The 107,684-nt window shown below is 46.0% G+C and overlaps 2 protein-coding genes across 6 annotated transcripts; both read left to right on the top strand.

The window, feature by feature from the left end:
* The first annotated feature begins 1,348 nt into the window (after positions 1-1,348).
* RP2 (RP2 activator of ARL3 GTPase) lies at positions 1,349-44,910 on the top strand. The gene is made up of 7 exons (XM_068116273.2): positions 1,349-1,477; positions 13,785-14,009; positions 14,212-14,364; positions 28,591-28,896; positions 33,130-33,241; positions 43,431-43,516; positions 43,724-44,910. The coding sequence occupies exons 1-7, from the start codon at positions 1,379-1,381 to the stop codon at positions 43,805-43,807; spliced, it is 1,065 nt and encodes a 354-aa protein (XP_067972374.2). The 5' UTR covers positions 1,349-1,378; the 3' UTR covers positions 43,808-44,910.
* A 2,914-nt stretch (positions 44,911-47,824) lies between these two features.
* On the top strand, positions 47,825-100,090 carry LOC137427075 (protein Jade-1). 5 transcript variants are annotated; one of them, XM_068116218.2, is made up of 15 exons: positions 47,825-48,307; positions 49,091-49,259; positions 58,134-58,256; positions 60,019-60,071; positions 60,374-60,468; positions 67,876-68,033; positions 68,247-68,437; positions 70,774-70,985; positions 80,121-80,288; positions 81,770-81,886; positions 87,457-87,735; positions 90,002-90,244; positions 96,097-96,217; positions 96,630-96,779; positions 98,915-100,090. In XM_068116218.2, the coding sequence occupies exons 3-15, from the start codon at positions 58,174-58,176 to the stop codon at positions 99,661-99,663; spliced, it is 2,619 nt and encodes an 872-aa protein (XP_067972319.1). In that variant the 5' UTR covers positions 47,825-48,307; positions 49,091-49,259; positions 58,134-58,173; the 3' UTR covers positions 99,664-100,090. The 5 variants fall into 5 exon arrangements, with proteins under 5 accessions (XP_067972319.1, XP_067972360.1, XP_067972337.1 ...); XM_068116259.2 differs by lacking the exons at positions 49,091-49,259; positions 58,134-58,256; XM_068116236.2 differs by lacking the exons at positions 47,825-48,307; positions 58,134-58,256 and having other exon boundaries at positions 48,784-49,259.
* Positions 100,091-107,684: the final 7,594 nt, after the last annotated feature.

Here is a 107,684-nt window from a genome sequence, read left to right as displayed (position 1 = left end):
TTTGATATTGGTCGCGAATGAGTTGAGGCTTCCCAGGGGAGGGATTGCCTGTGACATCGTCCTATATTGCAATTTTAATTAAACCTGCGTCAGGTTTTATCACCAAGTGTGAGTTATTGTTGGAGAGAAATCAAGCGCCTCCTTTTCAGGGCGATACGCCATTTTGTCCTTGAAGAGGCTGTCCGCTTGGTGCATCTTGTATTGTTGTTGGGATTCCCATATCGACATCATTGTGTTGATTGCCGTTGGTTTCCATATCGGCTGAATTCCCATATCGACCTCTCACCTCATAACTCCTCGTTCGCCGCCGTGCCGATACCTGCCTGTTCTCGTCGTTCTGCATGGCTTCAACCAGCGTGGGGATTAGTGCATGGACTTTGGGGAATGTCACATTCCACTCACGTTTGGGATGGCGTGAGTGTATTGCTTTGACAGCATTGGGGATGATGGTACCTTCATAAGTATTGTTCATTTGATGCAAGTGACATTTTCGTTGTACATTCTTTCATAGTGTTATTATTGTGTATGTGAGAGTTATTAATACAATTACTTGTTTTGTTCTACAATTGCATTGGTGTGGTTTTACCATGGTTTGTTAGAAAACGCAAAATAACAAATCTTTCTGCCGTGTTCCCGCTCCAGACTCTGAGGTGCACCATAACCAGGGTTTGGGGAGGTAACACGTAACGCAGGTTATACTGAAAACGCACACAGCGCATGCGCGAAAGACCTTGTTAGCATTCAAACGTCATTTCGAACGTCGCTTTACGTTTTAATTCAAACATACGTTTTATACACACACACACACACACACACACACACACATATACGATGCGACACATAGCTTGTCTCGATTCGGAGCATCCTCGTGGATGTACCGCCATCTCCTGGGCACTTGATGACAACGGCAGTTACGTTTCTAGGGGCCCATTCGCGGATTGAACAAGATTGATGACGAGCACACCCAGAACTGACCTCTCCCCAGCGTGCAGGTATTTTTACACTCTGCACAAAGACCAATCACAAAATGGAATCGGTACTATAATAACCATGGTGTTTGCCGAAATCCCGGGTAAATGCAGCCTCATACTGCACCAAAGTGGATCTTCAACATGGTAATTGGATTAATTTTCAGTTTTTTAAAACTAATTATTTCGTTTTCCATAACTTGGAATCACAAATCCAAGCGATTCGCGTAGAAAACAGTTGTTATGGTAACGAGAAGTACGTTACAACCGCCATGAAGTACATCGTAGTTTTCGCTACACAAAATGCCCTCGAGGCGGAAAATGGCTGCCGTATCGCAACAATTGCAATCTTTTGACGCCCTTGAGGAGAAATTACATCCCATGCGGTTGCTCCAGAACAGCCGAGTGCAATGGGCTGCGTGTTTTCAAGAAGGAAAAGGAATAAAAACGAGACATCAGCAGCAGGTTCCGATCAGCCTACTCAGTACAGTTGGGATCAACGACCAAAGGTTCGAGATGAAAATGATCACCCATTCTGCACAGTGTTCACGGCGTCGCGTCTTCTAATTTAATACATTGACTTCTGTCTTTAATATGTAACGGAAAATTAACTTTGTGTCTTCCACAGGTTGGAATGTCTGGGCGCAGTTGCCACGAGGACAAATGCATAAATTATTGATACATCATTGACATTGTTACCTCCGCCATCAGAGGTGGATGGAGGTTATGTTTTCACCCCCTGTCTGTTTGTCCGTTTGTCTGTGAACAAAATATCTCAGAACGTTGTGGACGGATTCGGACGAAATTTGGCAGAGATGTAGCGTATGTCACAAGGACAAAATGATTAGATTTTGGTGAATATCCGGATCCGGCTACTAGAGTTTTTAAAAAGTGATTCTTTCCCCATTGGGAGATCGGGCCAAAAACGATACATACATAGCAGGATATCTCAAAAAGTTGTGGACAGATTTGGACGAAACTTGGTGGACCAGTTGGGTGTCTGACAAGGAAGAATCGATTCAATTTTGGTGAAGATCCGGATCCGGCTAATAAAATAATTGTTTAAGTGATTCTTCACCATTGAGTGATATGGCCAACCAGGCGGTGGTATGTTCTCGACTGAATGCTGTTCTAGTTTAATATATAATATACATGATACATTGCCGTGCGTTAACGCTGTGATGGTTTCAGCCGATGTCTTTCGGAACATCATCTATTTATTATGTACGCACGTGGAAGAGTGGGAATGACTCAATTGAAAAATATGAAAGTGGAAACAAAATGTGAAGATGAGAGCGAAATAGTAAGTCAGATTATGGAGAGAGAGGCCAGGTTGGGAAGGATGTAGGATTCAGGCGAGGGAGGGTCTGTTTGTGATGGGAAGAGGACTGGGTTAAATATTTCGCCAATTATGCGTACGTAATAAATATACAACACTACCTCACTCCCATTCCTTCACTTTGTTGGTCGATCAATGATCAAGAACCAATCCTGTGAGGAGTTCCCCATTAACCACTGGTCACAATGACCTCTGATCATTTCAATGCAGGCTCTTTAATCCATAAACAGAGCAATATTGTTTGAAATAGTTCATGCCTTGAGGTATAACAATCCATTTTGGAAAAAAAATATTGGGAACCATTTATCTATTACTAGCAGAAGTACCCGGCATTGCCGGGCGGGGGAGGGGAGGGGAGGAGAGGGGGGAGGGGAGAAGAGGGGAGGACAGGGGGGGAGGGGAGAAGAGGGGGGGAGGGGAGAAGACGGGGGGAGGGGAGAAGAGGGGGGGAGGGGAGGAGAAGAGGGGGGGAGGGGAGAAGAGGGGGGAGGGGAGAAGAGGGGGGAGGGGAGAAGAGGGGGGGAGGGGAGAAGAGGGGGGAGGGGAGAAGAGGGGGAGAGGGGGAGGGGGAGGGCAGGGGAGGGATGGGTGGGAGGGCAGGGGAGGGATGGGTGGGAGGGGAGGGGGGTGGGAGGGGGGAGGGGAGGGGGGTGGGAGGGGGGGAGGGGGGTAGGCGGAGGGGGAGAGGGAGGGGGAGGGTATATAGATGTATGCAAAAATAAGAGCGCAAATGCACTCCCCCAATCCCCCTCCTTTTTCCTAACAGAGTACTCACCAGTCCAAAACCCCACCATACCCAATACTTTAAAAATGACTAAATCTGCCCCATAATGCTTTGTGTGCATGTTCAGGAACCTCTTGCAACAGTGGCAATCGGGGCACACTTGCACATGTGGGGATAAGGATTGTTAGATAAAATAGCTCACAAAGCTTCAAAAAGAAGTCGAAAATGCTTGGCAAAGTATCTGAGTCAAAGGGATGTGCCTCTGCACAACAAAAGGGTTGGAAAACTTTCTCAGCTCACCAACAGGCCTGAGATCTTGCAGCTGTCTGTGCTGCAGAATCCTGTCAATATGGGCTGGTGCAAGGCCCAAAGAACTGTGGATGGGCATGTTCTTCCCAAACCACTGACTATCTCTGCCAGTGAGTGGTCTTTGAACCTTGTGGGAGTGCCTCCTGTGAACATGGCAGTCTTGGTGATTTATTTAATGGACGTCTGCAATTGGAAAGATGATGCTGTTCATCATTATCAATAAAGTAATGGTACCAACTCTTTGACAAAGGACATTTACGACGACATGAAAATACACAAAGCCTGTATCAGCAAAATTTACGTGAGATCCAGATGTATCAGGAAGACTTCCCTGACAAGGAATTACAGGAACTCGACTCCTCTCATCCACGGATAGTTCCCGTATTTCCTCTATTTTTGCGATTGCGATTTGCATCCAGGTTACAGAACAATATTATGGTTAACCATTTTGAAATTGCGACTCTTTCATTTAAATTCTGAAAATTATCTTTAAAGACAATTTGACTTTGAGATCTGGCCTTCACGACGGCAGGTTAAAAGTGTCCTGATTAGTGGAAGTGAGTCACTGAAAACACATACACAAAAGGCCTCATTTGCATTCATACGTCATTTCAAAAGTCCCATATTTTTACTGAAATGACCCCCATATCTGGATATATCTGGATACATGGTTATAACTTTAAGCCATTTTCACACCAAAAATGCCAGCAAAATCTAGCATTGAAACACCGGCATTGGTTTTAGATTCCATTCACGTCAAAGCGATGCCCGCAAATTGGTGAGGAAATGTCAGCAATTTGCTGAATCCGCAAATTGGTGGGGAAATGTCAGCAATTTGCTGAAACCGCAAATTGGTGGGAAAATGGCAGCAATTTGCTGAAACCGCAAATTGGTGGGAAAATGGCAGCAATTTGCTGAAACCGCAAATTGGTGGGAAAATGGCAGCAATTTGCTGAAACCGCAAATTGGTGGGAAAATGGCAGCAATTTGCTGAAACCGCAAATTGGTGGGAAAATGGCAGCAATTTGCTGAAACCGCAAATTGGTGGGAAAATGTCAGCAATTTGCTGAAACCGCAAATTGGTGGGAAAATGGCAGCAATTTGCTGAAACCGCAAATTGGTGGGAAAATGGCAGCAATTTGCTGAAACTGCAAATTGGTGAGGAAATGTCAGCAATTTGCTGAAACCGCAAATTGGTGGGGAAATGTCAGCAATTTGCTGAAACCGCAAATTGGTGGGAAAATGTCAGCAATTTGCTGAAACCGCAAATTGGTGGGAAAATGTCAGCAATTTGCTGAAACCGCAAATTGGTGGGAAAATGTCAGCAATTTGCTGAAACCGCAAATTGGTGGGAAAATGGCAGCAATTTGCTGAAAGCGCAAATTGGTGGGAAAATGTCAGCAATTTGCTGAAACCGCAAATTGGTGGGAAAATGTCAGCAATTTGCTGAAACCGCAAATTGGTGGGAAAATGTCAGCAATTTGCTGAAACCGCAAATTGGTGGGAAAATGTCAGCAATTTGCTGCAACCGCAAATTGGTGGGAAAATGTCAGCAATTTGCTGAAACCGCAAATTGGTGGGAAAATGTCAGCAATTTGCTGAAACCGCAAATTGGTGGGAAAATGTCAGCAATTTGCTGAAACCGCAAATTGGTGGGAAAATGGCAGCAATTTGTGCAAATTGGTGGGAAAATGGCAGCAATTTGCTGAAACCACAAATTGGTGGGAAAATGGCAGCAATTTGCTGAAACCGCAAATTGGTGGGAAAATGGCAGCAATTTGCTGAAACCGCAAATTGGTGGGAAAATGGCAGCAATTTGCTGAAACCGCAAATTGGTGGGAAAATGGCAGCAATTTGCTGAAACCGCAAATTGGTGGGAAAATGGCAGCAATTTGCTGAACCCACAAATTGATGGGAAAATGGCAGCAATTTTCTGAAACCACAAATTGATGGGGAAATGGCAGCAATTTGTTGAAACCGCAAATTGGTGGGAAAATGGCAGCAATTTGCTGAAACCGCAAATTGGTGGGAAAATGTCAGCAATTTGCTGAAACCGCAAATTGGTGGGAAAATGTCAGCAATTTGCTGAAACCGCAAATTGGTGGGAAAATGTCAGCAATTTGCTGAAACCGCAAATTTGTGGGAAAATGTCAGCAATTTGCTGAAAGTTGGTGCGATGTGAATGGGGCCTCATTAATGGTTATTTTGGTGGTTTTTTCTATGCTTATATTTGTCTTGAATATTGTTGCGAATATGGAATTTGGCCTCCATATCCGCTTGTAAATATTCCCCTATTTTCTCCAATACTCCCCAACTTTCCCCAATCCCCCATTCCCTAGTCCCATTGCATGTAAATAACAATCAGTAGAGCCGACCTTCCCCTTATTCCCCCATTAAATGTCGTGCCCAGGTCCACCGCACCACACGTAGACAACTTTCGGACATCTTCCTAGTTATTCTTAATCTATGTCAGTTAAGGCCTCGTTTCCATTAATTATGACTCTTCGTTGCACCAGAATGTGATTATATGGCATCAGTAGTGAGTTTAGGACCTTTCCCATACCTCCTCCCATCTTCTTCCCCAAACAACAACAATAACAACAACTACAACAACAATTACAACTACAACTACGACTACAACAACAGAGGGGCGGGGAGTGTGCGTCCTCACACCGGCTCGGTTACCCGCCATGACCATGCGCTCCACGGCGTTACCCCGAAGGGGCTGGCTGTCAGCTCCTCGTCAGGGGCGGAGCCAGTAACCCCCCCACGCACCCAATGAGAAGCAACGTGCCAATTCCATCTGGGGCGGAGCTAACGAGCCGAGGGCGTGTCACTCCCCGCCGGATATACGCGGCCCCGCGCCGGATGTGACGTGAGATGCGCCTCAGCTTGGAGAGAGAAGCCACCGCCACCCCCAGCGCGACGATACCTCCCCGCATCTTTGGACCGGACCGGACCGTACTGTACCCTGCCCCGAGCCCAGGAGGACCTGGAGCCATCGATACCCGCTTTCCTGTCATCAACCCCCGTGTGAGTCAGCCGTTGTCCCGTTTGTCTGTCGTCTGTCCGGGGTTAATATAAGAGTGTGTCTAAGTGCCTGTCTTTCTGTGATTATACCTCTAGCCCCTGTAATCTGACCTTTCCGTACGAATATAATCTCCTCCGGAGGTCTTGAGAATTGAAACATTGGTGTCGTATTGTGTTATTGTAATCCAGCCGGGTGTCTTCTTTTTCTTATTGAGCCAGCATCGCGCGACTAGTCAACGTTCGGGCACAATCGGGTAACTTGTGCAGACGTGGTCATACCATAAAACCGCTCGGTAAATAACATCCAAGCCACGTCTGTAACAATTGGTGTCAGGAGTGGGATTCGAGGCCCGACCAAATTTTGAAAAAAAAAAAAAACGAATAGAGGAAAAAAAAAAAAAATTTGGTCAAAATTTGGAGCGGCCGAAATTTGTTTTGTTTTACAAAACCCGAATTTTGAAAGTCGCGCTATGGCGGATCAAGACGGCTGGGGTCCGGTAGGGGAGAGTGAAGCAGGGTCGGTCCAGGACCAAATTGAGACACGTGAGGAGAGCGAAACAGCGGGGGTAGCAAACGCACAAAATGGCGCCTCGCTGGTCACCGCGCCCGCGACCGTAGCAGCGCCGCCGATGGATTGGGGCCTATTTATGGAACAAATAAAGGCGCTCATGGTCCAGACAAGTGAAGACCTGAGGAATGACTTGGGAAACCAAATGGGGGTAATGGGAAACCAAATGGGGGTAATGGGGAACCGGATGGATGCTCAGAGTGAGCAAATGAGGGTTGATAGTGGGCGATTAGAGGGCCAAATGAGGGGTACCGGTGAGAAGTTAGACAATAATTTTGAGGAGTTAGACAAGAAAATTGGGAAGTTAGACAATAATTTTGAGGGGTTAGACAACGGGATAAAAGAGGTGAAACATGGGTTAATGGGGGTAGAAAATAGAATGGCTGCCCAGGAGAATCAGATAGAGGGAGTGAAAAATGGGTTAGAGGGGTTAGAAAACAGTATGGAAGGCAAATTGAGGGACATGAGGGACCAAGCGGAAAGGGAAGTTAAACAAATGGAGCAGCAGATAGAGGGGGTCAGAATGGGGGTAGAAACCAAACTGGATGCTCACAGGGAGGAAATGGAGCAGATGAGGGTGGCATCTGGGCAGGAGATGCAAGTGATGGGAGAGGAGATCAGAAGAGGAGTGAGTGAGGAGGTCGGAGGAGTGCGCGAGGAGGTGAGGCACTGTAAGGAGCACATGGAGAAGGAGGTGAGAAAGGGGACTGTAAAGTTACAAGGGGGCATAGAGGACCTGACGCAGGAGGTGGAGCAGCTGACGGTGGGACAAACGGAGTTAGTGGAGCAGGTTCAAAGGAACACTGCGGTATTAGGAGGTTTAAAAGCGACACAAAACGACATAAAAAACGACTTGATAGCGACAAAGAGGGAATGTCAGATGGTACGTGAGGGACTGACAACGAGGTTGGACGAGGTGATAGAGGTAATGGAGACGAAGGACCGGCAGGTGAGGACGCACCTGGAAACGGTCAAGGTAGCCTTAGAGGATGAGCTTGAGGAGACGTACCGGGGAATGAAAGAGGTGAAGCAGAAACTAGAAGAAGTGGAAGAAGGGGTGAGCGAAATTAAGAAGCGACGGAGAGAGGATAAGAAAGAGATAAAGGAGGAAGTAAAAGAATTGGTCCAAAGTCTGTGTTTGGATCGTGATGATGTGCTCATTAACCGGATGAGGGATTCGCAGGTGATGGAGGAGAAGCGAAGAGGAAGAGGACCCGGTGTAAGTGGTGACCAATATGGTCGTGCGTATGATGCGCCAGGTGATTTAAGAAGCTTGGGGGTCGAGATGGACCCGGGTGTTCGTGAGAGGCCGTTGGTGAAGTGTGCGACAGGTCTGGTGTGCGAAAAAGGAGGTGTGCAAGAAAGTCCGACTCTGGGGTGTGTGAGGAAAAAGTGCGTGCCAAGGAGTGAGTGTGCTGGCGAGAGTGAGTCGGTCGTAGCGCGTGTGCGAGGGAGCACATGGAAGCGTGCTGTGGTGAGTGTTACAGAGGGTGTGACGGGAGAGTGTGCGCAGGAGTGTGCGCGAGAAAGGTGTGTGACGGACAGGTGCATGAGGAAAGAGTGCGCTGTCAGAAGTAAGGAAGAGTGTCCACCTGTGGTGAGTGTTACAGAGGGTGTAACGGGAGAGTGTGCGCGAGAAAGGTGTGTGACGGACAGGTGCATGAGGAAAGAGTGCGCTGTCAAGAGTAAGGGTGAGTGCGCTGTCAAGAGTGGAGGTGAGAGTAGTTTGAGTGGCACGGAGCGTGAGTTGGTTGTGACAGGTGAGCGAGGATGTACACCTGGGATGGAAGGATGCACACCTGGAATGGTAGAGCGTGAGTGGGAATGCACGCTGGAGTTGGTGGTGAGGCACATGGTTGGGTGTGCGAATGAGGGCACACCTGTGATTGTCACAGAGGAGGTGACCGAGGAGAGGGCGCGAAGCGGTGTATTGGTGAGGTGTGCGACCAACGAATGTGTGCCAAAGTGTTCGGTGGTCAGGTGTGTGACCAAGGCTGTGAGTGGAATGGGTGTACCTGGGTGTGTAAGGAAAGGTACGAGGAGCATGGGCACAGCTGGATGTGTGAGCAAGGAACGGGCTGCGGGGTGTGAGCGTCCAGGTGAAGCATCGACGTTAGACGGGATAGAGTTTAGAACGACTTATAGCCGAATCGGGCCCTCGGTGCGTGCTGGGCCTCGCTTTGAACGGCCGCGTCTGTGCTCCACTAGGCGGAGCGGGCGGCCCGATAGAAAGAGTCGTCATGGCGACCACTTTTTGGTGAGGCATTCCGGCAGGCCGAGATCGAGCCATGGGATGGCTCCGTGCCGAGATGGTGCGTGGGATCTCGGCCCGGGTAAACCTCCTTCCCTGCACCGAGTGCCGGACGCATCCAGCCGCTGGCACAAAACAACCAGCATCCATTGCTTGGCTTTACGAAGCCGGGCTTTGGACAGGGATTGGCGCACCGAGAGGTATTAGTGAGTAGACTGGGTGATGAGGTTAGTGTTTTGGACCCAAAATTAGAGAAAAGCAAAATTTGATGATTGGCAAGGGATTGGCAGTAGTGATTGGCAGATGATGGGCAGTGATTGGCAAATTTTTGATTTATTGAAATTTGATGTGCAAAATTGGTAGTGAGAGACCCCCGATGTGGTGGGATGGCAAATCCACCATCCTTCCCATGGGTGGGGCAAAGGAGCAATAGCTTATGGGGTGTATGGCAGTGAAAACTAGCCCGGGTGGGTTAGGATATTGTGTGTAGGGATCTAGAAGATGACATTAGGTAACGTTAAGTTTAGTTAGTGACTGATACCTGTAGTAGGGACGCAGGTAGATTAGTGTGGATGATAATGACGTGGGAGCGCAATAGTTTAAAGGGACGACTGGGAAGCGCAAGTTTCAGAAGGGAGTAGTTAGCTGAGATGATGCTGTGTGTGTGAGAATTGAACAGGTGTGATTGCACAGGTGTGCAACTGGACAGGTGTGTGGAGCAGTGTATGAGTAGTGAGTGTTGTGGATCAGCGCGAATGCGCTTGGGGAGAGAAGGGTGCAGGTGGCACCAGGTGTGAGAGCACAGGTGTGCAAATACAGGTGTGTGGAGAGAGTTGGAGTAAGTGGTACGGAGTGGTGTGCATGGTGCGAAGGTGTGGATGGGGGAAGAGTGGACCCCTTTCACGAGTACCCGGGGCGGGTAGTGTAAGTGTTAGGTAGAGGGTGCAGGTAAATTGTGGTTGGATATTGGCATTTGTGGTGCGGTTGCAGAATGGTGTTGTGAATGGGTGCATTAGTGTTGTGGAAATGGCTGGGCGTGTAGCCTGTTAGTGTGTGTAGTTGGTTGGGCACTCCACCACTGTGAGGATGTCGGCCAGGTGAGGCCGCAGGTGGGCTCTGGGAGCCGGTAGTTGTGAGTGGGTGCCTGAGGATCCCGGGTGTGGATCGGGCAGCCCAGTGCCAGAGAGGGCACGGAGTGGGGAGAGAGCCAGAGGGCCTTCCCCTGGTAGTTAGGTTAGGGTAAGGAGCAGGTAAGCTCGGAGGCAACTGCAGTGGTGGAGGTGTGCAGGTGGGTAGACCCACTGGGAGAGGTACACATCGCAGCCCAGAAATTGTACGAGGGCACCGGGAGATGAATCGGGGGAGTGAGACCCCAAATTGAAGAGCACCACAGTTTGGCCAATGGGAATTGGTTTTTAGAACCCATAGTGTAAGAGGGCCAATGGTTTGGCCGGAGAAAGACCCCGGGTAGTGTAAAGTTGTTAAAGTCATTTAGGCGATAGTTAGGATTGATGAACCTGTCGCACCATACGCAGCCACTTACCTGTGGTGATGATGATGACTCCACACCTGTGTTTTCTTTGTTTTGTGCAGGAAATGAGATTGCTGTGAGGATTTGTGAGACGCATCACGACGTGGATGAGACATTGGGGTGATTCCATCTCTCCCTCCCTAGGAGGGACTGATGATGAATTGGTAATGGCAAATTTTGATGTTGAGTTGAAGATGGCAAATTTTGATGAGAGTTGAAAATGGCAAATTTGATTGGTTAGGAGGGAGAGAAGACGAATTTGGTTTATGGGAGGAACGGGGAAGACAGTAGGGATGTTTGTTGATTTGTAAAGTAGATGTTTATGGGTAGTGTTGTGTTTTGTGGATACAGTAAGGGGTAAGGGAGGGGCCATGTAGGTTACCTGGTGGGGGGGGGGGGGGCGTACGATAGGAACGTACCTGTCTCACCTGGTTCCCATGTGCCCCCAGTGTGCATCACCTTACATTGCGTGCACTTTTGCGCCCTTACCACCTTACTCACTTGTTTCTTCTTTTGTCTCCCACCTCCGAGGATCTGGCTTTGGGGTAGAGAGAGAGGAGAGAGGGGTGCTGGCTGCGCAGTTGTGGGCCTGCACTTTCGCTGTTTGCTGCCGGGATCGATACACCATATGGACCGCAATGTTTGTGGCCACCCACAATGGACCGCAGTTCGTTTGCGGCCAAGCACCACCCGGGGATGGACCTATGGGTCAACGTGGCACCTATGCCATAAAGGTGAACCACTGTTAATTAACACCACCAAGTGCACCACAAGAAGAGCAAGAGACACCTGCAGGGTTAGGGGTTGTCGAATTTATTTTTATTCCAATGAACAATGGTGACTGCACCGATTGGTGGTGGGGTGGTGCTTTTGATGCTCGGGAAGGGTGCTCTGCACGTTATTAAAGGCCGTCGGCCACAGAGCACTCGTGGGTTGGTGTATCGATGCTGGCAAGTGCGCTCTCTCTATGCATAACATCTGCATGTGTTCCTCCAAAAACAGGTCCTGGATCGTAGTGTAGATATCAGCGTAATCTTGTAAATAATGCTCCCTACCGGCTGTATGTTTAGTTTGAGAATTCTTTCCGGATTCGGTTATCCTGTGGGTGTGTTTCTGTGAGGAGAAGGGTGCAACGTCGCAGGGGGACATATTTACTCATTCGTGAATATCTGTAAAACTGTCGCACTCAGGGTAGAGTTAATAGTAGAGGGAACTACATTGCGTGCCACACTAAAGTAGGTAAAAATTTATCGGGTCGGGACGCCCCGAGGGTAGAGAAGGGTGCAATGTTGCGAATATGGAATTTGGCCTCCATATCCGCTTGTAAATATTCCCCTATTTTCTCCAATACTCCCCAACTTTCCCCAATCCCCCATTCCCTAGTCCCATTGCATGTAAATAACAATCAGTAGAGCCGACCTTCCCCTTATTCCCCCATTAAATGTCGTGCCCAGGTCCACCGCACCACACGTAGACAACTTTCGGACATCTTCCTAGTTATTCTTAATCTATGTCAGTTAAGGCCTCGTTTCCATTAATTATGACTCTTCGTTGCACCAGAATGTGATTATATGGCATCAGTAGTGAGTTTAGGACCTTTCCCATACCTCCTCCCATCTTCTTCCCCAAACAACAACAATAACAACAACTACAACAACAATTACAACTACAACTACGACTACAACAACAGAGGGGCGGGGAGTGTGCGTCCTCACACCGGCTCGGTTACCCGCCATGACCATGCGCTCCACGGCGTTACCCCGAAGGGGCTGGCTGTCAGCTCCTCGTCAGGGGCGGAGCCAGTAACCCCCCCACGCACCCAATGAGAAGCAACGTGCCGATTCCATCTGGGGCGGAGCTAACGAGCCGAGGGCGTGTCACTCCCCGCCGGATATACGCGGCCCCGCGCCGGATGTGACGTGAGATGCGCCTCAGCTTGGAGAGAGAAGCCACCGCCACCCCCAGCGCGACGATACCTCCCCGCATCTTTGGACCGGACCGGACCGTACTGTACCTTGCCCCGAGCCCAGGAGGACCTGGAGCCATCGATACCCGCTTTCCTGTCATCAACCCCCGTGTGAGTCAGCCGTTGTCCCGTTTGTCTGTCGTCTGTCCGGGGTTAATATAAGAGTGTGTCTAAGTGCCTGTCTTTCTGTGATTATACCTCTAGCCCCTGTAATCTGACCTTTACGTACGAATATAATCTCCTCCGGAGGTCTTGAGAATTGAAACATTGGTGTCGTATTGTGTTATTGTAATCCAGCCGGGTGTCTTCTTTTTCTTATTGAGCCAGCATCGCGCGACTAGTCAACGTTCGGGCACAATCGGGTAACTTGTGCAGACGTGGTCATACCATAAAACCGCTCGGTAAATAACATCCAAGCCACGTCTGTAACAATATTTTGCGAGTTTAGAATTTGCATACTCAAAACTCTCTTGTTTAATGTTTCTCGTTCTGTTTAATTCATTGGTACTTTATTGTAACATTGAATGAAACAAGAGCCTCAGTGATGCAATGGTTAGACCGTTTAGAGTTTTTACCAAAATTTAAAAAAGGGTCCATGCTGCTTCCTTGCCTAACATTCAATATTTAAAAGGATAGAGCACAGACAAACAACTTTAACTTGGTAATAATAGCACAGGCTTTGATAGGCCTAATGGCATTCTCCTGCGTCAAAATTCCTCCCAAGGGAAATCGTATTATTGTGAGAAAAAAAATTCTCACTGTATCAAACTGTATCATACACTGTATCATACAGTGAAATTCTCACTGTATTCAAATTGCTGCCTCGATTTCTTTCCAACCTTTGAATTTAAATTTCACTTATTTGTCAAGAATACTCTGCAGCCTGGAAAATGACTGTTTGATTTCATTTCCATGTGCCGTAACATTGCATTGAAGAAAACTATTCAAATAACTTGTATAGATGATCTTGCAAAATGCCCTCGTAATGCTAACTTCATACATGGTTTTCACACAACGAATGCCAATCTTCATTTTTGTTTATTTATTATTCGCTTCACTCTCATGCTCATGTTCTCTCATGCATTTCCCTTTTTCCAGGAGGACATCTCAGATCTCATCGTGCAGGGACTGACCGGGCAAAGCAAAACACACAGGCCTGGCGTCCTGCATGGCCGTCCCTTTTGCGTGCAGGCATGCTGTGATTCGGACATCGTTGTGCTCGACCATTCTGCGGCCGTTTCCGTGGACGATTGCACAAAATGCCGCATAACGCTAGGTCCAGTGAGCGGCAGCGTGTTTCTACGTAACTGCAAAGACTGCACAGTATGCATATCTAATTCGCACCTCAAACATCTTTGAATCACTTTTCTGTTCTATCACATTTCCCTCAAGAGCTTTGCCCTCCCACTGCCCCGTCCTTCTTTATCCCTTCATCACACCGAGTTCAGTCGAACTTCTGCAACATTTTCATAGGTGTATTAACTCCAATACGAAAAAGGTCACCGCTCTCTATTGCTCGATGCAGGTGCTCGTGGCCTGCCAGCAGTTCCGTGCCCGTGACTGCAGTAAACTGCTTGTGCTCCTTTACTGCGCGTCGCAACCCATCATCGAGGCCTGCGCGGGCATAAAGTTTGCGTGCTATCAGTGCTACTACCCAGAGCTTGCATCTCAGTTTCAGGTAAGGATTTGTACTGAGGGATTGGGCTGGATGATGGTGACACATCCAGAATTGGAAAAGGTTGTAAAGCAGAAACACATATCCAAGACGAGTTCTTTACCTAAGCTTCTGCAATCGCATGTTGTCATTGCACATTATTCTTTAGACTGTGGTTTCTGATATCGTCTTTGCTTTCTTTTAGTCTTCTCACAAAGCTCTTGGTATTCTCATAAATAGTATTTCATCATTAAAACCAAGCATCATTTGAGTTGATGGCATTCAGTGGGTATGTGGATTCATCTTTCAATGGCTGTCATTGGTGGCATCTATTAAATCCTCAACAATGTTTGTCACTCACTGTGATGATTGTACATCTTGTATTTAGTAATATTTTAAATATGTGCACTATTGCCAAAAAATTGAGACAGTAAGCAAATATGTAGGGTTATTAATTCACAACCACTTATTAATCCTCCCCTCCCACCCCCCGACCCTCCACCACAACCCCAACCCCCGAGTGTCGGCCTGGCTGGGGGTTTATATTTTGGGAGCTGTCAGTCCATCTGTGTTTCCGCCAAGAACCTCTACTTGAAAATGAAGCATTTTTTTTTCATAGTTAGCACATGAATGCAATAATAACTGGGCATGAGGCATGTCTTATGCTTTTGGGATCAGAGCCAAAAGTAATGGGACACGTGATTTTATTTCAGAATTTTCGCAATAAATAAAAGGTTTCACAGGAGAGAATAGCAGAGGATTGTATACGCTTTTCGGAAACATTATTTATTTATATACGCTTTACAATCTCATGACAAACATGCTATTTTAAATTATTTATTGATATACACAACCATTTCCATTACTGGCATATCCCCTTGAATAATTCATTTTATTTATATGCACCTCACCATCACCACCAACACACCACCCTTTTTTCTATCCAAGGTCAAGGCTCGTGGAAGAGCTCGAACATAAAACAGATCGCATTGTTATATGTTCTGGCCAGAGACGGCCCTGATCTCATGTCTGATATTGAGGGCCTCCATCCATTATTGGGCGAGTAGAAAGAGCATGTCCAAGGTGGAGTTACCTGGTCTGAAACCAAATTGGTGATCTGAGATGAGGCTGTTGGAGAAAAGGAATAGGCTCCGGGCCAGGTATGGTCCATCTGCACCCCCCCCACAACTCTCCGACCCTGGGTTTTTCTGAACCATTGGGGTGTCCTGGGGTGGAAATCAACTGGTAACAGTAAATAAACTTGGACTCACTACCCATTTGGTACCTATATTGGATGGTACCCTCAAAACAGCATATTTTTAAATCCGCGTTGCGCCATATTCGACACACGTGTTCTTTTGGTATTTGTGCCTGCTAATATTAACTCAGAATAAAAAGTTATATACCAAAAGAAAGCTGTTCATCTACTGATCATCATAGAATATTGACACATTACTTATAATGGTACCTTAATGGTCATAACTAGTGCTGAATAGCAGTACCCCACTTTAACGTAACATAATTCGGTATCGACCGTACTATTTCATCTTACACACATAATATGAACACATTACACCTGATATGCTTACATATATATTTTATTGGCTTTCTCCTGTATATCAGCTTTAATTTGATACCAGATACATCCCCATAGCTTCAATTCTCTTTTTTATACAGCGTGTCAAAGATACTACCTGTTTCGCGGGAACCATGAATCATATAATCTCGGTAACAGTCTTTGTCTATATTCAAAAGAACTGCCTATTACACTTATAAATGTCATTCATAATCGAATATCATAATCATACTGCCATCTTATTAACATATTAAACAAGAAAAACTTGTTTATTAATCACAGTAGTTTTTAATATCATCATATTAATATTCATACACTGGGTCAAACACCTTCCACAGAACAGTAACAATGTAATGCTCGAATATTTACTGTAAAAGTAAAAATATTTCTTATTTGAAACTAAATTTTAACATCCCATTGAAAAAATTTTTAGTATCGAATATTTTGATGATAAACCAAACATTATTGCTCAACAACAGATATCATAATAATATTAACAGTCAGTTTTATCCCTACAATTACATATGTATGTCGTACACTCAGTTAACCACATTATATCATATAATACAAGTATCCACTCTCAAAAGAACACAAACAAACAATTGCATTTTGTTAATTATCAACAAAAGTCAAACACTGCATGAGTGCAGTCAAGTTGGCTTGCTTGCACGAATGGCATATGTCCATCATGATCAGTCATCGTCACTGTCACTTTCATCGGTATCACTGTACAAAACACGATCCATATCATCAGGTGTTTCATCACCTGATTCATCATCACTCTCATCGTCGTCTGACATGACCTGAGCTATATCAGCCAGCTCACGCGGAAGCATGTCTCCATCATACCAGAGAGGATCCAGGCAGCCTTTCTCCTCTTCCCAGCCATGGCCTGGACTTGCTTTGGGAATCCTTGGTCGAGGAACGTGAGCTCTCTTCCAAATTCCCACTTGGTGGTTGACCCTTCGGATGTGCTGTGTGAGGCTCCTCATACATGGTGGAATATTGGCCATGTCTACATTGCCTGAGGGTAGGTGACGATTCTCCTTGGCACATAGCTCATTTATTCTCAGGAGTCGCAGATCATCAACGTGTGATACCTTTCCTCTTCCATACATGGCACATGTGAAGCTGTCTAGTTGATTGTTCAGCTCTTCTGGCACATCCCACGTATCTCCAAGCTTGTTGAGAATAGGGATGTATTGCGGCAGACGAAGCAGCGTTTTAACAGGTTTGATTTTTCCAATCCCTCGGAAAGCGCTAGTGCTGTCACAACCGCTGTAGGCGTGAAGTGCCATAAGAGCAGTACTCTTCTCTTGGCCGAAGTCTGCTGCGAGTTTACTGACGTTTATTAGCCTCTGCTTGTTTCCTGTGCCTGTGTCAAACAGTATCTTTATGTCGTTTATCGATGCGGCGTAGTGCAGTAAGATGAAGAATACATCCGAGTCTGGGCTCTTCACTCGAACAAACTCATATTTATGAATTATGTAGGACTTTCCCAGATCACAGAATGATAGTCTCTCCCTGAAAGGCTCGTGGTTTTCAAGCTTCAGTTTTAGTTTGCTGGCTCGGTAGTCAGGATTCGCATATTTGCTGGTTTGCAGGTTAATGACATACATTTGCCTCAGGTCGGATAGTTTCATTATCTTCTTGGCCATTAACACATCCCTTTCAATGGCATCACATACCACATCGAATGCCTGTCTGTGGGCTTCTTCTAATTCTCCTTGATGGTGCTGTGCCTCTTCGTCAGTACTGCGCCATTTCTCTGGCTTTTGCATATATTTCATACGGCAAGTTTTGTGGAACTTTTCCTCAGAGGCAAAAAGATCATGGCCTCGGATCCTCATTAAGAGCGTTTCATCTTGCTTCATTTCAGCCATCTCCAGTACCGGCTTCCAGCCTTCATACTCGAACTGGCTCATCCCCTGGGTAGTCCAACTGCCATGCACTTTCACTTTTTTACGACTTTCCGAAGAACAGAAGATACAGTCTGGCTTAAATATGATCTTGTCACCAGAACTAGTACGGGCCATCCGCTGAGTTGTGGCACCAGTTGTTTCAGATGTACCTGCAGTAGGAGGGTTCAGTCTGTCTAAGTTCATCGTGAAACGCTTGTAACACTCCCAGTGGAAACCATGGTGTTCGGCCAGAGATTCAGGGACCAAATCACATGTGTCCTTCATCATATGCGGAGACTGTGGGGGTTGTGCAAGGCGTCTTTCTTTGACCTCCTGCAGCTTGGCCAATTTCTTCTCAGAATTTTTGAGTCCAGATAACAAGTGCAACTCTCCATAGCTCAGTCCCTTTACATGAGTTATGCACACAATGGGTGGTTGTTCACTCTCACGTGTACGTTTCGCTCGCGCCGGATGTTCCATATTAGCGTTGTTACTTCACCTGCAAAACACATCAAAATATTGGTAAGTACCAAGCTGAATAATTATTATAAATTGCATCTTAGTTATAAAAAATATCTTATATTGCATACTTAACTATGTAAAAAAAGGTGTTTAACTTAACTAATTGACTCGTTCTGTCGCTGTAAGAGACACTTAAATAACATAATTGTACAATCTGATGATCTCAATTTACGCAGGATACAAACATGGAAGGATCTGCATGCCATTTTCGTCAAAATTCCTGCAATAAACTACAGTGATACATCAATACAACAATATATTAAGTAACACATATTAACAATACATAGATTTTGTCATGTGTCCAACATATATGTACATGATATACGTGGCAGCATTTGTAAATTGACAAATGCAGCATCGCCTACAATATCACCCCATACCGGTAGTATCTTTGACACGCTGTATAAAAAAGAGAATTGAAGCTATGGGGATGTATCTGGTATCAAATTAAAGCTGATATACAGGAGAAAGCCAATAAAATATATATGTAAGCATATCAGGTGTAATGTGTTCATATTATGTGTGTAAGATGAAATAGTACGGTCGATACCGAATTATGTTACGTTAAAGTGGGGTACTGCTATTCAGCACTAGTTATGACCATTAAGGTACCATTATAAGTAATGTGTCAATATTCTATGATGATCAGTAGATGAACAGCTTTCTTTTGGTATATAACTTTTTATTCTGAGTTAATATTAGCAGGCACAAATACCAAAAGAACACGTGTGTCGAATATGGCGCAACGCGGATTTAAAAATATGCTGTTTTGAGGGTACCATCCAATATAGGTACCAAATGGGTAGTGAGTCCAAGTTTATTTACTGTTACCAGTTGATTTCCACCCCAGGACACCCCAATGGTTCAGAAAAACCCAGGGTCGGAGAGTTGTGGGGGGGGGTGCAGATGGACCATACCTGGCCCGGAGCCTAGAAGGATTTCTTCAGGATGCAACAGAACGACATGAGAGAGAGAGAGAGAGAGAGAGAGAGAGAGAGAGAGAGAGAGAGAGAGAGAGAAAGAGAAAGAGAAAGAGAAAGAGAAAGAGAAAGAGACAGACAGAAAGAAAGAAGGGAAGAAGGGACTGGGAAGGGTTGAAGAATATTGTTACGGAAACGGAGTACGGCGCTCCCCTTAGCGGGGGTGGGGGGAGGTTAATCCCCCTTCTATTTGCACTGGCTGTCTCCGATCCTGAAGCTACCCCGCTCCACAAGGCAAGGGGGGTAACTCCGCTCGAACCCCGGACAAGATGTTATTTGCCGAGCGGTTTTTAGCAGCCCGCGGTTCGAGCCATTTAACAAGGACTAAACCCGATTCATATGCGTCAGCCAAATCGTGCCACAGGTACTCAATGGGGGAAATCACAAAGACGAACGGATGTGAAGGAAAGAAGACAAAGGTAGGAAGAACAGGAATTTATTACGAATTATGTACACAATCAAAGAAACCAAGGGAGAAGGAAAGATACGAAAATAACTTGAAGAAGAAGAAGACAGTGCAATTCTAGCTTATCTATACAGGCTTAACTTAAGCCCCAGACAACACAGACAAACAGACGACAGTCAGACTTACACGAATTGGAATGAAGGCAGGAACGAATGGCTGGAAGGGGAGGAAGGTTCAGCTGGACGCTGGCTGGAGCTTGATCCCGCACGGGACGTCGGGCTGGAAATCGATGGCCACCGACGCCACCGCAATCTGGTTCCCACGGCAGCGTTGCTTCGCAGCAGCGGATCGAAACTGCGCGTCAACGCTCAACTCCTCCTCAACTCTCAGCTCCTCCTCAACGCTCAGCTCCTCCTCGAATGAACTGCTCAGTGCGTCCTCCTCACTCATCTGCGGTCCCTCGCTCATCTGCCTCCCTCAATCATCTCCGAGGCTTGACCACGTGCCTAATGGAGGTTTTGGGGCGATTCGAGCGAGCCCCAGCCAAAGGGCAGCGAACGCTGCCGGCAATTGCGTTTTGGTGGCAATTGAAAGGGGATTCTACCTTATTTCATTTGGTGCAATGCAATGTCAACTAGTGAAAAACAGAGCCTTAACTAATACACATAATAAAGAAATAACTATAGAGAGGTTCTATGATTGGCTACGTGCTTGTACATGGACTAGCTAAGGGGACGACCTTTGACCTTTACCACAAATGGAGGTATTTACAAGAACTATTTACTAGAGGGTCATATTTACAAAGACAGGATTCTCAAATCCCCAAAAATATAATGGAGAGAGACTTGGATAAATAAGGGGTGTTGGGAGGAATGAGGGGTAGAGGAGAACCCATGGGGTGGACAAGACGAATACAGGAGTAACCTCTATGACGGAAAACTGGAAATTTGGAAGGAGCCAGTAAGAAATTTCCTAGGACGACTTGCCAAACCCGTCTGGAGTTATCCAGGGTGGTGACCATAGTTGACTTGAGCATGTCCACTGTTACAAAAGTAGTTTGATCCTCTCACACTCAATAACCATTATATTGTTACAGACGCGGTGGTGGATGTTAGTTTACCGAGCGGTTTGGTATGACCACGTCTGCACAGTTTACCCGATTATGCTCGAACGTTGACTAGTCGCGCTACGCTAGGTCAATGAAGGAAAAGACACACGGCTGGGATTAAAATGACACGACACCAGGGATACGGTTCTCAAGACCTCCGGAGGAGATTATATTAAGGCGGAAGGTTAGATTACAACTACAAGAGGGACATCATAGAAAGACAGGCACTTAGACACACTTATATTAACCCCAACAGACGACAGATAAACGGGACAAAAGGCTGACTCACACGGGGATTGATGGCAAGGAAAGGCGGGTAGCGATGGCTCCAGGTGCACCTGGGCTCAGGGCAGAATCGACCCGGTCCGGTCCAGAGATGCGGGAGGTTTCACAGCGCTCGAGGTGGCGTCTTGTCGTCTCAAGCTGGGGGCGCATCTGACGTCACGTCCGGTACGTGGCCGCGTATATCCGGCGGGGAGTGACACGCCCTCGGCTCGTTAGCTCCGCCCCAGATGGAATCGGCTCGTTGCTTCTCATTGGGTGCGTGCGGGGGGGTTACCGGCTCCACCCTTGACGAGGGGCTGACAGGGAGCCCCTTCGTGGTAACCCCGTGGAGCGCATGGTCATGGCGGCTAACCGAGCCGGTGTGAGGACGCACACTCCCCCCGCGCGCCGTTGTTGTAGTTGTTGTTGTTGCTGTAGTTGTTGTTGTTGTTGTTGTTTGGGGAAGAAGATGGGAGGAGGTAAGGGAAGGTCCTAAACTCACTACTGGTGCCATATAATCACATTCTGGTGCAACGAAGAGTCAGAATGAATGGAAACGAGTCCTTAACTGACATAGACTAAGAATAACTAGCAAGATGTCCGAAAGTTGTCTACGTGAGATGCGGTGGACCTGGGCACGACATTTAATGGGGGAAAAAGGGGAAGGTCGGTTCTACAGAGTGTTGTTTACAGACAATGGGACTTGGGAATGGGGGATTGGGGATAGTTGGGGAGTATTGGGGAAATAGGGGAATATTTACAAGCGGATATGGAGGCCAAATTCCATATTCGCAACATTGCACCCTTCTCTACCCTCGGGGCGTCCCGACCCGATAAATTTTTACCTATTTTAGTGTGGCACTCAGATGTAGTTCCCTCTACTATTAACTCTACCCTGAGTGCGACAGTTTTACAGATATTCACAAATGAGTAAATATGTCCCCCTGCGACGTTGCACCCTTCTCCTCACAGAAACACACCCACAGGATAACCGAATCCGGAAAGAATTCGCAAACTAAACATACAGCCGGTAGGGAGCATTATTTACAAGACTACGCTGATATTTACACTACGATCCAGGACCTGTTTTTGGAGGGACACATGCAGATGTTGTGCATAGAGAGCGCACGCATGCCAGCATCGATACACCAACCCACGAGTGCTCTGTGGCCTACGGCCTTTAATAACGTGCAGAGCACCCTTTCCCAGCACGAAAAGCACCACCCCATCATGTACAGTCAGCACCATCCGGTGCACCAATAAAGTGTCTATAAATCACCGGTGGTGTCGCAGCCGGCCGATGTTCTGCCGCTGTTCTTGCCTTCATGTGGTGCACTTGGCCTTCTTACTTCTTTAAAAAATCAAGAAAGGCGCCGACCGCGTCCATTTCTGTATTGTGGCCGTCAGGGGGCCAACTATAAGTGGTTCACCTTGTATGGCATAGGTGCCACGTTGACCCATAGGTCCATCCACGGGTGGTGCTTGGCCGCATAAGAACCGCGGTCCATGGTGGGTGGCCACAAACATTGCGGTCCATATGGTGTATCGATCCAGGCAGCAAACAGCGAAAGTGCAGGCCCACAACTGCGAAGCCAGCACCTCTCTCTCCTCTCTCTCTACCCCAAAGCCAGATCCTCGGAGGTGGGAGACAAAAGAAGAAGACAAGTGAGTAAGGTGGTAAGGGCGCAAAAGTGCACGCAATATAAGATGATGCACACTGGGGGCACATGGGAACCAGGTGAGACAGGTACGTTCCTATCGTACGCCCCCCCCCCCCCACCAGGTAACCTACATGGCCCCTCCCTTACCCCTTACTGTATCCACACAACACAACACTACCCATAAACATCTACTTTACAAATCAACAAACATCCCTACTGTCTTCCCCGTTCCTCCCATAAACCAAATTCGTCTTCTCTCCCTCCTAACCAATCAAATTTGCCATTTTCAACTCTCATCAAAATTTGCCATCTCCAACTCAACATCAAAATTTGCCATGACCAATTCATCATCAGTCCCTCCTAGGGAGGGAGAGATGGAATCACCCCAATGTCTCATCCACGTCGTGATGCGTCTCACAAATCCTCACAGCAATTCTCATTTCCTGCACACAGAACAAAGAAAACACAGGTGTGGAGTCATCATCATCACCACAGGTAAGTGGCTGCGTATGGTGCGACAGGTTCATCAATCCTAACTATTTCCTAAATGACCTTAACAACTTTACACTACCCGGGGTCTTTCTCCGGCCAAACCATTGGCCCTCTTACACTATGGGTTCTAAAAACCAATTCCCATTGGCCAGACTGTGGTGCTTTTCAATTTGGGGTCTCACTCCCCCGATTCATCTCCCGGTGCCCTCGTACAATTTCTGGGCTGTGGCGTGTACCTCTCCCAGTGGGTCTACCCACCTGCACACCTCCACCACTGCAGTTGCCTCCAAGCTTACCTGCTCCTTACCCTAACCTAACTACCTGGGGAAGGCCCTCTGGCGCTCTCCCCACTCGGTGCCCTCTCTGGCACTGGGCTGCCCGATCCACACCCGGGATCCTCAGGCACCCACTCACAACTACCGGCTCCCAGAGCCCACCTGCGGCCTCACCTGGCCGACATCCTCACAGTGGTGGAGTGCCCAACCAACTACACACACTAACAGGCTACACGCCCAGCCATTTCCACGACACTAATGCACCCATTCACAACACCATTCTGCAACCCGCACCACAGATGCCAATATCCAACCACAATTTACCTGTACCCTCTACCTAACACTTACACTACCCGCCCCGGGTATCCGTGATGGGGGTCCACTCTTCCCCCATTCACACCTTCGCACCATGCACACCACTCCGTACCACTTACTCCAACTCTCTCCACACACCTGTACTTGCACACCTGTGCTCTCACACCTGGTGCCACCTGCACCCTTCTCTCCCCAAGCGCATTCGCGCTGATCCACAACACTCATTACTCACACACTGCTCCACACACCTGTCCAGTTGCACACCTGTGCAATCACACCTGTCCAATTCTCACACACACGGCATCATCTCAGCTAACTACTCCCTTCTGAAACTTGCGCTTCCCAGTCGTCCCTTTAAACTATTGCGCTTCCACGTCATTATCATCCACACTAATCTACCTGCGTCCCCACTACAGGTATCAGTCACTAACTAACCTTAACGTCACCTAATGTCATCTTCTAGGGCCCTATCAATATAACCTAACCCACCCGGGCTAGTTTTCACTGCCATACACCCCATAAGCTATTGCTCCTTTGCCCCCCACTTGGGAAGGGTGGCAGGGATGCCAGCCTTACCCACCGGGCCCATCGCTCACTACCAATTTTGCACATCAAATTTCAACAAATCAAAAATTTGCCAATCACTGCCCATCATCTGCCAATCACTACTGCCAATCCTTTGCCAATCATCAAATTTTGTTTTTCTCTAATTTTGGGGCCAAAACACTAACCTCATCACCCAGTCTCCTCACTAATGCCTCTCGGTGCGCCAATTCCTGTCCAAAGCCCGGCTTCGTAAAGCCGAGCAATGAATGCTGGTTGTTTTGTGCCGGCGGCTGGATGCGTCCGGCATTCGGGGCAGGGACGGGGGCTTACCCGGGCCGAGATCCCACGCACCACCTCGGCGTGGAGCCATCCAATGTCCCGATCTCGACCTGCCGGCACGTCTCCACAAAACGTGGTCGCCATGACGACCCTTCCTATCCAGCTGCCCGCTCCACCTAGTGGAGCCTGGACGCGGCCGTTCAAAGCGAGGCCCGGCACGCACCGAGGGCCCGCTTCGGCTAAAAGTCGACCTAACCTCTAACCTGGTTACCGTCGATGCTTCACCTGGATTCTTACATGCATATGCTACCCCTTGCTTGCTCATACCTTTCCTTACACACCCAGGTACCCTCATTCCACTCACAGCCTTGGTCACACACCTGACCACCGAACACTTTGGCACACATTCGTTGGTCGCACACCTCACCAACACACCTCTTCGCGCCCCCTCCTCTGTCACCTCCTCTGTGACAATCACAGGTGTGCCCTCATTCGCACACCCAACCACGTGCCTCACCACCAACTCCAGCGTGCATTCCCACTCACGCTCTACCATTCCAGGTGTGCATCCTTCCATCCCAGGTGTACATCCTCGCTCACCTGTCACAACCAACTCACTCTCCTTGTCACTCTCACTACTCTCACCTCCATTCTTGACAGCGCACTCACCCTTACTCTTGACAGCGCACTCCTTCCTCATGCACCTGTCCGTCACACACCTTTCTCGCGCACACTCTCCCGTTACACCCTCTGTAACACTCACCACAGGTGTACACTCTTCCTTACTTTTGGCAGCGCACTCTTTCCCCATGCACCTGTCTGTCACACACCTTTCTCGCACACCCTCTCCCGTTACATCCTCTGTAACACTCACCACAGGCGTGCATTCTCCCTTTACACCCTCCGTAACACTCCTCACTACTCGCTCCCATGTGCTCCCTCGCACATGCGCTACGACCGACTCACTCTCGCCAGCACCCTCACTCCTTGGCACGCACTTTTTCCTCACACACCCCAGAGTCGGACTTTCTCGCACACCTCCTCTTTCGCACACCAGACCTGTCGCACACTTCACCAATGGCCTCTCACGAACACCCGGGTCCATCTGGACCCCCAAGCTTATTAAATCCCCTGGCGCATCATACGCACGACCATATTGGTCACCACTTACACCGGGTCCTCTTCCTCTTCGCTTCTCCTCCATCACCTGCGAATCCCTCATCCGGTTAATGAGCACATCATCACGATCCAAACACAGACTTTGGACCAATTCTTTTATCTCCTCTTTTATCTCTTTCTTATCCCCTCTCCGTCGCTTCTTAATTTCGCTCACCCCTTCTTCCACTTCTTCTAATTTCTGCTTCACCTCTTTTATTCCCCGGTACGTCTCCTCAAGCTCATCCTCTAAGGCTACCTTGACCGTTTCCATGTGCGTCCTCACCTGCCGGTCCTTCGTCTCCATTACCTCTATCACCTCGTCCAACCTCGTTGTCAGTCCCTCACGTACCATCTGACATTCCCTCTTCGTCGCTACCAAGTCGTTTTTTAGGTCATTTTGTGTCGCTTTTAACCCTCCTATTACCGCTGTGTTCTTCTTTACCTGGTCCGTTAGTTCTTTTTGTCCCTCCGTCAGCTGTTCCACCTCCTGCGTCAGGTCCTCTATGCCCCCTTGTAACTTTACAGTCCCCTTTCTCACCTCCTTCTCCATGTGCTCCTTACAGTGCCTCACCTCCTCGCGCACTCCTCCGACCTCCTCACTCACTCCTCTTCTGATCTCCTCTCCCATCACTTGCATCTCCTGCCCAGATGCCACCCTCATCTGCTCCATTTCCTCCTTGTGAGCATCCAGTTTGGTTTCTACCCCCATTCTGACCCCCTCTATCTGCTGCCCCATTTGTTTAACTTCCCTTTCCGCTTGGTCCCTCATGTCCCTCAATTTGCCTTCCATCCTGTTTTCTAACCCCTCTAACCCATTTTTCACTCCCTCTATCTGATTCTCCTGGGCAGCCATTCTATTTTCTACCCCCTCTAACCCCTTTTGCATCCCTTCCATTTGATTCTCTTGAGCGGCCATTCTGTTTTCTACCCCCATTAACCCATTTCTCACCTCTTTTATCCCATTGTCTAACCCCTCAAAATTTTTGTCTACCTTCTCACCAGTACCCCTCGCTTCGTCCCTCATTACCCCCATACTGCTTTTCAAACCTCTAATTTGGTCTCCCAATTGCTCACCCATTTGTTCCATAAGGGCCCTCATTTGCAACATAAAAAGATTCGGATCCACCAGGGGCGCTGCCACGGTCGCGGGCGCGGTGACCAGCGAGGCGCCATTTTGTGCGTCTGCTACCCTCGCTGCTTCGCTCTCCTCACGTCCCTCAATTTGGTCCTGGACCGACCCTGCCTCACTCTCCACTACCGGACCCCAGCTGTCTTGGTCTGCCATAGCGCGACTTTCAAAATTCGGGTTTTTATTTCCGTATAACAAAATCAAATTTCGCCGTTATAATTTCGCGCGGGAAACGCGCTCCGAATCGATTCTACTACAAATTTGGGCCTAATAAATTTAGTCCCGGGTCCGAATTCCACTCCTCGACACCAATTGTTACAGACGCGGTGGTGGATGTTAGTTTACCGAGCGGTTTGGTATGACCACGTCTGCACAGTTTACCCGATTATGCTCGAACGTTGACTAGTCGCGCTACGCTAGGTCAATGAAGGAAAAGACACACGGCTGGGATTAAAATGACACGACACCAGGGATACGGTTCTCAAGACCTCCGGAGGAGATTATATTAAGGCGGAAGGTTAGATTACAACTACAAGAGGGACATCATAGAAAGACAGGCACTTAGACACACTTATATTAACCCCAACAGACGACAGATAAACGGGACAAAAGGCTGACTCACACGGGGATTGATGGCAAGGAAAGGCGGGTAGCGATGGCTCCAGGTGCACCTGGGCTCAGGGCAGAATCGACCCGGTCCGGTCCAGAGATGCGGGAGGTTTCACAGCGCTCGAGGTGGCGTCTTGTCGTCTCAAGCTGGGGGCGCATCTGACGTCACGTCCGGTACGTGGCCGCGTATATCCGGCGGGGAGTGACACGCCCTCGGCTCGTTAGCTCCGCCCCCGATGGAATCGGCTCGTTGCTTCTCATTGGGTGCGTGCGGGGGGGTTACCGGCTCCACCCTTGACGAGGGGCTGACAGGGAGCCCCTTCGTGGTAACCCCGTGGAGCGCATGGTCATGGCGGCTAACCGAGCCGGTGTGAGGACGCACACTCCCCCCGCGCGCCATTGTTGTAGTTGTTGTTGTTGCTGTAGTTGTTGTTGTTGTTGTTGTTTGGGGAAGAAGATGGGAGGAGGTAAGGGAAGGTCCTAAACTCACTACTGGTGCCATATAATCACATTCTGGTGCAACGAAGAGTCAGAATTAATGGAAACGAGTCCTTAACTGACATAGACTAAGAATAACTAGCAAGATGTCCGAAAGTTGTCTACGTGAGATGCGGTGGACCTGGGCACGACATTTAATGGGGGAAAAAGGGGAAGGTCGGTTCTACAGAGTGTTGTTTACAGACAATGGGACTTGGGAATGGGGGATTGGGGATAGTTGGGGAGTATTGGGGAAATAGGGGAATATTTACAAGCGGATATGGAGGCCAAATTCCATATTCGCAACAATATGGTGAAAATCAGTAACCTCTGCTTAACATTTTGATCACAAATGAGTTTTAACACCTGCTGTACACCTTTGTAAAGCACACGTTGCTTTTCTTGCAGTGTGAGACAAAATTACTCAGGCAACTACTGTTTTCATTGTCTTGACAGTTCTTTGAAATATTCATGAACAATAAAAAACATTTTAGGGTATATTTCACATGCACTGAAGTCATGCAGTAACCCAAATGATCTCTTCTTCAACAGGCTGCAGGTCTGGATGTCTTCAACAATGACTGGAGCAATGTGCATGACTTCACACCAATTGTTGGTGAACAAAACTGGACCATACTCACTTCACTTGTGCCTGGATCTCATCCTATAGCTTACAATCCTTCCCAACCAGCCTCTTGTGATGAGACTTGGATAAAGCCATTGATTTCCATAGACCAGCAGCGTAGCATTGTTCCCACCACTTTGGGGCGTGCCTACCGGCCGATCGGTCCCATTTGTGTGGTGGTAGTGCTTGGAGGAGCAGATGCAGATAACCCAGTTCGTACATTTATCAACGAGGTAGGTTTCATTGTAACCTGACAAAGAACTGACGATAAACTTGCCCAAAACTTTGTGGGAGGAATTGTCATAAAAATGATATTTCATCATGAGTCCTGCATTTCATGTCCATCACCAACCATGTAAGCAATTTGTCCTTTTCGCACAGCATGTACACAATGTGAACTATGCTGTGCCATTCTCATAAATCCCACTGTTCATAGCCTGAAGATACGCTAACAATAAAGGGGGAAGACCAAACAACAGAAAAAAACAATGTTAAGCTGGAATAAAATGATTGAAACTAGACCGGCACTCGGTGGAGCGCATACCTCTGCCAGGTTGAACAGTTTATGATTCGTATCCCACTGATAGGCCAGATCTGGATTCGGACCTGAACCAAAATCGAATCGGCTTGCTCTCGTCACCTAACCAACTCGTCCAACGAGTTTTGTCATAACTCGTCCATAACATTTTGAAATACCATGCTATACGTACAGTATATAGTTTTTGTCCCCATCTCTCAATGGTGAAGAATCCCTGAAAAATTTTAACTCGTCCATAACATTTTGAAATACCATGATATACGTACAGTGTATAGTTTTTGTCCCCATCTCTCAATGGTGAAGAATCCCTGAAAAAATGTAAAAATTTTCATATCCGGATCCGTATCTGGATCTTCACAAGAATCAAATCAATTCTACCCTGTCACTTACCCAACCTGTCCACCAAGTTTCGTCCGGATTCGTCCATAACGTTTTGAGATATCCTGTTCACAGACAGGAGTGAAAACATCTTTCTGTGGCGGAGGTAACTATCTACTGCAGTGCATTGCAAGATTCAGCGAGCTACAGTAGGGTTGATGCACTTAGAGTGCATCGAGGACGTGGGTAATACACAGATATTGTTATATTATAGTGTCCTCCGTAAGTATTGGAACAGTGAAGTCAAATTTGTTATTATTGCCGTATACTCAAGAAATTTGGATTTGAGATCAAAAGATGAAAATGAGGCAAGAGTACAGAAGGTCAACTTTTATTTATTGGTATTTCAATACATATATGTTTCACCATTGTAGAACTATAGCACTTTTTATGTTTAGTCCCCACATTTTAAGTAGGCATAAGTATTGGATTAATAGACTGAAAGTAAGTTAAAGTATTATAATAGTTAGTATTTGGTTGCATATCCCTTTCATGCAATAACTGCATCGAGCCTGTGACCCATTGACATCACCACATTCTTGGGATCTTCCTTTGAGATGCTTTGCCAAGCCTTTACTGCAGCCATTTTGTTTTGGGGGTTTCTGACTTTAGTCTCCTCTTCAGCAAGTTAAATGCATTCGCATTGGATTTCAATCAGGAGATTGACTTGGCAGTCTAAAACCTTCCACTTTTTCCTCCCGATGAACTCCCTGGTTGCATTGGCAATGTATTTTACGTCATTGTCTTGCGCCGCCCAATGAGTTGGAGGCATTTTCTTATACATAGGCAGATAAAATGTTCTGTACTCTTCTGAATTCATTCTGCTGCTGCCATCATCAATTGCTGTACATCATCAATAAATATGAGTGAGCTAGTTCCAGATGCAGCTATGCAAGCACAAGCCATGACACTACCTCCACCATGCTTCACAGATGAGGTGGTATCCTTTGGATAATGTGCATTTCCTTCCTTTCTCTACATTTTCACCTTTCCATCATTTCCATAAAGGTTTATCTTGGTCTCACCTGTCCATAAAACTTTGTCCCGGAACTCGACTGGCTCACCTCTGTACTTCTGGGCACATTCTAATCTGGCCTTTCATTTTGATGCTGATGAGTGGTTTGTATCTTGCGATGTAGCCTTTGTAATTCATCTTTCGAAGTCTTCAGGAAACGGTAGATTGTGATACTTTCACCCTTGTACTCTGGAAGTTGTTGGTGATATGTACCTGACAATTGTTTCATTTTTTTCTTCACAGCTTTGATGATTTTTCTGTCATCAACTGCAGGTGTTTGCCTTGGCCAACCTGGCCGTCGTCTATTGCTAAGTACACGAGAGGTTTCTTTCTTTTTCAAGATATTCCAAATTGTTGTATTTGTGATGCCCCAATTTTGGTGCAATGGTTCTAATTGAATTATTCTGTTCTTTCAGCTTACAAATTGCTTGCTTTTCTTTCATAGACAGTTCTCTGGTCTTCATGTTTGCTTATGCCTACAGACTCCAAATACAGGCCCCCAAGGCAAAAACAAAGGCTAAGACCAAGACTAGACATTCACAGCTCTTTTATTTGTGAACAATGAATGCACCAATAAACACCTGTCAGTCATTTGTTCCAATACTTATGCTTACCTGAAATGGGGGGACTGAACATATAAAGTGCTATAGTTCCACAATGGTTAAACATGCATAGAAATACCAAGAAATATAATCTGACCTTCTGTACTCTTGCCTCAGATTCATATTTTTATCTCAAATCCAAATTTATTGAGTTTCCAGGGTGTTTCAAAAAGATTGATACAACTTTGACTTCCTGCCATTTCTTTGTTTTTTGACCTATACCGTTTTCCTTTTCAGGATTTGGTGGTGTTATCGTGATATTTGTTCCCTGGGATTTCTAGCTCAGTCGCTCAACTATGCCATTGACAGTGGAGCAGAAGACAAAAGTGGTGGCTCTGTGGTATGAGACGAAATCAACAACCACAACAACATTTTCTGGGGGGCAGAACCACCTGAGGAGATCACTGAGAGGTACCTGAAAGGGCCTACCGCGACATGATTCTGCACCTTCAATGCCAGATGGGGAATGCTTGGGCCTTACTGGTTTGAGAATGACAACAGCAGGATGGTGACGATCAATGGTGTGCGCTACCGGGCCGTGCTCCAGAAGTTCCATAATGATCTAGTCCAAAAGGTCACCCCAAACCAGCTCAGCATGACCTGGTTTATGCAGGATGGTGCACCCTTGCATACAGCTGGTGACACCATCACTTCCCTGCAGCAGATCTTCAGAAACCGCCTCGTTGCCCTGGGTACCACTCTGTTTATGTCAACCGCCCTGCCACACTGGATGATCTGAAGCAGAAGGTGTCAGACTACCTTCAGGCAGTGCCACATGAGACCTACAGGGAAGGTGGACAGAACTTTGGAGTCAGGATCAATGCCAGTCTGAACCGCGGAGGAGAACACATCAAGAACATCAATTACAAGGATTTTGCGTAAATGCCAATTTCAGACCTTGGGCTCTTTGTAAATCCTTGTAAATAAACGTAAGTTTCTGTTTCTTTGTAAATAAACGTTTAAAGTTGTATCACTCTTTTTGAAACACTCTGTATATCAATAATAACAAATTTGACTTCACTGTTCCAATACTTATGGAGGGCACTGCATACACAATATACCATCCAATCAGGACACGGCCTGGAACTCGGTGACATCACAGGGCTTATGTAACCCATGATATTACCATGAAAGATTGGGGATGTACAATAATTGATCAAAAACAAGAAAATAATTCGTGAAAGGATATACATATAAAAGTTAAATTACATGGGGATCAGTGAGATCATGATGGGCTATCTAAACACTGTATTTGGCTGGCTAAGGGGGTTGGGTTGGGCATTTGACAGGACAGCTTTGTTGAACACATAATCAGAGATATATAATTGAGATAATTAAATTATCCTTTTCTCTCGGCCATATTTGTTGTAATATATCTATTGTTTAATGCCACTGAGGCCCATATGCCCATAATTGTCCCCCGTCGCACCGCGGAGCGAAAGGGGGACTATGGTTTTCCCCTCCGTCCATGTGTGTGTCTGTCCGTGCGTCCGTCCGTGCGTGCGTCCGCCCATCCGTGCGTGCATACGTGCGTACGTGCGTGTGTACGTGCGTGCGTGTGTAAGCGAAGTACCAACTTCTAATCTGGTGTGTGGGTGTATCTAGGCATAAGGAAAAACGCTATTGAAAATTGGGTCGCCACGTGAAAATCCAAGATGGCCGCCACCATATATATGTCTGAACCTTGTGAGCGAAATATCTTGAAAAATAAACGAACTACTAACTTCTAATCGGGTGTGTGGGTGTATCTACGCATAAGGAAGAACGCTATTGAAAATTGGGTCGCCACGTCAAAATCCAAGATGGCCGCCTTGCGTCTTCCACTTTTTCAACTCACATCACTTACCGACGGGGGACGTAGGCGTAACGCTTGTTTTATTTTGATGGTGCAAGTATAAAGTTGTTTGCTTCATTGTGTATTTTTTTTTTGTAGATGGTGCGCTGGGGTAACATTCTGGTGCAAATGAAGCATGCACCATTGAGGGATTCTCATGCATGCCGGCTTTTTGAGAATAGACCAAGTTACTTGATGGACACATGGAGAGGTGTGAAATATATGATGAGCAATGCCCTCTAATTTATGTTGATCTACTTCTTGCATGTCATTCTTTAATTGATTTGTCATCTGCGGAATGGCTTTCCAATTATTTGATTACTTTTGGCACAATAGCTGTGTTTATGATTTTTTTTTGTATTTTGTGAATGCTTCTTCTTTTGCGATTTACATTGTTATTTTTATAATGACTAGAATAGAAGACCTGTCGCTTCGCTGATGGAAATACCAATCTTTGCTGCGATGGCTAATCCATGGGGGAAGAAAAAAAAAGGATTCTTGGGAGATCCCGCCATGTGCAGGGATAACCACGTCACGTGTGGGCATTTGCAGTTTTCACATGTGGGTCCATGTACCCGTAAAAAAAGAAGAAAAAATATATATATATATATACATGCAGTCACGTGAAAAAGTAAGTACGCCCCATGTAAAGTTTTGACTTTTTCAACATATTTCAACATACAGATATTTGATCTTCATTTCAACAATATTGATAGATAAAGGTGATACAATATAACAAATATCATGAAACATTTACATTTTGTAGTCCATTGTATAATTTAAATAAACATAAATGCAAATTTCGCATGTGGAAAAAGTAAGTACACCCCTACATTTATCACTACTTCAAATACCTAAAATTAGAATCAGGTGCACCAGCTCAGGTGCAAATGATTAGAACATCGTTAGAGAGGATCTTGGAGGAACCTGTCTTATTTAAACCTCAGACATTTAGTTTGGTTTGCTCTTTGTTGTTGAAGTGTGCAGCGTCACCATGCCTAGATCAAAAGAGCTCTCTGAGGCCTTCAGAAAGAAGGTTATAGATGCCTACGAGTCTGGGAAGGGATTTTAAAAGATCTCCAAACAATTTGAAATCGATCATTCGACTGTCCGGTAGATCATCTACAAGTGGAGAAGATTCCAAACAACTGCCAACTTGTTCAGGCCAGGCCGCCCCAGCAAGATCAGCCCGAGAGCAGACCGCAAGATGCTGAAAGAAGTCTCTAAGAACCCCAGAATGTCATCACGGGACCTACAGGTAGTTCTTGCCACTGTTGATGTCAAAGTGCACGAGTCTACCATTAGAAAGAGGCTGCACAAATTTGATCGACATGGGAGGTGTGCCAGGAGGAAGCCTTTGCTGTCCAGAAAGAACATCAGGGCAAGATTAAAGTTTGCCAATGAACACCTAGGCAAAGACCAGCACTTCTGGAACAATGTGCTCTGGACAGATGAGTCAAAGGTAGAGCTATTTGGCCACAGTACCAGAAGACATGTTTGGCGAAAACCAAAGACAGCATTTGACCACAAGAACCTGATACCAACTGTAAAGCATGGTGGTGGAAATATTATGGTTTGGGGCAGCTTTGCTGCATCAGGGCCTGGGCAGCTCACCATCATAGAATCCGCTATGAATTCTTCATTGTACCAGAGGGTGCTTGAGGATAATGTGAGGCCATCTGTCGGCAAGTTGAAGCTCAACCGAAGGTGGACCTTGCAACATGACAATGACCCTAAACATACCAGTAAATCCACCAAGGAATGGCTGAGAAGAAAGAAATGGAGGGGTCTGAAATGGCCAAGTCAAAGCCTGGATCGAAATCCCATCGAGATGTTGTGGGGGGATTTGAAACGAGTTGTGCATGCAAGAAACCCCTCAAACATCGCACAGCTGAAAGAATTCTGCATGCAGGAGTTAGCAAAAATTTCTCCCACTCGATGTCAGAGACTGGTAGCCAATTATAAGAAACGCGTACTTGAGGTTGTTTCTGCCAAAGGGGGCAATACCACCTATTCGAGCCAAGGGTGTACTTACTTTTTCCACATGCAAAATTTGCATTTATGTTTATTTAAATTATACAATGGACTACAAAATGTAAATGTTTCATGATATTTGTTTTATTATATCACCTTTATCTATCAATATTGTTGAAATGAAGAACAAATAGCTGTATGTTGAAATATGTTGAAAAAGTCAAAACTTTACATGGGGTGTACTTACTTTTTCACGTGACTGTATATATTGGCTCACAAACACTCACGGTGGTTACCCGAATCCACCGTAGTTGGGTTTATTGAAATCCGTTAATCCGTTCTCAAGCAAGTTATAACACGACAAACAAACAAACAGACAGACATGGCTCCTTCTATAACATAGATACATGTTGCATGTTATTTATGATGGTTTTTCTACCCAAACTCATAGAACTTTACAAAAGGCCACAATCTCAGAAATTGCTGAAACAATTTGCCTTACAAAAAATTTCAGCTTCCAACTTCAAGTAGTTTGGGGCTTATGGCCCAGAAAATATGGCACAACACCCATTTTTTTGTACTTGCGAATTGTGCCTTTATTTTACTCATAATATCCGCTCCTTCTGGGACCGAAATATGGTGTCAATACCGCTTCCTCAGGCTGAGATCAGTGGTTAACCTCTCGCACTATTCAACATGTACCAACCAGCACGTCCTCTATTTATGTTGCTCCTATTAGGTTGCTCCTATTTATGTTGTTTCGCAGGATGTCATCGACAAATTAGGGAACATAATTCGATTTAAAATCCATTCCTTCATTACAACGTTATTTTGAAAATTTAAAGAAAACGGAGTGAAAACTACCTTGAGCAGCCAAACAGGAGTCTTGGCTGCCGAATAGCATGATATTTCAAAACGTGTGGATGAGTTATGGCAAAACTAGGTGGATGAGTTGTTTAGATAGGCCGATTAGTTTTTGGTTCAGGCCAGCAGATCCGGCCTATCAGTGGGATACAAAACATAAACTGTTCAACCTGGCGGAGGTACACTACATGGCCAAAAGTATGTGGACACCCCTTCTAATTAGTGAATTTGGCTGTTTCAGTCACACCCATTGCTGACAGGTATATATAATCAAGCACATAGCCATGCAATCTCCATAGACAAACATTGGCATTAGAATGGGCCGTACTGAAGAGCTCAGTGACTTTCAACGTGGCACCGTCATAGGATGCCACCTTTCCAACAAGTCAGTTCGTCGAATCTATGCCCTGCTAGAGCTGCCCCGGTCAACTGTAAGTGCTGTTATTGTGAAGTGGAAACGTCTAGGAGCAACAACAGATCAGCCGCGAAGTGGTGGGCCACACAAGCTCACAGAACGGGACCACCGAGTGCTGAAGCATGTAGTAACACTCACTACTGAGTTCGAAACTGCCTCTGGAAGCAACGTCAGTACAACAAACTTCATGAAATGGGTTTCCATGGCCGAGCAGCCGCACACAAGCCTAATATCACTATGCGCAATGCCAAGCGTCGGCTGGAGTGGTGTAAATCTTGCCACCATTGGAATCTGGAGCAGTGGAAACACGTTATCTGGAGTGATGAATCGCGCTTCACTATCCGGCAGTCCGACGGACTAATTTGGGTTTGGCGGATGCCAGGAGAACGCTACCTGCCAAAATGCATAGTGCCAACTGTAAAGTTTAGTGGGGGAGGAATAATGGTCTGGGGCTGTTTTTCATGGTTTGGGCTCGGCCCCTTAGTTCCAGTGAAGGGAAATCTTAACACTACAGCATACAATGATGTTCCAGATGATTGTGTGCTTCAAACTTTGTGGCAACAGTTTGGGGAAGGCCCTTTCCTGTTTCAGCATAACAATGCCCCCCTTTACAAAGTGAAGTCCATACAGAAATGGTTTGTCGAGATCAGTGTGGAAGCACTTGACCGGCCTGCACAGAATCCTGACCTCAACCCCATCAAACACCTTTGGGACGAATTGGAACGCCGACTGCGAGCCAGGCCGAATTGCCCAACATAAGTGCCCGACCTCAATAATGCTCTTGTGGTTGATGGAAGGAAAACTCCGCAGCAATGTTCCAACATCGAGTGGGAAGCCTTCCTAGAGGAGTGGAGGCTGTTATAGCAGCAAAGGGGGGGACCAACTCCATATTAATGCCCATGATTTTGGAATGAGATTGTCGACGAGCACATATGGGTGTGATGGTCAGGTGTCGACATACTTTTGGCCATGTAGTGTATGTGCTTTATCGAGTACTGTTCGAGTTGGAACCTGTTACAATATATTTTTTGTTACTCGTTTTCTTAACCCTGCAATTTATTACCGAAATATGCCCCCAGGAACGTATCCTAAATTTTTGGCATTAAGTGAATGGTAAAATAGGATTTGACTTATGTTATGACATGTCATTTGGAGGGGGTGGTATTTTGTAGCCATGGGGTGATCCTGGGGATGACCAATGTGTAAAATATAATGATGTAGCGGTTGCCGCTGAACATACACAATCGCCTTACACCTGCCGAGGACGCAACCACGGAGCGATCGCTGTGCCGGGCTTGCCCAGACCGCCCGGAGACGCTCAGTCTCGCCTTTCCCGGGCATGCCCGGACTCGCCTTTCCCGGGCTCGCCCGGCCCGTCCGGCGACACCCAGTCTTGCCGTTCCCGGGCATGTCCAGGCACGCCCGGCCCGTCCGGTGACACCCAGTCTCGTCGTTCCCGGGCATGTCCAGACTCGCCCAGGTCTCCCGGACACGCCCAGTCGCGCCTCGTAAGGGCAAACGCTCCGGCATGAGATATTCGAGTGCTTGTATATAATGCTGCCTGATAAACGGGCTTTAGAGAGTACCCGAGTTGATTTGATGCAACAAAAGGAACTCGGACGAATTCCAGCTTTTTGTCGCGTCCATTCTTTCGATTCGAGTTGGAGCACAGCTCCTTCATTGGTGACCCCGACGTGATTTGAACACGCAACCTTCTGATTGGTGACCTACCGACATGGACATGGCAGTTGCCCTCAAACTGCCTACCTTCTGGGAGGCTCACGTGGCGGTTTGGTTCGCCCAGGCGGACTCCCAGTTCGCCCTGCGAGGCATCACCGCCGATGACACCCGCTTCCATCATGTGGTAGCAGCACTCGGCTCAGCCACCGCGGCCCGCGCCCTCAGCCTCCTCCAGCACCCGCCAGCCGCTAACAAGTACGGCGCGATCAAGAAGCTCCTCCTCGACGCTTTCGCCCTCTCATCGGCGGAACGCGCACGGCGCCTGCTCGACCTGCCCGAGCTCGGCGACACGCACCCATCCGAGCGAATGGATTACATGCTCTCGTTGCTCGGGGAGCACGCCCCGGATTTTCTTTTTCAAGAGCTGTTCCTCCGTCAGCTGCCTAGCCAGGTACGCCCCGCCCTGGCAAGCACGCAGATCACGGATCCCCACGCCCTCGCCAGGGAAGCCGACAAGATCTCCTCGGCAGGCCAACGCATCGGGGCAGCGACCTGGAGCCCGCCGCTGTCCAAAGCAGCACCCGAGCACCCGGCACGGTCGGCGGCCGAACTGCCGGCGCAATTGGCGGCCGCTACGCCGCGCCGACTGCCTCCAACACGACGACCGGGGCCTACACCTGACCAGGCGTGGTGTTACTACCATGCCAGGTTCGGACAAAAGGCCCGGACATGCCTACCCCCGTGCACTTTCGGCAAGTCGGGAAACGGCCGGGCCGGCATTCATTACCAGCCATGAGCGCCGGCCACACGGGCAACTTACTTTTTATCAGGGACAAAGCGTCTGGACGGCGCTTCCTGTGTGACACCGGCGCCCAACTGAGCGTCATACCCGCCTCCGATCAGGACAGGCAGTCCGCGGTTTGCGGCCCCTCCTTGGTGGCGCGGCCAACGGATCGGCCATCGCACCTTCGGCCCGCGCAACGTCACCCTCTGCTTCGGCAGCCAGCGCTTTCATTGGACTTTTGTGACCGCAAGCGTGCCCATGGCTCTGCTGGGCGCCGACTTCCTCTGCGCACACGGGCTGCTGGTTGACGTCAAATGGCATCGCCTCATCAACGCCGAGACCTTCAGCTCCCTGGCATGCACGTTGAGCAGCTCCACGCCGACCGAGCTAGCATGCGCCCTCCCGGTGGCGAACGAGTTTGCTCGCCTGCTTGCGGAGTTTCCGGCCCTCACGCGGCCGACGTTTTCGGCCGTCGCGGTACGACATGGTATCGAGCACCACATACCAACTACGGGCCCGCCGGTCTACGCCAGAGCCTGCCGCCTCGACCCAGCCAAGCTCGCCGTGGCCAAAGCCGAGTTCGACGCTTTGGAACACCTCGGCATCGTGCGGCGCTCCGATAGCGCGTGGGCTTCGCCACTACACATCGTACCGAAGCCGGGGGGCGGCTGGCGCCCATGTGGTGACTACCGCCGCCTTAACGACGTTATCACCCCCGACAGGTATCCGATCCCACACATTCAAGACTTCTCCGCCCGTTTGGCAGGACGGGTCATTTTTTCGAAGATCGATTTGATACGGGGATACCACCAGGTACCTGTCATGCCGGCCGACGTCCCAAAAACGGCCATCATCACGCCGTTCGACTTATTCGAATTCCTTCGAATGCCATTTGGCCTCAAGAATGCGGCTCAGGCGTTCCAGCGCTTGATGGACGGCGTGCTGCGCGACCTGCCATTCCTCTTCATCTACCTGGACGACATCCTCGTCGCCAGCGCGTCCCGGGCCGAGCACCTCCTCCACCTCCGAACACTGTTCGGGCGCCTCAGCGAGCACGGCCTAATCGTCAACCCGGCCAAATGCCACTTCGGCACAACGGCCGTTGATTTTTTGGGCCACCACATCACCAAGAACGGGACCGTGCCGCTGCCTACCAAGGTCGAGGCCATCACCGCGTTTCCGCGTCCCCGCTCCATCAAGGCCCTGCAGGAGTTCCTCGGAATGGTGAATTTCTATCGCCGCTTCGTGCCCCGCGCTGCTCAGCTCATGCGGCCCCTCTACGAAGTACTCCGGGGCAAGCCGGCCAAACACGACGTCGTCTGGTCCGCAGCAATGGACGCGGCATTTACAAGCTCAAAGCGGGCCCTCGCCGATGCAACACTGCTCGCTCACCCGGTGCTCAACGCTCCCATCGCCCTCACCACGGATGCCTCCAACTACGCGGTGGGCGCCGCACATGAGCAATGCGGGGTTTGGCAGCCACTCGCTTTTTTCAGCCGGCAACTCCGGCTGAACGAGCTCAAATATAGCACGTTTGACCGCGAGCTCCTCGGTCTACACTTGGACGTTCGCCACTTCCGCCACCTCCTGGAGGGCCGACCCTTCACGGCTTTCGTGGACCACAAGCCGTTGGTTTACGCAATGGCCAAAGTCACGGAGCCGTGGTCGGCCCGCCAGCAGCGCCACCTCTCCGCCGTGTCGGAGTTTACCACGGACATCTGGCACGTCGCCGGCAAAGACAACGCCGTGGCCAACTGTCTTTCTCGGGCCAGCACGAACGCGGTCCTCCTCGGCGTGGACTTCGCGCTTATGGCGGCTGACCAGACCACCGACACCACGGTGCAAGCCCTCCGGGCGGCGGACACGGGCCTCCGCCTGGCCGACGTCCCCTTCGCGGACACTGTCCTGCTCTGCGACGTCTCCCAAGGCCAGCCTCGCCCCATCGTGCCCGTTACCTGGCAAAGCCGCATCTTCGCCTCCCTCCTCGGCCTTTCCCACCCGGGCCGGAAAGCTTCCCAGAAGCTGGTGTCGGCGCGATTCATCTGGCACGGCCTTCGACGGGACGTCCACGATTGGACCAGCACCTGCACGGCCTGCCAACAGGCCAAGGTCCACCGACACACCCAGGCCCCGCTGGCACCTTTCACCGTGCCCGAACGGCGTTTCGACCACGTCAACGTGGACCTGGTGGGCCCCCTCCCCCCATCACGGGGTTTCACACACCTGCTCACCATGGTGGACAGGACCACCAGGTGGCCGGAGGCCGTTCCCCTCGTCTCCACCACCACCGCCGACGTGGCGCAGGCTTTCATCGCCACCTGGGTCGCCCGTTTCGGCGCACCGGCGGACATCTCTTCGGACCGCGGGCCGCAGTTCACCTTCGAGCTGTGGGGCGCGGTCGCCCGCAACCTGGGGGTCAGGCTCCACCGTACCACGGCCTACCACCCCCAAGCCAACGGGTTGTGCGAGCGGTTCCACTGTTCCATGAAGGCCGCGCTCATGGCCGGCCTTCAGGACGGCGGCTGGACTGACCGGCTACCGTGGGTCCTTTTGGGCCTCCGCACGGTCCCCAAGGAGGACCTCCGGGCATCCACCGCCGAGCTGGTCTAGGGCCAGCCGCTACGCGTCCCGTGTGAATTCGTGCCCGACGCTACCAGTCCCTGGTCCGCAGCTCGCCAGCGCTTGGACCTCCAGGAGACCGCCCGACGGTTTGCCCCCGTGCCAACGTCCCACCATGGTGACCCCCAGGCCTACGTCCCCCCAGCGCTTCGCACAGCGGAGTACGTTTTTGTGCGTCATGACGCACACCGGGGGCCACTCAGGCCGCCGTATGACGGACCCTTCCGGGTCCTGCGACGGGACGACAAGTCCTTCGTCATCGACGTCGGCGGCAGGTCGGACCGGATTTTGGTGGACCGCCTCAAGCCGGCGCACGTGGACATCGACCAACCACCTCGGTTGGCCCTTCCTCTGCGGCGAGGCCGCCCCCCGTTCACGGTGCCTCCCGCTCGACCACCCACCCCCACACCGGACCCCCCCCCCCACGACCCTCCAGGGGTCGCTCTGGCCGGGTCATCAGGACCCCCCTTAAATTGACCCTGCCGGTGCAAGTCGATTCTGAGGGGGCGTGTGTAGTGGTTGCCGCTGAACATACACAATCGCCTTACACCTGCCGAGGACGCAACCACGGAGCGATCGCTGTGCCGGGCTCGCCCAGACCGCCCGGAGACGCTCAGTCTCGCCTTTCCCGGGCATGCCCGGACTCGCCTTTCCCGGGCTCGCCCGGCCCGTCCGGCGACACCCAGTCTCGCCGTTCCCGGGCATGTCCAGGCACGCCCGGCCCGTCCGGCGACACCCAGTCTCGCCGTTCCCGGGCATGTCCAGACTCGCCCAGGTCTCCCGGACACGCCCAGTCGCGCCTTTTAAGGGCAAACGCTCCGGCATGAGATATTCGAGTGCTTGTATATAATGCTGCCAGATAAACGGGCTTTAGAGAGTACCCGAGTTGATTTGATGCAATAAAGAAACTCGGACGAATTCCAGCTTTTTGTCGCGTGCATTCTTTCGATTCGAGTTGGAGCACAGCTCCTTCAATGGAGGTCAGCTTAGCCATTTTATGTTCTATCAGGTTCAGACATACATATCATACAAAGGTACTATACATATATGCATACATGCATACGAGAAGTGCAACACGCAAAAAGCATATTTTATAACATGTAATTGTTGGTGCTGCTGTTATCTTGGCTGTGGTTGTTGTTTGTGTTTTTCCTTCCTTGTACTTTTATATATTTTTCTTTTGCTTTGAGAAGTAATCATTATCATGTACCATGCATTATGCAGAGCATTGGTACTGCCTAAGGCTAAGCAGTTACTTGGCTACAATCATGGTCAGGTCAGCACTCTGACTGAGGAAGTTGGGGCAGGAATTAGGAATTTTGCAAGGCTACCGGCAATAGCTCGCATACTCATCGCGAACGATACATGGAATCTTTATCATCTGCCAAATAATACCAGCCGATACCACCTCTGCTCCTCATCTCGGACAATGGGAAATTAGAACCTGGGTTCATAAAATCCTGCTCTACCAACACGATGCCTCTTATTCCTGTTATTTTCAACAGGTCTTTCATGATGAGGGCAACTTGCATCAACATGGAAGGCAGGAAACATCACTTCTGCTTCTTTCTTTCATTGTATTTACTTGCAGAGTACCTGCCCTATGGATGATCTTGTTCCAAGCGGGCAACGCGTTCTTCTGACACATGCCTTTATTTGGGCAGTGTATAAGTAACAGACTAGACTGCTACCTCGATTGCTCCCAAAAATAAAAAATAACCCAGGTTACATATATGAAGCGGAAACATGCATACTACTTATATGCATATATAATAAAAACCTGATGGAGTCAAAGGAAACTTGCCCATGCAAAACTTCAGGGTGCATTCCTGAACGTTTCGGCTTCCAAGGTCAAATCCTCTTGGAGGAGTAGATGAAACATACGACATGCATATGTAAGCCATAGCTCCATAATATATGCTTTGTTAGAGACCAATCTTTGTTGTAAAGCTTGACTGTGCATCCATTGGTATGATATTATCTCACATACTGCACATCCATAAAATGGTTGGAACGTTTTCCCCCCTTGTCTGATTTTCCCAACACCTTTCCTCCCTTATTAAGACTCGAGCTTCTCTCTGGAGTTTAACGGTGAAAAGGCGGTGGAGAGTGCAAAGGAACTGGCAGAGTCATTGTTCAAAAATTTCACTGTACGTAATCTTTCCTTCTTTGTTTCCTCGCTGTAATTCCTAAATACATTTTCATTATACTCTCTGTTATCACTGCAGAAATATTTGAATACTTCTGATGTCCTATTAAAGTCCTGAGACCATGGAATGGTAAAATAGAGCACTTACCTGAAGAAGTATTTTTGCTGAATATAAAGTTGGTTTCTCATGAAGGATTTGTGTGCACAGATTTACATATCACGTGACCCAGCAACAGGCTCTGAAGATGAAGAAATATTCTTCGACGATATGGACTTGCACTTGTCTGCCTGATGCCTTCTTTACAACCTACCCTTTAAAGAACAATGCGAAACAAGCATGTTATAGGTACTGTATGATAATGTCTCAGTTCAACAACATCAACGGTTTGGTGAGACTCTTCATTTACTTTATCATTATATCTTTTTTTTTTTCTTTGTTTTTTGTATACAACATCGAGGCTCGTTTAAGAGCTAACATTAATGACAAAAACAAACAAACGGACACATAAGACAAAATAAAGGGAGCGGGAGACAAGATGGGAAGAGAGGGGGAAGCACACAAGCACAACATTTGAGAGCAGGGACATCGGGATATCTGTGGGAGGGAGGGGGATTGGGGGGAGGAGGCGTGGGACGGGGTGTGGAGGTAACAAACACAAGGACACCAAGGACTTCCAGAAAAGAACTCGGTATTTCAGAAAAGTGGATCTGGGGTGAATTACCGAGGGTAGAAAAGATCAAGGTTTTGGAAGGGGGAAGATAAGAGATGGTGCTGAACAGCTGTTTTAAAGACCTGGAGGGAGGAGTGGGATTGAAGGGAGTGAGGGAGTTTGTTCCAGAGGCGGGAGAAAAGAGGAATGAAAGAGTGAAGGTGAGCAGAAAGTCTTAATTTTGGCAGTTTAACCATAAGAGGGTTGCTGGCAGATCTTGTGCGACCTGTAGGAATATTTGGGGGACAGATCACAGAGAGAGCTGGGGGTGCAAGGCCGGAGATGAGTCGGTCGAAGACGGAAAGACCACCTACCTGCCTGCGGTGAGTGAGTGAAAGGCCCTCGGAGGTAGCTTCATCACGGGAGATTCCAATGATTCTGAAAGCTTTGGTTCCAAGTGTGAAGACGAGCTAGGTGTGAGGCAGGAGCACCGGCCCAGAGGGGAGAACAGTACCCGCCCTCTGGGCTTCATTAATATTTAAATATAAATTGGGATCTAATCACATTATTGTTGGTGAAAATACTGTTGAGTGAAATTGATCGTGCCATTTGTGGGCAATGTATACCATAGTTGTTGTTTTTTGGATTTTTTCAACCTCAATAAAAGTGTCATGCTCTTGTCTTAAAACTTTCATGTCAAGCTGTCTTAACATTAACTATTTCTTATAAACAACCTTCGGGATGACCTTGACTTCTGTGTATTTCTTTAAATGGGGATAGAGGGTTATATGGACATTGGCAAGACTGGTAGGAACTTAGGTTCTCATTCTGATGTACTATACTCTGTTGCAGAGCGTCGGTGCTGCCGAATCAGTTTCGTGGTAAGTTTTATACTGGGTAGTTTGCCATTGCCTTCCCAGCAGTAGTTAGGGCAGGAATTTGGAATTTGTTCAGGGTGCTGGTGGTCGCTCGTGATTCATGAATGTGTGTGCCATCCCTCGGAGGGATCTTAAGCGGGCGTCAAGTCTGCTGGCATTCGTTGGTGGACGTTAGAGATCCCATGTCCTTCGCGAAGAGTAGGCGAGCTATCGCCGGCACCATGGTCAAATTCCAAATTCCTGCCCAAACCATCAGAGGGCATCAGCGGCACATACGCATATTCAGCCAATGATGCTGCCCCGTAGCCTTGCGCTGCACACGAACGAAGAACAACTGCACCGTCAGAAAGTTACTCTTCCATCTTTAGTCAAAGCTCTTTCATGAACTGCAACTTATTTCAAACAAACAATAAAAACAGGACTTGCTGTAACAACCCCCACCTCATGCTCAGAGGTCTTGTCATGCTCAGTCTTCTGGATGCCTTCCATAGACAGCAGGGAAATCTTTTCAGCACTTGTTTGGAACATATGTGATGGTATCAAATCAGCACTGAGTTTTATTGCCATACTTTTTATACAAAGTGCTGATGAGCAAGCAATTAAAGGCAAATGGGTTTATTAAGAGGAGTAATGGCGAAGGCTGTTTTTTTTTTTTTTTGTATACAAGATCGAGGCTCGTGAAAGAGCTAAAATTCATCACACAAAAATCTAACAGACACATAAAACATATAATAAGGGGAGCGGTGGACAAGATGGGGAGAGAGGGGGAAGCACACAAACACAACATTTGAGAGCAGGGATATCAGAAGATCTGTGGGGGGGGGGGGGGGGGCGGAGGAGGCATGGGATGGGGGGGGGGGGAGAAGTATAAAACACATGGCCTCTGCAAGGACTTTCAGGAAAGAAGTCGGTATTTCAAAAAAGTGGATCAGGGGTGAATTAACGGGGGTAGAAAAGATTAAGGTTTTGGATGGGGGAAGATAAGAGATGGTGGTGAACAGCTGTTTTAAAGACCTGGAGGGTGGAGAGGGATTGAAGCGAGTGAGGGAGTTTGTTCCAGAGGTGGGAGAAAAGAGGAATGAAAGAGTGAAGGTGAGCAGAGAGTCTTGATTTTGGCAGTTTAACCATAAGAGAGTTGCAAGCATAGTTGTGCGTTGTTGTGCGTCCTGTAGGAATATTTGGGGGACAGAGCACAGAGAGAGCTGGGGAGGGGGGGGGGGGCAAGGCCGGAGAGGAGTCGGTAGAAGACAGAAAGACCACCTACCTGCCTGCGGTGAGTGAGTGAAAGGGCCTCGGAGTTAGCTTCATCGCAGGAGATGCCAATGATTCTGAAAGCTTTGGTTTCAACAGTGTGAAGCCGAGCTAGGTGTGAGGCAGGAGCACCGGCCCAGAGGGGAGAACAGTATTCCATTGAGCTGCGGATGAAAGCCTTGTATGTGGTGAGGAGCTCAGGTGTGCCAAGGAAGGACCGCACTACGGAGGATGCCCAGTCGGCGACTGGCTTTGGAGGCCAGCTTGGAAACGTGGTTTTCCCAGGAAAGATCATGGCAGATAGTGAGACCCAAAATCTTGAATGACAGAACTTCTTGGAGAGGATTGTTCAGAAAGTAGATGGGAGGGTTGTCCAGTCGGTCTTTTCAGAGAGACACAGTAAGAGTGAGATTTGTCAGGATTGAAAGACATGTGCCACTTTTTTGACCAGTCTGTGATTTTGGCCAGGTCTGCAGAGAGTGAGGAGGCTGCAGACTGCCGATCTGAGGGATGAGGAATGGAGCGGCGGAGAGTGGAGTCATCAGCAAAGAGATAGAGAGGATTTTCCAGAGTCGGAGAGATCATTGATGAAGACCAGAAAAAGCACAGGGCCCAGAACACTGCCTTGGGGAACTCCAGCCTGAACAGGAAGGGGGAGATGAGAGAAATCCATTCAGGGCCACAGCCGCCACACGTTGACTACGACCAGAGAGGAAGTCCGCAAGCCATGCGTGGAGATTTCCATGGATACCATAGGAGGAGAGTTTGGTGAGCAGAGCGGAGTGCCAGACCGTATCGAAGGCACGTGATATGTCAAGGGAGAAAGCTCCGATTTCCTGTTTGGCATTGAGGACCTCCATCCATTGTTGAGACAGCAGACGCAGCATGTCCAGAGTAGAGTGACCTGGTCTGAAACCAAATTGATGATCAGAGATCAAGCCATTGGAGAAGAGGAAAGATTTGATATCTGAAGCAATGATGGATTCCACGACTTTGCTGATAATTGGGAGCAGGCCGATTGGTCTGTAGTTGCAAGGATCTGTTTTTGCACCTTTTTGTGTAAAGCGGTAATGTTTGCTGATTTCCAAGATGATGGCAGATGACCTTGAGCAAAAGAGAGGGTGAAGAGAACAGAGAGAGAGAGTGAGATCGAGCGGCAGAGCAGGATTTTAGGACCCGTGGGCTGATGCCGTCTGGTCCAGTTGCAGAATCAGAGTCGAGGTTTGACAAAAACTTCTCCACGTTGTCTGGAGAGGACACAGAGTCCTGGAACAGCTGGGTTCGACTGGGTACGGTGGGAACAGAGAGAGATGGGTTTGGGACACAAGATTTTGAGGCAAACACAGAGTTGACGCATTCGGCTTTAATTCGTGAAATAAAATCATTTTACAGCAGAGCAAAATATATTTGAAGTTAAATAGTCCCAGGTGGACATTGTTGAGGCGGTCAAGCTTCTTTTGGGACAAGTTCAACACTGCTTAGTTATTCAAACTTGAACTCCATTCAAGGTAGTTGAGCAAGCAAAACCTTCATCACAAAAAGAAGCATGTACCAGTGAACTGACTTTAAAGTGAGTATCTAATCATAAGCAAGGAAGAATTTTGAAATGAGGTTCGCCCAAAACAATTTGCAGGATACTTTCCTAAGCTACATAGCATTAAAGATTTTCAGGATATTTATGAACATACTGCCATAATTTGCAGGAATGAGAGACACGGATCGCGAATCTTCGTGGTCTTTGGGGCAAAACACGTGACGTATGGGGGGGTGGACGGTGTTTCCCCGTGACGTCACGAACGTCACGGGGCGAAGAGGATGCCGGAGCTACATGTCACGTGATGCCATACACCTTCTTGAGCGCAGCCGTCCTGGATTTCCCTTCATCACCGCAGGACTTGTCGATTTATAACATAAGACGGCCGAGCTCGGACCGGAGTGCGCAATACCGGACGGGTCACCACTCCGCCGCAGGATACTGGAAGTCTGGAATGGCTCATTCTTCGCAGCAAGCTGGTACTCATTTTATCAAACCTCGGGAAGATAACGGGCCGACTTGACCCACCTGGTGTTATTTTGCCACGGCGGAGCTTGGTTTTGCATGTTTATATTACAACCTGAACCGTTGGCTCCTTATGAAGGACACAGGTTCGAATCCTATACAGTATACGAAATTTTTAAATACATTGCACACTCGTGCCCCGTTCATAATGAAATACATGACGTCATATCCTGTGTTCTTGGCAAACTACATGACGTCATATCCTGTATTTATGATAAGTGGTGACGTCATATCCTGTATTTATGTTAAGCATATTGACGTCCACTGGCGCTGCATGAGGGAAGCTTCATGACGAACCATAGAAAATGTAATAAACGGATAATTTTTTTTTGCACATCATGCGCTGCGTTTTCAATGGGAAATAGCAAAACCTAATTTAAACGATCGTCCGTTGTATTTCTGTAATTCGACCGTTCCTTGGTGTTGTTCCAAATTAAAGAATGTGACGTAGTAAAACTTGCAATGGCGTTACGTTATAATCCTTCAACGTGAAACAAAGAGTGATTGAAATAGCTATTACTTTAATGCGTTTGAAGCCGTTAATAAGAAAGCAGACGTCACGAAAATAACCCGGCGAAGTTGACATTAAAATATATATACATTAACAACCGTTGACCTTTCGCCCGCCTCACGCTCTCATGGCGCCAAAAACACCGTGGGGCCGTTAGGCCTAGGCCTTTCATGTTTTTGTTTATTTTACATCCTCTGTGGGTTTTTTCCATTCGGGTTTTCTTCAGGTTCGAACGTGTCGATTCGTTGAGTTTGTTATCCGCTCCTTCGGCTTTGCATTTGTGCAACACCTGCTGTGACGGTGGAGGTGACGCTCGAGGTGTGGTGCTAGAGGCCTGGACCAGTACGGGCTTGGCGGCGGCGGCGGTCCGGGGTGAGGAAGACTGCGTCCTCAAGGTAGTCCGCTGCCGTGTTACACCTCTCACCTGCTTGCAGGTGCACGCTGACGCTCTCGCCCCCGGGGAGGTTTATTAAAAGCGAAGATTTCCATTTTTGGTGAGACTTGGTCCGACGGTGAGGTCCGCTTGTTGCCGTTACGTGGATTTGCAATGAAAATGAAGTTTATCTTTTGTCTGAGGCTCAAGTTTAGGTGTCGCGGTAACGGATTATGAGCGCGAGCTTGGGAATGGCAAATCGAAAAGAACGGTAATGAAAGTCCGAGTGCAGGTAACGATGCGGAAGATCAGCTTCACAGAATGCCATCTTGGGGAGCCACAGACGAAGTTGTTGCAAGAACGTGGTGCTACCTTGTTGAACGTGGTGCTACCTTGTTGAACGTGGTGCTACCTTGTTGAACGTGGTGCTACCTTGTTGAACGTGGTGCTATCTTGTTGAACGTGGTGCTACCTTGTTGAACGTGGTGCTACCTTGTTGAACGTGGTGCCACCTTGTTGAACGTGGTGTCACCTTGTTGAACGTGGTGTCACCTTGTTGAACGTGGTGTCACCTTGTTGAACGTGGTGTCACCTTGTTGAACGTGGTGTCACCTTGATGAACGTGGTGTCACCTTGTTGAACGTGGTGTCACCTTGTTGAACGTGGTGTCACCTTGTTGAACGTGGTGTCACCTTGTTGAACGTGGTGTCACCTTGTTGAACGTGGTGTCACCTTGTTGAACGTGTTGTCACCTTGTTGAACGTGGTGTTACCTTGTTGAACGTGGTGTTACCTTGTTGAACGTGCTGTCACCTTGTTCAACTTGGTGTCACCTTGTTGAACGTGGTGTCACCTTGTTGAACGTGGTGTCACCTTGTTGAACGTGGTGTCACCTTGTTGAACGTGGTGTCACCTTGTTGAACGTGGTGTCACCTTGTTGAACGTGGTGTCACCTTGTTGAACGTGGTGTCACCTTGTTGAACGTGGTGTCACCTTGTTGAACGTGGTGCTACCTTGTTGAACGTGGTGTCACCTTGTTGAACGTGGTGTCACCTTGTTGAACGTGGTGTTACCTTGTTGAACGTGGTGTTACCTTGTTGAACGTGGTGTCACCTTGTTGAACGTGGTGTCACCTTGTTGAACGTGGTGTCACCTTGTTGAACGTGGTGTCACCTTGTTGAACGTGGTGTCACCTTGTTGAACGTGGTGTCACCTTGTTGAACGTGTTGTCACCTTGTTGAACGTGGTGTTACCTTGTTGAACGTGGTGTTACCTTGTTGAACGTGCTGTCACCTTGTTCAACTTGGTGTCACCTTGTTGAACGTGGTGTCACCTTGTTGAACGTGGTGTCACCTTGTTGAACGTGGTGTCACCTTGTTGAACGTGGTGTCACCTTGTTGAACGTGGTGTCACCTTGTTGAACGTGGTGTCACCTTGTTGAACGTGGTGTCACCTTGTTGAACGTGGTGTCACCTTGTTGAACGTGGTGTCACCTTGTTGAACGTGGTGTCACCTTGTTGAACGTGGTGTCACCTTGTTGAACGTGGTGTCACCTTGTTGAACGTGGTGTCACCTTGTTGAACGTGGTGTCACCTTGTTGAACGTGGTGTCACCTTGTTGAACGTGGTGTCACCTTGTTGAACGTGGTGTCACCTTGTTGAACGTGGTGTCACCTTGTTGAGCGTGGTGTCACCTTGTTGAACGTGGTGCCACCTTGTTGAACGTGGTGCCACCTTGTTGAACGTGGTGCTACCTTGTTGAACGTGGTGCTACCTTGTTGAACGTGGTGCTACCTTGTTGAACGTGGTGCTACCTTGTTGAACGTGGTGCTACCTTGTTGAACGTGGTGCTACCTTGTTGAACGTGGTGCTACCTTGTTGAACGTGGTGCTACCTTGTTGAACGTGGTGCTACCTTGTTGAACGTGGTGTTACCTTGTTGAACGTGGTGTTACCTTGTTGAACGTGGTGTTACCTTGTTGAACGTGGTGTTACCTTGTTGAACGTGGTGTTACCTTGTTGAACGTGGTGTTACCTTGTTGAACGTGGTGTTACCTTGTTGAACGTGGTGTTACCTTGTTGAACGTGGTGTTACCTTGTTGAACGTGGTGTTACCTTGTTGAACGTGGTGTCACCTTGTTGAACGTGGTGTCACCTTGTTGAACGTGGTGTCACCTTGTTGAACGTGGTGTCACCTTGTTGAACGTGGTGTCACCTTGTTGAACGTGGTGTCACCTTGTTGAACGTGGTGTCACCTTGTTGAACGTGGTGTCACCTTGTTGAACGTGGTGTCACCTTGTTGAACGTGGTGTCACCTTGTTGAACGTGGTGTCACCTTGTTGAACGTGGTGTCACCTTGTTGAACGTGGTGTCACCTTGTTGAACGTGGTGTCACCTTGTTGAACGTGGTGTCACCTTGTTGAACGTGGTGTCACCTTGTTGAACGTGGTGTCACCTTGTTGAACGTGGTGCTACCTTGTTGAACGTGGTGCTACCTTGTTGAACGTGGTGCTACCTTGTTGAACGTGGTGCTACCTTGTTGAACGTGGTGTCACCTTGTTGAACGTGGTGTCACCTTGTTGAACGTGGTGTCACCTTGTTGAACGTGGTGTCACCTTGTTGAACGTGGTGTCACCTTGTTGAACGTGGTGTCACCTTGTTGAACGTGGTGTCACCTTGTTGAACGTGGTGTCACCTTGTTGAACGTGGTGTCACCTTGTTGAACGTGGTGTCACCTTGTTGAACGTGGTGTCACCTTGTTGAACGTGGTGTCACCTTGTTGAACGTGGTGTCACCTTGTTGAACGTGGTGTCACCTTGTTGAACGTGGTGTCACCTTGTTGAACGTGGTGTCACCTTGTTGAACGTGGTGTCACCTTGTTGAACGTGGTGTCACCTTGTTGAACGTGGTGTCACCTTGTTGAACGTGGTGTCACCTTGTTGAACGTGGTGTCACCTTGTTGAACGTGGTGCTACCTTGTTGAACGTGGTGTCACCTTGTTGAACGTGGTGTCACCTTGTTGAACGTGGTGTCACCTTGTTGAACGTGGTGTCACCTTGTTGAACGTGGTGTCACCTTGTTGAACGTGGTGTCACCTTGTTGAACGTGGTGTCACCTTGTTGAACGTGGTGTCACCTTGTTGAACGTGGTGTCACCTTGTTGAACGTGGTGCCACCTTGTTGAACGTGGTGCCACCTTGTTGAACGTGGTGCCACCTTGTTGAACGTGGTGCCACCTTGTTGAACGTGGTGCCACCTTGTTGAACGTGGTGCTACCTAGTTGAACGTGGTGTTACCTTGTTGAACGTGGTGTTGCCTTGTTGGACGCGGTGTCGCCTTGTTGGACGCGGTGTCGCCTTGTTGGACGCGGTGTCGCCTTGTTGGACGCGGTGTCGCCTTGTTGGACGCGGTGTCGCCTTGTTGGACGCGGTGTCGCCTTGTTGGACGCGGTGTCGCCTTGTTGGACGCGGTGTCGCCTTGTTGGACGCGGTGTCGCCTTGTTGGACGCGGTGTCGCCTTGTTGGACGCGGTGTCGCCTTGTTGGACGCGGTGTCGCCTTGTTGGACGCGGTGTCGCCTTGTTGGACGCGGTGTCGCCTTGTTGGACGCGGTGTCGCCTTGTTGGACGCGGTGTCGCCTTGTTGGACGCGGTGTCGCCTTGTTGGACGCGGTGTCGCCTTGTTGGACGCGGTGTCGCCTTGTTGGACGCGGTGTCGCCTTGTTGGACGCGGTGTCGCCTTGTTGGACGCGGTGTCGCCTTGTTGGACGCGGTTTTTTTTTTTTTTTTTTTTTTTTTTTTTTTTGTATACAAGATCGAGGCTCGTGAAAGAGCTAACAATAATCACAAAAAAGACAAACCGACACACAAAACACAAAAAAACAAGGGGAGCGGCAGACAAGATGGGGAGAGAGGGGGAAGGACACAAACACAACATTTGAGAGCAGGGACATCGGGAGGACTTGGGGGGAAGTGGGAGAGGAATAAAACATATGAACGCTGCAAGGACTCTGGGGTGAATTACCGGGGGTAGAAAAGATCAAGGTTTTCGATGGGGGAAGATAAGAGATGGTGGTGAACAGCTGTTTTAAAGACCTGGAGGGAGGAGTGGGATTGAATGGAGTGGGGGAGTTTGTTCCAGAGGCGGGAGAAAAGGGGAATGAAAGAGTGAAGGTGAGCAGAGAGCCGAGACTTTGGCAGTTTAACCATAAGAGGGTTGCAGGCAGATCTTGTGCGACCTGAAGGAATATTTGGGGGACAGAGCACAGAGAGAGCTGGGGGAGCAAGGCCAGAGAGGAGTCGGTAGAAGACAGAAAGACCACCAACCTGCCTGCGGTGAGTGAGTGAAAGGCCCTCGGAGTTGACTACATCGCAGGAGATTCCAATGATTCTGAAAGCTTTGGCCTCAACAGCGTGAAGCCGAGCAAGGTGTGAGGCAGGAGCACCAGCCCAGAGGGGGGAACAGTATTCCATTGAGCTGCGGATGAAACAAGGCGGTGTCGCCTTGTTGGACGCGGTGTCGCCTTGTTGGACGCGGTGTCGCCTTGTTGGACGCGGTGTCGCCTTGTTGGACGCGGTGTCGCCTTGTTGGACGCGGTGTCGCCTTGTTGGACGCGGTGTCGCCTTGTTGGACGCGGTGTCGCCTTGTTGGACGCGGTGTCGCCTTGTTGGACGCGGTGTCGCCTTGTTGGACGCGGTGTCGCCTTGTTGGACGCGGTGTCGCCTTGTTGGACGCGGTGTCGCCTTGTTGGACGCGGTGTCGCCTTGTTGGACGCGGTGTCGCCTTGTTGGACGCGGTGTCGCCTTGTTGGACGCGTTGTCGCCTTGTTTGACGCGTTGTTGCCTTGTTACCTTGTTGGACATGGTGTTACCTTGTTGGACGCGTTGTTGCCTTGTTACCTTGTTGGACATGGTGTTACCTTGTTGGACGCGGTGTTGCCTTGTTACCTTGTTGGACATGGTGTTGCCTTGTTACCTTGTTGGACATGGTGTTGCCTTGTTACCTTGTTGGACATGGTGTTACCTTGTTGGAAGCGGTGTTGCCTTGTTACCTTGTTGAACTTGGTTACCTTATTGAACGTGGTGAATTCACAAGGCACTTGCACAGAACTTGTGGTAATAATAATTATAATATTGATTATTATAATAATGTAGGAAGATTAAATGGCAGAAAGTACAGTACGGTGCAGTATACGGAGAGCTTAACGTTTGAAGCACGGCAGCAATGGCACCCATAGTGCCCAATTGGGTTTTCATTGATGGGATGTCGACTGATCGGAGACGTTGTTGGATATTCAACATTCATAAAAAATAATAATACGAGTTCCTACAACGCAGGAGGAGGCCCCACGGCCCATCATACCCGTGCTATGATTGCTGAGCTGTGGTTGTTATGCTGGTGTGAGCTGGTTCGCAGTTTGAATGATCGGTGTTTTTTAACTCTTCTTGTTTCTGCAAAGTTTGCTGTTTTTGCATAAAAGAAAAATCGTTATTTCATGATACATATGTTTTCATAACCTTTATTTGAAGTGTAATGCTTTGGAGAATTGCTTCAAGTTTTCTTTGTACCTGCAGCAGTTCATCTCCATACATGCACACTACACAGTAATCCTGTGTTAGTTAATATGGGACTTTCTAAATAACGTAATCTGCCCCAGAATGCTCCGTGCACATGCGCTGATCCCCTTTGCAGAAGTGTTAATGAGGGCACGTTTCCGTATATCATGTGTGTGAGAGAGGGGTTGATTCCCAAAATGGCTCGCAACGCTTCTGGAAGAATCTGAAAATACTTGGGAAAGTATCTGAGAGAAAGAAATGTTACCTGCACAACGAAAGAGTTGGAGAACTTTCTCAGTTCGCCAAAAGCACTGAGATCTTGCAACTACCCGTACTGCAAAAACTCCGATGACGTGGGCTGTTGCAAGGCCCGAAGGATCGTAGACGGGTGTGTTCTAGAAAACGATCGATTGGAGTTTGAATAATGTGGGAATGCCTCCTGTGAATGTGGCGGGTTTAGTTATTTATTTAATGGACGTCTGCAATTGGAAGGATTGAGCAGCAACGAAGGCTGGAAAGGGTGGAAATGTGAATGGTTCGGTGGATGTGTGGAGTATCGTTGAGAGAGAGAAAGACAAATGATGAATTGCGAAAGATGATGGGAATAGAGCCTGTGATGGATGATGTGAAGAGGAACAGGTTGAGATGGTTTGGTCATGTGTTGGGGAAGGGTGAAAGTGACTGGTTGAGAAGAGTGATGGAAATGAATGTAGAAGGAAGTAGAGGACGGGGAAGACCGAGAAAGACTTGGCTAAAGATGGTGGAAGAAGAAATGCGGGCAAGGGGATTAAACAAGGGGAGATGCAGAAAATAGGGCAAAATGGAGAAGATCGTCATGGGGACCGCAAGGTCTAGCAGGGAAAACCGCAAGGTTTTCCGCAAGGTTGCGGGACCGCAAGGTTGCGGGACCGCAAGGGTCCCGCTCTAGCAGGGAAAATGGCCTTAAATGCATGTTGTTGTTGTTGTTGCAATTGGAAGGACTATTCTGTGCGTCATTCCCAACAGAGCAATGGCTACCCATTCGTCGACAAAGGACATCTCTTTGACGTGAAAATACACAGCACTTGTGCCAGCTGTTATTTACATGGGAGCTCGATGTACCAGGCAGACTTCCCTGAGCGAGAGGCCGTATCTGGTTTGGGTGCTACTGCTTCCTCATAGGGATGACAAGATCACAGTTGTGACGAGTTGTTTTAAAGTGGGAACTCCAGGGCCTTCAAGATCATTGGATCTCCCACGATGAAGCCGAGTCTACCGGCCTATCGCTTTCACATCCCAGTGAGGTGCAACCCCCATCTGGTAGAACTATCTAAATCCAGAATCACTGCTCACCTCCACTCATTTATTCCTCTTTTACCCCACCTGTAGAACCAAATTCCACATTCTCTTCAACCTCATTTTTCCCTACTTTATTTGCATCTTCATTCATTCGATGTTGTAGTTCCTCCATAAGCCTCGGCTGTGTGTGTGGTTCAGATCCGGCCCCTTTCTTTGCAAATTTGTTTCTGCACATGTACGAGTTTGATTGGGTCCAGAACATGTGCAGGAATAAATTAACCACTGCACGAAGATGCGGAAACATCTTCAGATTCATTGATGATTTGGTGGCAATTAATGATGGATTTATATTTGAGCAGCTTCATGATGATATATATCCAAAAGAACTTGAATTGAAAAAGGAAAACCAAACTTCCACTTCAGTTTCCTTTTAGAATTACAAATTGACATCCATAATAATAAATTTCACACCAAATTATTTGATAAACGAGATGCTTTTCCATTCCACATTGTCCGAATGCCTTTCTTAGACAGCAACATTCCCAAAAAGCTATTTTATGGTACGGTTGCAGGTGACATAATTAGGACTGTGAGAGCAACCACACACAGCTCTGAACTGGTCAATAAATTACAACAACTAGTCAGACGTATGTTAGCACAGGGGGCTGCAGTTGGTAGATTAAAACAAGTCTTCTTTAAAATCACAAAAAGGCACCAAATCGAATTAGTAAAATACAATACGAATATTAAAAATATTATTCATGAGATCTTTATGTAAATACAGTACAATATAATAATTAAATATACTACAAATCAGTGGTTGCTAGGATACGGCAGCATGCCAAAAACCGTTATAAATGACAGTTTGAACATTCGAAGTGCAGTTTGATCGAAAGGTAGGTGGTCTGGTCATGCTGGTTGGTAGATTGATGTATTTAAGGGTAAGATGTGAATGATTTAATGATATATTATAGAGTGTGTAAGGAAAGTTATAAATATATGACAACACATTAAATCCTATTGCAAGTAAAGTTGGAATATGTTATGTTGCATTGATGGGTTGACTGACTGCCTGGACGCAACTGAGGTTGTGGATCTACTGATGTACCATCTATTGATGTAGATCCATGATCGAGGTTGTGGATCCGCCGTTTGGAGAGGTCCTGGGCTGAAATGATTGAAACCTCGAGGAAGAACGGTGCCCAGCTGATGATCCATATAATATATATATAAACACCTTCAGAGGCCATTTTTCCCCGCAAAGCGGGGGTTGGCCTTTTTCGGGAACCGTGGTTGTTGTTGTTTTTTGGTCCCCTTTTTGAAGCAATGTTTTGCGGCCGGATGCCCTTCCTGACGCCAACCCTTTTTGCCGCCTTTAACGACAAACAGGGAATTACCAGTGAACTGGTACTCAATTAGCCGACCTCGGAAGGATGACAGGCTGAGTCAACCCCCCTGGTGTTAATTCAGCGATCGACCGGGATTCGAACCCAGGATCCTAGGATCCTAAGCTGGCACCCTAGCCGCTAGCCCAACACCAGGGTTATCCATGCAGTCGGGGAAACTAGTCAGTTGCTTACGGGTTAAGGTTCTTGCTTTAGGTGGAGAAACTATGTTTGAGGTTTACAATTTAAATAAAGTTGAATTATGGGATGTTGTAAAATTAACATCATTTACAACAATCCTTTAAATTATTTAAGTTTAGGAACAACCGATACTGTACAAGTGTGTGTGTGTGTGTGTGTGTGTGTGTGTGTGTGTGTGTGTGTGTGTGTGTGTGTGTGTGTGTGTGTGTGTGTGTGTGTGTGTGTGTGTGTGTGTGTGTGTGTGTGTGTGTGTGTGTGTGTGTGTGTGTGTGTGTGTGTGTGTGTGTGTGTGTGTGTGTGTGTGTGTGTGTGTGTGTGTGTAAATATATATATATATAACACACGCACACAGACCTAATTAAATGAAATTTAAGGTATGATATAAGATGTTACAGCTGAAGTGGTAGTTCACTTACCTTTGAACTGTTGAGTCTGGGTTCGATTCCCGTCCTGACTATAAACTGTCGGGTTGGTCCTTCGCAGGCATGGCGTTTCATCATAAAGCAGTCCGTCCCTCAGATAGATGTTCAGCTGGGTGTCCCGTTTGCTAGCATTATTTGGTGCATGTTGGAGATCCCGTGGTGTCTTTTGCAAAGCGTACTCGAGGTGAGTTATCGCCAGCACCCTGTATTCAAATTTTCTTCCATGTTCAGTTGAACATCAGGATTGGCCAGCCAATTCATGAAAGATTTGTGAAACTTTCTCTGGCAAAGTGTGGTGGTGGTCGTGGTGGTGGTGGTGGTGGTGGTGGTGGTGGTGGTGGTGGTGGTGAAGAAAAGGCTGGTTTATAACAAAGCTACATTTATTTATTTTTTTGCATTTTCTGTTTATGATGTCTCAACAAACCATGTAATCGTACTTATTGCTGTTCGGCAGTATAAATGTTTACAAAATGTTATATTTGAATAAGAGACGGGCAATATCTTTAGTTTTTATTAGTGGGGGAGGCATCAAAACGGCAAATATAGTACGGAAAAATGCAATTACGGGCACATTTTAAAACGTTTTTGGAAATGAAACTTTGTATATATGCAATCAACTTTGGGGGATGCATGAAGTAGGTAACAATTTTTTTTGTTTGACCCTGGGTTCATGCCCCACTGGTCATAGTCAGGGCCCTTAGGGATATTATGGGGCCGTTTGGTTCAAATTCTTCCAAAAGCACCAAATTTGGCCCAGATGTTGCCCATGCCATACTCTTTCGATTTTTGATGGGCGCCCCCCCCGCCTACCCCCCTGGGGCCCCATATTGGCGAAATACTAAATGGCCGCCACCCGGATTAGAGGAAAATCAGTTAAATAACCAAAAGGGTTGGAATCATGTATGATACCACTTTTCAGGGGTTTTCGAGGTCGAGGAATCCAACTATGATGTTATTTTGATGATTTGAGGTCAAGGTCAACCCTCAAGGTCATCTTAAAGGTCATTTTTGAGTCAAACATGTTGGTTTTTGAGTTTTTTGTCAAGATTTACGCGAGGTTCACCATTTTATGTTTCTGGGTTGGGTAATCGAACTCTGACCTTATTTTTGACAATTAGAGGAAATATTTACATGTCTATTACCTAATTTTCAGGCATATGCAGTTCATCAGTCTAATTACAAAGGTACGGATTTTGATGTTTTATGAACTGTATGCCATATCCTTGTGTTGAATTTTTGTGCGATCATGATCCGGGTTCATGTATACATGATTGTATACATGTCATAAATATGACGTCATAGGTCATGTGACCTGGCGGCCATATTGGATTTTATGAAAACCTTAAAAATGGATCCCTGCCTTCATTTTTCGATCGATTCATTTTGATCTTTGACCACTTATAGTACGCCATGTGAGTGGATGCATATCCTAATTATGACGTCATAGGTCAGGTGACATGGCGGGATGGACTGGTATGGTCCCCGGATCATACCGCCCTTGGCGCCCGTCAAAAATCGAAAGAGTATGGCATGGGCAACATCTGCGCCAAATTTGATGCTTTTGGAAGAATTTGAACCAAAATATCCCTAAGGGCCCTGACTATCAAAGCGGGGACAATATTTTGAAAACTCTCTAAATTTGATATTGGGCCATTCCTGGTGGAACCTTTTGCGATCTTCCTACTTTACTTTAGGTCGGAAGTGTTGGGATTTGTGATGGCGTGCCATCGACTTCGCTCGAGTTAGATTTGTGATTATTGTGTTCAATTGTCTGTTCTTGCAAGAATTTGAAAATTAAATTTGCTTGTTTGTTGGGAAGGTGGAAGCTGTGTAGTAAAGCTATAGTCTTGAAGTGTGACATGTGGTACCACTTTCTTATCCATAAGAATGTCATGCTTCTAATGATTGGTTCTCGACTTCAAATGTTGTGTGGCGTGCGCGTACAGCAGAATGAAGCGAGCACGGCACGAGAGCAGCAGCGATGAGTCGGGAAGTGAAGGTGAGGGTGTGGCAGCATGCCGGCCTGTATTAGTGCATGCACATTATAAGACTGGCTTGTGTGACTCAAGTGTCTTTGATGCCATCTTCACAATAAAATGAAAAGTTATCACAATAAATGATGATGCATCTTTCGGAAACTTTATTTGTTTATTCAGATTAATGTATGCACTGCACTGCTTTTCTTTTTTGTGTATCGGTTTGATTGGTTGATTTCAAGAGTGGATTTGATTTTTGTTTGCAACCGATGATTGTACTGGCATGTTGAGTACTACTTATTGGCCTTGTTTCTCTGCTGTGTAGGTGCTGGAATGGCATGGCCAACTGGCTCAGCATTGGAACATCCGAAGTCACGTGGCTTGCGCAGCACTGGTCACCGGGGTCAGAAACCAGCGGAGGTGTGCCAGGGTGTTTTAATGGCATATATCGGAGAGTACTATCTATGTAGGGATGGCGTGGAAAAAATGTCGCTCCCAGTGAATAAAAAAATGGATGCTAAATTAAAAAAGGCAATGTGGGGATGACAAACTACAGTCTAAAAAAGGTCCTAAACAAGATAGGGATGATGTTTGTTTAGAGAGTAGCTAAGAGTATTGCCATCATAACAATCCCTACATCACTGCCTCCAGACTATTGTCTAGGGCTAGGCCGAGCTAAAAGTATTAGAAGCTCCTGTATTTCATTTCTGCACAAGTATAACAACAACAACAACAACAACAACAGGCATTTTAAGGCCATTTTCCCTGCAAGAGCGGGGGTTAGCCTTGCGGTCCCCATGACAATCTTCTCCATTTTGCCTTATCTCCCCTTGTTAACCCCCTTGCCCGCATTTCTTCTTCCACAATCTTTAGCCAAGTCTTTCTCGGTCTTCCACGTCCTCTACTTCCTTCTACATTCATTTCCATCACTCTTCTCAACCAGTCACTTTCATCCTTCCTCAACACATGACCAAACCATCTCAAACTGTTTATCTTCACAGCATCCATCACAGGTTCTATTCCCATCATCTTTCGCAATTCATCATTTGTCTTCCTCTCTCTCAACGATACTCCGCACATCCACCGAACCATTCACATTTCCACCCTTTCCAGCCTTCGTTGCTGCTCTACGTTCATTACCCATGACTCGCTCCCATAAATCATAACACTTCTCACACATGCAGCATACACCTTTCCCTTCAACTTCAACGACACTCCCCTCCTTGTCAGCACGCCACTCAGTTCCCGAAACTTCTTCCATGCACATCTCACTCTAGCAACCGTTGCCGAGTCTGATCCACCTTCTCCATTCAGCATGTCTCCAAGGTAACAAAATGTTTTCACACCTTCCAGCTTCAAGCCGTCTCCAAGATCCAACTCAACATTTCCTCTATCTGCAGCTCCCTCTGTGCACACCTTACATTTGAATGTAGCTGCCACACTGGTTAATGACCCTCTCAGACCACTACATTTTTGATGAACCCACTCAGCGCACATTGTAAATTGAATGGAGTCCACTCCGACACCCTTCCTACACACAGCACACGGCCACTTCCCAGTTCTTTCCATCTGACCACATGCTTTACCACTTGCCATCACCTTCGTTTTTCCGATATTCACCTTCAGACCTTTTGTCTCCGTACATTCCTTCCACTTGTTCATCTTCTCCTTCAATCCATCCATACTTTCTGCAATCAACACCAGATCATCTGCATATAACAACTCCCATGGTAAACTCTCCTTTACGTTCCGAGCCAGCACCTCCATCACAGCTACAAATAGTAGTGGACTTAGTACCGACCCCTGATGCATTCCCACCTTCACCTCAAATTCACCACTGTTCCCGTCCTTCGTCCTTACAACTGTGCGCGCTCTTTTGTACATTGCCATCACTACTCTGATCAAGCATTCCTCCACTCCTAACTTCCTCAATGCCCATGTCACGACTTCATGTGGAACCCTATCGAATGCTTTCTCCAGATCAACAAACCCAAGAAACAACTCCGTCCTCTTCTCCATGTACATCTCCTGCAACTGCCTCACAATAAAAAGCGCGTCTGTCATTCCTCTTCCTGGCATGAATCCAAACTGCATTTCGTCAATCTTAACTTTCTTCCTTATCTTCCTCTCCAACACCCTTTCCAATACCTTCATTCCATGCTCCAATAACTTTATTGCTCGATACGAGCCACACTCGAGGGTCACCTTTCCCCTTGTATAGAGGGACGAGGGTACTCAGTTCCCAATCCCCTGGAATGCGGCCTTCTTTCACCACCAGATTGCAGATCTCTGTCATTCTCTTCACACCCCAATTTCCCGCTGCCTTAAACATATCTCCCACAACTCCCGTCGGCCCTCCCGCTTTTCTACTCTTCATTGCTTTTGTCGCTTCGTCAACTTCCTTCTCGGTTATCTTCTTTGCTGGTATAAGGTATCAACTTCTTCTGGTATCAGCTGGTCTCAACTTCTTCTGCACAAGTGTAAGAAGCTCCAATATAATTTCAGGGACTTCTTGCAGCTTCAGTTGTCTTTCCTACTTTTCTTTTTTATCAACTTAGAGTAACCAATCACAAATGGAGATAGTTATAGAATGCTGTTATTAGAGATGTTCATGCAGTTTGTAAGAAGTTGGTGATCATGTACTGATATTATAACATTGTACTCGGCTGCTAATTTGTCGTCTCAGTATGTGGCTACACTACAAGAGTAATCAAGTACTGGTGTAACCAGTGAAGTGTTTGTGGAAGCTTGAACAATAACTGATTCAGTGTAAATGAGGCAGTGATGTAGGGATTGTTATGTGATGGCAATACTGTTAGCTACTCCCTAAACTAAACCAATATCATCCCTATCTTGTTTAGGACCTTTTTTAGACTGTAATTTGTCATCCCTACATTGCCTTTTTAATTTAGCAGAATTTTTTAAATTCACATGAGTATATATATATTTATGGATTTGTATTCATTGTGTTGTTTCATTGTTGGATATTGTAATAGCCTGGTGTTGGCTTAGCGGCTAGGGTGCCAGCTTAGGATCCTCGGATCCTGGGTTCGAATCCCGGTCAATCGCTGAATTAACACCAGGGGGGTTGACTCAGCCTGTCATCCTTCCGAGGTCGGCTAATTGAGTACCAGTTCACTGGTAATTCCCTGTGTGTCGTAAAAGGCGACAAACAGGGTTGGCGGCAGGAAGGGCATCCGGCCGTAAAACATTGCTTCAAAAAGGGGACCAACAAAAACAACAACAACCACGGTGCCTGAAAAAGGCCAACCCCCGCTTTGCTGGGAAAAATGGCCTCTAAACGTGGTTTTGTTTTGGTTTTTTTTTCATTGTATGAAATATGTGCAGATGATGTGCACCATTGTGCTGTGTATGTGTTTTGGTTTGACAGTTCCTGATTTCATCTCTTTTTCTGATTGATTAAAAATCAGTTCAAGTGAGAATATTTGAAATGCCATTGTTGGCCCGAAATTACAAGCAGCGACGTTATAAAAGCGATAACTTGATTATCATGAATACGTTTTGGCTGACAAGAGTCCGTTCTATGCATGACATTGTGGCCACTACCTGTTAGTACTGGAGAGATGTTATGGAGCCAGTACTCATCTTGCTGAGTAGTGTGGGCTCAGCGACTGCCTTCACGTCACCATGAGGATAAAATGAGTGATTCTTATTGGTCGTGTGATGCAAGCATAAATCTTTGAACAACTGCTATCCCCCTCTCTCCTCCCCAAACCATTATTTATTTTTTTTGTAGATATATTATCCACTTCCTTACTTTTTGTTGAAATTATTGCATGAGCCCCCACCCCAATGTTTCTCAAAGTCTAGAATTCATGCAGCTAATTATTAGCTCACCTGGAACGAAGTTCAGGGGAGTTTATGCGATGGCGCATTGTCAGTCCATCCGTCCGTCAGTCCGTAAACACTTGAGAAACTTCTTCTCCGAAACTGCTGATGGGATTGCGATTAAATTTGGCACAAATTATAGTTGTTGTGTTGTGACTAAAGTTTGTTCACGGCATTAAAAAATCAGGGTTTAAGGGGGTTTACCGGGGTCAAAGTGGATCCAGGATTGACCCCCTAAAATAGGAATTTGCTTTTTCCTCTGAAACTACATACACAATTTTGATGAAACTTGACCACAACCTTCACCACCCGTGCTGTGCCAAAGTTTGTTCACGGCATTAAAAAAGGCTGCCCCTTTGGGGTCTACAGGGGGGTTTCCCCCCAAAATAGGTATTTGCTTTCTTCTCGGAAACTACGCGCAATTTCGATGAAACCTCACCACAACCTTAATCACCCATGATGTACCAATGTCTGTTCAAGGCATTAGAAAAATTGGGGTCTTAGGAGGTATATGGGGTTGGGGGAGGGGGAGTTGCCCCCCAAAATAGGTATGTTTTTCTTTGTTTGTGTAATGTCTTATGATTACGTTAGTGTATGGTTCTACAAGCTGCCCTGTCTTCTAGCAACCATTGAAATTGGTTTAAAATATCCTTAGTGCAGTATACTGTTTATTCTACCAGATGAGCACCAGGGGTATTGCTCCTATGTTTAAATTTCATGGTATCACTCGAGGCCAAAGTGTTCCAAAAATATAAATGAAAAACATCTGCAAACAATGCAAAAACGTTATTCAAGAACAAAACCAACGCTACTACAGACTTGGCATTTAATATGGAATATATTTTTTGTGGGGGTGAACTTACTTTTCAAGATGTTTTAGAACCAAAAGTTCATTGGAATTATGTTGAAATTATTCTAGATTTTGTTAATGTGACCTTTAAAAGAAACAAAAAACCACATTTGACATTTCGAAACAAATAAATTGATCCTTGAAAAAAGTGATGTAAACTGATATCGAACTCAATTCATGGACAGTACTGTGTTAAACTTCTGTACGTTTTCCAGAAGTATCTCTTTATTTTGCACATTAGCCAATTTTTTTTTTAACAAAAACAAAAGTTAAATTACGACTGGGATTACGGACAGTAAAATTACAGTTCAGTACTTCGTGTAACCCCACGAGCATTCAGGAGAGCACGTACACGTTGAGGCATGCTGTTCACGAGATTTGCCAAGGTTTGGACAGGAATCGCTTGCCATGCAGTGACAATAGCCTGCTGCAATTCACGCACAGAGGTCAGCTGCTGGTCCAAGTGGTCGATTTGACGCGTTAATTCTGCCCACAAGTTCTCTATCGGATTCATATCCGGGGACATGGCAGGCCACTCCATATGCTCTACACCACGGTCAGCAAGAAAGTGTTGGATCATGCGAGCACGATGAGGCCGTGCATTGTCATCTTGGAAGACAAAGTTTCCTCGAAAGGCTGCACGAGCAAATGGAAGCAATGTTTCTTCCAGAATGGCCCTGTACTTGAACTGGTTCAGGTTTCCATTCAGAACAACCAGGTCAGTTTTGCCCCCTGCATGAAAAGCAGCCCAAACGGTCACCCCACCACCTCCAGCTTGGACTCTTGGCACTATACAATCTTTGTTATAGGCTTCATGCACTTGTCTGCACACTCGGACGCGGCCATCTTGACGATAGACCAGAAATCTAGACTCGTCACTGAAGATCACGTGATTCCAGTGTCCTGGCTGCCATTGACGGTGCTCTCTGGCCCACTGCAATCGGCGATGGCGGTGTTGTCTGGTCAGGCGTGGCTTTCTCAGGGGATGCCTGGCACGATAGCCTGCTTGAACCAGTCGTTGGTTGACTAGCCTTCTGAATACAGGCACATTTGTCAGTTGCTGCCACTCAGCCCTTAGCCGATTAGCTGACTTGGTACGGCCATTGCGGACTAACCGGTGCAGCTGGCGATCATCCCTCCTTGTGGTTCTGCGGGGACGTCCTGGCCTCGGTATTGAAGTGGGGACACCCCTCTGAGCATTTCGTTTCGGGATCTTTGGCACCTGACCTTGAGTGATGCCATACTGCCGAGCAATAGCACGCTGTTTCATGCCGTAATTTCGTAAAGCCACCACTCCATGACAAACAGCGTTGTCGAGTTGACAGACCATCTCCAGAGGAAGCGGCAATAACTTTTGGAGACGTGCAGCAGTTGTTTTCCACTAATACAGAACGCAACAACCCTTGTATACCCGACTGTGAAGCCAATCATCAAATGCACCTGTCCGTACATTTTGCCACGCCACCTGTGATATAATCCTGTTGTTGACTTCTTGCTGCGACAGACAATCAGTGACCTGGTTCTTTTAACAAATAAATCACCAAAGTGTAAAAGAAACTCACCAGATTGATATACTGGGTTAAGAAAGTAAACCCAAGTCAAGAAAAAAAATAATTCCATATTAAATGCCAAGTCTGTAGAATGTCACTTGGTAGAGTGCATACCTCTGCCAGGCCAAAACATTTTATGTTGTGTATCCCACTTATAGGATTAGCATTTTTAAATTATTTTTATTATCCTACTTATAGGCCACATCTCCTGACCTGAATCCAAATCTAATTGCTTCTTCTTGTCATGTAACCAACTCATCCATCATGTTTTGTTATAATGCATCGACAACGTTTGGAAATATGCTTTATATCGTTTTGCCCCCATCTCTCAATGGTGAAGATTCACTTACAATTAAAAAATTATCATATCCGAATCTGGATTCGGATCTTCACCAAAATAGAAGCAATTCGTCAGTCACACACCAAACTTGTCCACCAAGTTTCGTCCGAATCTGTCCACAACTTTTTTGAGAAAGCCTTTTCACCGACAGACAGACAGGCAAATAGACAGACAGACGCAGGTTAGAACATAACCTCTGCCCACCTTGGGTGGTTGAGGTAACTGGAAACCTCTCAAAATGGAAAGCCCATCCATGCCTACTCTGTCCAGTTTTGTTTCTCTTTAATAAGTGAATACAGTCAGATCCAATTATTTGCGGTTCCACTACCGTGGGTTCTGCGTATTCACAGTTGGTAAAATGCGACCTTTTTCTCTTATTCGCAGAAGCGTGTACTGCGAATTCATGGTTTTTCTCGGGCACAATTTTTTTTTTTCCACAAGCCGCGAGCATGACATTTATAAAACCCATCTTTCATCAGCCACCCACAAGGCAGCTGGACATATGCAAAAAAAAACATCTTCTACAAGCCGTGAGCTCGACCTGCTTCTACATTCGTAGCGCTGTGCTTCACGTTTTCATGGCTTTCACGGGATATCCCGTCATTCACACTGAACAGCTTTCGGTGATATCCTGCCGCCATTCACACGGGATATTCCACCAGCTGCATAACATGTCATCCCTGCGAGTTATTGTACAGAATGAAAACACTCCACAGTATATATGAGTGCAATTAGCTGTCTCCCTTTCCCCATTTAAACAATGGCACGGCATGCATTCACGGATTTTCATCGGCATTCGCGGATTATCTTCGATATTCGCGGGTTTTGCCTTGCCATTTCTGGGATTTTCGTCGACATTCACTGGATTTGCCTCACCATTTGCGGATTTTACCTCACCATTCATGGTTTGGTTTGCTCCTCGATATTCGTGGATTTTCACGATTCAGGAACCAATCCCCCCTTTTTCCATTAAAACTATGCCCCGCCTTTCACGGTTTCGCAATTTACTGCATTTCCCAGGAACGTATCCCCCGGGAATAGCAGGGTCCGACTGTATTATGCTTTTTGAAAAAAAAAGGCTTCTGCTACTGAAAATTGGCAAAATTGAGGGTTGTTTGTGCTACTGAAAGCGATGATGAAAGTAGGCATCTTTGTAGGAATTATTTGAACAATAAGATGATGCGGTGTATTGTGGTATATGGGAAATATGTAATGTAATTCTTTGTGGCACTTGACAGGTGTTCCGCAAAGATCTGATCAGTGCTATGAAAGTTCCAGATTCGCAACAGCTGAACACTGAAGAACTACTGCTTATGTGTGATCCTTGGCGCCCAGAGTGGGAAAAAGGTGTTCAAGTACCTGTAAGCCCAGAGGTTGTTCCCCAACCCAGCGTCAGGTACAAGCTACTCTTGCTTTCTTGCTTGGGTATTTTTGTTTTTTTTTACTGGAAGGTGGAGATGGGTAAATTGGTGGATGGTGAGTGGGAGAGTGGTAGAGTGGGAAAGAAAGGGAAGCTGTTAAATGGATTTCTTGTGCTGCAATCAGAGTTGTGGACAGATTATAATACTGTCGTACATTGAGGTTGATAACAATGCTGCACCTTCGGCAGGTTACTCCGAGAGTGTGATCGAACACCAACATTCACTCGGACCAGGAAATATATCAGGTTGTCTGACCTGGAAACACCGAACCCTGGCTACGCACCTATTGGTTCCCTCATCGCTTGTACTTGCCCTTACGACTTGGACGACACAGACTCCCATTGGCTTCAAGCAACAAACGGCCTACTTCGTGCATTGGGTGCGAAGATTCATTTTGTTTTCTTGACTTTTTAAACATTCCTATCAATAACTTTATAATGCACTAATTTAATGTTCATCACAAATAATTGTGATTTTGATTTTCTAAACAGATCTGGTCTTGGTCGTGTTATCGTGTTCATGCTTGCCTCATGATGCTGCAATCTCATGTTTAAATTCACACACACATGTATATTGTGTATATATATATATATATATATATATATATATATATATATATATATATATATATATATATATATATATATATATATATAAAACACACACACAGACTTGGCATTTAATATGGAATATTTTTTTTTTCTTGACTTGGGTTTACTTTCTTAACTCAGTATATCAATCTGGTGAGTTTCTTTTACACTTTAGTGATTTATTTGTTAAAAGAACCATGTCACTGATTGTCTGTCGCAGCAAGAAGTCAGCAACAGGATTATATCACAGGTGGCGTGGCAAAATGTACGGACAGGTGCATTTGACGATTGGCTTCACAGTCGGGTATACAAGGGTTGTTGCGTTCTGTATTAGTGGAAAACAACTGCTGCACGTCTCCAAAAGTTATTGCCGCCTCCTCTGGAGATGGTCCGTCAACTCGACAATGCTGTTTGTCATGGAGTGGTGGCTTTACGAAATTACGGCATGAAAGAGCGTGTTATTGCTCGGCAGTATGGCATCACTCAAGGTCAGGTGTCAAAGATCCTGAAACGAAATGCTCAGAGGGGTGTCCCTACTCCAATACCGAGGCCAGGACGTCCCCGCAGAACCACAAGGAGGGATGATCGCCAGCTGCACCGGTTAGCCCGCAATAGCCGTACCAAGTCAGTTAATCGGCTTAGGGCTGAGTGGCAGCAACTGACAAATGTGCTTGTATCCAGAAGGCTAGTCAACCAACGACTGGTTCAAGCAGGCTATCGTGCCAAGCGTCCCCCAAGAAAGCCACGCCTGACCAGCCAACACCGCCAGCGCCGATTGCAGTGGGCCAGAGAGCACCGTCAATGGCAGCCAGGACACTGGAATCACGTGATCTTCAGTGACAAGTCTAGATTTCTGGTCTATCGTGAAGATGGCCGCGTCCGAGTGCGCAGACAAGTGCATGAAGCCTACAACGAAGATTGTATAGTGCCAAGAGTCCAAGCTGGAGGTGGTGGGGTGACCGTTTGGGTTGCTTTTCATGCAGGGGGCAAAACTGACCTGGAAACCTGAACCAGTTCAAGTACAGGGCCATTCTGGAAGAAACATTGCTTCCATTTGCTCGTGCAGCCTTTCGAGGAAACTTTGTCTTCCAAGATGACAATGCACGGCCTCTTCGTGCTCGCATGGTCCAACACTTTCTTGCTGACCGTGGTATAGAGCATATGGAGTGGCCTGCCATGTCCCCGGATATGAATCCGATAGAGAACTTGTGGGCAGAATTAACGCGTCAAATCGACCACTTGGACCAGCAGCCTGCCTCTGTGCTTGAATTGCAGCAGGCTATTGTCACTGCATGGCAAGCAATTCCTGTCCAAACCTTGGCAAATCTCATGAACAGCATGCCTCAACATGTATGTGCTCTCCTGAATGCTCGTGGGGGTTACACGAAGTACTGAACTGTAATTTTACTGTCCGTAATCCCAGTCGTAATTTAACTTTTGTTTTTGTTGAAATTTTTTTTGGCTAATGTGCAAAATAAAGAGATACTTCTGGAAAACGTACAGAAGTTTAACAGTACTGTCCATGAATTGAGTTCGATATCAGTTTACATCACTTTCAAGGATCAATTCATTTGTTTTGAAATGTCAAATGTGGTTTTTGTTTCTTTTAAAGGTCACATTAACAAAATCTAGAATAATTTCAACATAATTCCAATGAACTTTTGGTTCTAAGGCATCTTGAAAAGTAAGTTCACCCCCACAAAAAAATATTCCATTATAAATGCCAAGTCTGTATTAAGGTAATTTCAATGAGTTTTCGAGCTCTTCTTCCACATTGGATAATTCAAATGATAGTGTTATCCTGAGAATATTTTGTATTTAATGGAAGCTCACTCGTTTGTGCATGTTGCTTTGTCACTATTTATTTGTTTGTTTATTTGGTTTTATTTCTTTCCCTCCTTTTTCTTTTTGTTTTTCTCTTCCTCTCTCTATCCCACCCAAGATTGTTCTTGCACGTCACACTGTGACTTAATTTGTTTTCCATGTTCTTCAACGAATGTTGCCAATTTATTTCCTCTTTATTCTATGTAAAATTAACATTTTTCAGAACTGCTGCTGGAATACTTGGGGATAGGGAGGTTCAGCTGTGGAATATCTAGCTTGTGTTGTCATGTGATACATACAGGTGTTCCGGAGCTTTCAGAAGGAGCAATGGAGCGCACTCTGCAAGCCTTGGAGGTTGCGAGTGCGGAAAGGGCACGTGTTGCCATCGCCACTCAGGAAGGCCTGGGTATCGAGTATGACGAGGATGTTGTGTGCGACGTATGCCGCTCACCTGACTGTGAAGACAGCAACGAGATGGTTTTTTGTGATCACTGCAACGTTTGCGTGCACCAGGTTTGTTTGTGTGGCTAAGAGATGGTGGTGCAATGATTATATTTTTATGTTTTTCCTTGACAACACCATGTTAGTTAAATTGCAGAAGCGGGGTGGAAATCAACATGTAAGGAGCCCTTTGGCTAGCTGCCTCTGTGAAAACCACATTATATGGGAGGAAGGTTATGTTCTGGTCTTTGTTCCTCTTGTTAACATCATTTTGGCATCTGATTATTTGCCAATAACCATCCTGATCAAATTGGGGCTTTGCCTTTGTGCTATATACGTGTAATCAAGCAATCCTTTGAGAGTGGCATCGTGCGAGTTCATTCGTCATTTTGTTCCTAATACTTTGTCCCATGTGTGCCACTTTTGTTGCAATTAACACAGTTCAGCTTGAGTGCTGTCGTCTCTGGATTTTCTCTTTTGCTGTGGAGTTGTAGTGTGGCTGGCTTCGATTTTTCTATTTGAGCTTTGTAAAGCAAGGTTTTCTGCACTGGCTACTAATTTGAAACTGAGTGCTGCGTTAGATGAAGACCTAGTTTAGTCGACCTGGAATTCTGCACTTGGAATTTTTTTCTATTTTATAGCTTTATTATTTAATATAGATTTTATTAGTATTTTTACATTTACCTTCGGCTCACGCTGGAGTTTGCGCCATAATGTTGCTTTTGTGAAGTTTTTATTTTTTATGCCCCCGCCCCTGAAGATGGCTGGAGGCATTATGGTTTTGGGTTGTCCGTCCATCCGTACAGGCTAAACCTCGTTTTTCTCAGCAACCACATGTCCAATTGAGACAATACTTTCAGGGTATGTCACCCATGTAGAATGTTTTTATGATAATTGTGATGTCACAGATCCCATGGTATGGCAGCCATCTTGGATTAAACAAATTAAAAAAAAATAATTATCGGAAGTCACTGAATGGAAAAAATTGAAATTTGGCACATTGTCAAGTACTCTAATGGGGAGGAAAAGCATGTAAATGATGACATCAGTGAAGTGGTATACTAGCCATAAATGTTTTAATCGTATGCCTTATCCCAAAAATCTGAAATTGCATGCATATGATTAGAGACTCATTTGCATTGAAATATTAAATTTATGACATCATCGGTCACTTGGTTTGGCAGCTATATTGGATTGAACCTAAAACCATAAAAAAAACATCTCCCAAACCATCAAAGTGATCGACTTGAAAGTTTGTGTGTCATCAACTAGGCATCTCGATTAAAAGTTGATAACAAACATGTCATTGATCACATGGTGTGGCAGCCATATTGGATTGAAGGAAAATATTAAATCCAGTAATTATATTACAGAAACCACTTACCCTATTAATGAGAAACTTTAAAAATGTCATCTAACACCATTGCTGCATATAGTTTGAAAATGATGACATTGTAGGTCACATCGTTTGGCAGCCATCTTGGATAGAAAAACGAACCTTATCCCGATCAACATGAAACTTCACAAACGTGATCCCCTACCTATATATATGTACATTTTGATGTCATATGTTGCGTGGTTTGGCAGCCCTATTAGCTTGAAAGTCGATATTTTAAAAAAAAAAGCCTTCTCCGAAACTGCTTCACCGATCGATGTGAAACCTGTCATGTCTGGTAAAAATGTGATGCTTGAGAACAGCTGAAAGTATTTAAATCGAACTTATTTTTAGGACAGTGAATGAGGGACATCTACCCCTTATCACAGACGGGGACTATACAGAGGCATATTGGCGACGCAGTCGCATTGCTCTAGTTTTTTAAAATCTGGTTTGCTTTTATGTTTTTCTTACTCGTTTGTTCTAATTTTCACGTCAGCAATTGTACAGGTAGCCTTACTCTGTCACTATCCATTGCTAACACCCATTTTTTTATTATTATTATTTTGTATACAAGATCGAGACTCGTGTAAGAGCGAGCACATGAAACACACATTAGCACATAAAACACAAAAAACATAAACAGACACATAAAACGTAATAAAAGGAGGGGGGGGGACAAGATGGGGAGAGAGAGGGAGGCACACAAGCACAACAGTAGAGAACAGGGACATCGGGAGATCTGTGGAAGGGAGAGGGCTGGGGAGGGAGGGGGGTTTACGCTATAAAACAAATTGACACTCCTCGGAATTTCAGGCATGAAGTCGGAGATTGAAAGAGGTGGATTTGGGATGTATTAACGGGGGTAGAAAAGATCAAGGTTTTGGATGGGGGAAGATAAGAGATGGTGGTGAACAGCTGTTTTAAAGACCTGGAGGGTGGAGTGGGATTGAAGAGAGTGAGGGAGTTTGTTCTAGAGGTGGGAGAAAAGAGGAATGAAGGAGTGAAGGTGAGCAGAGAGTCTTGATTTTGGCAGTTTAACCATAAGAGGGTTGCAGGCAGATCTTGTGCGACCTGTAGGAATATTTGGGGGGCAGAGCCCAGAGAGAGCTGGGGGGGCAAGGCCAGAGAGGAGTCGGTAGAAGACGGAAAGACCACCAACCTGCCTGCGGTGAGAGAGTGAAAGGCCCTCAGAATCGGCTTCATCGCAGGAGATACCAATGATCCTGAAAGCTTTGGTTTCCACAGCGTGAAGCCGAGCTCTGTGTGAGGCAGGAGCACCAGCCCAGAGGGGAGAGCAGTATTCCATTGAGCTGCGGATGAAAGTCTTGTATGTGGTGAGGAGTTCAGGTGTGCCAAGGAAGGACTTCGCACGATGTAGGATGCCCAGTCGGCGACTGGCTTTGGAGGCCAGCTTGGATATGTGGTTTTCCCAGGAAAGATCATGGCTGATAGTCGGGCCCAAAAGCTTGAGTGACAGAACTTCTTGAAGAGGATTGTTGAGAAAGTAGATGGGAGGGTTTTCCAGATGGTATTTTTTTTTTCTTTGAGACATCGTGACAGTGTGAGTTTTGTCAGGATTGAAAGACATGTTCCACTTGGTTGACCAGTTTGTGATTTTTGTCCAGGTCTGCAGAGAGTGAAGAGGCTGCAGACTGCCGATCTGAGGGTTGAGATATGGAGCGGCAGAGAGTGGAGTCATCAGCAAAGAGATAGAGAGGATTTTGCAGAGTCAGAAAGATCACCGATGAATACCAAAAAAAGCACAGGACCCAGAACACTGCCTTGAGGAACTTCAGCCTGAACAGGAAGGGGAGATGAAAGAATTCCATTCAGGGCCACACGATGACTGAGACCAGAGAGGAAGTCCGCAAGCCATGCGTGGAGATTTCCATGGATACCATAGGAGGAGAGTTTGGTGAGCAGAGCGGGGTGTTTCGTGAGCAATAATAATAATAATTATTAATAATATGGTAACCTTGAACAATAATACCCTGGGTTGCGTTGGGGATGCATTCCTGAAATGTGCGACGAATATCCAAACGACATAAATCAAAGTAATAGTTCTCATAAAAAATAATGGAATAAGGGGGGGATGTGTTCATAACATCACCACTTCACTTATTGTATTTAGCTTTTTACCTATATTATCCTTTTTTTGATGAATGACAGTTGTATTCAAGTACACATAGAAAGAAAACATAGAATTAAAAACAATTATCAGACGCATTAAAATTAAAATAAACCTCTTCTGGAAGCTGTTGAACTGCTGGGAGAGGTGGTACCTCTTCTTCCTCATTCAATGAACGTCGGCATTTTGATTCCACGCACGCGAAGCAAAAAGCGGAGTTAAGCAATTGTTTCATGTTTATCCATCTAATCAGTTTATGATTGAGGAGCAACTTATTAAAATTTAATGTTATATTTTGAACATGAATCGAACACAAGTTTCTTGTTTTCTTTTTTTGTTTTGTTTACACCGGACTTTGGCTTTGAATTTGTCCCGACCACGCATGCGCAGAGAGGAGTGAGATAATATTTTACTCCGTGTGCCTGCCTTGCAGTCAAATAAAATTGAAAACCGTTCCAAACAGGAAACCTACTATTTTTAAGGACGTCGTAAAGGATACATACAACAGGCATGAATAACAAATGTAATGTGTTAGATAGGGTGATGTAATAGAGGCTGGAGAAAAAGGTGGCAGAACCCGGAATTTATTTATTTCTACGCCTTTAAACCTTTATTTAAATTGAATTATATACTTGAACACTATATAACACAAATCACCTTCATAATACAATAAAAGCTATGTTATCCGATACCCATGGGCCTTTGCGCCTGCCAGTTAATCAAATATGCCAGTTATCTAAATGTTACATAGAATGGTACAAAATTGCAACTCGTTGAACTTTGCCTCTGAAAAATAGATTCAATAATAACATTATCACAGTACAGTATAAAAGGTAATTCCTAATGAATTATGCAAATCGGTACAAGTACCTATATTACAAGAAAAAGGCCCATCGACAGCCAGACGCACACCAAACTGAGCTCCTTTTAGATATTAAATAAACCATAAACTAGTCTTTTGAATTTGATGGACGATCTAAAGTGGCAACATACTGTGGTGCGAATCCCTCAAGGTTAACACCAGGGACCGCGGAAAACCGAACGGATTAAATTGAGGCGACGACCAACTCGGATTCGGCTATAAAACGCGGGAGGAAGAAGTGAAGAAGAAGAAGAGGCGGAGGCGCTTACCTGGAGAGGGAACGACGGCAGCTCCGATCCTGCAGGGGAATTAACTCAAAAAGGGAATCCGGGGTAGAATGTACAAAAAGAAACACGTTTATTACGAAACCCGAGAACAAGGAATGCGACGGTAAATAAATAATGATCCTAAATTGGGATCCCACACACCGACTTCTAAATACGAGACAGGGGAAAATGAATTAACAAAAGAACACATTCGCCGTAGGTTTGTGTAATGTAGTGTGAGATTATCTGTCCGGCGGCCCCGTCCGGCTCCAAGCTCCGAGCACGAAGAAACCTCAGCCTCCTCGCTCGCACGCTCCACCCGGCCTCAATGCGACTCGCTCCGCGGCACACCACGAGGTCCCTCGCTCCAGTACCAACAGCACCGGATCCCGCTCCAAGCACCACGACGAACCGTCACCCAGCACGAAGCACGGAGGTCCAGCACGCAAGAAGGAAGAGCCAATGAAAACCAGGGACAAGAAGAGCAAGAGCTTCAAGCACAGAGAGATCTCCAATACGAAGGGGTCCAGCGCGCAGAGTCTAAGAGAGAGAGAGCAAAGAGAGAAAAAATGTCGTGCAGCATGCCGTTTTGTAACCTTGTGTGTCACGTCAGCTCTGACGCGCCGTCCAATCAGCGCCTCGTAGCTTCTCGCCGTCCACCGAACCTTCTAGCGCCTTCCCTCCAATGAACAACCTCCTTCTCAGTTGCGTCTTCGCGCCTCCCACCCTGATTGGCTGGAGGTTCGCGCCTTCCGCGCCAACCAATCACACGTTCCCTGTGGCGTGGGTTATAACTCGTCTCGCACGATGTTGCTCGGCCAGCTGGTGGTGCGGCTGGCGGCGGCCATCCGGCGGTGCCCCGATCTGGCTTCCTGCCAGTCTTCTTCCAAGGTCATTGTCAGGGAAGGGAACTAATTAATGTGTGCACTAAAGACCTATCTAAGTGTTTATATGTGTGCGTTGCCATAAGGGACAAAGGAATGATTACCAGGTCTGACACACAGGGGTTTATCTTAATCCCTACAATTATTTAACACCCGAACATCCTTGTATGTTCACAGCTATACACTTCCCCGACAATCCGCCGAAAACACAGAACTTATTACAGGGTAGATTCCCTATCGCGACAGTCAAAGCATGTTACCTATACAGATCTACCCCGAATACGTTCGGGGGCAACGGGGTCACCAGTTTAGCAGTTGCTGGAGATTTCTGTACAATAAACTACCTTTTGTACCCAACGAAATGGCCTCTTATCGTCTTCGGCAACCGCTAAACTGGTGACCCCGTTGCCCCCGAACGTATTCGGGGGCGAATGAACACGGCAGGATTGCGAACGCAATTTCTTCCACACTGCAGGGGCGAACCAGCTCCGGGACCCTCCGAAGGACGCCGTTACGGGGCGTTGGCGGCACGGCTACTTCGTCGCCTTCGCGCACACAGGCCGAGTACTGCTACTTCGTCGCCTCCGCGCTCACAGGCCGGGCACGGCTACTTCGTCGCCTTCGCGCACACAGGCCGAGCACCGCTGCTCATCGCCTCCGCGCACACAGGCCGAGTACTGCTGCCCGTCGCCTTCGCGCACACAGGCCGAGTACTGCTACTTCGTCGCCTCCATGCACACAGGCCGAGTACTGCTGCTCGCCACTCCTACTACTGCTCCTACGGCGGATCCCGAGACTGATGCTGCTGCACACCTCGTGGGCTCCGCCACATGCGCCTGTGCGTTAGTGTGTGCTTGCTTGCGTGCGTGCGTGCGTAAGCGAAGGACCGCATTCAAATTTGGTGTGTGGGTGCAACCCACGTCAAAATCCAAGATGGCCGCCGCCATGTATGTCTGATGCCATGAATGTCTGAACCTTGTAACCTGCATATATTGAAAAATAAGCGAAGTACTAACGTCTAATCTGGTGTGTGGGTGTATCTAGGCACAAGGAAGAACGCTGTTTAAAATCGGGTCGCCACGTCAAAAGCCAAGATGGCCGCCGCCATGTATGTCTGAAACTTGAGATGAATACCTTGAAAAATAAGCAAAGTACCAACTTCTAATTTGGTGTGTGGGTGTATCTCGGCATAAGGAAGAACGCTATTGAAAATTGGGTCGCCACGTCAAAATCCAAGATGGCCGCCACCATATATATGTCTGAACCTTGTGAGCGAAATATCTTGAAAAATAAGCGAAGTACCAACTTCTAATCTGGTGTTTGGGTGTATCTCGGCATAAGGACGAACGCTATTGAAAATTGGGTCGCCACGTCAAAAATCCAAGATGGCCGCCGCCATGTATGTCTGATGTCATGTATGTCTGAATCTTGTAACCTGCATATCTTGAAAAATAAGCGAAGTACCAAGTTCTAATCTGGTGTGTGGGTGTATCTAGGCATAAGGAAGAACGCTATTGAAAATTGGGTCGCCACGTCAAAATCCAAGATGGCCACCGCCATGTATGTCTGAACCTTGTGAGATGAATATCTTGAAAAATAAGCGAAGTACCAACTTCTAATTTGGTGTGTGGGTGTATCTCGGCATAAGGACGAACACTATTGAAAATTGAGTCGCCACGTCAAAATCCATGATGGCCGCCACCATATATATGTCTGAAACTTGTGAGCGAAATATCTCGAAAAATAAGCGAAGTACCAACGTCTAATCTGGTGTGTGGGTGTATCTAGGCACAAGGAAGAACGCTGTTTAAAATCGGGTCGCCACGTCAAAAGCCAAGATGGCCGCCGCCATGTATGTCTGAAACTTGAGATGAATACCTTGAAAAATAAGCAAAGTACCAACTTCTAATTTGGTGTGTGGGTGTATCTCGGCATAAGGAAGAACGCTATTGAAAATTGGGTCGCCACGTCAAAATCCAAGATGGCCGCCACCATATATATGTCTGAACCTTGTGAGCGAAATATCTTGAAAAATAAGCGAAGTACCAACTTCTAATCTGGTGTGTGGGTGTATCTAGGCACGCGGAAGAACGCTGTTTAAAATTGGGTCGCCACGTCAAAATCCAAGATGGCCGCCTCCATGTTTGTCTGACCCTTGTGAGTGAAATATCATATCATAGCATGTTTTCTGCGTGTTCCACTTTGTCAACTCACATCACTTCCCCGACGGGGGACCTAGGCGTAATGCTTGTTTAACACCCGAACATCCTTGTATGTTCACAGGTATACACTTCCCCGATAATCCGCCGAAAACACAGAACTTATTACAGGGTAGATTCCCTATCGCGACAGTCGAAGCATGTTACCTATACAGATCTACCTGGCTCTAAATAATCCTTTACCCCCCAACATAACAATACTCACTCATCAGGCTCATCATCTTGTTGAACTCCAGAGGCTTTCTTGAACCATTTTCTTCTATCGGACTGCTGCATTGTTTCTTGCCTCTTCCTCATGAAATGTTATTGTACGAGGTTCAGCTACATCACTTCCTGGGTGCTGCAAGCTTTCCGCCTTTTTGCAAACTTCACAAGCATGTCAAGACCATTAACCGGGGTGTGCTCCATTACCAATCAACTTGCTATCACTTGCCCAGCCAGCCGTTTCTTATCAACTATTTCGTTGGAGTTGCTCAAGCCACTTGGCAAACATGCTTCATGCTGATTGGTAATAGACTTGCATAAGCCCAAGTGATGTGTTCAGTTGAAAAGTATTTTACTTGTGTGTCATCCTCTTGTTGTTCTACTTCCTTCTGTGGATTAACAACAACAACACCACCGATGATTTCGAAGTCAGTCATAACAGTCCACTTCACACCACTCCTCAATTTTCTTTGAACTTTGATGTGGATTATCGTCACTTCCTTGCGTCACCATACTGGTAATTTCTTGGAATTGTGATCTGGAGACTTTTGTTCTCCGAGATATGAAGTTGCCGTATGCCATGTTGCAGATTAAAACAAGCCAGCCAGCCTTTAGGAAAGGCACATTGATCAGTCAATCCCAACTGATCATAAAAATACTTTGCTTTCTCAATTAACATCGGTCCTGAAATTGGCGCACCCTCCAAATGCTTGAGAGCAAACCATTCATACAGACCTTTATCTAGCTACTACATCTTTGGTATGTGTAGAGTATTGCATTTGTCAGCAGTTTTGTCTGTGTCTGACTTGTTGTAAAATTACAGTAACTTGTCCTTCTGGGCCTTGATGTTGGAGATGGTTTATGGTTTGATGTACTCGAGCATCAACGCATTTCTATTGTCTCCCTTCTCCAGTCTCCTCCATATGTCAATCTTCTGGTCGATTGTGAAAATAATCCTCTTCCTCTTCCAGCCAGTTTTCAAGTTGTCTGTCTGTGCGTCTGTCCATCTGTGCATCCATCCATTCATGATAGGTTTTTGTTGCAGAGATAGCTTGAGAACAGGTGAAGGGATCTAAGTCAAACTCGGTAACGTATGTAAAATGATGTAATAATGTGGGCAGAGAAATGTCTGTCGACATCGCGATGTCGGAGAGTGCAGTTCTTGTTTTTTTTTTTTGTTTTTTTTTTTGGATCTCCGGTTGTATTTTGTATCTCAGCTGTTATTTCATAAATAATTGATTTGACTCTTTCCTCACAATCCCCTAGGCATGTTATGGTATTCTGAAAGTCCCAGCAGGCAGCTGGTTGTGCCGTGCGTGTGCCTTGGGTATCAGGCCACGTTGTCTGCTCTGTCCCAAAGTGGGCGGTGCCATGAAGTCAACACGCTCTGGAGCACGCTGGACACATGTCAGTTGCGCACTCTGGGTGCCTGAGGTACAGCAACATCCTGATTCAACTGCATGCCATATAACTTCCTATTTATTTTAACTCAGCAAGATGACCTCTGAAGTAGATAATATTGATACCTCTCAACCACCCTTCAGTCCTTGCAATAACATTTGTTCAAAGGTCAAAATTCATAGAATAACTGAACCCCAATGGGTTGAGATGTTGACACCCCACCAACAATGAAGCAGTCTAGAGTGTGTAGACAGTGGATTAGGGTTGGGCAAGGAACAGCTCGATAGACAGGCAGGACAATAAGTATGGGCAATCAGACAGGACAAGGGAACAGCAGGTAGAGCAGTAGACAAAGAGAATTTGAGCAAACAGAGAAAGCTGACAGAGTAAATGTGAGTGTTGGTGGACCAGAAAGAGTAGAATAAGTGGAAATAGAAAATATCAGTAATTGGAATAGGGGTATCATGAGATACAATAGTTTGCAATTTTTAAATGAGTGGATGGACGAATATACATGGACAAATTCAAGGATGTGATTTGGCAGTCGGAAAGAGGGGATGTGAGCAGTGAGCTTATATTTGGGGCATACAATGACAAATTGATTGGATTTAAATAATATGCACATACCAGATACCAGAATTTTTAACCGATTCTTCGCCATTGTATGATCGGACCACAAACGATATATAGCAGGATATCCCAAAACGTTATGGACCGATTCGGAGAAACTTGGTAGATGAGTTGGGTAGGTAACAAGAACAAACAAGATTAGATTTTGGTGAAGATCTGGATCCTGGTCCAGCCAATCAGTGGGATACAAAACGTAAACTGTTCCGTCTGGCCGGGGTACGTGCTCTACCGAGTGCCGTTCTAGTTTGCTATTGAGACTCTTCCCGCAAGGCCTTGGATGCCACCACTTCCTAGATCACAATGTGTGATCCAGCAGCAGCAGCTCACAGTGGATAGCCATATTGATTCTACATAAATGTCGATGCAGGCCTTGCAAACCTTTAGGAACTGAGAGCAACGAAGGAATAAACGAGCGCTGCAGATAATTTTAAAGTGATGCCCTGTTCTGGAGGCCATCTTGGATGCATTGTTGAGGAAAGATCATGGCAGATTGTGTATCGAAAGAGCTCCAAAGGCCACCTCTGCCAGAGCAAAAGTAAATAGGAGGGTTGGCCATGCTATTTTTATCAAGATGAAGTGAGTGTGTGAGACTTGGATGTGTTGAATGATAGATTACAGGTGATTGACCAGCTTATTTTCTCCAGAATGGAAAACGAGGGTGGGAGCAGCATTTCTTTTATTGTTGGGGGAGACCTTCTTAGACATGAAGTTATTTACAAAGTAATTTCGAGTCTTTACACAGAATGAGGATTTGCAAATGTAAACTAGGAACAAGATGTGTCAAGGAGCACCATTCCTTCTCAGCTTAGGGCAGGATAGGATAGGCTAATAATAAGCTAGGAACTTGATTGGTGCTTTTGCAAATCTTTTCCTCCTTCTCCTAGGTGAGCATTGGCTGTCCAGAACGCATGGAGCCAGTTACAAAAATATCCCATGTGCCTGCCAGCCGGTGGTCTCTCATCTGTTCTGTCTGTCGGGAGAAGACTGGAGCATGTATCCAGGTCGGTTGTCTCTTTGGATGGAAATTACTCCATCTCTCCTCTCCTCTCTCTGTACATCATCCCTCAGTGATTTTGGTTTGGTTGAGGCTTTCTTCCACCTGGAAAAAATTTTTTTTAACAGATTGCTACATTAGTAAGTGTCTCGGCTGTCAGGGTGGCCTTGAGGTACGCACACTTCCCTCTCAGCTGTCTTGCCTGGTTTCAAAATATCTCTCGACTATGAACTGTCAGCCTCGTGTTGCACAGGCAGGGTAATTAATCAGTGGGTGTGCCGTCCCTCGGATGGACGTTATACCGACGTCCCGTCTGCTGGCATTAGTCGGTGGACATTAAGGATCCCACAGTGATCATCGCGAAGAGGTAGGCAAACTATTTCCGGCACCCTGGCCAAATTCCAAATTCCTGCCCTAACCTTAGTGGAACATCCGGTTTGGTCATGAAAGAAAGACTTGGGCCAAGCTTCCCCCAGCCAACCCCACCAGAACGTGGGAATAATTGTGCCTGTTAATGAAAGAGAACAAATTAAATTAAGTGTTGAAAATAGTCATTTGCTTAAAGTGTCTTTCAGATGTTATGCGTTGTCACACTAGTTATGTTATGTTTAGCCAAAGCGTAGCACTCGAAGGATAATTTATCTTGCAATTGAAGCCATAAAACTGGACATGTACAGTCGTGGCCAAAAATAATGGCACCCTTGCACTTTTTTCAAATAATGCACCATTTCTTCAAGAAAATTGTTGAAATTAAAATATATTTTGGTATCCACATTGTATTTCTTTGGTTTGCAGTGGACCAAAACAAAAAAAGCTGAAAAAATCACTAAATCTTAGCTTATTCTACACAGAGATCCCAAAATGGCCCAGACAATATTATTGGCACCTTTTAGAAGTTGGAAGAAATAATTAGATTTCAAGCAGGTGATTCTCCTTTACTTTGGAATTTAACTCACCTGTGGTGAGTTGCAGGTGCCTGCAATATAAAAATCACTCATTCAACCAGTTTGAATGGAGAAAAGGAGTCATTCTGCTGTTTTGTGTCACTGTGTGTACCACAATTTTTTTTTTTTTGTATACAAGATTGAGGCTCGTGTAAGGGCCAACATGAAAAAAAATTTTTTTTAACTGACATAAAAAACATGTAATAAATTGAGCGGGAGACAAGATGGGGAGAGAGAGGGAAGCACACAAGTACAACAGTAGTGAAGAGGGACATCGGGAGACTGTGGGAGGGAGAGGGCTTGGGGGGAGGAGGCATGGGAAGGGGGTGGGTGGGGGGGAGTGGGAGAGGTATAAAAACACGTGGACATTGCAAGGACTTCAAGGAAAGAAGTCGGTATTTAAAAAAGTGGATCTGGGGTGAAGTTAATGGGGGTAGAAAATATCAAGGTTTTGGATGGGGGAAGATGAGAGATGATGGTGAACAGCTGTTTTAAAGACCTGGAGGGAGGAGTGGGAATGAAGAGAGTGAGGGAGTTTGTTCCAGAGGCAGGAGAAAAGAGGAATGAAAGAGTGAAGGTGAACAGAGAGTCTTGATTTTGGCTGTTTCACCAGAAGAGGGTTGCTGGCAGATGTGCGACCTGTAGGAATATTTGGGGGACAGAGCACAGACAGAGCTGGAGGAGCTAGGCTGGAGAGGAGTCTGTAGAAGACAGAAATCCACCAACCTGCCTGCGGTGAGTGAGTGAGAGGACCTCAGAGTTAGCTTCATCGTGGGATATTCCAATGATTCTGAAAGCTTTGGTTTCAACAGCGTGAAGCCGACCTAGGTGTGAGGCTGGAGCACCTGCACAGAGCGGAGAGCAGTACTCCATTGAGCTGCGGATGAAAGCCTTGTATGTGGTGAGGAGCTCAGGTGTGCCAAGGAAGGACTTCGCACGACGGAGGATGCCCAGTCGGCGACTGGCTTTGGAGGCCAGCTTGGAAATGTGGTTTTCCCAGGAAAGATCATGGCAGATAGTGAGAACCAAAAGCTTGAGTGACAGAACTTCTTGGAGAGGATTGTTGAGAAAGTAGATGGGAGGGTTGTCCAGTCGGTCTTTTCAGGGAGACGTAGTAAGAGTGTGAGATTTGTCAGGATTGATAGACGTGTTCCACTTGTTTGACCAGTCTGATTTTGTCCAGGTATGCAGAGAGTGAGAAGGCTGCAGACGGCCGATCTGGGGAATGAGGTATAGAGTGGCAGAGAGTGGAGTCATCAGCAAAGAGATAGAGGGGATTTTTTTAGAGTCGGAGGGATCATTGATGAAGACCAGAAAAAAAAGCACAGGGCCCAGAACACTGCCTTGGAGAAGTCCAGCCTGAACAGGAAGGGGAGATTAGAGAAATCTATTCAAGACCACACGTTGATGACGATCAGAGAGGAAGTCTGAAGTCCGCAAGCCATGCGTGGAGATTTCCATGGATACTATAGGAGGCAGGGTGCCTTACCATATCGAAGGCACATGATATGTCAAGGGAAACAGCTCTGATTTCCTGTTTGGCATTGAGGACCTCCATCCATTGTTGAGACAACAGAAGCAGCATGTCCAGAGAAGTGACCTGATCTGAAACCAAATTGATCGGAGATCAAGCCATTGGAGAAAAGGAAGGATTTGATATCCGAAGCAATGATGGATTCCATGACCTTGCTGATAATTGGGGGCAGGCTGATTGGTCTGTAGTTGCAAGGATCTGTTTTTGCACCTCTTTTGTGTAAAGCGGTAATTTTAGCTGATTTCCAAGCTGATGGCAGATGACGTTGAGCAAAAGAGGGTGAAGAGAACAGAGAGATAGTGTGAAAGAGCGGCAGAGCAGGATTTTAGGACACGTGGGCTGATGCCGTCTGGTCCAGTTGCAGAATCGAGGATTGACTGAAACTTCTCCACCTTGTCAGGAGAGAAGGACACAGAGTCTAGGAACAGCTGGGTATGACTGGGTACGGTGGGTACAGAGAGGGATGGGTTTGGGACACACGATTTTGAGGCAAACACAGAGTTGAGGCATTCAGCTTTTTCATGTGCAGAGTCAGCTGTGTAGCCGTTTGAGGTAAGGGAGGGGATGGAGGGGGAAGAAATTCCAGAAACAGATTTGACCAGATGCCACCAGGATTTGGAAAAGGGAGACAGGTTTGAGAGTTCAGTCTTGAGAGTATAGAGATAGTGTTTCTTGGCTCTCCTGAGGGTACACACACACTTGTTCCGGGCTTTGTGAAAGGAAATGAGATTGCCTTCCGTTGGATTTTCCTTCCAGGAGGCGAAGGCAAGTTTTTTTTTTGTTTGTTTTTTTTTTTTGTTTGTTTTTTCAGGGCAACTGCCTCACCACAAGAGATTTCACAATGAACATGGAGAAAAGAAAGAAAACCCAACGAATTGTCTGAGGAGCTCAGACACAAGACTGTAGCCAAGCATGGACAATATATATATATATATATATATATATATAGTGGGCACAAATATTGGCATCCTTGCACGTTTTCAAATGATGCACCATTTCTTCCAGAAAATTGTTGAAATTAAAAAATTCTTTTGGTATCCACATGTGTATTTCTTTGGTTTACAATGGAACAAAGCAAAAAAAAGCTGAAAAAATCACAAAATCTTAGCTTATTCCACACACAAATCCTTAAATGGCCCGAACAATATTATTGGCACCTTTTAGAAGTTGTTAGAAATAATTAAATTTCAAGCAGGTGATTCTCCTTTATTTTGGAATTGAACTCGCCTATGATGAGTTGTAAGTGCCTGCAATATAAAGATCACTCATTCAACCAGTTTGAACAGAGAAAAGGAGTCATTCTGCTGTTTTGTGTCACTGTGTGTACCGCAATGAGCATGGAGAAAACAACAACACAGCAACAACATGCATTTTAAGGCCATTTTCCCTGCTAGAGCGGGGGTTAGCCTTGCGGTCCCCATGACAATCTTCTCCAAATATTTGAATTTGAAAAAATTTGAATGGAGAAAAGAAAAAAAACAAAAACCAGAGAATTGTCTGAGGAGGTCAGACACAAGATTGTAGCAAAGCGTGGACAACCTCAAGGCTACAAGTCCATCTCCAGAGACCTTGATGTTCCTGCGTCTACCGTACGCAATGTTATCAGGAAATTTAAGGCCCATGGCACTGTCGCCAACCTCAATGGCACTGTCGCCAACCTCAATGGCACTGTAGACGTGGCCGCAAGAGAAAACTTGATCAAATATTGCAGCGAAGGATTGTTTGAATGGTTGAGAAAGCACCTCTATCAACTGCCAAAGAGATTCAAGCTGACCTTCAGACACAAGGTACAATAGTTTCAACTCGCACCATCTGTCGCCAACTTGATGAAAGGGGATTATGTGGTAGGAGACCCAGGAGGACCCCACTGCTGCTGAGAGAGAGACATAAGAAAGCCCGACTGGAGTTTGCCAAAACACACCTGAAAAAGCCAAAATCCTTCTGGGAGAATGTCCTGTTGACAGATGAGGCCAAATTTGAGCTTTTTCGTAAAGCACATATAAATCTCTATGTTCACAGAAAACAATATATAGCCTTCAAAGAAAAGAACACCTTCCCTACAGTCAAACATGGAGGATGTTCAGTGATGTTTTGGGGTTGTTGTGCTTCCTCTGGCACTGGGTGCCTTGAATGTATGCATGGCATCATGAAATCAGATTACCGAGGCATTTTCGAGTGCAATGTTCAACCGAGTATCCGTCAAGAAAGCTGGGTCTCCATCAATGGTCATTGGTCATGCAGCAGGACAATGACCCCAAACACACTTCAAAAAGCACCCAGGAGTGGTTCAACACAAAACGCTGGACTGTTCTGAAGTGGCCAGGAATGAGTCCAGATCTAAATCCCATTGAACACCTGTGGGGAGATCTGAAAGCAGCAGTTGGGAGAAGGCATCCTTCAAATCTGTGAGAGCTGGAGCAGTTTGCACAAGAAGAGTGGGCCAAACTGCCAGTAGAGAGGTGTAGGAAGCTCATTCATGGCTATAGAAAGCGCTTGACTGCAGTTATTCTGTCTAAAGGCTGTGCTACCAAATATTAAGTCGAGGGTGTCAATAATTTTGTCATTGCCATTTCTTTTTATTTTCTGATTTAAAAGGATATTATATTAAGTTCTGAATCAAAAACAAAGGTTCTGTAATATTAACAATGAAATAAAGAATTGTGGAGACCAATTGCTTTTGTCAATTTAAACTTATTTTTAGAGGGGATTGTGAGTTATTTGAAAAATGTGCAAGAGTGCGAATATTTTTGGCCATGACTGTGCTGTCTCCAACCTGCTTTACAGAGCATATGTTTTTGGGTTGTGTGTAAAATTTGCTCAAAACAACCTGGCCTACATACAGTGACAGACTACAAATATTCCTCAGCTTCGTTTCTTCTATTTACGTGTAATATTTGATTTTAAAAGATTTCGGGTTGTGTAAACCACATCTCTATTACTGATCTACTTCGTATGAAAATGTTTTTACCTTTAAAAAAAACAATCTTTTTATTGTTATTGTTTTATTTTTGGAGGGCTGTGTAATGTAAGCTGAACTAATTTATCTGGGATGATGGAGAGTAAATGTTATTGCATGTGTGCGTCTGTGTGTGTGTGCAGTGTTCTGTAAAGAGCTGCATCATAGCATTTCATGTCACCTGTGCGTTTGAGAGTGGCCTTGAGATGCGGGCAGCACTGGAAGGCTCAGAGCAGGTTAAGTTCAAAGCTTTCTGTGCTAAGCATGGGCGAAAGAAAGTCTCAGCGGGTACTGAAGGAGCAAGAACATTAGCACATGAAGGATCTCAAGATGAAGGAGCAGCGCATACATCTAGTGCAGTGGAAAAACAAACTGCGGAGGAACTCAGCAATTTGCGTGCACGGAAGCTGCAGCAGCTCAAGGTGAGGAAGCTGCCAATTCTGTCAGGAATTTGAATTGCGAGTATCATGCAAGGGATTGTGATTTTATTTATGACTAGTACACCCGTCCCCTTCGGGGGTGGCAGGAATGGTCATTCCTCTCTGGAATATATAGATTACAGTACATCTACGGTTGGGCCTCAAGAACATTGGGAGCGAAGAGGTGGAGGGGGGGAAAAAAACGCCACGATAAAGCTATCTTAACACGGATATACACCTCAACACACAAATACATTGGTGGGGAAAACCTCCTTGGGGAGTGGGGAAATGAATTCGCTACAACCTTCATTGTGCGACCCTTAGTCCTTCTGTCAAGGTTGGTTGAGATTGGATAAGTAACGACCGAATGTATTGTGGGCAAAAATCGTCAGACAGACAGACAGACACCAAATTGCGCTTTCTCGGATGCTGGTGTGATCATTTTTTGATGCCTGTACAAGTGCAGTATATTTTGGCTTATAAGTCGATACATTTTTTTGCCGGAAGTGCGTGTCTTGACTTGTACTCAGAACCGACATATCTATGATTTAAGACATTTAATTGCACAAGTGAAAAAAAAAATAGCAGTGTGATCTTTTCTTAAACAAGTTGTATAATTGTTAATTTGAAGTTTCCACAATGTCATGCATGAATTCCGAGAGGACATTGAGCAGACGAGATGTTCTCATGCACGTGGTGTTATAATGGGGTTGTGTTGTTATAATGAGCACATTTTCGGCCACCCGAGCACAACTTTAACCTCACTTAACTGCATATTAGAGATAAATATTAAACAGATCAATAAAGAACACAAATGATATACACATCATCATGTCGCCCCGCCGTTACGGCGTTGGTGTTCAATTCTTGTGAACCCGCTTGTGGCTATACAGTCCGAGTGCCGATTTGCATCGGCCTCCACAAGTTGTACAAATCCATTTAGAGTCTGCAGGCACCGGTTGCCGCTCGCGTTCCTAAAGTTTTCTCCGGGCTTCTTTGGCGGCATCTATACGACCCTTTTCCGCAGAGTCGCATCGTGTATGGATCAAGCTACGCCATTTCGGTCGATCACTGGACAGAGCTTGTAAATTGTCGAGCGGGATGTCACATTCTTTCAAATATGCACGCAGTGTATCCTTGAAACGCAGTTTGGGCCGGCCCACTGATCTCTCTCCTTCGTGCAGTTCTCCCATAAAAATAAAACGTGGGATCCTGTCTGCGTCCATCCTCATCACATGGCCGACCCAACGGAGCTGGGCCTTTTGCAGGGTGCATGTGATGGATTGCATTTCAGCTCACTCGAGTACTTCCGTATCCGGCACGAGATCGGACCAGTGGATGCCTAGAATTTGTCGTAGGCATCGGGAATGAAAGCCATTCAGTCTGCGAAGGTGGCGTGCATAGCAATTCCAAGATTCGGCTCCGTACAGGAGAGAGGGGATGACAACTGCTTTGTACACGGCCAATTTTGTATTCAACTGGCCAATTAAATGAACAGTTACTGTGACATGGGCATTTACCAAAATGTAGGACCGAGATTGCTTGTCAGGATTGGAGAGGTGCGGGTGTGTGGGGGTTACAGGGAGGGAGAGGCAGGCTTTTATTTCTCAGACAGACTGCTCAAGTAATCTGTAGGCTGGGAAGGCAAAGGGGAGGAAAGCCCGCAGCAGTACGGCACTCCCCTCGCCCTGATAAGGTTTTTGGATGAGGCACGAGGTGAATCTTGAATCGATAAATCTCCAATGATACAATCGAACGGGCCACGCGACAAATCCGGAGACAACTACCTCTAACATAGACATCTTCATACAATTGTTACTGTTGCCACCTATGACAAAAATGTCAAAGGATGTCTTGATGGCAATCGATAAAAGGTTTGTGGTGTTGTGTTGTGGTGTCATTCCTTCCTGCCTTGTTTGGTTGTTTTTTGGGGGGGGGGGAAAAATCGCTTTTTGAAAACGTTTTTTTCTGACTTTGTATGATGAAGGACTGTCAGATAAAAATAATCAGTGAAGACTAAACAAAAGATGTATTTTAATTGTTGAAATTCATATAATAGTTGCATATTGCATGAAATATAACAAAAATTCAAATGTGCTTTGTCCATTCACATCAACCAAACAAGTGTCTGGCCAGATGATTTTCGCTACACTTTTGCTTGTTACATAACTTTTTTCGAAGGGTATACTGATGTTTATGTTAATGATTTGCTGTTGTTTTAAAAAAATTGTTTGTTCAAATATTGATTATATCAATTCTGTACATTCAGGAGGAGTTCTACACACTCGTGCGCCCGGCAGATGTGGTAGGGAGCTTGCATCTTCCTGATCTATCTGTTGACCTCGTTTTTAATTACTGGAAGTTGAAGCGCCAAGCAGCACGCTGCCGCCCCCTGCTGCATCTTTCTGAGATGGCCATTTCGGATGCTGGGGTTTCCAATGCTGAAGGAGAAGCAGATAGTCTGGCGCGGCGTGTCCGTATGTTCATGCATCTTCGCCAGGATCTGGAGAGGGTACGCACGTGAGCTTTCTGCCATAAAAATCAGAGGCACATAAAGCTGGAAATATTTTGCAATGGATTGTGAATGGAGGATCTTGTATGTCGGTTGCAGAAGGGTGCCTCTTCCACAAGCCCCTTTTGCAATGGTATTTGCACAAATGCAATGGAAACGTTCTCATGTTGGTGCTATCTCGATCTATATACTGCATGCGCATTTTAGTTGTCAGACAATTTGCACCCATTGTTTTGATTTTCATTGGGTTGATGGTGTCGCGATAATATTGTCGCATCCCCTGTAGTGAACACCACAGGGTGACAGATGGCCAACCAAGCTTTAACTCCGAGGCGTATACTCAACTATGGCGGTTCCTTTTACACACGCACGGGGGTGGTGGGTAACAATGCTTACCTGCACGGACGGACGCTGTACGGGGGTTATCCGATCCCCACAACAATTAAACGTACAAGACAGGACAATCAACAATACAACAATTAAAATGCAACAAATAATGGTTTAATAAAATAAATGCCAGGATAACAAAGAATGTGTGGTAAAACTAATTCCTAATTGAGGCGCCCCTATACGGACTCAAATACAGACATGGGGAGAAATAAATGAAAGTAAAAACATGTGTAATGTATTTGCCTGGTACTCAGCCCTGGTCTCCTTGACCATCCGGGGTCTTCAAAGTTCCCGCGTCCCTCGGGAAAACACGCATTGGCGCAAAGTTGCGTTCACCGCCAGCTGCCGACGCGAAGTGAGCAGGCCAGAGCTCCTCCCTCGTCCTTCCCGCTCGGCTGCACTGAGCCCCGATGTTCCTTTCAGGTGCACACTGCACCAAGCACAGCCGGCCGTCACGAAGCCAGCACCAAGGAGAGGAAATTGCGTCCGCCTTTCGTGTATCCCGGAACAGAGGGATAAGTGCAACTGCACGCGGTGGAAGCCAGGACCAAGAGTGTGTCCGCTCACAATAAAACCCAGTGCAAGAGAGAGCAAAAATGGCGGGACGTGTCCTTTTTGTCACTGGCGCTAGAATGTTCTCTCTGACGTCGCCCGCGCTCCAATCGTGCCGCGCCATCGCATCGCTCCATGGCCATCCTGACCAATCGTTCCTCTCGGGGTGGGGCCTCACGGCCTTTTTTGCTGCCCTTTGAGATGACTCGGCTGGGTGGCATTCGTGGTAGAATGTCCGGATCCGGTCGGCGATCACTTTATTTAATTTAAGCGCTGATCTTATGGCTGGTGTTGTAAGTGTCATAAAGAACACAGAGGCAACGACACACAGGGAATCTACCCTTATACCCTAACTAATTAGCATAGCTCCACCCCTCACATGGAGACAAATATACATTGCACGACATCCGTCCCGACTGGCAGGAAGGTTTCTACACGGCATACGGAGCACACTACCCTATACAATCTACCTGGACTAAGGTATTCCATTGCCTACCCCCATAAACATAACAATATTGTTGCGGATCTCGGAGTACGGCGCTCCCCTTACCGAGGGGGGGTTAATCCCCTCGTCTATTAAGCTGGCCGTCCGAGTCCTGGAGCTATGACGTCACTTCCGGTCAGCGCTGAATAGGGTGGTAGGCCAATTGCTCCTATTACCTAATTACCAGCGCCTTCCGGTAAGCGAGGAAATGAGCCGCGGCTGTAATGGACACGCCGAGCAAAGCGAGCCAAGACTCAGGCCGTTAACAAAGACTAGACCCGATTATAAGCGGTTCCTATATCGTGCCACCGGTATTCATTTGGGAAAAGACTAAAGCGATCGGATGAGAAGAAATCAGATAAAGGAGGAACACAGAATTTATTGTACAAGAATGAAGAGGAAACGCAAGAGGTAATGTACAGTTGAAGAGGAAGAAGCAGTAACACAGGGCAGCCTTATACAGTCTTATATTATCACTCCCAGGACAGAACAAACACACTTACACAAAAAGGTGGTGGTGGTGGTGGGAAGGAAGAGAAGGGTCCGGGCAGGTGGTAGGTAGGCGTCGATGATAGGCGGTGAGGCCCGGCTCCGACCTCGCGCTCCGGTCCACGCTCCGGGTGTTCACTTGTACCGCGGCACGAGCGGCCGGCAGCTTCGCGTGGCGTTTAACGTGAGCGGACAATTATATCGCGGGGGGTGGGGGGGGGGGGCAAGTCTGGGCTGCGGCGTACGTCATAAATTGTCCCTTAGCCTTCGGCCAGCTGTGCGCCTCCAATGGTCCGTGACAACGGCAAGCAAGGACTCCTTTCTCATCTGTTCGAGTCATTCTCCCGGGCACCTCTCCTCTCATCTCTTTGGCTCATCTCTTGAAGTAGTCCCACGCACCCGCTTATATTGCTCACTCGCGTATCAAGCCGCTTGCCTTTTGGATCCGCCTACCGGTGAGCTGGCCTCGGCCCTGATTGGTTGATGAGGGCTCCATGGCTCCACCTTTGACAGCCAGTTGACAGGGGGCCACGCCTCCTCCCGGCGCTCCGCCCTTCTTCTCCAAGATGAGCACATGTCTAATGGCGTTTTGTGCAGCAAACGCTGTTATAATAAAATCACGTGAGAGCATTGGGAGGGACAAACCCCGACTGTAGGTGCTACTGGCACTTTCGAGAGAGAGAGAGATTGGGGGTAATTGAAGGGGCCTAGGTTATTTGATTAATACAACGCAGATTCAAACTATTGGGAACAGATCCTTACCTGAAACACATACTAATGAAATAACTAAAGAAGAATCTGTGGTGTGCTACGTGTTGCTCGTGGCCTAACTAGGGTGCGACCTTTGACCTTTACACAAAAATGGGAATATTTGCAGGGGATCATTTATAAGGGATTATTACAATATTTACAAAGTGGAGGGTTCTAAAAACCACAACACCGCAACATGCATTGGCGCAAAGTCGCGTACACCGCCAGCTGCCGACGTGAAGTGAACAGGCCAGAGCTCCTCCCTCGTCCTTCCCGCTCGGCTGCACCGAGCCCCGATGTTCCTTTCAGGCGCACACCGCACCAAGCACAGCTGGCCGTCACGAAGCCAGCACCAAGGAGAGGAAATTGCGTCCGCCTTTCGTGTATCCCGGAACAGAGGGATAAGTGTAACTGCACGCGGTGGAAGCCAGGACTAAGAGTGTGTCCGCTCACAATAAAACCCAGTGCAAGAGAGAGCGGAAATGGTGGGACGTGTCCTTTTTGTCCCTGGCGCTAAATGTTCTCTCTCGCCCGCGCTCCAATCGTGCCGCGCCATCACATCGCTCCATGGCCATCCTGACCAATCGTTCCTCTCGGGGCGGGGCCTCACGGCCTTTCTTGCTGCCCTTTGAGATGACTCGGCTGAGTGGCGTTCGTGGTCGAATTTCCGGATCCGGTCGGGGATCGCTTTATTTAATTTAAGCGCTGATCTTATGACTGGTGTTGTAAGTGTCATAAAGAACACAGAGGCAATGGCACACAGGGAATCTACCCTTATACCCTAACTAATTAGAATAGCTCCACCCCTCACATGGAGACAAATATACATTGCACGACATCCGGCCCTACTTGCAGGAAGGTTTCTACACGGCATACGGAGCACACTACCCTATACAATCTACCTGGACTAAGGTATTCCATTGCCCTACCCGCATAAACATAACAATATTATCATTACTCCATGGTTTGGGTATCTTTGTTTTCTTTTATTTTTGCTTCATGAATTCCAGAGAAATGTCAAATATCATATTGCTCTTACTTGACATGAATGATTCATTTTCACAAATGTTAGGCTTTGCTAGGCTACCTGTGTACATGTACATGTATTTACCAGCCTCTGTTACCAAATCTTCCTTCTACATTTTGCTGTTCGTTGTGCACACCAGGTATTTCGTTGTCACTTCCCTCACTCTGTCTAAATCAACATCATTATCCACAGAAAATGAATTCCCATCATCACCAGTATGCAACCATGTCCAGGAATGCAGCATCAAATTTGTTTTCAGTTACATGAAGATGTCAGTTCAGCCATTTCGCATGCCCAGGATCCTAAAGTTATCTAATTTAACCACAACAATTGAAGAATGTATAGATACCTTGCAGCAAATGCTGCTCGAGCAAACTGTGTTTCAAAATACCATTTGCAGTATTTATAGTATGCCCTGCAGTGCACGTCGGCTCACCAGCTCGACTAACGGCAGACTTGGTCACATTTCAAACTGGCTAGTCCAAGGTGCACTGCCACGATGGACCGCACACACGATGTGTACAGGCTGCCCGTACACATGCGACATGGTCACGCTAGCCCGTATACACCCTTCCACACTAATCGGTGGTGCTGCTGGCGACCAAGGGGTGCTGGTGCAGTGGCTCCCTCTCATTTTGAGGAGTACTACATGTGTACCAAGTTTGATGCTTTTACCACAATTTGCACAACTCACCATGTATCTTACCGAAATATGCCCCACTATTAGGCACAGTTCAATAAACACGTCTATTTTTACTTTGAATTGATTTTATGCATTTTAATTATGTCCAGGTTATCCGCACCATTACCTGTTGGTGTGTTTGTCTACAAAGAGATGCACTGTAATGTATAGTTTTCATTCTATGGCATTCATAAGATTATGTCACATGTATGCTCTTTTACGCTGCAATTAAATAGGGTTGTAAATTATGCATTTTAAATAAATATTGTAAACTATATTTTAGGTAGTAGGTTGCAGACAACAACCACCCAGGGTCGTACTACCGTCCTGATTTATGAGCTTTAAAGTGGTGCCTGAACCATGTTAAACTCTCCATGTCAGGATTGCTTGTCTTACTTACGGTCTCACTCAAACTCTAGCTTTAATCGAGCTAGCTTTGTTCTCTTTCTCGCAAACAAACATCATACACTTTTCTTCTCTTTTATTTTAGGCCTGGCCTCGATGAGGGCTATACAGTCCGTGCCTGGAGCCTTCAACATAAAAAAAAAATTGCAATATTATAAATCTATGAGGTAGTCGTACTTTGTGAACGTTTTTGCCTGGACAAATATCCAGGTGATGCTCAGCATTGTTAAATGATCTGTCTTCTTGTCTCCATGCTTGTTGAAAAAGAAAACGGGGGGATATTGTAATCAGCTCTATCTGGGTGTCAATCTGTTTCTTCCGAAACGGTTGTGCAGAAATTCATCAAACTTGGTCGTTATGAGCACCACGTGGCAAGAAGGCGCGAAGGCAGTACCATTTTGGCCCCGCCCTCTGTTTACAAAAGCCCGTTCATAAAAAGATTGTACTTGATAATCATGTTTCATCTTTCGAACATTCGATGCATTCACACAAACGCGGCTTTTCTGAACATGCTAGCGCAAAGCACGAAATGCAGGAAATCAGACCTCGAGAGTTGATTTATTCGCTCCGGCACTCTTCTGCCATTTCACACGTTATTCTCCCCACGGGGTACAATATTAATAGTTGATATAACCGACGATGTAATAGCGAGTTATTGGTAGATAAATCACGACGTTCTGTGAAGCCTTGGTATCTAACTAGTATCTGTTATAGCAAAACAATATTTACCAGGATGACGTTAAGTGGGGACACCCTATGAATATCCATTCAATATGTTGCAATCTTTTTGGATTTGACCCCTGGTTCATGCCCCAGGGTTGGGGACTTTTTGTCACAGGGATCAAAATGGGAAAAAATTTTAACTCAAAATTTGATGTTGGGACATTCCTGGTGGAACTTTTTGCCAACTTTCAACTTTGCTTTTGGTGGGAAGCATGGTGTTTTGCGATGGCGTGCCACTCTGGTTATATTTGTTAATTCTTCCTACCCTTTTTACTCCCCTTTCCGTTGTTTGGTACCAGTGGACACAGGCAGGTCTGACTTCCTTTCCCGTTTCATATTGCTATTTGCAGGTGCGTAACCTCTGCTACATGGTGACACGCAGAGAAAAGCTGAAGAGCTCCCATAATAAACTGCTGCAGCAGATCTTCAACACGCGTGCACGACTTGCTGAAAGGCAACAGCATCACACGGGTGAGCTGTGTTTTGGTTAGTCATTGATAAGCATTGATTTTTTTGATGGTTAGTCATTGATTAGTTGGTCGTGTTTGTGAGCTTGATAATCACCATTCTGGTGGGTATGTCTTTTGCCCCAATTAGGATGATGGAAACAAAAATTAGATGAGCATTTGGACTATGGAAACTGGATGTAATTATTTTTGAATGCATCTTCACCCCAAAGGGGGAGGGGAGTGTGGGAAGCAGTTGTGAATGAAAACTTCGGGAAAAAAACGTTGAAGTTGCATATTTAGCTGATATCCCATTGAAGTAGATTTCCTTTCTGACAACGATTGTGACAATCAAGGTAACCATGGGAAATGCCAGTACCACCTATTCCAACAAACCATTTTTCACTTTGTGCTGTCCTCTCTTCCTTTTCTCTCAGAGTCGAAACGCACTGGAGCTGGGGTATCCGTGTTTTGTAAGGGAAGGATTAGACTACCTGAAACACCAACACAAACTCTGCCACCAAAGGAGAAAGAACTGAGCCATTCTGGCTCTGTTGTACCAACCAACCCAAGCCATAACCCAACAGGTAAATTTGGCATGCCAATGTTTGCTGTCGATTAATTACCTTTACAAGTTTCGGGAAAAAAACAAAAAAAACCAGGGGAGATTGTGATCAGTTTTGTTTGTTTGTCTGTCTGTCCGTCACGCTATCTCCTCCTAAACGGTTTTGCAGAAATTTACCAACCTTTGTAATTATGACCACCACATGGCAAAAAGGTGCAAGAGCAATATCATTTTCGGCATCCCCCCATGTGGCGGTGTCAAACAGTCAAATACCAAAAAATGTAATTATGGGCACATTTTAAAAGTTTTTTATTTTATTTTAAGAAACTTTGTTTATGCCATCAACATAAACCAGGCTCGGTGGTGTAATGGTTAGAGCATCCGCTCCGAGTCTGGGATGTCGGCAGTTCAAACTCAGGCCAAGTCATGCCAAAGACCCTAAAAATGGTACGTGCTGCTTCCTTGTTTGACGCCCAGCATTAAAAGGATAAGAGCATGGACAATCCCCATTGGTTGGCATCCATGGAGATGAGGAAAGTACTCAGTTTTCACTCAATTTGTTGTACACTGCTCCTTTCCTATTCCATCTCCAGGCGCTGCATGACGTGAGCAAGTGCTTTGGCAAAAACGGTATATATTTTTTGATTAATCAATTAGTTGATTAGTTACTTAATTGTTGATTAATTAAGTACTTATTTATTTCCTTTCACATCTGGGCAATATCTCAGGCACCTTTTGAGCTAAGAAGCTGATATTTGGACATGCCAATGACCAAGTGATTTGGCTGTAAAGGGTATTTTTGATTTATTGATTAATTAATTAATCGATTAATTATTTAATTATTCGATGAATGACTTAATTAATTCTTTTTTTTAAGTTATAGATTCGGATGAAATGGTGGTGGCTTATGTATTCTATTGGCCAATTGATTAATTATTTAATTTTTTTATGATTATTATTTATTTATTTTCATTAATTAATCATTTATTTATTTTCTTTCTCATCTGGGCAATATCTCAGGAACCTTTTGAGCTGGGAAGCTAATATTTGGACATGACAGTGACCAAGTGATGTGGCTATAAAGGATATTTTTGATTTATTGATTAATCATTTAATCGATAAATTATTTATTGATTAATCAATTAATTTTTTAATTTTTTAATTAATGACTTTTAAAATTAAATTTCTAAAAGATACATCTTCGGATGAAGCACTGGTGGTTTAGTTATGCTATTAGCCAATTGATTAAGAAAATATTTTATGACAATCTTTTATTGATTTTAATTATGCAATTAATCAATCAATTATTGTACACCTCTCCCTCCCAATGCAGTCTCTATGAGCCGCGCTGTAGGATATTTAATTATTTGGCATGGGGGCGGTGTACTTTGAATGTATCTGTCCTTGTTTTCAATTTTGTTTGACTGCCAGGCAGACAGACCGAGTGAAGCAATTGCTCTACCACACCGTGTGCATGCATATGGGTGATGACGCTATACAATATTTCCAAATTCAGAGCCAAAGTGCTGCTGAGCTGCAGATTTTTGGAAGTGCAAACAAACTAATTTGTATTCTACTTTGTTCATATATTAAATTTAAGTAAAGTCGCTCAATCATAGACAAACAGACATAACACACAGACAGTGAGTGAACCAATTGCTCCAACCCCGCCCAACCCCACAGGCCTTGCACCACATGCACGTAGTAATACAGACAACGGCTACTGCCACTACCTTTGTCACTGCTACTACTACTGCTACTTATGTAATTTATATGGGCAGGTGTTGCAGGTTTCATAGCTGATTGCTTTTCTCACCCAGTTAATTTTTTTCAATCCTGGTATTCAATTTTCTTTTAAGAATGCTTGTAACAAAGCAATTGTAAACAATTTTTTTCTTGGAGGATATTTTGATATTATCTGGGAAGATTTTGACTGGCTGCATCTCCATTTTGTTTTGCAAAGCAGCTGGCAACACCTGCAATGGACACTGTTGAACTCAAATATCTCTTGGTAAAGGAATCTGCAAATGAGAATTGAAATTCCTATGTCATAAGTTAGCAATGAAAATGACAAATACAACTTCATTGACTTTCCTCTAACCAACTTTTACACACTGAAGTTGTCTTTGGTAATCATGCTGCTGTCATCTGTTTCAGGTGCGCTGTTGGTAAAAACACCTGGAATGGGGAAAGGCAGTGTTGGATGGGAGCCTCAGTCCCCAAAATCATCTGGCTCTTCAAAGGGATGGACCATTGATGAGAATGTTGGGGTGGGTATCCGGATTACAGAAGGAACTGAGGGGGAAAGTAATGGTCGAGGAGATCATCGGAATGGGAGGTTGCCCCGGCAGCGAGGAAGAGACGAGGCAAAGGGAAGAGATGGCTTGCTGCTTACGACCAACCACATACATTCTGTGGATGTGGCTGCACCAAAATCCAGACGGCCCAGCAAAGCAGAACGCCGGAAAGGCACAGGCAGCGAAGGACTGGAAGCTGGCTGGTGCAATGGCAATCTTCCAGCTGCAGTCGTGTGTGTTAGCTCGGCTGAACAACTTGCTGCCAAGGCAGCTGTAGCTGCGGCTGTGAGCAAAGGCACAGTGAGAGGAACTCATGGGGACTCATTCGTGCCGCCACCATTACCCGAGGATACTCCACACACTCAGATCAAATTCAGATCCCCTCAGGGTGGCAAAGAAAACAGGGAGGGTGAACGAGAAGGTGTAAACGTGGGGAGAGTAAGGCGTGGGATTGCCTCACAAACCCCAAGGCCCCCATCACCTCCTCCAGCTCCCTCTCCCCGTCCATCACGAAATCCCCCTGCTGCCTCTTTGAGCACCGGCTCAACAAAATACTCGCTCAGAACTGCTATTACTGTATCTCGAGTTCTTGACTCTCTCGTCAGCTAGAAATGTATTCCTACAAGTTTTTGTTTTCACCTATATATTTTTTTTAACTTGCATCCCACTCTGTTTTTACCTCCTTTACTCTTTTTTTCCTCACTGTTTCTTCCACCTCCATTGTAATGCCATCTATAACCTCACCTTTCGTTTATTTACTTCTGTCTCTTCAATGCCTCCATCCCTTGTTGTACCCTCCACTACCTATGGTTCTCAACTACTTTGCTTCCCTTTCTCTTTTTTTTTTTTTTTTTTTTTTTTACATTTCTTAAATCCCATTCATTTTCTTATCCAATCAAGTTCTGTCATCATTATTTCATAGCTCTTGTTTGCTCCTCCAAAATAAATGTACCACCTCCCACAATTGCACTTGATCTTGATTCCATGTCTTTATATTTTAATCATATTTTCACCATTTCCTCTTTTTTTTTTTTTTTTCCACACCAGCTTCAATAACTTTCATCTCCTCCCTCTCTCTCTCTCTCTCTCTACCCCCCCCCTCTCTCTCTCTACCCCCCCTCTCTCTCTCTCTCTCTACCCCCCCTCTCTCTCTCTCTCTACTCTCTCTCCCTCTCGCTCCCTCTCTCTCTTCCCCTCTCTCTCTCTACCCACTCCCTTTCTCTCTACCCCCCCCCCCCCTTTCTCTCTACCTCCTCTCTCTCTCTCTCCCTCTCTCTCTCTCTCTCCCTCTCTCCCTCTCTCCCTCTCTCCCTCTCTCCCTCTCTCCCTCCCGACACTCTCTCTCTCTCTCTCCCTACCCCCACTCTCTCCCTCTCTCTCTACCCCCACTCTCTCTCCTTCCCCCTCTCTCTCTCTCCCTCTCTCTCTACCCCCACTCTCTCTCCTTCCCCCTCTCTCTCACTCATTTCTTCTCTCCCTCACTCCATTCCATAATCTTGTGTCGCACCGTGATGATACCTGCATAATGCATATATGATGTTATTAGTTTCTTTTTTAATCTGGTCTCTATCTCTTACTCTCTCTATCTCGCTACCCCCCACTCTTTCTCTCTACCCCCACTCTCTCTCTCTACCCCCACTCTCTCTCTACTCCCACTCTCTCTCTACCCCCACTCTCTCTCTACCCCCACTCTCTCTCTACCCCCACTCTCTCTACCCCCACTCTCTCTACCCCCACTCTCTCTCTACCCCCACTCTCTCTCTACCCCCAGTCTCTCTCTACCCCCACTCTCTCTCTACCCCCACTCTCTCACTACCCCCACTCTCTCTCTACCCCCACTCTCTCTCTACCCCCCCCTCTATCTCTCTCTCTCTCACTCATTTCTTTTCTCTCACTCCATTCCATAATCTTATGTCGCACCGTGATGATACCTGCATATATGATGTTATTAGTTTCTTTTTTAATCTGGTCTCTATCTCTCACTCTCTCTATCTCGCTACCCCCACTCTCTCTTTCTACCCCCACTCTCTCTTTCTACCCCCACTCTCTCTTTCTACCCCCACTCTCTCTTTCTACCCCCACTCTCTCTTTCTACCCCCACTCTCTCTTTCTACCCCCACTCTCTCTTTCTACCCCCACTCTCTCTCTACCCCCACTCTCTCTACCCCCACTCTATCTCTACCCCCACTCTCTCTCCTTCCCCCCCCCTCTCTCTCACTCATTTCTTTTCTCCCTCACTCCATTCCATAATCTTATGTCGCACCGTGATGATACCTGCATATATGATGTTGTTAGTTTCTTTTTTAATCTGGTGTTTATCTATTCAAAATGCCTTTTCCCCGCCCAAACTAAAAATATATGCTCTTTTTCTGCAACAAAAATATTGTTTAATCTCTGATATTTGAGCAGAGGGAAAATGTTTAAATATAATTATTAATCATTGGTTATCAACTTGACCTTTGGCACACACAAAAAATGTACTTCCTTCATGTTCTAACTCTTTTGTAATGTGTTAACAGGACCAAATTTTTTGATTAATTGGCCGAACAGAGTTGGTGGAAATAATTTCACAGGATTGCTGTTGAAGTGGCTTGCTTTGGTGCAGGAAGCCATGATGCTGTTAATCAAGTTGCAAGATTTTATTCGTAGGTATTGTTATTTGAGGACTCAATGTTTGGGTGAAATTTGGGTCAAAACTTTGCCAGATGTCTTGATTGGCTTGTGCACAGAAACCAGCTTCAATGATCACTTTTGGGTGCATTTTGCTGCGTTGACAGTTCATTGAAACATTTTGAGATTCCAAGCTCACGCATTTACATCTGGGAAACGATTTTTTTTTTTTTACACCAAACTCATTACCGATTGGAATTTGTTGAAGTCACAGAATGCATGCAACTGCAGACGTTTGGGATGTGTTCATTCACTCCAACATTAGGCGTGTTGTTGATTGCTGTATGCTGTTGTGAGAGGGGGGAAATCGAGGCCAAATCTTTAGGTTTTCTTGTTTTGAACCAATTGTTTGAATTGTACAATTTGCTTTTACTGATAATGGATGTAAAACATTGTAGAGGGCTAATTTTGTTCAGCTTGCTAAATATCACAGTTAATCCAAAATAACGACATACAGTATTTTTTTTCCCTATTCTAGCGTCATTTTCCTTTTATGCCTCGCTCTCGCCCCTACCTCTATCGTGCCTTTCCCGTTTTTATTACGTCTCAACATTAACTTAATTATTTCCGAAACTTCATCGCAAACTTTGATTCTCTTGAATCCACTGCTTCAAAGTTGAGCCTGGATGGTGGGCTTATGATTGGATTGGCCGAGAGGCCACCTGAAAATCATAGGTACGTTTTGATTAAATTGTTTGGAACATGGTAAATACGTTACCTGCTGAGGCTCTTAACGCAGGCTTTTGCTTGGAGGAGAGAGGTTTCCTTGTTTGGCAGGTAGGTGGAGGCAGTGACATTGAACTTTTTGTACTTTTAAGGGTTGGTTATAATAAAAATGAAAACTCCTGATGTACATTTTGTAGCATTGCTGAGGCTGTCTTTTTTGTTATCCAGTCTGCAGCCTTAATGGAATGAAGAACATTTGAACCACTGGGTGTGTGATGTAAAATACAAATTGTACATGCTTGCCTCCTCTCCCCCCCCCCCCCCCCTTCTTTTTCCCCTTAATTTTCATGGTTCCTGTTTACATAGTTGTTTATCACATTTTAGCATAAGTATGGTTTGCCTTAGTTTATTTTTTTGTTTTTTTTAAGCTTAACTGGGATGTTTTGAACTGTGAGCCTGAGAATGTACAGATATGCATTTGGTTAGCCCAAAACTGTCTTTTGTGCTGTTTAGCTAATAATTGCAGGTTTATTGTCGGATATTCACAACTCGCCTGAGCTTCAAGCTATAAAAGCCTGGAAATTTTATTTTTTTGGTTTGTTTATTTTTATGTTGTCTGCTTGCCTCAACCCTGTCAATAAATAAAACAAGGCTCGTTGATTTTGTCTCTATTGCTACTGAGTTTATATGGTGTCATAATGATAGCTTGACGTAAAAAAAAAAAAAGACTATATACATGGGATGCTTCTGTAAAAAGGACAGAATGCAACCAGAAAATAAACAAGTGGTGTTTGTACCCTTGAGAGAATTACTGCAATGATCATACCATAGTTTGTATTATTGAGGGGTAGTACAGTACTTGGTTTGTTAATATAGTTTTGAGGTATGCTGCCGAAGGCGACCGAGGCATTGTTTTTGGGTCGTCAGGCCAAATTGTTCCGTGCGTGTTCGTTTTGTTACCGCTGAAGGTTGTTTTATTTGGTTGTTTTTTTTTACCAAACTTGGTACAAAGGTGTATTATGATGCAAAAATGATGAACAGATTAGATTTTGGGTTTGGAGGTCATGTGACCTTTTTCTGAAAGTTGCAAATTTTCGTTACCGCATAAATTGTGAAGTGCTGGAGGGAATTAGACCAAACCTGGCATAACTATGGACTGTCATACGAGGATGAACTGATTATTATTTATTATTATTATTTATTTTTTTTGAGTTCAAAAGGTTAAAGGCCCATGGTGAAGTGCTCTTTAATGAAAAATCTGATTCCGCAATAATTTGTGAACCACTCAAGCAATTTCAACCATGTGTTACACATTTGGTCTAAATCAATTTTGGATTGAAAAGGTCATAGGTCATGTGCCCTTTGAAAATCCTTTTGCAGACCCATAATTCATCGGAAGCATTTGGTGTTATCTCTTCGATTTGTGGCTTCCCCCCCACCCCCTCATTCTCTTTCTCGCCCTCTTAAGGGCCCTCCTCTCGTTCTCGTTTTTCATGTGACCTTTAATTGAGATTAAACGTAACAGTGGGTTGACATCCAATCTAATGTGGGTGGAATCATATCCATTGATGCATTCGCAGCTAATTTTATTTTCTGGTTTTTTAATGTTTCTTATTTGGGGGGAGGCAGAACAGAACCACTGGTAGAACTTACCTTGTAGAATGGCTGTAAAAAAAAATCAATCGTTGGTGATATAATTTATTTGTTGGTATGGTCATATGATTGCATGCAGTCACGGGCATTATAATTCAACATGCATGTTCGTTGAGACTTAACTGACGGTGTCTAATTTGTTCACAAAAGTAAAATTCCTTCGACGATTGGTCTTATTTTGAATTGCAAGATTTTGCTGTAAGAAATGGAAGTGTATTAAGGAGTGATTTATTGTTCAGTATGGTGCCAGAAAAGAAGGATTTTAACAAAAGTTGACAGCACTTTTTCATATTCAGCTTCAAATAATCCAATTACTGGTTTTGGTTCATCACACAGAGCTCCACAGAGCTCTTGTGTTTGTAGGCTCTGGGTGTGTTTTCCAAGCCAGCCGTTTCATTGAAGTGCTCGTCTGCGTGCTTAAGCCACTTGGCGAGCGCTCTACAAGTTTATCGGAAATGGAACCCACCCCTGGAAGACAATGAGTGAAGGTAGCCTGCCAACACTCAACTCTTACAGGGAATGTAGCCAACGTGCCCTTGATTCGTTTCAAGGTTGAGTGCTCTTTACCATCACATTCCTGTTATCTGGCAACTCTTCATAAGGTGTAACCTGGTATAGTCCATGGGCCAGGCCAGATATCGGTACCATCTGGGGTGACCAAACCTAAGTGGTACTAAAATGTTTATTGGGTCAATATAAGTACATTAAGATGTGATAGCCTTTCCACACTGGCAGCTTTGTCAGTTTTTTGTAAAAACTTCAAATTCACCCAATAGTCAGGTTCATTATGTTCAGATTTATAATTTCGTTCTTTTTTTGTGGAGATTAGCAAACCTATACATTTTTGGAAAGCTTATAGCACCAGGAATCCGAAAAACCATGTTTCCATTTGCGCAAATTTTTCTTTGGCGGCCATATTGGATTTTCAAAATGGCCACCATCGGAAACCTATTTTTCGCGATATCTCAACATCCGAACCACCTAGAGTGCTGATTCCAACACCTATACCCACATTTTTGGGGATGAGGAATCACATGAAGCCATCTAAAATAATCTACACCTACCCTGGGATACCAGGTGGCAGCCTACAGCGGATTTTCAAGATGGCCACTTTCAGGAAACATGTTTTTTTCTGAATATGTATACCACATTGAGTGATGTTTCGCCTCAGTACAGTCATAGTCATAAATGGGATCATTTCAACATGTTCAGTTCATGTACATGGAAAGTCATTATATCAGACCTAATAGTTCATTTAAAATAAACCTCATGAAGCTCACAATTACTTACCTGTTGTCGTTTTATATATTTGCAGGTCTTGAGAGAAGATGAGTGAAGTTACGACTCAGCCCACACAGTGGCAGCACTGCATAATTTGTCAAACCGCTTCAGCAAAATATGGAACGCTTGTCCAGCAGCCCAAACCGGACTCGTTTGAACACTTGCTACAAACCCTTAATGATAGAGCAGCCTACCATGATGGAAAATATGTTAAAATTCACAGTCGCTTAAAGGATGAAACAAGTGAAAGTCTGCAATTCAATAATGCAGTTTGGCATCGTATCTGTTATTCAAATGCAACCAACAAAGAGAAGGTACAACGTGCCAAAGACCGCCATCAATATCACATTTCAGCCGGCTCCTACACAGAGAAAAAACGTGGACAAAAGCGAAAAAGCACAGAACTGGACGAACCATCAACTTCCACCACCAGTCCGTTTACACGTTCTGCAACAGCTCCATTCATTAAGGAACATTGCTTTTTCTGCCAGGAAGATAACGAGCAAAAATTGTACACATTGAGAACAGAAAACGGTGGGAAAGCATTACACGATGCTGTGGAGCTGTCTGGAAATCTCACCCTGCAAACTAGGTTAAACACATCCATCTCACCCACTGATGCACATGCAATCGATGTTCAATACCACAAGTCATGTTGGACAACAAATGTATTCCATGTGTTACGTACCAAGGATAACAAGGGAACAACAGAGAGAGGTCATCCGTTTCAAACATCATGTTTGATTGAGTTGATTAGCCTTGTCGACTGTCAAACTCAGAATAAACAATACTTATCCATGGCACATATTGAAACAACATACATCAACTTGCTTGGTGGCACAGATGCATTGGCGCACCACTTCCCTGCATATAGTAGACACTGGCTCAAGGAGAGAATTCTTCTAGAACTACCACACGTAACGTCTGTTAGGCAAAAGGACAGGAGAAAACCTTCTGTTCTTTACTCCCCAGATGCATGCGAATCCGATATGGTTCAGTCTGCCATGATAGAAAGTGAAGTAGACGATCTGAATATTATCTATAAAGCAGCAAAGGCATTGCGCAGAATTATCAAGAACTTCCACCAACAGGAAAACTCATCCGATGCTATACAGGTCACTAGCAGCACAGATGATGTTCCAGCAGCACTCCACGCAATGATCAGATGGGTTATGGTGGGGCCAACAGAAACACTAGAAACTGAAAAACGAACCACTCACGTTAACAGAGAAGTACTCACTGTTAGTCAGATGCTATTGGGTGGATTCAAATCTGACAAGCAAGTGAACTATAGGCCCAAAACTGATTCTGCGACCTTCCGATCAACCAAATCACAAGAAACTCCACAGTCTCTAGGATTAGCCTTGGCAGTTCACCATGACACAAGAAACAAGAAACTCCTGGAAAGTCTCTGCTCTCAAGGTTACTGTGTCTCGTACAGTCGTGTTATGCACCTCGAAACAGCCCTAGCAAATGCCATTGTGGAAAACACCCTGAAGTTCCAAGGACTTTATGTTCCTCCATTTTTGAAGAAGGGAACTTTTGTGTTTTTTGCAGCTGATAACACAGACTTTGCTGAAGACAGCGTGGATGGCAAAGGGACAACCCATGGAACAATCATTGCTGTTTATCAAAAACGTGACACTCAAGGAGAAACATTGGCGCCACAACTGAGCATAGCTGACACTACCAGTTTGTCAGTGACCCCATACCAGGTTCCTATGCTTCATTGTGACAAGCCGGTGCCGAAAACCAAAAAGAGAACAGACACATTCCACATCAGCAAGGATGGTATATCACCAGCGTATCACCTTACACATCTAGGATGGTTGGTTGCTTCTATGATCACCAGAATGCAGAAATCAAACAGCACATATATACCTGGTTGGGCAGGATACCACTCATTGCTGTCGGGTAGTCACAGTTTGACACAAGTCGGAGTCTTACCCCTTCTACCTGAAGTAGCACACGAGTGGTCGACTCTTCTGACCGTCATCTCTCAGGCAACTCAGCTAAAGAACTTAGTTGTTGGTACAAGCCACCCTACAGTCATTTCCTGGGATATGGCCCTCTATGAAAAGGTGATAAGGCTGCTGGATGCAAGGCCAGACCTGAAAGGTACCGTTGTACCTCGGCTTGGCGAGCTGCATGTGGTCATGGCTGCTTTGAGAGCCCTGGGTACTTCCATTGAGAACTCAGGTATTGATGACGCGTGGATAGAGGCCGACCTCTACGGACCTTCAACAACAAGGCAGATCCTGAGATGTTCGCATTACAAACGCACTCTCCGTGCTCATATTTATTCATATATAGCACTTTATGAAATGGCGCTGGACCTGTTCTTCAAAGATTATCCACAG

Source organism: Myxine glutinosa, chromosome 1 (genome assembly GCF_964187855.1).
Source record: "Myxine glutinosa chromosome 1, kmMyxGlut1.1, whole genome shotgun sequence".
Classification (NCBI taxonomy): domain Eukaryota; kingdom Metazoa; phylum Chordata; class Myxini; order Myxiniformes; family Myxinidae; genus Myxine; species Myxine glutinosa.
Note: the sequence above shows the minus strand (reverse complement) of the source record. Positions and strands in the feature narration are given on the sequence as shown.

Bases quoted from the DNA above. Each gene is read 5' to 3' on its own strand.
- LOC137427075 (XM_068116218.2), top strand. From the start codon at position 58,174: ATGTTCAGCTGGGTGTCCCGTTTGCTAGCATTATTTGGTGCATGTTGG. The intron at 58,257-60,018 runs GTGAGTTATCGC...GTGCGCGTACAG, and splicing joins TTTTGCAAAGCGTACTCGAG to CAGAATGAAGCGAGCACGGC. The intron at 60,072-60,373 runs GTGAGGGTGTGG...TCTGCTGTGTAG, and splicing joins CGATGAGTCGGGAAGTGAAG to GTGCTGGAATGGCATGGCCA.
- RP2 (XM_068116273.2), top strand. From the start codon at position 1,379: ATGGGCTGCGTGTTTTCAAGAAGGAAAAGGAATAAAAACGAGACATCA. The intron at 14,010-14,211 runs GTATGCATATCT...TGCTCGATGCAG, and splicing joins GTAACTGCAAAGACTGCACA to GTGCTCGTGGCCTGCCAGCA. The intron at 43,517-43,723 runs GTACGTAATCTT...TTGTGTGCACAG, and splicing joins CATTGTTCAAAAATTTCACT to ATTTACATATCACGTGACCC.